This window comes from Gordionus sp. m RMFG-2023, chromosome 2 (assembly GCF_954871325.1).
Source record: "Gordionus sp. m RMFG-2023 chromosome 2, tfGorSpeb1-WG-v2, whole genome shotgun sequence".
Classification (NCBI taxonomy): Eukaryota; Metazoa; Nematomorpha; class Gordioida; order Chordodea; family Parachordodidae; genus Gordionus; species Gordionus sp. m RMFG-2023.
Window position 1 is genome coordinate 58,648,207 of NC_088776.1, and position 106,013 is coordinate 58,754,219.

The 106,013-nt window shown below is 29.1% G+C and overlaps 4 protein-coding genes across 4 annotated transcripts; 1 reads left to right on the forward strand and 3 right to left on the reverse strand.

Annotated features, from left to right (window-relative positions):
- Nucleotides 1-3,347: 3,347 nt before the first annotated feature.
- LOC135923947 (uncharacterized) lies at nucleotides 3,348-5,724 on the reverse strand. Its single transcript, XM_065458974.1, has 6 exons — nucleotides 5,611-5,724; nucleotides 5,511-5,567; nucleotides 5,279-5,472; nucleotides 5,082-5,237; nucleotides 4,832-4,968; nucleotides 3,348-4,422 (listed from the first exon to the last, which is right to left on the reverse strand). The coding sequence occupies exons 1-6, from the start codon at nucleotides 5,667-5,669 to the stop codon at nucleotides 3,874-3,876; spliced, it is 1,152 nt and encodes a 383-aa protein (XP_065315046.1). The 5' UTR covers nucleotides 5,670-5,724; the 3' UTR covers nucleotides 3,348-3,873.
- A 2,501-nt stretch (nucleotides 5,725-8,225) lies between these two features.
- LOC135923786 (cysteine-rich hydrophobic domain-containing protein 2-like) lies at nucleotides 8,226-19,384 on the reverse strand. Its single transcript, XM_065458727.1, has 6 exons — nucleotides 19,284-19,384; nucleotides 19,186-19,234; nucleotides 10,245-10,619; nucleotides 10,098-10,154; nucleotides 9,968-10,027; nucleotides 8,226-8,407 (listed from the first exon to the last, which is right to left on the reverse strand). Exons 1-6 carry the CDS (start codon nucleotides 19,379-19,381, stop codon nucleotides 8,357-8,359), a joined length of 690 nt encoding a protein of 229 aa, XP_065314799.1. The 5' UTR covers nucleotides 19,382-19,384; the 3' UTR covers nucleotides 8,226-8,356.
- Nucleotides 19,385-37,423: 18,039 nt separating this feature from the next.
- On the reverse strand, nucleotides 37,424-42,794 carry LOC135924512 (uncharacterized). Its single transcript, XM_065459569.1, has 2 exons — nucleotides 42,687-42,794; nucleotides 37,424-37,615 (listed from the first exon to the last, which is right to left on the reverse strand). The coding sequence occupies exons 1-2, from the start codon at nucleotides 42,792-42,794 to the stop codon at nucleotides 37,424-37,426; spliced, it is 300 nt and encodes a 99-aa protein (XP_065315641.1).
- Nucleotides 42,795-50,740: 7,946 nt separating this feature from the next.
- Nucleotides 50,741-85,950, forward strand: LOC135924513 (CD109 antigen-like). The gene is made up of 33 exons (XM_065459570.1): nucleotides 50,741-50,878; nucleotides 50,924-51,100; nucleotides 55,086-55,299; nucleotides 55,659-55,836; nucleotides 56,979-57,049; nucleotides 57,395-57,520; nucleotides 58,104-58,143; nucleotides 58,800-58,884; nucleotides 61,869-61,992; nucleotides 62,488-62,763; nucleotides 64,418-64,544; nucleotides 64,637-64,866; nucleotides 65,062-65,283; nucleotides 65,590-65,784; nucleotides 66,340-66,489; nucleotides 66,639-66,883; nucleotides 67,634-67,779; nucleotides 71,808-71,913; nucleotides 75,297-75,456; nucleotides 75,775-75,886; nucleotides 76,798-76,941; nucleotides 77,000-77,239; nucleotides 77,497-77,685; nucleotides 78,309-78,390; nucleotides 78,782-79,143; nucleotides 79,592-79,711; nucleotides 79,883-80,039; nucleotides 81,565-81,652; nucleotides 81,749-81,919; nucleotides 82,351-82,535; nucleotides 82,916-83,129; nucleotides 85,157-85,262; nucleotides 85,573-85,950. The coding sequence occupies exons 2-33, from the start codon at nucleotides 50,934-50,936 to the stop codon at nucleotides 85,752-85,754; spliced, it is 5,214 nt and encodes a 1,737-aa protein (XP_065315642.1). The 5' UTR covers nucleotides 50,741-50,878; nucleotides 50,924-50,933; the 3' UTR covers nucleotides 85,755-85,950.
- Nucleotides 85,951-106,013: the final 20,063 nt, after the last annotated feature.

Below are 106,013 nucleotides of genomic sequence, written 5' to 3' on the forward strand. Positions count from 1 at the left end.
TCATTTAGTAATGGAACATTTTTTTCAAATAAGACATCATTTTCTTCTCTTTGGTCCTTTAATCAAATTTGCAAATCGAAATAAGGTAGACAATTTTAAAAAAAAATTATAAGTGTAACAAGTTTTTAAACGAGGCTAAAAATAATATTTATTGATACACTACTGTTTATGATTAAGCAATTTTCGTCATAACAAAAAAGATTAGTAAATAATTAGATACAAGGAGTTTTTAAATCTCAAATGTAATTGAATTAGACGGTAAATGGTCATATTTGAAATTTGAAATTTATTTCAGATAATATATTTCTAAAATGACATTTTTGAAATCATGTACAACATAAATTACTTACATAATAGAAAATAAAAAATCATTCTTTATAAATGATATTCTCTATAAACGGCATTCTCTATAATTGTTTTCTCTATAAAAGTTTCACTATAATCGCAATCTCGTTTCTCTGCAAAGGCGGGATACCAATATATTTACATTGCATCTATGGATAAAATCGCTAGTCAACTGGAAAGACGATTTGGCCAGCATAAAAAAATATTTTTTTAAAAATAACTTAATTTTTTTAAAACCCCACAAAAATGTAAATTTTCTAAGCAATTTTAGCCAAGCCAACAATTTGATAGCAATAAAATTTATTTGGCGCCAGATAAGGACAGCGTTTAGAATGGGAATTTGGAGCACTCTGAACTGCGTCAAATTTAGGAAAATTAAAAATGGAACCTTGACCACCAACTTATTTAATATATTTTAACGTAAAATTTGTTCAATTTGATCACCGTTGGCACTACGATATATGCCCAGACTAGACATTTTCCCTAATTAATATTAATTTCTTAATAGTAGTTAATGGAAATTTGATCGGGACTTAAAATATTGGTCAAAAGGGAGTTAACCTTTCCCAAATTAGGAAATGTTGTATTGTATTAGAACCAGAGATCTTTTTTTTAGTTAAGCTCTAGTTTATAAACTCCGATAAAATTATAAACCCAAGCCGGAGATAATATAAAACTCGTAACATTCCGTAGCATAGAATAACCATATTTACTACAACTCTATAAAAATTGGCGCAACCAGTCCAAATCCAAAGACCAGCCAGTGAGCTGGCGAGCGGTGATTCTACCCACCGAGTAGATTAAAATTGATTACGGTCAGGACCTAAATACAGGATAGAAAATTTCAATGGACGGGGCCACGCTGAGCACTAATCTGCATGTTCTGTAATATATTTTAAAAAAAACGCAATCTAAAATACAAATATTTTTTTTTTAAATTCAATAAGGGGGGGGGGTGCGCTAAGGATTTCTAAAACTAAGGAAATCCCCCTGTAAATCTAATTTGCAAATTTTATATAGAATTACTTTTTTTGCATATTTTAGATAAAATTTCCTATTGCCTTCTCTTTTTTTGGCTAATTTTTAAAATGTGAGCCTCCCGTAGCTTAAAAAGCTAGGCGACGTAATTTGAGGTTTAAAAAAAAGAAACTTAAATGTATACTTATGGGAAAATAATATTAAAAAAGTTGAATTTACGTGATAAAAAACAATTTATATAGGAATTTAAAGGTTTTTTTTTTGCTTTGCTTTAAATTTATACTTTTAAATTTATAAAAGAAATTAGGCCTTAAGTTAATATTTATATTTAGTAATATACATTGTAGCAATTTTTATCTTAAATTGATTGACTTAAAATAGTTTGGCTTAACTATAAAAGGTATAACTTCGGTAAGGTAATACATAAATCATCTAAATATTTTTTTAATTACCTTTAGAGAAGAAAAAAATATAATTTTTTTAAACATTTACTAAATACTCTTTAAATGAATATTCGCCAAAATTTAATGGTAATAATAATTATTTATTTTTTTTTTCAAGTTTTTGCATATTTATATTTTGTCCATGTAATAATTGCGTTATAATAATAACTTTAAATTAGTTTTCTCATGTTAGAATTAATTTTTCCAACCAAAATTAAATTTTTTTTTTAATGGTTTAAAAATTATTGTTAGCGCTCAACTCACTTAAAATCATGCCATTCTAAAGTTGATTTTTTTTTCTTTCTTTTATTTTTACTAGACTTATCTTTTTTAAACTCATTATTTCTGATTAGCAGAGTTGTTAAAGTATCTATATAGTGATCTAGATATAAAAATGTGGTATCTGTATCTAGATAGATTTTTGATTAAAGTACCTGTATCTGTATCTGTATCTAGACCCATTTATAAAGTATCTTTTAACAACTATGCTGATTAGTGTCGTTAATGCCCGATTTAGATTTCAGACAAAAATAATATAATGTGAGCCTGTAGATTTTGCTCATAGATGGGCAGAAAGGTTTGAGGCTCTATTTGCCAAATCTAGAGGTTTACATATTTTGGCTAAAATCTTGATAGGGCGGTTTAACAACACTAATTCCGATAACTTTTTCCGGTGTTTAATCTTGAAGAATAGTGATTATTATAATAACAAATTCTAGAAGTTTCGAGGCTTCGAAATCGAACAGGATATGAACTTATGAGAATTTTTTTTTTATATCAGGCCTCCCTCTTATCGATTTTCTTACTTATGTTGTTAACCTTTGACCAACTGTCCAAAAGTAGTGTCCAGGTCACGGCACATTACTATGGAGGGAATGGTGGGTACGGACACGGAGGCTATGGGCATGGCGGAGGTTATGGGCATGGCGGAAGTTATGGACAAAGCTATGGGAATGACGGAAGTTATGGTGGAGGCTATGGGCATGGCGGAGGAGGATATGGTTATGGCCACAGAAGGCATCATTACAACTCCGATTATTACAACAACGAAAATGATTATGATGATTTATAATCAATATAAAAATACCTTGTTCTGATTATATTAAAGTATTTTTTAAAAATTTCCAAGAAGATGTGAGACACAAATAAAATCATTTTTAAAAAAAATAAATAAATTCGTATATCATTTATAAAATATGAAAGGAAAATGAATATTATATTTTTAAAATTACTATCATAAATGATGCAAGAAGTAAAAATTGGGTGCAAATCATGATATTCACAAGGTAAATATAGCTGATTCAGGGTTATTAATGATTTACATGTCAGATTTCTGCGCTAATGCCTCTGTAAATTTTGGCAAAAACCAAAGATACCGAATTGGGGCAGCACAATAATGAATTAATACCAATTAGCTGTATATGCCATATACTACATAATTCTTGCAAGAAGGCAATGAATGTACTATCAGTGGATGTCGAAATAATTTTGTCAATTTTTTATATATATCTAAAAAATTTATTAGGTTGAGATGTAGATATTCATTTTATTTAAATCTATGGAAAATATGAATTATTATTATTCACAAATTTCAGTATTAGAAATTATTTTACTAAGAAAATAAGTGTATTTTTTTTTTGAAAAAATTCTGTTTCAAAATATGGGCTCTTTATTTTTTGATTTACAAATTCAATTCATAATGATTTTAAAATGAGATATAAACATAAATAATATATTATTTTTTTTAAAAAAAAATAATGGTATAAATTAATGACTGGTCGAAATATTTTGGGCAAAATAACAAGAACTAATAATAAAAAAAGCAATTTATAAAAATGTTTTAAAAAAATTTATAAGGTGCATTGAATAATATTGTACCATACCAGGGTTGTTAAATCACATAAATTTGGACAACTACAATATGGACTTAGCCAAACTTATTATTAAGAGTAATTTATTTTTTTAAGGGAGGGATGGGAGGGGGGGGGGGGGGTTGATTTAACAAACACTAGATCACGTGTACTTAAAATAAATTACATTAAATTATACATTTTCAATTTTACAAAAAATAAATAATTTTGGATATTGTTTCATTTTTAAAAAAAAATTAATCATTTGTGGCTTCCGAAATTTCATCCTCTAAACTTTTGATAAATTTTTCGGTATTCGCTAATTTTTCATGAATATCGTTTTTGCTTATTGTTTTGGCGGTGTTGGTTTTATCTAAATTTATGAATGTCGAATCATTTAACTTTGACATATCTTCACTCAGCAACGAACCCATCATTTCAAATCCAGCATCGGCTTCTTTATTATTTGTATCTGTACTAAGTTCAGTGATATCATTATTTTTGCTGAAAGGTGTTTTTCCTACCATTTCATCTGTCAGTGTCATGTTGAGATGTTCAAAGTCATTGGGATCTTTAGTTTCATGATCGTTTTTCTGGGAACTTGTTAGGCTTACAGAAGTTGAAAGAGAATCTGGAATTTCCAAGTCTCTGAGATCTTGTGATGTTACCATTCCCAATTCTGAATGTATGGTTTTGTTAGAAGGTGATGGTAAAATTTCATTATTTGAATGTTTCTCAATTGAATTTCTAGAGGTTGGGACTTTGTTAGTAGTTATTATATCCACTATCTTTATTCTGTCATCTTTCTATTCAGTAAAAAAAAAATTTAAATAATTTAAAAAGGGGAAAGTTGATAATTAAGTTCACTATCATGATAGAAATTGCATACAAGTTTATCTTTCTCAAAGGAGGTAAAGTGTACACAATGTAAGAGCCTATATATGGTGTTATCTTATTTTAAGTATAGGATGGTACCTCTATGTAACTTAAAAAATGATTATTTTATTATGCAGCAATGAAAAACTACTTTGATTTAAGTAAATAGTCAATAAATTTTTTATAATATTAAATATATTAGTTATTAAGCTGCTTGACTTTAACTGACTTTTAAAAATGGCTAACTCAATATTTTATCCAGAAAAATGTTACATAAGACTGAAGGTTTTTTTCATAGGATAAAGGTTTGGACCATTATCTGATAAATATAAAAAATACCTTATTGTTATCTAGGAATAATCCAGGAAGGCCAGACAAAAATACCTCTTCTAATCGATTACGTCGTTGTTTTTCTTCTTCACTCATATTTTGCCGCTTTTCCAAAATCTGTGAATGATAAGAGATTTCCATCTCAGCTAAATATAATTATTTAAAATTATTATATGGCATTACTTAGGTTTTTATGCTTAAGAATTTTATTAAAAAGAAAAGATTATAAATACATTTAAAATCAATTTTGTTTAATAACATTGTAAGTTTTCCAATTGCATTCTTTTTTCTTCTCTATATGCTGCTAGTTTCAAACGATGGTTAAGTTTATTTTCCTGTATGTCCATCTGATCAGTAGTATCTTGCAACAAGTATAATGAATTTTCAGTGTCTTCAAATAGACTTTCCAAACCAGCTTAGATATTTATTATATACATTATGTTTATACATATTTACATATAGAGGATAATATTTTATTCATATTGTTCATCATTTCTGTGAGTGATTCAGCTGAATTGATTACCTTTGTCAGTATTTTATCATTTTCATTACATTTTGATAAAATTTCTGATAGTACATTATCAATATTTGTAGCCTTTTGAGAGTTTTTTGTAGTTTCATGATGAATGTTAGACCATATGTCACTTGTGCTAATATTATTAATAGATTAAAATCTCAATAAATTTACTTATCAACTAAAATTTCCAATGAAGATTTTATTTTTATTTTATCAGTTTCCTCGTTTCTAAGATTATAATTTAGATATTTATTTATTAAGGTGATCTAACCTGGGTATTAACCCTTGTTGTAAGGTATCGGTTATTGTTTTCCTCAAGCTTGAAAACATATGGAAAATACTTTTGACCAAACCTTAGATGGCATTTAAATAATTTTTACTAAATACTAATCATTACCAAGATTGAATTTTGGAAATACGTGGCCCGATAGCACTAACTTAGCACAATTACTGACAGATTTAGCAGTGCGGTAAGGTCCTATAAGCTTTTGAAATATCTATTTTTTAAATATATGTATTCACAGATATTACCAGTATACTTGGGTAATCACTATATTTTTAGGCTTTTAAACTAATTTTTAACCCGCTAAAAAATCTGCTAAACCAAGTTTTTAGACAAAAACTAATATTTTTGCCTCAGATTTTTTTTTTAAATAGCAACTCAAATTTGGAAGAAACTAATATAAATTAAAACGCCTTAATGTTAACAAATATTCTCCAACAAATGCCTTAAGATTGAGCCTTATTTGCAGACATTAAGCCATTACTCAACTACAATTTCCAGTATTTTCTAAAGAATGAGGGAAAATATTAGGTAGGGTTCTTCCATAATTAGAGTTTGAGGCCTACCTAATACAAGCCTCTGACCGGGCTACTCAAAATAATTTAAGGTCTTCATAAATTTTTTTACTCTACCATCAAATTTCTCTTTTTTTACCCTAATTTTTTAATAGCTCTATTCAAAGTTTTTTTAACAGCTCTAGTGTATTTTTTAAAGGAGACGAAAAACTTAACTACGCTTGCGTATAACAAATTTAAATATAGGATTATAGCTTTTTGTTGAAGCTATTTCTACATATAAAATTCCTTAAATTGAGTTTTTCAATGAATAAATGACTAGCTTAATTCTTACAACGAAAAAAACTGGAGCGCATATAAGCTACTTGATGGCATATATTTCTTTAAACTTTTGCGAATTTATATACTCGAATAATTTCTCTTATTTTAATATATTCCAAAATTATATTTTTGGATATATCAGCATGGCTTCAACTGAATCGATTTCGAATAATTTGATGAATATATTTCATTGAAGAAACCAGACACGGAATTTCCTATATATATATTATGGAAATTTTACTTCATTTAAATATTTTAAAAATATCAAATATGTTTATCTAGTTTTGAAATTTTTTTAGGAGGGTAGTCAAAGGTTTTTAAAGGGGGTTTGCATTCAGTGAAAATCCTGTCATGTAGACGCTGATCTAGGTATTATTATAAGATACAAATGTCGTAGATTGTTTGATGGGTAGCTGTAGCCTAATACATTATATCTTAATATACCTACAAAAATATGGATCGAACATTTGCATTATTCTTATTCAATCCGTATTATCGATTCGAACAATCAAAAACATTATTAGATTTGATTCATCGAATATTTGATTCGAATAATAAATTCCCTGAAAAATTTTCAAAAATGGATAATTAAAATTTAAAAAGTGATGATTTATAGATGTGGAAAAAAAAAATTTTAAAAATAAATGAATAGTCCAGCAAAGAAACATGATATATAATTAAGAATAATTTCAACTATCTATTAATAGTTTTGAATATTTCTGAATAATCCAAATATTTTAAAAATAATTTTGAATATTTACAAATTAATTCGAATAATTTAAATAATACGAATAATTAGATAGAACAATAGATAAAAAAAAACAAAATTCGATCGAATAATATATATCGTATTCAATTCGAAATTCGCATTCATAAAATATGAATCGAATAAAATTAACTGAATAATTGATTTTTGGAATATATCATACGCACAGAATATTTTAAAAAAATCTTCAGTTTGGGGGATATTAAGATCACAAAATTAAAGATTTAAAAAAAAAAACATTTGTGATTTCAAACATGAAAAATTTTTTAAACTAAACATTTACTTATAAAAGATATTTTTATAGAATATCTTTCATTCCTCGGCAATTGTGCCGATCTCTCATTCAAAACAAAGATTTGAAATTTTAGGTAAAAATTGATCAAAAATCTTGTTTGAGAATTCTCAAAATTTTATTACTGTAAAATGTTCAAAGATCAAAAACCTTTTAAAAAACATTTCAAACTCTCTTACCAGAAAAAGAAAGAAATCAGCATTGTATGTATGTAGAGTTTGTGTTGTTAAACGGCTCATTTAGAGCCGATTTTTAAAAACCATTAACTCAATATTTTATTAGGAAAAATATTATTCAAGTCTTAAGATTTAGATCATAGGTGACAGAAGGGTTTGAACATCTATTACCGAAATCACGAGGCTTAGACTATATTTTTCGGCTAGAGTTACGTTTTTAAAAATAGGCTTAAATCGAGTTGTTTAACAACACTAGTACAAGCACTTTATGATTTAATTATTCATAATATAAAATATGATTTCCCTATTAAACAATTATATAAATATTTATAAATTTTTTCAATAGTCTTATATTAAATTTTATTTGATTACTAACAATTTATGAAGAAAAATTTTTTTTTTTATAAAATATAATCATAATTCATAATAATAATAATAATATAATACATAAATGCGTTTAAATTTTAAATATTTTTATTAATTAACGTTACAAATTATACAAATAAATACAATAAGTAGCTAAATAGAATACTTTTTTTTTAACACTAATATAATTAATTTAAAAATATATTTCGACAATAAGCGTGCGAAGTATGAATATAAATATTATTTATACTAATATAAATATGGATATAAAAAGATAGGAAATATAAATTATATTATATCAATCGGGTTTATTTAAGTTAACTTTCGGCAAATTTTCAATCATTAGTACCTAATAGAATAAATTTTATAAAAAGGGTATAAATTACATATCAGTGAATCATTAAAACCTCCAGTAATTTTTTACGAAATTCCCAGTATTTTTAAAATGAATATTTTTAATCAATATAAATAATAGAATATTAGTATTAAATACTAAAATTGGTCAGTATTTTATTTTATCAGTAAAAAAAAAAATTTGATCATTAAAAATTTAATGTTCATCAAAAAAATTTTCCAAGCAGATATAACTTAGGAAAGGAATAGGATTCGTGTTTAGATATTTTAAATCCGAGACGGGGGGGGGGAGAAACTAGGCAAAGCGTTAACTCGAATGCAATTTTCCATCCAATAAGGGTCAATATTTTGCGAATATGTGTCCAGTTTATAGGTGTAAGTTCATTTTCCATAATGAACGAGTACGTGTAGGGTCAAACTCTACCGGTATCCCTCGTTGGGATCGGTCCTAATGGCGATCCGTTGCCCTAACTCTTTTTTCAAAAAAAAGTCTAGGGCGTGAGAGCCGAAGGAAGTTAATGTCTTCGCAATTATGGATAGAAATATAGAATTAGTAGATAACGCTGGCGAATATTTGGGTGAACAAAAAAAAATCTCATGTTAGAGGATGACCTATTTTTCAAAGTGGTTACATGGTAGATGATGAGCCTTTGCCATCTGAACTGTATAGTCAGATGACCTAGGACGGAGATACCACTTCCGGCAGAAGATGATACTAAACCTTTATTTTTCAAAGTGTTAGCAAAATCTGATGTTAAGTTTTTTTCCTGATAAAAAATATTAATACTAATTTCTGGAAAAAAAAATATATTAATATCATTTAAAATTAATATATTATCTATTAGTGGTATACAAATATTATTATTATTATTATTATATTCACCTCGTATATTAAAAACATTAACTTTGCAGCATATTTTTTTTAAATATATTATACTCTTATGAAACAAAAAAATTAACTACTAAAATATTTCTCTAATATATTATTTTTTAGAAAAAAATTAACTAAAGTTATAATATCCCACTAAAATGAATAATTTACCTTAATAATAATTACCTAAATATGTAATAAAAGAAAAAATGTTTACTATAACTACTGACCAGGGGATATATATATTAATTTATTTGGCCAAAATTATTGGAAGATAACTGATAGTGACATATTTTTCATTTATATTTATAAAGTATATATAAATAAAAATTTGTTATTACAAATGTTTTAAATATTTTTTTTAAAAAAATACTGGCACCTTCGAATAAAATATGGAAGAAATTATAATTAACAAGCCAAAATAATACCTTTCGAAAAAGAAGCAAATTTTTATTATTTTTTTCAAAATGAGTTAAATATGTAAATCTTAAGATCACGTTTAAATAGTGAGCGCGAAATGGCGCGATGTTCGTTTAAGCGACGCGTAGTAATTTATCGCTAAAACGTTGGCGTAGCTGTATAATTTATATGTGTTGCTTATAGCGAACATCGCGATTACTATACTCGAGACCTTAATATAGATATTAATAATATAGAATATAATGTCAATTATGATATACGTACGTATTCGACTAAGTTGCTGTTTTGGCATTTTTGTTTTCCAAGGCTCCAATGATATCCCAGCTATATTTTAAATTTTTTAAAAAGATGGATTTTTTATTTATAAAAGGACGGAGAAACGGTTTAATGAAACCTTATGATATAGGCAAATATTCTCCATTTCGAAAGCCTTTTCAATTCGTTTTTTGGTCTGTTGTAAAAATAAATATTTTTTGTAAAAAAAAAAATTAAATTTAAAGAAAGAAAAGAAAGAAATTTAATTTTTTAAAAAAAAACCAACTTTTTCGTTTAAACAGATAATTGGTAGGAGGGATAGGCCACAGGTACAGAAACAAAAAAGAATTCCACCGAACAGTAACGCCAAAAGAAACACGAGATTTCTATCACGCATCCTTTTTTTATTGTTTCGTCTGCTTGTATCCGTGGCAAAATCTTGATTTTGTCGATGATTCGAACCGGTTTGATTTACGTTGCTCCCAACATTGTCGGAACTAATTTCGGTTCCGGTGACATTACGAATATAATTACGATTTTGAATCAAGGTGTCGTTTTTTTTCCTGATATCCGCTTTGCGTTTGTCGTAATTAAAGAACAGGGAGTTTTGGATGATCGCGTTTATCCTGTTTATGGTGTCCTTAAACTCTTCGGGGGCAACCTTTCATAAAGTTTATATTTTTTTTTTAAGGTTATATTTTTTCAACATTTTTTTTCTCGAGGCAGTCAATGGATAAACATCTCCGTCCGGTTCAAGATAACAGCGGTATAAAGATTGATTGACGTATCAAATAATACCGTTAATATTCATTGCAGAGATGTGAATTCATCATTTTTAACGGCTTAATTCTCAACGACTTTTTACCCCTGCATTAACAGTGGATAATACAAGCATTCAGGCTTATTTTGTATAATTCGCCACGGCGCTAACTGCTGAATGCAGGGTAAGAAATCAGTTAAAACGTTTTGGACTGGTCACATGGAGCGATTTAATAAACACTACTTTCGAAAACGAGAGTGGCATCTTTTATTCGACTCCCAGCTGTTGTAATAACTGATTTTATTAAAATTTTCTATTCGTCTATTTATAAAATCACGTGATCCATGAATTGTTAATTAAAAAATGATTAAATTTTATCTTTAAAAAATACATTCATGATATATAACAGGAATTTTTTGTAACGGGGAACTTAATCAAAATCGATTTTTTGAAAGAGGTCTAAACCCGCCCGAGATTGATGGGTTGCCCATAAATCGGTCTCTGTTTTGTCTGCAGTCTCGAAATGCCCAACCAAACAATTTTAAATTTCTGAAGTATAATTTGGGTTAACGATTCTGCCTCATTCACATCTCTCTAACCTTTACTCGAGCTCCTTACCTCAGATACTTGTTTAATTTTAAATACATCTCATCCAATCAAAAAAAAACTTCCTTCAGTTAAATGTTCCTTGAATGTAAAATTTTCTTGAATGATACAATAAAAGAATCAGCTGATGGCGGAATAAAAAATAAAATGAAAGTTATTATTCGATTTTTTAAATGTATAAGAATTATGGTGCATATAATAAAAAAAATTGGGGTTGGGGGGGAAGGGGTGAAAAAAATAAAAAGAGTGAATTAGAGATGAATTTTATATAATTGTCATACAAACAAATGTTTGGCAAGCTGACTATACGGGTAGCTAAGCCTGGGCTACTTTTTCATAGATATCTTTTTAAAGTAGCTATAGGGTATAGTAGAGATCTGCAAAAGTAGGCCCGGCCCGTACCCGGCCCGGCCCGAACGGGCTTCGGGCCGGGTTTGGGCCTACTTTAAAAAAAAATTAGGGTTCGGGTTGGGTCGGGTCTAATATTTTTTAAAAAAATTCGGGCCGGGTCGGGCCGGGCCTTAAAATATTTTTAATATTGGCACTAATATTTTTTGTAAAATAAAAATATTTAATTTTATTTGAAGAAGCTAGACGCCATATGATGGCATGTATCTTTTATTCTTGGTATAAATATATATTTAAACTTTTTTTTAAGAAACAAGGCGGCAACATTTTTTATTTGTAAAATATAAATATTTAATTTTATTTATTTAGAAAGTAGACCCCATATGTCATATATATTTATTATGGGTAAAATAATTTAAATGTTTTTTTATAAAACTTATATTTTAAATATAATTTAAAAATGAATTTAATTTTTTTAAAAAAACAAATACAAAATGGAACATATATTTGTTTGCCCCATTTAGGTAAAAGCAATATATGGGAAAATTTTGAAGACATATTTGATGATAAAAACAAAAAACTTGATTACGTCCAATGTAAAAAATGTAATAGTATATTACAATATAAAAGCACATCTGGAAATTCTCATTTAAGACGTCACAAGTGCGTTAAGAATGACGATTCCTCTATTCCTAAAATAACTAGGTATATTCAAAAGAAAATAGATCTAAATTCTTCCTTAACTATTAAAAAGAAACTATGTGATACCTTGATCTATTATTGCGCCAAGGACATGCGTGCCTTTGATTCGATAACTGGAGATGGCTTTATAAAAATGGCTCAAAATTTTATTCAAATTGGCTCCATTTACGGTAATATTGACTGTAGCGAAATTATTCCCCATCCAACTACTTTATCGAGAAATGCTATAGTTATGACGGATCAAATTAGAACAAATTTGGTTAATAAAATAAATGTTCAATTATTTGATAAAAAATGCTCTGCTACAACAGACATGTGGACAGATTCTTTTAAAAAGTTTTCCTATTTAACTGTTTCAATTCATTATATCGAAGGTGAAACCTTATATAAACATGTTTTATTTACGAATAAGTTTAAAGAAGAGAAAAAAACCGCCGCGAACATACATAAGGAAATGCTACAAAATTTTGCTGCAATTGGAATAATTCCCGATCAAGTGAAAAATATAATATTTATATCTGATCAAGGAGCTAATATAATTAAAGCCCTAGAAAAATACACCAGATTAAATTGCAGCGCACATCTATTAAATACTGTTCTTCGAAATACCTTTAAGGAACAATCTTTGAAAATTATCGCTCCTAATATATATCAAACCCTTATTTCTGCTAAAAAATTAACCATGTATTTTAAACAAACCGGCATGAATCAATATTTAGACAAAACATTACAACAAGATATCGAAACTAGATGGAATTCAAAATTAAATATGTTGAAATCTATTTATAACCAATATGATGACATCGTCAATTTTTTATCATCCAAGGGAGATATTAATAAAATGGAAAACTTGGAGAAATCTATTTTGAAAAATTTGATTGATATTTTATATCCTTTTGATAAAGCTACTAAAGAACTAGAAGGAGATATTAATCCTACTTTACATAAAGTACTGCTATGCTTTAATAATATTCTTCACGAGGATTTAAATGATTCATTTTATCAAAACAATGAAATAAAAGAAATAAAAACCAATTTAAAAAATTTTTTATTATCTAAATTTAAAATCAATATTTTGCATAAAATAGCGACATTTTTATGCCCCAAATATAGAAAATTAAGAATGTTATCATCAATGGAAATATTAGAAGTAGAGAATTCAGTCAAAAATATAATTAATTCTGAAGAATATTGTCCTTCAATTGATATTATAGATTTGGATATTCAAGGCGTTTCTCAAATTGTGGAATCGCCTAAAAGATCTAAAGGTACATTTAAAATTGTTCTATTTATATTATTTTTATATATCAGGCAATGAATATGAAAGATGGGAGGACAATGAGGAAGAATATGAAAAAAAAGAAACAGATGAGCTTGAAATTTATAAGAATTTAAACATAAAAGAGAATAATGAAAATATAGATCCAGAAAAAGATATATTAAAATGGTGGAATAAAAATGAAATTAGATTACCAAAGATGACAAAATTGGCTAGAAAAATTCTAGCAATTCCTGCAACGTCCACAACTTCAGAGAGAACTTTTTCAAAGACTGGAAGGTTATTAGACGAAAGAAGAAATAGACTGTCACCAGAAAATGTTGATGCTTTGATATTTTTAAATGATAATTATAAATATGAATCTAATATATAGTTGTGTAATTTAACATTATAATTATTTTTGGTTTATAGGCATTTTTGATAGTATTTTAAATAAATAATTAAATACTAAATAAATTTTCTGTTTACTAAGATATTTTTTGCAAAAACAAAATCTTAAATATCAAAAATAAACTAAAAGCTAAAAAAAATATAATTATTACTTTAGGATGAATTAAAAAAAATTCGGGTTCGGGCCGGGCCGGCAAAAATTTCGGGTTCGGGCCGGGCCGGCAAAAGTTTCTAAAAAAAATTCGTGTTCGGGCCGGGCCGGGAAAAATTTTTTAAAAAAAATTTCGGGCCGGGTCGGGCCTAAAAAATTAGGCCCGTGCAGATCACTAGGGTATAGCTCTAATTTTCGTGAGTAAGCTAGCTATGTTGCAGGTTTTTTTTAAAAAAAAATGATAGCTAATAAAATTTATTTTAAAAAATTTATTTTTAAATATATTTACTATTTTTTAAATTCAATTCAACTGTTTTTTAAAAAAAAAGCAGTAGATTTTTCAAGACGGCGAGATTAAGATTTTCGCCAAAATTATAATAAGTATGCCTCAAGATTTTGGCAAAATGAGGTCCAAATTAGTGTTGTTAAAAAGGCTCGTTTTGAGCCGATTTTTATATTTTAGCCAGAATAAAGAATGTTCTGGATAAAATATTGAGTTCCGTTTAACAACACCGGTCCAAACTTTTGTGCCCATCTACGAACAAAATCTACAGGTTTATATAAATTATTTTGGCCAAAATCTTAATCGGGCCATTTTTAAAAAACGACCCACAAATACAAAATTGAATGTAAGATAAATTTCGGTTTAAATACAAAAACAATTTAATCGTATATTTTATTTAATGTTTTGATTTAGAAGTCAAAGCATTTGCAACAATATTTAAAAAAAAAAAATTTTTTAACCACTTGTAATTCCCTTTTAGGATTTCAAATCGAATTTTATGTTTGAAGGAAAGGGACTCGTTTTCAATCACCCACTTTATTGGAAATTTTTTTATACCCAATTGATTTCAAAATTTTAGGGATTTGGGGAACCGAGGTTTCCCAAAACACTAAAAATTAAAAATAAAAGAATTTTAAGGACATTGCATTTCTTGGATTTCCAAGAGGTCTGAGTTTCTACTAGCGGGAAATGAGGTAACACATGACACATCCTAGAAAAGTCTTTTGCCGTAAAGCCACGACGTTAAAGACATGCCAACGGGACGCTTTCCTCATTTAGGAGACCTAACGGCCTAAAACTATTGTTTGCCGATCAACCTATTTAGATTGTCAAGTCGCAAAAAACGGCCACTGACTAAAAATCCTAAAATTTTATGCTGATTTGAGTCGATTTAAATGGACCTTTATTGCAAGCAGCACAGATGTCAACAGACGGGATAAGACAGCTAGCCGAAGGCCAGTGGCAATTTGAAACTCATCGTTATTTGTAACATTTTCTTTTTTCCACACAGGATCGCGTCTAGTCATTCATGACCGTTAGGATTTTTTTTGCGTTTCTGAGTAGTCGAATAGATTCGGGACACAAATAAAGTTTTTCAAATGCACATTGAAGCATGGGAACAAGAAAGCTCTTTAAATGGCGGGTAACGGGGTGCTCGGATCCTCGGAGAAATAGAGTAAGCCAAGATAGTTTGGACGAAGTTAAAGGGGGATCGTTCAACTCGATAATCGAGGAAATAGAGTAGTTAAAGGATATCCGAGAAGAAAGAAAACGAGTAATTGCCATTGAATTGCGGGATGAAAATCCAAGTCCTCCCTGGTAAGCAGACAAATAGGCAAATGACCAATTAAAATCACAAAACTTTAGGAGTAAAAGGGATTCGATAAAATGTTTAAATTTTAATTCGGAGAACTTAAGGAGCGAATTATATCGGAAAGCCGGGGAAGATTTAAAGATGTGCAAGAATTTATTTAAGAAAAAACATTTTGGTGAGGGAAAAAAAAAAGAAAGATTAGGAGATTCTTAGGGAATTAAAAAGAGATTGAATCAAAATGTCAAAAATATTTCGACAAAAGATGGTCGAAAAGCCGATAGGAGAACCTAACAGGCAGAGTTCCTCGTGCGAAATGATTTTAAAAACTGGGGGAGGGATAAAATCCTTATTGTTGAGGGAAGATATATCACATTTTTTTCTATTAAAGGAAAGACCAATTTATGAATCTTCCATTTCAACGTACTCGATGGCCGACATAACATTGGGTAAAGATTCGCCAAAAGAGCCATCGTCAAGATACCATAAATTAAGGTTTAATTAGAAAATAGACTTTAAATTTTTGATCAAATCCTGAATACCAATAATAAAGAACAAGGGACCTAGTGGATCACCTTGTTGAATCCCCTCTTCAGAGAGAAAATTCCTCGAGTTTGAGTAACGATGGAAATCCATAGCAGGAATTAAGGAAATTCCCATATTTGGGTAAATATTGTAAGAAAGAAGTTAAAAATGAGCTCCTATAAATGCTGTTGAAGGCATTTCTTAAGTTTAACTTGCAGAAAACCTTATTTGCCTCGGTGTTCATAAAAATACGCTATATGTGAGGCCATTTCGCACCCACCTCTAACTCTAAAACCTAACTATGAGGGAAATAGGAGGGAACAGACCTTAGACCGGATCTATTTACTATAACCTTGGCGATTAATCAACGAAAAAATGACCCTATGGTTATGGGTCTAATACCACCATCCAGTTTGGTTAAAGAAACAAGACGTGCACCAAAAAGAATAAGGCGTATATCCAGTTGAACGATCCCCTTTTAACTTCGGGCCAAACAATATTAGCTTACTCTAGTTCTCCAAGGATCCAAGCAATCCGTTTACAGCCATTTAAAGAGATTTCTAGTTCCCTTGCTTCAATGTGCATTTGAAAAACTTTGTTTATGTCCCGAATCTATTCGACTACTCAGAAACGTAAAAAAATCCTAACGGTCATGAAGGGCTAGACGCGATCCTGAGTGGAAAAATGAAATGTTACTCACAAACGATGCATAGGCTAGGTTGTCTTATCCCGTCTGTTGACATCTGTGCTGCCTGCAATAAGCAAGGTCCATTTTCTAGACGTTGTTTCTCTAAAGTCAGTGGCCGCTTTTTTGCGACATGACAATCTAAATAGGTTGATCGGCAATCTTTGATTTCGGCCTCTTTCCCCAATAGTTTGGAGCTGTTAGGTCTCCTAAATGAGGATGGTAAGCGTCCCGTTAGCATGTCTTTAACATCGTGGCTCGCCGGCAAAAGACTTGTCTGGGATGTGTCATGTGTTACCTCATTTCCCGCTAATAGAATCTCAGACCTCTTGGAACTCCAAGAAATCAAAATGCAATGTCCCTTTAAAATTCTTTTATTTTTATCCCTCTAAATTATTAGTGTTTTGGAAAACTCCGGTCCCCAATCCCTAAAATTTTTAAATCAATTGGGCAAATAAAATTTCAATAAGGTTAGGGGTTAAAAACGAGTCCATTTCCCTCAGACAAAAAATTCAATTTGAATTCCTAAAGGGGAATTGTAAATGTTTTTTCGAAACACTCCCTTTTGCCAAGGGGGTGGAAGAAGCACTATTTGGTGAATTTATTCCCTATAAATTTTGTTGAAGAATCTTTTCCCACCTATTGTGGGCCTTTGGCTTATATTTGATTTTTATAAAAATATAATAATTTGTACATAAAATTTTGAATATGTATATTTTACAATATAGTGTCCTAATGATAATCATATCTGGCTGCTTACATATCGCCCCTGGATATCACATTGGTTACAGTTTATTTTTTTATTTTTAATACTTTTTATTTAGAATATTAAATATAACGCCATCTATATTATATATTTTTATCTACAAAAATAATACAAATTTAAATAAAAAAACAAAAATGGCTATTGAAATTTTAAATATTTTTAGAGAATAATCAACACCCAAAAAAATCTCTTTTCAAATAATGTTAATTTTTATTATTATCAAAGATAAGAAAACACTTGGAATTTTTTTTTCCAATGTATAATTTTAAAGGCGAATTTCTATTTAAAAAAAACAAGATTTAATGAAATCTGTGTGATTTTCAACTTTGAGGTGTATATCTTTAGATCTGGTTGAGCTGCATTCTAAAATTTTGATTTTATTAACATTTAACATGACAAGTTTCATTCATTTTTATGTTGACCATATGAATCACTGGTCAATTTGTCATGGAATTACCTATATGGCAGGTCTGATCTTGAGAAATATGTGAACCAGCTGCTTCTGTGGGATTGTCATGAATGGCCATAGGAATATAAATGTGCTTATTATCAAATATTTATGACATTTCAGGTATAACATAAAATGTTTTAAAAAGTCCCTTTTTGAGAATTAATATTAATTTCATACTTCTTTTTTCTTCATTTCTCAGTCTCTAAATAAAAATTCTCCCCAACACCCCCAGTTTGAACTTTATAATTTATGAAATAAAAGATTATATGGCATGTCCTAACAATTCATTTCACCGAAACAGTATTTTTTTTTATTAATTTAGTTTTTCTTTCTAAGGGTCCAAAATTATTATATAATAAATATCAATATGAGTATCAAATAAGTGAATCTAAATCTTAATTAAAATAATAACTCAATTTAGATGAGGGTAATTTAAAGTATATTTGACCAAAAAGTCTATATATTAAATAAAGAATCTATTGTGTAATCATCTTTTTTATCTTAAGGGCTAACTAATTATAAGTCAAAAAGTTATTTCAGTAGTTAAGGTTAGTCTTATTATAAATATCATAGGCCTTAATATTTTATGAATTAATCTACTTGATGAACTCAATTCTATACTAAAATATAATGCATTTATCTTTTTCAATTGAATTTTTATGATGCAAATGTCATATTTATATTATGCTATCTTGTATCAATAATATGTGGCTTCAGTAGTACAGTGTATTTTAGTTATTAAGCGTTAAGAATTCAGAATATATGAGGGGAGGGGGTAAAAATGTTAAGAAAATATGAGGATACATTTTAACGGTGTAGGGGACAAAATTGTCAGTGTCTTATAGTGCAATGTAATTAAGTTTTTATATTTTGTTATGCAAAACACAAAGTATAGCACAGATAATCATTTTTAAAAAATTATATTTTTATACTATTTTTAGCAAATGTTTATTTTATATATAAAAAAACCTTCAATCCTATTGGGTAATCTGTATTGAATTTGTTGTTGAGACCAAATCTAATATTAAATTTTTTTGATCAATGAATTTTATCTAAATATTTGTTACATAGTAATATGACCGGTTCCTCTTATAATGATAGGTTCAGTTTTATTTATGAAATAACTCTCTGGATTATCTAAGGTAAGATCTTCGTTGTCAGTCATATGTCATATCATCATATTAAGAAATTATTGGAATTTAAATAGAAACTATGTGAAATTTCACTGACAAATGTCAATTATGAAATTTCATAATGTGAAGATTATTTTGTTGTAAAACTATTAAATATTTTTTTACTATTAAGATTTACACGTTTTTATTAAAGAGATATTAGAATTAAATATTCAAAATTAAAAAGAATATCATTTCATATTATATAGCATCACGGAGATGGAGGGATAAGGGTGCAGGCTCGAGCTCTTTAATAAATTTGAGTGTATTTGCCTGGTTTATAAAAATTTCTGAATGGCACTCTAAACGAAAAGATTTTTCTGATAGCCCTATGAACAATTTTTTTAGAATTCAATTTTGTATTTTATATTAAATGGCTATTATTTTTAAAAAATTATTTAATTTTATATTATTAAATATAATAATTGTTTATTAATTGAAACTAAAATTAATCCTGTTTAATTGTGATTTTAGCCGAGTTTAAAATCACTTATCAAATACCCTTTTTCCTTTAATTTATTATGCCTTTTTTTAAAAAGATTTATAAGATCCTAACCAATATAGGAAAGTTCGTTGTTAAAACATTTAGTATAGTATATTTAATTTAAAGATCCTTACTCATTTATTTTATATCTATTAAAAAATGAAGAAAGGTGAGTTTGATAGGAATTTTTTAAATGTTGGAACTGGAGGTAATATTGATATTATGAAACAATTATAGACAATGAATGTATTTATGCACATTTAAAATACAGTTTTTCAATTTCATACTTTTTTATATAATAAATGAAGGTTTATTGTGGTTCTGAGATATATATATTTATAATGGAAGCAAAACGGTTAAGATAAAAAATAGTTAAATTAATTTATATATATGAAAAGATAGGAAAATAATAATGGTTTTTCTAAATATAATTCATCTCATCTTATAAATTTTTTAATCTTGTATTTATATAATTTTACAAAACTAAAATTAGAATATAAAATCAAAAGATTAAGTTATAAAACGAAAAGCAAAAGTAAAGATAAAAGTATAATTTGTACAATTTGAATAAGTTAAATATATCAGAATTAATTTAATGAATGCGTGTTATATAAAATTTAAACATATTACTATTTAATAACCAAATATATAATATTTTAATTTATTAATTCCTATTATATAACAATATAAGATATTTTATTTTTAAAAATAGGTTGAATCTGCAGGTAAAAACTCTGATAGTCAGGGGCGTAACTAGTTATTACAATTGTAGAAAATTTCTTTTTAAAATTATTTTCAAAATTACCTCTTTTTAATATTTTCCACAATTACTTTATTTTTTAACTAAGATCATCCTAAATTACTATTCATAAGTGTTATAAAAAAATTAAAAATTTTTAGGTAGCTCCGACATATATGTCATTGAGTAGCTCTTCAAATTGGCTCGAGCTCCGGGGTGCCCCTCCCTAGTGGCGTTAGTGTTAATAGTAGTAATTTTTTATTATAATTAAATAAAATTAGACATATGCATGGAATCTGATAAGGTTGCTAAGAACAATCCATATAGAAGTATATTGAATAATGAGGGAGTTGTAGTTCTAAATACATTTTTAAACTAATCTTATTTTAATTTTTGTATGATAAAGAAAGAAGATTAATTATGAATTCGAGAGTTTTTTTTGTATGACCTCTCTAAATCTCTTTCCTCTTAATTGACATTCTTTAATTGTATCGACAATTCTTCACTTACATGATCTAATTTATTTAAAAACCAATTATAATATATTTTTATCGAATGATACATAAAATGTCATTAGTAATATCATAAATAACATATCCCCATAATTGATTAAAAAAATATTTTAATGATTTTTAAATTTTTAATATCTCAATCAATCGCTTGATCAGATGATAAAGGTGCTGTGATCGTTAGCCAATTCCAGACGGTTGAATCTACTCTTGATGGTTCATTCATTTATTGATAGAACTCTGTCCAATATGTCTTAAATTCAATAGTTTTTCTATCTCAATCAAGTTATATGTCATTACTTTTCTGGTCCCATAATTTTCCCCACTTCTCGGTCGCAACTGGTCAGGAAGATATCTAATGACTCTCGATCTAGACTCTGTTTCGTAAATATAAACCAATTTGTCTTTATAATTGTTATATTCGCTTTGTGAATATGTGATCGACGATTGTTAATTATTAATTTGAATATAAATTATATTTTTATATAATTTGTTAGTTTGTGAATATGTGATCGACGATTGTTAATTATTAATTTGAATATAAATTATATTTTTATATAATTTGTTAGTTTGTGAATATATGATCGACGATTGTTAAGTATTAATTTGAATATGCAGTCTAGGAATCTATTTTTTTATGAACTTGAATAGACTTTTAATTTTAATTATTTTTTATGAATACTTGTAATTTTTATTATTTTTATGAATTTTTAATATACTTGTAATTTTTTTGCATATTAAAAAAATGTATATAAATGAAAAAATTTTAAAATAAAAATTAATATATGGTTTTATAATTGAAGAAACTTATTTTTGTGGCATTCGAGATTTGGTTTCATAAGATTTATTAACCGAATTATTCAATTTTTTATATATTCTTTTTTATTAATACTAGGTTCCATTAAATTCATTAAAGTCTCTCCCACGAGCATTCGACAATTTGATTACAATTCATATAAAGATTTGTAACATTGGTACCTTATATTGATAGGTCCAGGCTTTAAAAGATTGAAGGCAGTCTAATTATACTTTGGAACTAGGTAAAAAAAAAATATATATTTATATATAAATTTTTAGATATTTTTCGGTTAAAAAGGAAAATTTTTGTTTATATTATATAAATTTCTTATCATATTGTTGGTTTTATTCGTATTTTTATATTTATTGATTTTTTTAAGATTAATTAAGATTATTTTAATTAAGTGGTTATTGAGTACGTTATTATGTATATTACACAAATAAATTTATTAAGTTTAATACATGAAAATATAAGTATAATTATATTTGTGTTTCTAGTTTTAAGTTACTTTAGGATTAATAGTAGGAAGAAATACATCTATTATAAGATTAGAAAATAAAGAGCTAGAAAAAATTAAAAATGTTATAAGAAATGAAAATAAGATAAGTCAATTAGATAATGTTAGGTCAGTCAAGTGTTACAGTTATGGAAGATATGGACTTGGACACATTTCGAGGCAATGTGAATCAACTGAAAATTTGAATTGCGCGAGATGTGGACGTAAAGGCCACATAGTTACCAATTGTGTTTCTTGGACAATAATTTTGTGTGTTTAAAATGTGGTCAAAGAGGACATGCTCAAGAAGACTGTAATAAATGACTATATAAAGATAAGGATAATTCTATAAATTATAATATTAATAGTATATCTGATTTTTATAATTTTAGTTATAATTTAAAAATAAATGATTATAATATTGATTTAAAATATATAAATAAATATAATGTTGATGATAAAAAAATTTTAAAGGAAAAAGTTGAACTAGACGTACATAAAATTGATTTAGAAAAAATAATTAGGAAAAATAAATGTCCGAGAATTAAGATAAAAATAGGTGATTGAAATATGCTTTTTATTGGATACAGGAGCTGAGATTAGCCTAATGAGTGTAAAAGATTTTAATAAATATTTTCCAAAAGAAAGATTCATTGCAAAGAGAATAAAAGTTAGACAATTAGACGGTAGCAGCGTCTACATGAGCGGGAGGGGTAGGAACAGTTTGCATCCTATTTTTTTGAGGGGGTAGGGGGTAAGCTGCTTTAATGGGGGTAGGATAAATTTTTTGGATGGTCATCTATTAAATTTTGAGATGATATAGAACAAAATTAATGCTGTAAAAATTAATACTTTTATTATAGTATTATTATAATACAATTCATCGACCAAAACTATATATTGCAAACAGTCATACACATTGTTTTCCAAATAAACTATCCTTTTAAATGTAATTTAAAAGGTTTAGATATTTCAGCAAGCTCATAATGCCATAATAATTAATTCATTGTAAATAATGGAGGTTTTATTTGAATTTATTATCTAAAAAATAAATTATTTACATTCACAAAATATCGATAGTTGGTAGTAGAGATAGATTAATTTAAGTTATGCTTTATAAATTCTTTGAAAAGAGTATCAATAAATAAATAGGTGAAAATAATAATAAAAAGACACCGCCGCCGAAGGCGGCAGGAATTTTTAAGGGGGGTAGGGAAAGGTTTTTGAAGGGGGTTTTTATCCAGCAAAAATCTTGTCATATAGACGCTGGACGGTAGCATGGTTAAAATTCTAGGTTTTTATGTGATAAAATTGTTAGATATAAATAAGGAAGTAAAGTTATGGATTACGACACTAAAGATGGAGCCTATTTTAGGTTGGAATGACATTGAGAAGATAAGTCCTGAGTATAATTGGTGGTCTTTGTTTGAAAATGTCCGTGAGTAAAACAAAATAACGAATGAGATAATAAGAAGTGAGGATAAAGAGAAGACTGATTTACCTTGTTTAAGAGTTAAACATGATATAGTTCTCGATGAACTCAAAAATCGAACACCAGAATTTTTAATTAGATATAGAAGTCACTTAGAAGAAATAAGGAAACAAGAGATATAAAGACAATAGAAGTAAATACAGTCGAAAACAAACAACAAGGAATTAATAAGATGGTAGAACTGAATGTTGTTGAGGATAATTTTAACAAAGAAATAAAGAATATTTTGAATAGATATAAGAAAGTCTTTAAAGAAGAATTAGGGACTCTTAAAGATTTTGAAGTAGATATACGATTAGAACAAAATTATCGACCTAAATATTGCTGCACAAGAAGATTGCCGTTTTCGTGAATAGAAGATATAGATAAAGAATTAGGCAAATTGTTAAAAGAAGGAATTATAAAACCAATAGTGCATAGTGTGTGGGCAACACCGTTAGTTCCCATAAGAAAACCAGATAACAGTTTAAGACTGTGTATAGACTATAGAGTATCAGTTAACCCGTGGGAAATAAACGAAAGATATCCATTACCTAGAATAGAGCAATTGCTGGCTAATTTAAGAGGAGTCACAATTTTTTTAAAGGATAGATTTTTCGAATGCTTACTTGCAAATAAAAATGAGTGAGAAAACAAGTAAGATATTAACGATTACAACGCATAGAGGATTATTTGCTTTTTGTCGTTTACCATTTGGTTTAAAAGTATCGGCTCCAATATTTCAAAGAACTATGGCGGCGTTATTTCAAGGAATAAAGGGAATAATTTATTATTTAGACGATGTTTTGATATCTGGTAGAACAGAAGAAGAACACAATACTAGGTTAGTTATAGTGTTAGATATTATATTAGAAAATAACTTAAAAGCTAATATGAATAAGAGTGTTTTTGGAGCAAGAAAAATAAAGTATTTAGGACATATTATAAAGGGAAATAAAATTACTCCAATTGCAAAGAATATAGATAAGATAACGAATTTGAGAGCCCCAAATAATAAAACTGAAGTACAGGTGTTTTTAGAGAATTATTATCATCGGTTTGTTCAAAATTTTGCAGAAATTGCCTCACCGTTGTATGATTTATTAAAGAAAAATAAAAAATTTGAATGGGAAGAAGCACGGGAGAAAAGTTTCGAAAAATTGAAAATAAAGATGGTAGAGAAACCGATTTTAAATTGTTTTAATGAGAAATTAGATATTATATTAGCGGTTGATGCATCTAATGAAGGTATAGGAGGAGTTTTATTACAGATGATCGATAATGTTTAGACACCGATTTTATTTTTATCGAAAAGATTTAGTAGCACTGAGAAAAATTACTACACGATCGAGAGAGAGGCTCTGGCTGTGAAATTCGGGCTAGCGAAGTGCAAAGAATATCTGATTGGAAGAAGGTTTGTATTATATACGGATCATAAGCCGTTAGTATATTTATTTAAGAAAGAAAATAAAGGACTTATGATTTCACCAAGATTACAGAAATGGTTAATTTTAGTTGGTAATTTTGATTTTGAGATAAAATTCAGAGCGGGTAAACAAAATTGTTTACCAGATATATTGTTGAGATTGTTTAATAAATACATTGCAGACAAGGATCCAGTAATCAATAGTTAAGAATATATAGAAGAAGAATTAAATAGTAAAGTTATAAGAGCTTTGAAAATAGATACAAGAGAAGAACCTATAACGTTGAAAGAGTAGAGGAGATATTCAAAAAAGATGAAGAATTAATAAGAATTAGAACTTGTTTGAAAGGAGAGGCAGAATGGTGAAGACCAAGCTTTTAAGAATATGAGGAATGAATTAAATATAGAAGACAATTGTTTATTGAGAGGTGTTGCGTTATAATCTAATTTATCTTACTTTTTGTTTTTTTGCATTTAAACTTTTTATAATCTAATTTTATTTTTTATACGGCGTAACCTTACTTTTTATATTATTTTACTTTTTGTATTTCGTTTTGTATTCTAATTTATATTTTAGAAAATGTATATATACCTTAAGAAAAGTAAAAGAAATTAGTTAATAAAATATATTTTTACTGACTCGCACCTCGCGCCATATTGTCAGAGTCATTATTCTTTTCAAGAGGATATCGATTAGTAATACTGAGTAGGTTAAGAAAAGATACATTAGCCGTATTACATACAGGACATAAAGGCATAGAAAGAATGTAGAATAAAGAAAGAGAATATTTTTGGTGGCCCAAGATGAATAGTAAAATTTAAGAATTAGCTAGAAGCTGTGAGACTTGTAACATGTGGGCTAATGTACCAGCAAAGAATAAAGCAGATAAATGGCCAGAAACGGACATTCCAGGTAAAAGAATACATATAGATTTTTTAGAATACGAAAAAAGAAAATATTTTATCATGGTAGATGCTGGATCGAAATGGATAGATTGTCAACAAATTTCAGGTTTAACGACGAAAATAGCGTTGACTAAAATAAAAGATTTTGCAGGTAAATATGGATTAATGGAAACTTTGTTATCAGATTAAGGCCCAGCGTTTAAAGGTAGAGTATTTAACCAATTTTGTGATTGTTGGAATATTAAGCATTTAGTATCGCCACCACATTACCCGAGAAGTAATGGGCAAGCCGAGAGAATGGTAGCTATTGTCAAAAGCTGGTTAAAAAAAGAAAAATATGGAGAGGGAAAATAGTGGTTGTTATTATTTGCATATAACAATAATAAGACTGGCAAAGGAATTTCACCAGCAGAAAAACAAGAACTGAATTAGATTTTTTGAAGGAAAAGATAAAGCAAAAGAAAAATGCATATGATGAGAAATATAAAGTTGGAAGTTTAGTATGGATTCTACTGTTTGATAGTCCAGTTAAATGGGGGAAGGGTATAGTAAGTAAGAATATAAGAAGAAAAAAAGTAGAAGTAGAAATTGAAGGGCAAGAAGGAATCTTTAATAGACACCTGAAACAAGTAAGACTTAGAAGTTTAGGGCAAGAAAGAGATATTGGATATAATTAGAAGAAATAAATTGATGATGGACATAGTTATGAGAATCATAATTTATAAAGAGATAAATTGATGATAGACATTATTATGAGAATCATATTGATGATAAACATAATGATGTGAATCATAATTTATAAAGAGATAAATTGATGATAGACTTAATTAGGAGAATCATAATTCTTGATTAAATAAAATTGATGATAGACCTAATTATGAGAATCATAATTTATAAGGGTTAAAACGGTTAAGAGAATTATCATGTGGATAGAATACTATGTATTGTAGATCATTAGAAGATTATGGAATATGTATATATTTTTATAGTAATTTTTGTAGATGGCGGCATACTTTCGCTTAGAAAATAAGATTATAAAGATGGAAATTAGAGAGGTGGATGGATCAGTAGAATCTAACAGATGGGTGGAAGCTGCGATAACGGAAGCTCAACAGAGATATGGGGAACTCCTGCAGAAAGTACCCAAGAGACAACGATTCGAACGAAGAATTGAACCATATTGTGTGAAAAAAAACAGTTTAGAATGTTGGTCGTGCGGAGGGATGCACAAGTGAGGTTCTGTCCAATAGCAGTAGAGACCTCAAGTAACAATAGCGTGAGGGAGAATGGGGAACCAACGAAAGATGCAGTGGAAGGTTAGTCTTAAGGGTGGAAGTGTTATATTCGCTTTGTGAATATGTGATCGACGATTGTTAAGTATTAATTTGAATATGCAGTCTAGGAATTTATTTTTTTATGAACTTGAATAGACTTGTAATTTTAATTATTTTTTATGAATACTTGTAATTTTTAACTTTATATACTAAATTTTTTTCGAGATAATATCATTCAAGGAATATTTAACTGAAGGAAGTTTTTTTTGATTGGATGAGATGTATTTAAAATTAAACAAGTATCTGAGGTAAGGAGCTGGAGTAAAGGTTAGTGAGATGTGAATTGGAGGCAGGATCGTTAACCCAAATTATAGTTCAGAAATTTAAAATTGTTTGGTTGGGCATTTCGAGACTGCAGACCAAACAGAGACCGATTTATGGGCAATCCATTAATCTCGGGGGAGGGGTTTAGACCTCTTTCAAAAAATCGATTTCGATTAAGTTCCCCGTTACAAAAAATTCCTGTTATATATCCTGAATGTATTTCTTAAAGATAAAATTTAATCATTTTTTAATTAACAATTCATGGATCACGTGATTTTATAGATAGACGAATAGAAAATTTTAATAAATTCAATTATTACAACAGCTGGGAGTCGAATAAAAGATGCCACTCTCGTTTTCGAAAGTAGTGTTTATTAAATCGCTCCATGTGACCAGTCCAAAACGCTTTAACTGATTTCTTACCCTGCATTCAACAGTTAGCGCCAATTCGCGGCGAATTATACAAAATAAGCCTGAATGCTTGTATTATCCACTGTTAATGCAGGGGTAAAAAGTCGTTGAGAATTAAGCCATTAAAAAGGATGAATTCACATCTCAGCAATGAATATTAACGGTATTATTTGATAGGTCAATCAATCTTTATACCGCTGTTATCTTGAACCGGACGGAGATGTTTATCCATTGACTGCCTCGAGAAAAAAAATGTTGAAAAAAATAACTTAAAAAAAAAAATATATAAACTTTATAAAAGGTTGCCCCCGAAGAGTTTAAGGACACCATAAACAGGATAAACGCGATCATCCAAAACTCCCTGTTCTTTAATTACGACAAACGCAAAGCGGATATCAGGAAAAAAAACGACACCTTGATTCAAAATCGTAATTATATTCGTAATGTCACCGGAACCGAAATTAGTTCCGACAATGTTGGGAGCAACGTAAATCAAACCAGTTCGAATCATCGACAAAATCAAAATTTTGCCACGGATACAAGCAGACGAAACAATAAAAAAAGGACGCGTGATAGAAATCTCGTGTTTCTTTTGGCGTTACTGTTCGGTGGAATTCTTTTTTGTTTCTGTACCTGTGGCCTATCCCTCCTACTAGTGATGTTAAAAGTTACTTTTGAAACATAACTAGTTACAGTTACTAGTTAAATTGGCAAAAACATAACTAGTTACAGTTACTAGTTACATTTTTACAAAAGTAACTAGTTATTAGTTACAGTTATTTTCAAAAGTAACTAGTTACTTACTTTATACATCCTTCATATGCGCATTATTTATTTATTGACTGCATTTATTTAATATAAAAAAAATTAGGATAAACAAAGTATAATCAGTTATTTAAAATAATATATAATTTATTTATATAAAAAAATATCGCAAAATTGAATATTTACATCGAATATAAAAATATATATTTGCATTGAAAAAAAAATATTTATTTTTCATAAAAATTAGAATCTAATAAATGTTTATTTGCTTTTAACAACAAATTAATTTCTAAGTTATTATCTAGGAGACGTGCTCGTTTATCTCCAAAAATGAGCTTACCTAGACTGAATAAGCGCTCTACGGGAGCACTTGATGTTAGAACAACATTATATTTAATAAAGAGTAATTTTAACTTTGGGAAATCGTTATATAAAAAAAAGTGTTGTTATTAGATTTGATAAAGTTTTCTATAAGTTCATTATCCAGAATATTTTGGCGCTTTAGGTCAAAAAATCCAACTACATCAAGTGATGTTGGTTTTGAGCATGATTCATTCGTCTGGGATTCACTTTGAGGTATTAAGGTATTTATTAAATTTAAAATTTCCTCCTTTTTTGCTTTATTCCTTTCTTGCCTAATCCAAGGCCAGTCAGTTTTAAATAAAGGGTGAAGAATTGCAGCAATGATGTTGTCATTATCATAAAGATTATTAAACCTATAACATGATATTATTAATTTATAAATAATTATTTGATTTTAGTTACCTTTTTTCAATACTAGCTAATATAGTATCCTTTAGAGGTTGACAATATTATAATCCCTGCACATCTGCCATACATATAAGTATTTGTGTTATTGTTGGGAACAATCAGACATTTTCACAAAATTTTAAATTAATAAATTTTATTTAAAAAATAAATTTAATTTAAAATTAATTTATCACAACATATTAAAAATAAAATTAATTATTTGGATATATCTTTAAAAGTAACTAGTTACTTTTGGCAGTTACATTTCAAAAATTTTAACTAGTTACAGTTACTAGTTACAATTTTAAAAATATAACTAGTTACAGTTATTTTTTAGCCAAAATGTAACTAGTTACAGGTAACTAGTTATTTTAACATCACTACCTCCTACCAATTATCTGTTTAAACGAAAAAGTTGGTTTTTTTAAAAAAATTAAATTTCTTTCTTTCTTTCTTTCTTTCTTTCTTACTTTCTTTCTTACTTTCTTTCTTACTTTCTTTCTTACTTTCTTTCTTACTTTCTTTCTTACTTTCTTTCTTTTCTTTCTTTAAATTTAATTTTTTTTTAAAAAAAAATATTTCTTTTTACAACAGACCAAAAAACGAATTGAAAAGGCTTTCGAAATGGAGAATATTTGCCTATATCATAAGGTTTCATTAAACTGTTTCTCCGTTTTTTTATAAATAAAAAATCCATCTTTTTAAAAAATTTAAAATATAGCTGGGATATCATTGGAGCCTTGGAAAACAAAAATGCCAAAACAGCAACTTAGTCGAATACGTACGTATATCATAATTGACATTATATTCTATATTATTAATATCTATATTAAGGTCTCGAGTATAGTAATCGCGATGTTCGCTATAAGCAACAATATAAATTATACAGCTACGCCAACGTTTTAGCGATGAATTACTACGCGTCGCTTAAACGAACATCGCGCCATTTCGCGCTCACTATTCAGTGACCCCTACACTTTTTGAGGGATAGAAGCAGAATACCCCCTAAAGTACCCCCCCCCCATTGTAAATTATTTTTTGACACCAATAAATTTCAAAAATAATTTTTATTGCATCAATATTTATTATAATATAAATATAATGTAAAAAATATGCTTTAAAAATATTATTTTTAAATTAATAATTTAGATAAATTAGGGGAAGAGAAAGCAAAAGAATTTATAATTTTATCAATATTTAATTGTTTAAATAAATTATTTTCCATTGATAAAATGGTTAAATTATTAAGAAATGGATCTTTCATGACACTACGAAGTCTTGTTTTAATTAGTTTAATTTTACTCATGACCCTTTCGGCAGTACATGATGTAGTAGGAATAGTTAATAAATATTTATATAAATTGTTAAATTTGGGAAAGCAGAAAAATTTATAAGCAGATGATAAGGTAAAATAAATGAATAGTTTCTCCAGTCTGAATCATTCATCTCAGAATTATTATCATCATCAGAAGAAGCTAAATAATGTATTAGTAAAAATATTTTAATTAAATAAATTTACAATTCTCAGAATCTGACAAATCTTCTTTAACCTCTAGGTCACGAGTAATAATTACGTCCCCCGTTTTAGCCATTTTATAAATGTTTCTAAACATCAACATTTCCTCAAAAACTTGACTTGTATTTAATTGATAAAATTCACAGATATCCTTGATATCATCTTTAACAATTGCCTTTTCCGCCATTCCCTTTGGGGTAAAAAATGATGTTTGACTTAAAAATTTTATCGATTCATCGTTAAATCTTTCACTAAACTGCATAATAATTAAATAAAGTGCAGCATAAAACACACTGATTTTAAAGCTAAAATAAAATATTATATTTAATGATGAAAGTATATATATATATATCTCCTTTTTGGATTAAAATGTTTGAAGTCTTGAACTTTCAAAATCAAAAGGTAAATTTCTCTTCTTCATAAAATCTTGGGCCTTTGAAAAGACATCCAAAAATTCAGTGTTATTATCTATTTTAGGATTATAAAATAATAAAAGATAATAATTTAAATTATACTTCTCATATTAATCAGGCAATTTTTTACCAATTGAATTTGATTTATTGCAAACCCTATATCCTTCGAAATGGTTTGCAATTTTGTACAAGACAGGCTTGTTATCATCAATATTTTATCCAAAACACATAATGATAAAATAAAATAAAATTTTTCTATTCTATAGACTATAGCACTAGCCATAGTGGAAGTGGCAGGATCTTCAGAATCCTTTAAATTTGCCAAAGCTGCCCTCAAAGCATTATAAAGTAGGAAAAAAATTACAATCGCCTTATATGATGTTAGCCAGCTTCTATAAATATAAAATAAACATTATATATCGAAACAATTAAGATAATATTACCGAGTGGTATTCTTGATGCGTAAAAATCTATGTGATTTTGTCAGTAAATCACTCTGACATGTTTTGAGTACTTCATATCTTTTAACACCATTAAAATATACGTAAATTTCGTCTAATATTCCCAAGACATTTCGCAGCTCTTTTACTGATTGACATTATTGAACAACTATTAAATTTAATCGATGACAATACCACCAAATAAAAGCTGCCTTTGGCGCCTCCGCTCTAATCAAAGCCTGCATTCCATTAATTCTTCCACTCATGTTTGAGGCGCCATCATAGCTTTGCCCCACTAGGAATTCGAGGGGTAGATTCATGGAGCCAAGCTTGGATATTATATTCTTTTTAATATCGAGGCCCGTTGTATTTCCCGTACAATAAATGTCTATCAGCCTTTCAACGGGCTTAGGTGTCTCGCTATTTTCAACATATCTCACTATCAAAGCTATTGCTTCTGATTTCGATACATCATATGTGCCATCAACTATAATTAAATAGCACCTGTTGAATTCAATCTCCTTTTTAATTTTTTTTATAACCATATTTTTCATGGTTTCAATAAGAATATTTATGTTATTATATGATAACAGATTTGAAGATAATTTAGATTTTAATCCCTTAATTTTTTTCTCACTTCTTCTTTCTTCATTATCTTGTATATACATTTTAAGAACAGGCTCAGAATCTGCAATAAGTTTAATAAGGCTCATCATATTGCCATCTTGTTGCCTGTTCCCCCAGAAGGCTTGATTGCGAGATAAGCATTTATATTTTTTTTGGTTAATATTTTTGGGCATATTTTGACAATGATCTAAAAATTATAACTGATTATATATAAGATTTAATATTTAAATTTTTACTATTCCCTTTGATAAAATTTTAATTTTGCGCCAAATCTTGAAAGTGGAAAAATAATTTTATGATAAGAAATATCGGATAACAAACTAATTTGCTAAACATCGACCATAAAAATTTTTAAAAAAATAAAATAAAAAAATTTTTTTTAAAAAAATTTTAAAAATTAAAAAAAATAAAATAAGTACTCCCATAGAAATTTATAGAAGCAGTTGCTTCGGACCCCCCCCCCCCGTTGTAGGGGTCACTGTCACTATTTAAACGTGATCTTAAGATTTACATATTTAACTCATTTTGAAAAAAATAAAAAAAATTTGCTTCTTTTTCGAAAGGTATTATTTTGGCTTGTTAATTATAATTTCTTCCATATTTTATTCGAAGGTGCCAGTATTTTTTTAAAAAAAATATTTAAAACATTTGTAATAACAAAATTTTATTTATATATACTTTATAAATATAAATGAAAAATATGTCACTATCAGTTATCTTCCAATAATTTTGGCCAAATAAATTAATATATATATCCCCTGGTCAGTAGTTATAGTAAACATTTTTTCTTTTATTACATATTTAGGTAATTATTATTAAGGTAAATTATTTATTTTAGTGGGATATTATAACTTTAGTTAATTTTTTTCTAAAAAATAATATATTAAAGAAATATTTTAGTAGATTTAGGGTGGTATAGTTTTACTTTAATGAGTTGAATATTTCCATGTTTACAAAAATTTCAAACTCCATTGAAATCAATTGCTATCCATTATCTGAAACCAGTGGTCTACACGTTTCAAATCTTGTAACACTTCTTAAGACCCTAATTTATTTTTTGTCTGTGGATATCAACTTATCTACCAACTATTTAAAATATGAATCCACTCCTACTAATTAAAAAACGAATCAACTAATCCTGCAAAATCGATTTGCAACCGCTTTCATGGATTCCCTGGAATATCACAAAAGTATAACTGCTCTACCATTCCTGGTAGTGTTGTTTGACATTCATGACCAGGATTAATATAGTCATCCACATCACTATCGCAATTCGGCCACAAACAATAAAATGGTAGTATCGACTTCATGATTTCGATTTATGGTTGACTCCTATATAGGTGTTCTAAAAAATTTTTTTATGTAAAACATTTGAAATAATTAATCTACCACCCCATTCTATTATATCATTATCTAAGGATAAAACGATTGTTGATTTGAATCTACATTATTATAAATTCCTGACCAAGCTCTATCTATATAATTTTTTTTTATCTTATTTAGCATCTTGTCTCCTCTTTCACTCCTTGTTCATGTTAAGAATTAGTATCACCTTAAACTTGCTTTGCTTCATTATTCGTTTCCTTTATCTTCATTTGTAGTCGATCTTATGTTTGTCGTTTTATTGGTGTCAAATTGTCAATTTATTATAATATTTTTTTTTGCTTAAAATCTTTAATTGTTAAAATTAATTATTGTTTTATATTATTATTAATTTAATATACAATATTTTAGATTATTAACAATTTTAAATTATTGCTGTGTTTAGTTATTTTTCACAAATACATATATGGGAAATAAAAGAATAAAGTTCTTATAATCTGAAGAAACCTCATGATACATGGTCAATGGTATATTCTCAATTCTTGTGTATATATATACACTATTCTATAATTTCAATTTAACTGACTTTTTATATAATATTAAATAAATACGCTATATTATTGTACAACAAATATATTATTAACCTAACGTTGAATATTATAACCTTTTAAAAAGATATGAAATATAACATAGACTTTAGACATTTTAGTTTTTAGTTCCGATTTTTATTAAATTTTATTTTTTACACTTTTTGAGAGTATTTTATTAAAATAAAAAAATAAAGGGAATAGATAGTGCATCTGCTAGCACGTTCTCACTTCCATTTTTTATATATTATTTCAAATATATAATCAGCCATTTAAATGTTCATCTTGATAATCGGTAATTCACAATTTCCTAACAGTTTCTCCAATGGTTTGTGTCTGTTCTTAAAATAATATTTCTTCCATATAAATATCTATGGAACTTTTCCATTCCAAACAAAAGAGCTCTCAGTCGAAAATAATGTTCTCGATGCAAAAGCCATTGGTGTTGTAGTCTCATTTCGTAATTCATGCAGCAATAGCACCCTAAATCCTCCTTTCGAGGCTTTACACTCCAAAATTATTTTACCAAAGATTTTGTTGTCGTCATCATTTTCTTTCAATTCCACAAAAATTGCCTCTTCTATATTAATCCAGAACTAGAGAGTATATGTAACGGCGCAGCAACTCAGTAAAAATTTGGTAGGAAACGCTCCTGATAATTTGTTATCCCAAGAATGCTCAAATTTATCTCTTATCCGTAGGTGTGGGGATCTCTTGAATAGTTAAAATTTTCTTTTTGATAGGATAAATTCCTGATTTGACTATGTTGAAACCAAAATTTTTTACAGAATTTGTAGATATTTTTAGCTTGTCTATTTTAGTACCCTCCTTATGTAATTCCTCGGGTATCCTCTCAAAATTCTGCAAATCATTATCATCTCGCCATTGGTGATAATATTATCTTTATACACGTCTGCAGCGTCTACATGACAGGATTTTCACTGGATGCAAAACCCCCTTCAAAAACCTATAACTATCCCCTTAAAAAAATTTTGCCGCCTTCGGCGCCGATGTTTCCTTAATTTTAATTTCACCCTTTTAATTATAAAGATACACTTTCAGAATTTAAAAAGAATAGCTTAAATTATTTTATCACTACTACTAACTATCGACATTTTATGAATATAAAGAAGTTATTTTTTAGATAATAAATTCAAAACCCCCACCATTTACAATGAATTCATTATTATAGCATTATGAGCTTGTTGAAAAATGTCTAAACCTTTTAAATTACATTTGAAAGGATAGCAGAAAGGTTTATTTGGAAAATATGTCTATGATTGTTTGCAAAATATAGATTAGGTTAATGAATTGTATTATAATAGGTCTATAATAAAAGTATTAATTTTTACAGCATATTTGATCTCAAAATTTAATAGATAATCCCCAAAATTTTTATCCTAACCCTATTAAAGCCGCCTATTCCCTACCCCCCTCAAAAAAATAGGATGCCAATTGTTTCTACCCCCCCCCCCCCCTCGTTCATGTAGACACTGCACGTCTGTCATTGGGTATGAGTTTAGGTTGTCCATAAATCTTTAAGAAAAATAGGTGACTATATGAATAGTCCAAAGTTCACTTGAAATAACAGATGGATCTCGTTAAATATTTTTCAGACGCCACTTTATTTCTTATATTGAACTTGATTTTTTTTTAAATATATATATTTATTTAAATTGTATGCTCATATGAAATAAAATGAATTTTGAATTCAAATATTATTATTATTTAATATAAAAAAATATATCAAATAATAGTATACCAAAATCTTAAATAGTATCTAAAAACAAATGTTGGGAATAATTTACTGTCCAAAAAAAAAAGCATGCCTTATTTTAAAAAAAACGAAAAGAATAAGATAAACACTATGCCATAAAAATTTATTTGATATTATAAACATTTTTAAGATATTTTTAAATTACTTTAATAACTTGATACTACGTTATTGTGATACTATTTTTTTTAATTTGAGGTGCAATAAAAATATTCTGTAAAAAAACGAATAATTCGAATCAAATACAAATAGTATATCTAATGAAATAATGCATCAAAAAATTATAACTCACCATTCGTCACCACAAATTTGGAAGAAGGCCGCTTACTGTTTCTAATATTAAAAAATTGTCAATTAGTTTCTTTTTAAATAATGTAACGATTATTTCTTTCAAATGTTACTTGTAACAATAAGTTATAATTTGAGCTTAAGCTTGAATTTTACATATTATAAGGGTTTTTCAAATATCGAAGAGCTTAAAAATTATTTCTAATTCTTAAGGAATCAAAAATTTTGGTATCTTTTAAAGTCCAACAAGAAAAAATTTTGGATCCGAAATTACATTATAAAAATACTGATTCTTTTTTTTATCGAGCACTATGTAATTAATATTTATTTAAATGAAAGGGAAAAGTTTTTAAGTTAAAAAAATTATTAATTATATAATTATTTAGATTTGGTTATTTTTTTGAAAATTTATATTTTAAGAAAAATATTTAGGAAAACAAAATAATTAGCATATTTTTGCAATTCCATATAGGAGAAAATGTCTGCCCTAGTCTGACAGAACAGGTTTCAATTAGAGTCTAATCTGACTTTTTTGGTGTTATACTATAATCTTATAAAAAGCTATCAAATAAATTAAAATTTTATTTCACATTATATGATATCTAAGACAAATAAACTAGTAAAATATACGACAATTTTTCGTTTGGTAATAAAATGTGTAATATATGAGTTAGTAAGATGTTAATATTCTTTGTTGAAATTTTGATGCGATTTTATCCAAAACGATGGCCCCCGAATCCTCCATGGCCACCGTATCCTCTATATCCGCCACCATATCCTCCGCGAAACCCTCCGTAACCTCCACCGAATCCTCCGTAACCTCCGCCGAAGCCTCCGTAACCTCCACCGAAGCCACCATAACCTCCTCTAAACGGAAACGCTATGGAGGCACTAACAAGGGAAAGCTTTTATATTATAAAAAAAAAATATGTATTATATATAATGCTAATGTAATAGGAAAGTTTAATCGAATATTATTTTTAAAAAATGACATTTTAATTTAGGAATCTAGTGAATAGTTATATTTTTAAATAAATTAGAAAAAATAATTTTTAAAAAATAAATTGGTCAATATAACAAAATTCAAGTCATAAATAGAAATCAATGGTTAAAAATTCTTAATTCATTTTTTTAAAAACAATAAAATAAGCAAATCAATGATATAAAAGTTTCACATAACCTAATTGTTTTAATGGTTATTAATTTCAAATCATACTAGCGATTTGCGACTTATTAAAGGATTTAATCGCAAAATTACCTAGCATGATTTTTATTCATTTTTTGAAATATAATTATTTTACAACTAGATTCCTTAAATTTTAAATAATAACATTAAACTTAATTTATTTTATAGAAATATAATCTGTAAATAAAATACTTACCAATATCGCCAATAGAAATATGTAATTTTTAAACATTTTTTTTTTGTTAAGGAAGGATTTATTAATTACTTTTTATAAATAAATTCAATGTTTAAATAGAATTTAATAAAATTATTATTGTAAAGTAATAATCAACTTTTCGACTGACTTTATATACTATTTTAAAAAATTTAAATTCATATAGGGTGTTATATGGTATATAACTCTATTATGATATTGCTATGTTACATTTTATGTTTTTGAAACGATTTCGTGATATTTTATCAAAAAACTTTTAACAACTTCTTTTGTTTTTTTTTAAAGTGTACTGTTTTTCAATTGGCATTAAAGGAAAGTAATTGCAGTAATTACATTTTATACAGTATACGATGTTGATAAATTATTGTGATAGTTATCATAATATTACAAATCTTTATAGGATTGATATGATTTTTAAAAATGATTTGATTTTGAAGATCAACAGATATTATATATTTGTACGCTGTTAGGGATAGATCGAAAAATTACCAAGAAATCAAATCGTTCTTATTTTTTAATTTAAATTTAAGAAAGAACAAATTATGAACACTTTTATAAGCTCCTCATTGGTTTAATATTATACAATTATCCGAATTTTATTAATAGTAAGGGTTTTGACATAAATGATCGAATTGAAACATGAAGAATCAGTCTTTACAAATTATAATAACTTGCCTTGGTTATACGATCTATTGTAACTTGGGATATCTTTAGTTTATATTTGTCCACCTAATTTTTTTTATGAGCGTTATACATTACAACCAATAATTAATATAGAATAATGTTTAGTTTTAAATATAATCTAGCAAAAATTTATTAGGAATAGAAATATCATTTTTTAAATAAAGTTATAATTTTTCAGGTGGATTCAGGCGCGTACGCAGCGGGGGGGACAGGGGGACAAATCCCCCCCCCCCCCAAAGCCAAAAAATGCAGATGCCGGATTATATTTTTCAAAAATATTATTGTTAATATTAATTTATATTTGTTAATATTTATTCTTATCTCATATATACATATATATATATATATATATTTAATTACATTTATTTATCACATTCATCTACTAAGTTATTTTATCAATCAATTTCGATTTAAAGTTTTCCTTGGCGTAATTTACCTATTATTTTCAAATTTTAGTGGCTTAATATTTATCTAAATTTCTAATAAAATAATAATTATCTCTGAAACTCCTTGTCCAACAGGGAGAAAAAAATTGCAAGCTTGTCCAACGAGATCGAGTCTCCGCCACAGTAACAGCTATTTTGGAGTTAGAAGAGCTGATTTTTAATGCTATTACTGAAATATCACAATGGCTTGAAAGAAATATTTCCTCAGAAGCAAGAAAATTATTGAATTCAATACTTATTCCAAATTTTTTTTCTCATTAGAATGTATTATTTAATTATACAACTATTTTATGTAATACTTTTAAAAACATAACATTGACTTGATTAAGAAGATGAGAATAGCGGAGAGCATTTTATTAGAACTCAAGGAAATAGAGCTAGTGTTGTTGAAGAATTTCATATTTTATATGTTATTGTTGAGTCAAAAGCAGAGCTATACGTGTTAAATATTTGTCCCCCTCGACTTGCAGCAAGCAAGCTCATCATCAAAACATTAATATAGGATCAGTAGAAGAGTATTATAAAACAAATGTCCCCTCTCCCAACCTTTTTCATATGGTGATAGAAAAAAAATATAAATATTTGTTAAATTTTTATCATGAAGATGTTAAAATATCTTATGATGCCTTATTAGCTGAATAATTATGATTAAAAGATTAACTATGGTTGATACAGTCCCAAAAAATGCTATGGATGCTTTTTATTTCAAACACATTTTAGATTATACTCCCAATTATTAAAATGGTTATATATATATTAGCAGCTCTTTAGTAAACTAATGAGAGAACATTCAATTTTTTAAGTAGAATAACAGAGCCTTGCAGAGGTACCATTTGCAGGACCAGGCCCAGATTTTATTTTAAAATTTTTTCCGGCCCGGGTTTTTTTTTAAAAAATTTTCAGGCCCGGCCCGGCTGGCTTAGCCCGAATTTTTTAAAATAAATTATATTTATTTTTGATATTTATAGCTAATAATGGCGATTTCAAATATTTGGTTTTAAAATATACAACTCGGCTCGGATATTTTTTCTTAAAAAATTTTCAGGCCCAGCCCGGGTGTTTTTAAAAAAAAAATTACGAGCCCGGCCCGGGTATATTTAAAAAAATTAAAATACAGTCCGGCTCAGGGGCCGGGCCTGCAAGTCTGTGAAAAACATACCTATGAAATACAACATCTGAAAGTAGATTGAATGATTTGGATCTTTTGAATATTCATAGACATTTAACGCCAAGCAAGGATTGATAATTGAAAAATTAGCTCAAAACATACAAAATACAATTATTCCTAAGAAACTTTTTGTGTATTAATTTATATTTACAACATTTAAATTTTTTATACTTTATATATTTTAAAAGCTCAAAAAATTCAAATTTCAATTTTGGGTCATTTAGGTGATTCATATCGTGGGTCATATTCACTTTATATTTTATGATTCACATTTAAATGCCGGTTTATATATATAATTTTTTTAATTCACATTAGTTTAAAACTGTGTATTAGAAAAGTTATTAATCCTAATAAATTTATGCTTAGTATTTTTAATTAAAAATATTATTTCTTAAAAAAATTTATTATCCCCCCCCCCCCAGACCAAATTCCGGCGTAGGCGCCTGGGTGGATTACATATTTGGGTTGTGGAACCAATCGCTTAAACCAGGTTAAGGTTAAATGGAGGCTAGATGAGGAGTAAGGTTTATATAATATTTGAAAGAAAGTTCGCATTGCTCTCATTGGGTCTATATGACTTCTAAAACGTCTAAAAATTAATGTATGTATTTTTTTTAAAATTAAGATCTCATATCTTAAGTAGCTTCCTTAAATTTATGTTAGAATATATGACTTAAATTTTTATTAATTTTGGTTAAGTAGTTTTTAAAACATAAACCATGACTTGGGTATGTCAGACCGGGCAAGAAGTTTTTGAGTAATTATATTTTGATCTAAATTTATAGGAGTGATATTTTTTCTTGAAGAATAAACATTAAATTTATAAAATATGGCAGCGATTTCTATTCTATAATTTTAGGTTAATCAAACATGACTCCCACTACCTACCATTTTATTATTTTCAAATTTTTTAATATAAAGATTTATTTGAGAAAAAGCATTTATGAGTAAATCTACAGTTGTAGATTTACCTATTCAGTAGTGTAGTTTTATTGGAATATTTTCCTAAATTTTCAATTTTTAAGTGTGTTAAAAAATGTTACCTTTTTGTTGAGAAAATATTGACATAATTTATCTTTAACCCTTCGTTTTTTTTATCATAGCTTAAAATAATTTTAGTAAATAAATATTTTGTAAATTCAAAATAAAAATTATAAAAGGAAATAAATAATTTTTGTTCGTATTTTTTCCCATTTCCGAGGAATTAAATTTTTTATTCGTTAATTAATAATAAAAAAGCTACGTTTAAAAATTGTCTTACTATTTTCCTAAGTAATATGGTATTAAGATAACGGATGAAATAAGTGTGCAATTAAAGCTGAAAATCTAAAATGGCACTAAAGGTATCGTGACAAATAATTTTTAATCAATAAGCTTTTTTAAAAATAAATACTAATTCTATTAAGCATTTGTCTTTTTTTTTCCTTTCTTTACGTGTTATTATTTTAAAATTAATACAAATTAGCTAATATGGTATGGCCACTAATTATGGAAAATTGCGTTCTTTTATTGGTTAAGAAGAAAAAATATAACAATTTTAAGTAAAAGTGGATATCATAGATTGAGGGAATTTGAATTTCTTGATCAAATATATTTTGTATATAAAAATTTTCAAAAACTTGATTATTTAAAATTTAGAATGTTGAAGATTTTGAGGTATATTTAGGAAACTTTAAAATTTAGTAGCTGAGATTTTGACATTTAAAAATTGCTGCAGCTAGTAAGTGTGGTAAACCTGGCATTAGAAACCGAGGCAATTCTAAACAGTCCTCCCACCCCCTACCTTCCAAATAATTATACCCTTGTGTACCCTCTAAATTATTTGTTGCAATATTTTAAAATATGAAGAATAATTTATCATCGAATCTTTAAAAAAATTTTTTTTATAGATCTTCGAGTCTGGTTTTTTTTTTATTAAAAGTAAAGCTGATAAAAACACTGAAGGATTTTATGGTTGATTTTGAAAAATAATATTCATAAAAAGGTATTGGGAAAACAAAATAATTTAAAATTTGTTGAAAAATCGGAAAATTAAATCAAATAGAATCACGAGTTCAAACGATTAGAGGTTGATTTTGAATACAGAAATCAAATTTTAACACAAATTTTTTTTATTTATTATTCATTCATTTTATTATCACAATAAAATATTACAAGAATGAAGGTATTTTACATTTTTTTTTGGTTTAGTATAACGATGTATAATATATATAATGAGGATCGTTAGGTGGTTAGTATTCTTTGTCAAGTCTTGACCCTATTTATCCAAAACGATGACCTCCGAATCCTCCGTGGCCACCATACCCTCTAAATCCGCCACCATATCCTCCGCGAAATCCTCCATAACCTCCACCGAATCCTCCGTGGCCTCCACGGAATCCGCCATATCCTCCTCGGAATGGGAAAGCAATTGAGCAACTAACTAGGGAAAGCTTTATATTTAAAAAAATACATTTTTTTATTTGCCAATGTAATATAAAAGAAGATATAATCGTCTGTTATCGCTAATAAATTAATGAATATTATACTTTACACGAAGTAATGTATATTGACTTTGATAACTATATATTAAACAATTAACATTAGTGTGAAAGATTATAAATATATCTAATTCCACCTTTTTAATGCACTAAATTAAATGTTTAAAATTGACCAAAGAAAATCTAGATTAAAAAAATTAAATTAATAGAATGCAACATAAACGGTTCCAGGCTTATTTTAGAAGATTTAATAGTAAAAAAAATTTACCTTGACTCATGAATTTTATTATTTGAGATAAGTCAGTTTAAATTTTATTTTACTACAAAATTCTTAAAACTCTTATAATTAATAAAAAAATAGCTTGTTTTACATATTGTATATAAAATACTTACTAATATCGCCAATAGAAATACGTAATTTTTGAACATTTTTGTTTTGGTATAAAAAATTATTTTTAAAAAGCAAATAAATTTATTAATTTAATTGTTTAGGGTAGAAATAAAATTATTATTGTGGATATCAACTTTTCGACAGAGACTTTATATACTGTTTTAAAATGATTACTTTTTATAAGTGTATTGAAGGCATCTAATTTTATTATTTTAAATCTTTTGTTATTTTTATATTTGTGTAACGATTTCGGAAAATTAGTTGCACTACAAATAATAAACTTTATAATAATTTCTTTTGTTTTTGGTAAAAATATTGTTTTAAATTGTCATAAAACAAAAAGGGAATTTTATGATATTCTCATTACCCTATTCAAGTGGCTTTTATAATTGCATATATATTCAATAATATTTTTATAACTAAATTTCTAAAGTATACCAATCATTTTTTTTTAATGGGATTGATTTGATTTTAAAGAGTGTTGTTATTTTAAATTATAAATGAATTGATTTTGAGGGATGAATATAAATTTGAAAGTATTGAGAAATCGCCATTATTTTAAATTAAGAGAAAAGATTTATTATAAGAGATTATTATTAGAATTTTAAGGAAAATAATCAAATTGGTTTTCAGATCATAAATAAACAAAAATTAGACCATAGGGATAATTTTTTTTTATAATTAATCTATTTTTTGGTTTATTTAAACGTCATTTCAAATTTTGATAATTGTGATATCTTTTCTTTAAATTTATCTATCTAAATTTTTTAAAGAATATTATTTATACCCCTAATATTTCAATTGATTTACATAAGATGTTTAGATACAAAAATAAGGTAATAATCTTACAACAGATTTTCTGACAATAAAATAAGTACAAAAATCCCACAAAATTTTTGGCTTCATTTTTTTGTATGTTAAATTTATGTTTTAAATAAATCATCCATTTTTAAGTGGCAATTGTGATTCTCGTTACAGATCTGGAATGTGAAGCTATTCTCCTGGAGGAACTCTACGCTGGTCGACAAATTTATGGATGGGTTATCTTAAAAAAGGTAGTATAATACTTCAGTATTATCAAAGGTCTGTAGAATATTACTTCAGGGTTGTAGTCAAGGGGGAAGGGTGGAAGCCCCATTCCCCCCCCCAAATAAAATTTGTTTTTATTATTAGTTATTAATATTTAATTTATCATCAATAATTAAATCTAAATGAAAATGAAAATACAACAAAATTTTTTTAATAAATGAGTTGTGAAAACCTGAGCATAATTATTCGTTATATATTTTTTTGTGGAGAAATTCAAGTAAATTTAATAGGAATCAACAATTTGTATATTTTTCTGCTGAAAGCATTACTAATTGTAATTTAAATCAACTTAATGAATTAAATATTAATTCATCGAATATAATTAGCCAGGCATATGATGGTGTAAACGTCATGTCTGGCATAAATGGAGAAGAATTAATGCTGGTTTAAATAAAATTAATATAAAAAAATTGCTATATACATTTCTACAACCTAGAGTTGCATCATGTGGTTGAAAATTGATGTAATAATTGTTATAATTCATAATATTTTTTTAATTTATCTAATGCAATGTTTATTTTTTTTGGCATACGTATTCTGTAAATATATAGGTCATACTCTTAATGGACCTTTAGACCAGTAGTGGACTGGTCAACTAGAAACATTTCGTATTTATGAGAATTTTGAGGGTATTGGTAAAGTATTATTTTACTTTTCTGATAGAACTTTTAACTCAGCATTCATGATTAGTCGAAGTCTTTGGTCTTTTATCTCAATGTGTTAATCTAATTTTATATTTACCATTTTAATTAATGAGGTATTAATAACAATAGATCCACTAAATAAGTATCTACAGCCAAAAAGCAGTAATATAGCGGATGCTAAGCATTGTATTGATTCCACAATTGATATAATAAAAATAAAATAAGTGATAATTCTTTTAAATTGGTAAGAATTATGGCTGAGAAACTAATATCAAAATTTAATCTATCCCTCACAAAAGATCAAGGGTAAGTGGAGTTATTTAAAAAAAATTATCGATTACTCTGTAATAGTATTTTAGATAGATTAACACAAGATAATTATAATCTTCCATTATGTTTTAAAAACATGTCCCCGCTTGACTCTGATTATACCTATTAGAATCATCATCAAATTTAAATATGACTTACATAATGAAACGAAAGTATTTGTGCAGATTTCAAAGCTCGCTAGATTATGAAATTGCATTGGATATGCCTAAGGATTCGGCCTTTACACGATCTGCAATATATAGCGTGTCTTCCTTTGCTGTCTATGCGGGTTCTGTAGCCAGAACAGTTGTGATGAAAGGATCGTTATTATTACAATTTAGGTAAATTCCTTTTGCATGGGTTAGCTCATTCTTGATGAATTGGAGCTAAAAATTTTGGAATTCCAAAAATTAATGCCTGGATCCCTTAAGTAAAAATGTGAAGAGAGAACGGTTGGTTGGCAGCATGCTAAATAATAGGAATTCAACTCAGCATGTTATAACAGGCCTGTCTCTGTTGGATTGCGTTGGGACATCAACAACGCGTATCCTCCATAACTAGATAGCATCATCTAAGGAAAATTTATTTTTATGTTGTGGGAAATGAATGTAGGTCTAGTAAGTAGACTACTTAAAATAAAAGCAATGAGAGAAAGATCGATGGGAGATCTAATCCCCAAACTACCGCTTTTGATGGATGGGCAATGAAGCCTGAGCCCATGATGTTTCATTAAATTTTAGATATAGGATATTTTCGATTAGATCTTCTATTCCCTTTTTATAAATGCTGAAAAGGATACTAAATTTAAAAATAGTCGTTGAGGGCAGAGAATAAAGGATGTGAAGAATGTTAAAAAAGCTTTTTAAGAGAAAGAATGATTTATGAGAAGGTAGCAAATCAAGAAGGTAATCAAGCTTAAGGAGGATATCAAGAGTAGAGTGGAGGAAGGCTGTGTGAATCCGCTAATGTGGAACCTATATATTTACAAAAAGTGAAAACCTAAAATTATTTTATAAAAAGAATATTGTTGTAATATTTAGATGAATTCAAATTAGAAGAATTTACGATATTATTTAATATGATAGACTATGTAAATGAGGATTAAAAGAAAGATATATATTTGAGATTTTGTGAATATTATATACTTTTCAGTTTTTGGAAAGAATTCTTTTTTAATTTTTATTTTATCATTTTTGCTTTTTAATTTTTATGTCTTATTATTTTATAATTATGTTGGATCTTGTAATAAAGTGATAGTAAAATTATTTATTCATATTTTATATATTTGCAGATTATTATTTTTCAGTTCTTTCTATTTGAATCTATTCTCCAATTGTTACCTCAATCTGCTTATTATAAATATAACATAACCAAAGGCTTATATTAAGTGGACTTAAAGACGGCAAATCAAATTTACGAGAAAATCCATACATAATTATCCCATAATTCTTATTCTTTATCATTAACCTAAAAATTGTAATAATATGTATTTTTTAAAAAATATATCTTGAAATCGTTATAACTTATAGTCATTTGTTTTTTAATAAAATTTTAAATTTTATTCAAGAAAATATTGAGAAGCTTCTATAAAAAACATAATCAAATATAATATCATTAATTTTTAGACAATTTGGATAAATACAATTTGAAAAAAAATAACTCATGATATGACCCTTAATTGTTAATTGTTTTTTTTCAAAAAATTGGCTAGATAAATTCACATTATTTTCTTTTTCACAAATTTTTTCCCCTAATCGTATTATAATATAAAATATATTAAGGTTATCAAACAAAATCTGATTTTTAAACACATTTTATAAACGCCCAAAAATAATTCAAACAATAATTTTGTAAAATTAAAGATGAAATCTACCATTTTATAAAAATAGGCCACGACCATTGACTTTTAATTAGAAAAAAATTTAAGCAGAATTTTACACAAGAAAAAATCAAGTTGGCCTTCTCAATGGAAAGATGAAATTGTTATGTGTTATACAAGCTGAGATAAAAAGTGGATTATATTGAGTTAATTATTGTTGTATATGGAAATTGTAATTGACAGATAATCGCCATATGATATCTCATGTGTTTGAATATCCTTTCTTTGTTTGTAAAGAAAATTTTATATTATTGGCCAATGATGTCTATTATAAAATTGACAGATACAAAAATTATATTTTTGTACATTGAAAATTCTATAATTATGTTTAGATGATTTCGCTTAGTTGTGGATACAACATAGCTATGCTAGGTATACCTCATTTCTAAGAAAAGAAATGTTTAAAAAAATTGAGGGGGAAGGGAAATATTACAATATTATTGTCATTTTTTTCTTAAATTTAAATAATAAATCAAACAGAATCCGCGAAGGAGTGAGTATACATTACATAACTTGACCACATGAAATAGATGTTGAGAATATTGCACCATTAATTAATGATGAAAATTTATAGCTTTTGGATCGAATTATATTATACATACACAAAATAACATTTATTTTTCATATCAAATTTAATAATCATGATATTGAATTATTTTTTCTTTAAATACTAAAAATTTTTTAACTTGATTCAATCAATCAAAATAAATTTAACGAAAAAAATAATTAAAAGTTAAAATTAAGATAATAGATTATATGGTGAAAATACAAAAATAAAATAATAAAAATTCACTTTAAATCAAAATGTCTTTATAATATGATAAAAAAAATATAGACAACATTAATACTTTATAATCAATTTATTAAACAACGGTCAGAACTATCTTTCCTTTACGTGTGTGTGTTTTTCATTAATTAACTTTGAAATATTTCAAGCTTATTCCTGCGGTATGATGGAAGATTATCTTCAAAGTTGGATATAAAAAACTAGTATTATTGATAAGTGATTGTGTTATATTTGTACTGGTATTTTATTTTATTTAATCATATGTTTATTTATAGGCTTTCGCAGTGAATTAAAAGTAAAATTAACATAGCCAATATAACTCTTTCATAATCAATTTTTTATTTATTTAATCATGCATGGGCATTTATTATCCCCTCTTATTTCCTATGGGTGTTTAAACAACTGGTTTTGCCTCTTGCTCGCACAGGTAACTGCGGCCTGCCCAAAAACGTGAATGATCCTCTTAATTATTTCCCATTTTTTATCCCAGTTTAATTGGTTTTTCATGGGAGAACCAAGCGTTGCTCTGTTGTATATATAACTTTGTTAAATATATGACGTTTAGGGCTAATGCGCCTAATATCAATTGAAATAAATGTATAGATACATTTTGTAAAATTAAAATCATAACTATATCTTATATAAACTTATCAGGTCAATTCAGCGAAACTTTTATCGCGAAACCAATTCCGTTTTTTTCCCAGAAAACATATATAGAAAAGACAATATTGCGAACCCATCATTGTGAATTTATTTCCTCGAAACCTTAACCGCGGCAACATTTTATCGAAATGTGAACCCTTTATAGCAAATTTTCTACCGCGAATGTATTGCGCGAAGTCATTATCGTAAGCGCATTACTTCAAAAATATAATTATTGCGAATTCATTTATTTGAAGGAAAACAACATATTCAATATTAATTTAATTTACCCATCAAAGTTCTTTAAATCATAAATGCGTTGTTTTTATTTTTCACTTATTTTCTATTAAGTGAGAATGAAAAGAAAATAAATTAGCCAATTTCTTTATAGTCTCTCTTACTCGTGGTTAATTAAATTTTTACCCCAATAAATTTACCCCCACCCCATTTCCTCTAAATGTGCTTTATGCCATTAAAAGTAAATTTTAGTAAATATTCTGATATGCTTATAAATTTTTGCAGTCAACATAGAAAATAGTCAAAACTAATATTTTTGCTTATCTTAGATTATTTTCAAAAATCAAAAAAGATTTTGCTATGTAATTTTTTTAAAATTTTCTTAAAATTATTTTATTAAATTTTCCAATTCTGAGAAAATTAAATTTTTACTTAGCAAAATTATATTCTGGGAATTCAGTAAAAGATCGATTTAGGTAGTTTTGATTCCGAGTAATTAAGGGAAAAAAAAATATATGATGTACAACTAATCTATATGTATTGTAGTTAAGCATTATTATAGCCTTAAGTTTCAGAATTAGTATTTGCCAAAGTTTGGCAAACTTCATGTTTAAGACTACGTTGAAATTTTAAATTAGGAAAATCCCTTATATTCATTTATTTATTCTTGAATCGTCATTTGATAAAGAAAATCTAATAGCTTATATTTCAGTTTTTGGTTAATGACTAGAAAAACTGATTGATGAATTTATAAATATAATAATAGACAATAGGCACAACCCAGATATCAATTTCGCTAATAAGAATCAATGATTTAACTAATGAACTCAATGATTAATATATTAATAAAGCCTATGCTCCTTGTGCGCAATTGTTATAAATGAAAACTTAAAGCATAGGACAGGATAGCAAATTTCTTTTATTCCAATGATAAATGTTACAAACTAATTAGTTCTTTAATAATTATATAAATTTATTAAGGTTATAAGAAAATTAAAACCTCTATTATTGAATTAATTTTGTACCTATTTTTTTAAAAATATAATTTAATTATTATGATAATATCATTACAATAAATATTTTAAAATAAAATAGTCATTATTGAGAATTTTTGCTATAAATATTTTCGCGATATTTGTCCCGCGATATTGTCTTCGCGGAATAGTATTCCATAATGTGGATTAGTAATAAAAGTTAATTCATTTGCGGTAAACGATATTCGTGGTAAAAGTTTCTAGTAAGTGCTTCGCGATAAAAGGTTAGCTGAATTGACATGAAAACCACTTAGGAACTTTTAACCCCTTCCCCCACTATTAACCATACCCCTTATACTGATCCCCCGTTATACCCTTAAAATATTTTTTCATAAATAAATATATGAATAAAAAATAAAGACAAATTGTAATTAGCAAAAAAGGAAATTTCAAATTCAAACTAGCAAAAATAGGAATTAAAAAAAATAAACAAAACCATATTTTTGACCCCCCCCCCCCACACACCTTTCCACTTATAATTCATTTATATTACGATTTTACGTCATACCTTACCCAGTTGTTATGTCACTGATTATATTTAAAAAAATCACGATCTTGATTTCACTGGAGTTTATTTAAGAAAATAATTTTTTTTAATCGGCTGATGATATCCTAAAGCATTTTAAACACTTTTTAAGGGTTAGTTTATCTCTAGAACGACAAGATAGGATATATGGTTATATTTTTTTAAAGAATATAAGGAGCATAATATTTGCCACAAAATGCGTTTCTTCAACTGAGGGTCTTCTAAATAAAACATAGTCCTATATCAAATTTATTTCAGAAAATGTCTTTTAAGTTTTATCCAAATTTAGACATGCACTTGTATTATATATATATTTATATTTTAACTGACATTTTTACCAAAAAATATTTATAAAGTTTAGCTAATTATTAACCGGGCAATGTCTAGCAGTAATCAAACTATTCTACGAATGAGACACATGAGAATTGCTTTCATATTTTTTACCTGAAAAGGTAGATTTAAAATTTTTTTCTTAATCTATAATTTTTAAATTCTAGTTTCTAAATTATGTCTAATATAATATCTGCGATAAAAATATTTCTGCTTTTTCATGTGACAATATCCCAAATTCTGGATAAACCTTATCTGGACAATGTGATAAGGCTTGAACATGACACTCATAACTCTTTAAACCAAGAAGCACTCAGAGAACTCAATCATATTAAAAAAAAACCGTAATAACATTTATTTACTACCATAATAAGAACTCGAAGTTTATTTTTTGCCATTATAATAAGTAATCATTGAGAAAATTTTGTAATTTATTTATGTTTGGGTCACCAAAACATATATCTATTTCATTTGACATGGTAACTGTAAGGATAATTATTTTTAAGCTTTGGATTCTACACCCTACCAAGGTGCTATTGTCTTTTGGTAATAATAAAATGTATAATTTTAAGTTGGTTGAAGTCATTTAAGCAAAGCAGTTTCATGATTAAGATCTCAATTTTTCAATTCAAAAGGTTCCATAAAAATTATTTATAAAAAAAAAACTAAATATTATCAATTACAATATTTTTTAAAATTATTTGTGATTATGGCTTATTCCTATAGAGACTAATATATTCAAAAATAAAATATAGAGCTATACTCCTCTACATATCTTATTAACATAGATTTCAAATTTTTTTAAAGGTTATCTATTGTAACTTAGGGTGTCCCTAGTAGTCATTTTACCATCCCTCTGAAACCATTGCATATTTTTAAAACTATTTAATTTTTTTAATTACATATTTTAACTTGATACATATGTCTATATTTTGTTTATTCTGCAATAATAATGCATGATAATAAGAATTAATTCACATAAATAGAAACACATAACATATCTTTCTTACATCTTATGCACATATTTAGTCTATCAAATAATTATTAAATATATGAAAAATTAGATTAATTAAATAGCAGAGTAGACATATACGCAAGCCTAAAAATTTTGGCCTTAGAAGGCACAAAGGTTTGGACATCTATTAACAAAATCTTTAGGTTTAGGCAATATTTTTCTGGCTAAAATATTGGCTCAAATCGAGTCACTTAACAACACTTTTGTTAAAGTAATAGGTATATTTTTTATAGTGCAGTTATTTCAGAGACTTGCAGAAGTATCGATTAATGATCTGCATTGAATCTAATTTCCCATGCCCGGTCTGAATTTTTTTTGGATAATTTGAGAACCTGACCCTACCCCAAACCAAATTTTTTTTAATATATCCCAAAAAACTCGATCTGATATAAAAATTAAAATTATTTTCCCCCCAGCCCACCCTAATTTATTTTTTAAAATATATAAAAATTTTATTATTTTTTTATTGTAAAAAATATTAGCATCTGTATCTTGCAAGAATTTTAAAATATAGCAATTTATTTGACAAAATGTAATGATATTATATTTAAAAATTTAAACCCAACCAACCTAACCCAGAATTTTTAAAAAAATGTTTGGCACGACCCAGCCCGAACCGGAATTATTTCTTAAAAATAGATTCAAACCGGATACGGGTTGGGCCGTGATTTGTAGATCTCTAGCATCAATTACCTGGCCCGGATTTCTAAAAAAATTCCTGGCCCAAATTATTTTAATTTTCAACCTGATCCAGCTCATATTTTTTAAAAAGAAACATTTTCGGCCCAACCCAATTCAGGAATATAAAATTTTTTCAATAAAATGGTTTTGAAATTATGTAGGAAATATGAAAAGTGAATAATTGTGATAAATTATTCAATTAATATTTTTAAATATATTTTATTATATATATATTTATATATAGACTTGTGCACCAACGAAACCTTTTTGTGCTAGTATAAATTAAACTGTTTTTAATGGTTCTTCTACTAGATCTGATTCATAGTTTGAGAAGCGTTTCTCAATTCTTTTCAAAACGTATTTAATAAAATATTATTGTTTTGCTTCAGATGTGCTTTCAAGTATAATTAATACACTTTGCCACGTTGGGACATTTAATTTTAACGTTTTCATGTGTGTGGCATTATTGCTACTATCATAATTGTAATCGCCAATTTGAAAGTGGGTATCAGGATATAGATCAGTGCTATTAATATAGCATATCTGATGTTAGATCTATTGTACTTGGACATTTTCGTTGATCTGCCTCGAACTTAAATTCAATCTCTGCAAGGTTTATATCTTAGAACAGTAATAATTTCTCTAATTCTTTTGATGGAATCTTCAACAAAAGGCATTTAATACCATCCACTATAACCATATCATGTAAACCATGACTCAAGCATACGTGATGTTCATATTCAACCTAATTCAAACACCCTTTCTAACATTGGAAATATATAAAATTATGGTAACTTTTGGAATTTTAGATTTTTAATTGATTGAATTTTTAAAATAATTTCAAAATAATTATGATAGTAAAAATAGGTACAAAAATAAGAATTCATCAAAATCCTGATTGACATTAAAAAAAATTTACAACATTTGATGTTGACCAATTATTAGAATAAAAAAAGGCATAAAATATGGAAATTATTTTAAAAACATAATATCGGCGGCACATGGTCGATGTGTTCATAATCGCCGGGTTTTCAGCATGGCCCCAGCGCACATGTCTATATATATAATAATCGCGATTTAAAATATTCGGTCCAGCACGGGGTTGGGTTAAACCCTTTCTGGGATTTAGAATTTTTTTATGGGTCGGGCCTAGGGCCGATCCTGTGGGTCTCTGATATAAATTTATATTTCATTTAAATACAATTTTTAAATAGCAAATTAACTTTGTATTAATAAAAAAAAAGATTATATTAATAATGACAAGTTAAAGTTTTTTTTTTATATATATAAAATAATTTATCAAATAACGAATTACTTTTTCAATGTAGCTCTAAACGGTTACTTTTTTTAAGGACGTAACTTGTAAATTGTAACTCGTTACTTTTCAAAAGTAAACTTTTAACAAGACACTATTTTTTTTTATGAAAGAAAATTTTATAACTTTGCATGATATAGAAAACTTTAAAAATAAATTTATGATCTTTTCCACCTAGCAAATTGTCCTCCCCCCAGCCAGAAAATCATTTTGTCTGGTCTGACCTGGCTCGCCAACTTTTAATAACCATAAAAAAATATAATATTTTATAACATATCTATAAAGATTATCAATCCCGATTCTAAGGTATCTAATATCATTGTCGCACACTTTATGAATAAATAAAACGACCACTTTTGAACTCGTTAAAGATGCGAAGAAAGAAATAAAAAAGAAAATAAAAGAAAAAAGAAAGAAAAAGAACGAAAGGAAGGAAAGGAAGGAAGAAAGCCAGATAAATATAAAGAAAGAAAGGAAGGAAGGAAGGAAGGAAGGAAGGAAGGAAGGAAGGAAGGAAGGAAGGAAGGAAGGAAGGAAGGAAGGAAGGAAGGAAGGAAGGAAGGAAGGATGGATGGAAGAGATAAGTTAATGATTTTCGAGAATCAAAATATCTCGAAAAGTTTTTATTTTATCAAAAATCGATATGTTCGAATAAGCAATATATTATAAAGATAACGACCGTTTAAATATATGCAAAATATATTGCGGATTAAAATTTCGTTAAAAAATTATTTTTTGCTTCTTCTCCCTTCCCCATAATTCCATTTGCTTAATCATTTTTCGAATAAATTATATTTATTCATAATAAAATTGTAAAATAAAAAAAAATGAACCCTTTTAAGGCGTTCGGTATTTTTAGTTATAAATTTTATTGGTAAATTAATGTAGCTAATTTATACTATGCGAACGTGAACAAGATATTTTGCTTTTAACATTTTGTATACTTCATTGAAATGACGATTTGAAATGTCGCTAAAAAAATCATTCCACCCATGCTTCATTGAAAAGTTTCCCGATTGGGCTAGTTTAATAAAAAAAATATGTAAAAGTTTATTTAAACGATTTCTTTCAAACAAAAATTGACTATTAATAACCAATCCTGGCACTTTTCAAAAAAATTTAGGCGAATCAGAGCAGATCGATTCAAAAAAAAAAGGTTTTAAATTCAAGGCGGGAAAAGAGCCTTATATAAAGGAGGCCACTTCTTAAAGGTGGTCAATCTCTTCTCAACTGCTCACTTTTTGAAGGTTATTACGATGTATGAACATTTTCCCTAATTTGTGCTCCCCCTTAAAAAAATTATATATATATATAACAGAACTTACCTACTGTTGGCGCCAAAAATAATTCAGCCGGACAAGCCTTACCACATCAGCGTCAATTTGCTCGACTTAGACAAGTCCGATTTTTATTCGTCTTATTTCACTGAATCTTCCACCACCGTGAGGGCTTCTCTTCAGCGGGACGGGGACGAAATCGGTTCGGCATCTAAGACCTTTCAAAGAGGCATCCCAGGAACCTTAACTATTCCTGTAAAAATTTCATCCATCCTATAAGAGAGATATTTCAGCTCAAGTTCCATGGAAATTATGAGCTTTAATAGTTGGCAGGGGGGGGGGGAATAAACTGCAAAAAATATATAATTCCCAATATTTTAATTCCTGATAAGATATTATTTAACATCTTATCTTTTTTCTTCTTTCTTTACCCAAAAAATGGTTGGGGAAAGGAAAAGGGTATCTTTTGTTTACTGATCATTTGAAGGGAGATATTAGATTATTAAATGCGAAATAATGGCAGCTTTCATTCAATTTTTTTTTTCTACGTTTCGAAGTAATCTGAAATCGGCAAAAATTAAATAATATTCTCTATAATTAATACCTTATTTCAGGTGCCTTCTAATATAAGGGGGGCAGGCGTTTACCGTCTCAAAGTGAGTGGCGATTCGACTAGGAACTCCCAAAAGCTTGGCACCCTTTTCAACCACGTGGAAACGCTTACCTACGACCCCAGGATTATGGCCGTCATGATTCAGCTGGACCGACCGCTATACAAACAAGGCCAGAAGGGTATAATATTTTAACAATATGTGAAAAAAAATTGAAAAATAACGATGAGGAAATAGGAACAATAAAATTGGGTATTGTATTCTCGTAGATGTTAGATTTTGGAATTCTTTTCTAGTTCTACTCTGGTTCTGTATGTTGTGACTTGTAGATGGGTAATGACTTAAATGTCGGCTAATTAGACTCAAATCTACAGGCGCGTTCCTAAAGAAAATCCGTTAAAATTAAGGTGTTTTTAATTTATATTTGAGCAGTTATTATTTTTTTAGGAAATAACCCCCGAGACCGAAGCGATAGTTGTCTGGTAAAAACTCGGTTTTAACCGGCTAAAAATTGGCTTAAACGGCTAAAAATAATAGTAATTACACAACTATTGAGACACATTTATTAATTAGTCATCTGTCGAATAATAAATTTGAACTGCTTCATCAACCAATTTATACCTATATTAGTTTGAATGCGAAATATCGATTTTTTGGATAATATTTTGTAAAATAAAAAAAAATTTCAAAAAAAAGTGGGATACATTAATAAAAAGTTAATAAATGGTGGAAAAATGTGAAAATAAAATATACTCTCTACTAATTTCATAAAAAAATTTTTTTAAAATAAAAAACAATTAATTCGTTTTATTCAGTTTTGTTTTTTTGAAATATTAGATTCGAAGTATTCGAAGCGAATTCGAATGTATAAGGTATAAGTAATGTAATATCACGTTAAGATTTTCGAAAACGAAATCCATTACTTACTTTCCCTTCAGTGCCGATTTACTTATATCTAGCATCGGAAAGTGTAGGACATTAAGATCGTTGGAAAACCTTATCTCTGTAAACCCGAGATAGTTTTCATTCTTACTATACAGCCTGAAAAAAACGAAAAAAAACAAAACAAAAAAAACACGTTAAAAACAAATGCCACCAAAACACTTAAATAGGGGATGTCCTAGTTTCAAAAGCTGTTTTAGCAAGAAATACATATCAAAAATAAATACGAAGAACCAGATCACAGCTAGAAAAAATAAAGATAAATTACATTTTGCTTTTCATTTTCTTTTTTTTTAAAAAAAATTCAATATCCTTTCCCCAAGTGAGATATTCATATTATTATTTATTTATATTTTTTTTTCCAAATTATTTTAATTTTAGTACGCTTTCGAGTAATCTTGGTCAAAACGGATTTCACGCCCTTTCTGGAGACCGTGAACGTTTACATGCTGGTAAAGATTGAAATTAAAATCGAAACACGTGATATTTATTATATTGATTTAGTGTTGTTATAAATGGCTCGATCTGAGTCGATTTTTTTTAAAAAAGGCTAACTCTATATTTTATCCAGAATAATATTAGGCAAGCCTGAAGATTTTGCTTGTAGAAGGAACAAAGGTTCTGACATCTATTGGCGAAATCTCGAGGCTTAGGCAATATTATTCTGGCTAAAATATTGAGTTAGCCGTTTAACAACACTATATTGATTATTCGATCATTCGAGAATCATTATTATCGTAGCTTTTGTATATTTTATAATATATTTATTTTATTTTATATTTGTATAAAAAAAATAGGATCCAAAAGGGAATATACTGAAAAGATGGCTAAACAGACAAAGCAACTTGGGAAGTCTGAGTCTGGAATATCAACTGGGAAGGAGGCCGGAGTTTGGTGATTGGACCATCAACGTCACCGCCCTGGTTATTGGAGAATAATTTTTTTATAATAATTTTTAGTAAATTTTTATTGGTAATTGATGATAGATAATCCTTAATCTGCTAAGTTAAGGATTACTTAATCAGGCAAAAAATATTAGTGTTGCTTAAACGGCTCCATTTTAGCCGATTTTTAAAAATTAAGATTTTGACCAGAAAAAAATATAGTACCCGAGCCTCGAAATTTTGTTAATAGATGTCCAAACATTTTCTGCCCTTCTACGAGCAAAATATTCCCCAGGCTTGCTTAGTATTTTTTTGGTGGCTAAAATATTGGGTTAGTCATTTTTTAAAAATCAGGTCGTTTAAAATAATTCGTATTTTTTTATACTAGGAAGGAAGGAAGGAAGGAAGGAAGGAAGGAAGGAAGGAAGGAAGGAAGGAAGGAAGGAAGGAAGGAAGGAAGGAAGGAAGGAAGGAAGGAAGGAAGGAAGGAAGGAAGGAAGGAAGGAAGGAAGGAAGGAAGGAAGGAAGGAGGAAGAAGGAAGGAAGTAATATGGACAAGTTAACTGATTACCATAGTCTTCATAAATTAGTAAAGATTTATCATTTTTATACTCGATAAAAGGGGCAATCCGAATTTACCCGATTCAAAGTGGAAGAATATTGTAAGTGAATGTTTGAACAGTTTAAAAATAAAATAAAATAATAAATACGTATTACATAATTATTATACTCGTAGTTTTGTTAAGGCGACCAGTTTCACGAGGTCGAGGGCATGATAAAGGGAAGGAAAAATGGGAGAATAAGATATAATTTAGAAAGGTGGTCTATATGACTATAAAATTAATGTATGGGAGAAAAGGGGGGGAAGAGGTGAGTTACTCCTTTCTCCCCTCCCCCTCTCGAGTTCAAATCTGATTTACTTTTTTGAATAAATCTATCTTACTACAATTTTTTGGTATATTTTGATTCCATGTTTATAGGGGTTTGTTTTTCTATTATTTATTTTACGAGTTTTTTTTTATTAAAAAAAAACATTTATTTTATTATACTTTGAGAAAATTCACAATTTATTATATCAAAAATGTTTATAATATATATATTTTTTTCCTCAAATAACTTTTTTTTTGGATCATTAAAAAGAAAAATGGAACTTAATTTATACCTTGAATTTCGCATAACTTTTCAAACTTCATTTCAAATTAGAATTCGACTCCTTTTTTAAAAAAAAATAATAAGAACGTGATTTAGAGTACATTAATAATCAGTTCAATAACTCTTATAATATATTATTATGTTATATGTATATATATATCAAAAGTCGAAAGCAATTTTGAGGTGAACTTAACCATGCCGCACTTCTTCATGGACAACGTAAAGCATATCGACGTGAGGGTCGAAGCCAAGTAAATTTAATACACCATTGGCATTTATTCATCAACTTATATTGTATCGATTAGTGTTTAGTTTGCTATCTTACGGCTTAGGTCTAACTTTTCGTCTAAAAAATATTGATTTAACCCCCTTAAAGAAACTGATTTTTTTATTCAGTTAACCATTTTGGTGCTGGATAAAGTTAGTGATTTAATAACACTTAAATCAACTATTGTTTCACTTTCATTACAGTTGCCTCTCATTCATAGTTAACACGGGATCGCGGTGAATTATACAAAATACGCTATAATTTGTGAATTCTCCACCACGAAGCACTAATTCACTGCGAAGTATACAAAATATGCTGCATTTTTCTGTATTTTTATATACTTCGCCACGAATTCACGCTAACTGTGAATGCAGTGTTTAGATTGGTGTATACAAATCGGGTTATTCGAATAGGGAACAATAATCATTATTCTTATTCGTAAAAAAAATAATTGAATTTCTATTTGAATATTTTTGAAATCTATTTTACAGCACACTTGATTAGTAAAATAGCAGGAATCCGAACCGAACCTGAACTGAACCATTAAACTACCGTAAACCGGTATTTTTATCTGACCTAAACCGAACCTAAACTACTAAAAAAAATTCTAGCCTAACCTGAACCAAACTGCAAAAATGCCTCGGGCGAGCATCATGATTTTATGCTTATATTATTATCAATCACGTTTGATTGATAATTGTCAGTCATAATTTTTATAAACTTTAGTATATTATCATTTTGCAACATTTTTTTAAAAATATTTTAAGCTTATAAACTACAATGCCTATATAAAAATTAAATCCAATATATAAATTATTTACATGTAGTAGTATTATAAATGACACATCAAAAAGTATTATTACTGATTGTCAAATAAATATGAAAGGCCATCACAGAGCAGTTCTTGAGCGTTACATAAAAAAGAAACTGCCCTCTAGAATTTGATAAAATAAAAAAAATATTACAACAAAAGCCTAATTAAATAAAAAAGTTTAAGATGTCGTTAAACCAACAGACGATAAAACAAGCATTAAAAGAACAAACAATATCAGTAGAATAAAATAAAAATAATAATAATCGATGCTTGTACTGAGTTGGTCACTTTTATTGGCAGATAATTCAAATTAATCGATGATAGCGGTTTTAAAAAAAATGTTTGATCCTATATTAGAAAGCTTGGGTGATATTAAAATTAATTCTCAAAATATTCAATCTAATTTTGCAGAATTAGTCTTAAGAATTAGGCAAAATATAATCATATAAATAAATGGTAAGTTATTATTTCTAAAAATTAACTGTGTTACTCGTCTAGACAGGTCCATTATTGGGTTTAATCTTCAGCATATTCAAAAGGCAAAAATTGTTCTGAGAACACTAGAAATGATAGAAATATTTGAACGGCCCACTCCAGAAAATTTTAAACTCCTTTTAATAAAAGTATTAAATTATTATGATATCAAAACATCATAAATATACACTATTGCAAATGACGATGGGACAAAAACTCAGTACAAGAATATAATTTATATGTATTAATCTAATCTAATAATTAAAATAGTAATCATTTAATAAAAATTTCGATAAATCTTATTAATTTTTAAATTATAAAATCGAATCTATATATTACTCAATAGAATTATAAAAGAAGTCGTTCAGGGTGCAATTAAAAAATTTATTTTTAGTTCAAGGGGATAGTAAGGAGCCATTAAAAAAAATATTTCTTTTACTTCAGGGGGCTATTCAAATTCCCCCCCCTCCCTCATAGTGACGCCACTGATACTAACGTTTAAAAAATTATGACTGACACTTATCAATCAAATAATCAAATGTGATTGATAATGATCTTTAAAACAATTCGAATATAAATAAAAATTTTGCAATACACTAGTTAATTACAGATTATTTTATAAGCATAAAATCATGAGGCTCAAACCGGTTCAGAGGCATTTTAGGGATTAGGTCCAGGTTCGGCTAGAAATTATTTTAACGGTTTAGGTTCGATAAAAATATCAGTTTTAGCGGTTTAATTATTCGAGTTAGATTCCGGCTAAATAGCATCATAATTTTTTAGAAAAAAACATATATGAACTTAATCTTAACCCAATATGCGTATTTCGGATGGTAATGCTGAGGAAATAAATAATTTTATTTTAAACGCAATTTTGAAAATGGCAAAGTTTCGCATTATGTTTCTTAAAAATGTCACTTTAAGATGTCTTATACGGTAATAAGAAACAAGTACAAATAATATTCAGATTCACCTTGCTTCATTTTTTTTATATTTTTAATATCTAATCTAAAAAAAAATACAAAAATTCGGTTAAGATGACGCTTAACCGACCGAGTAGGCTGGACCTGAATTCGCAGTTAGCCCAAATTAGCGGGCGAGATACACAAAATATGCCATAAACATAAATAATTTTTTTGTATACATCGCCCGCGAATTGGCGCTAACCCGTGAATGCAGGGGTAAAGTAGTGATGCCATAACGATTTAATGATTGAATTAAAACTTCAAAGCGGGAAAAGGAGGTCCTAAATCTATCCCTTTCCGGTATGACACCTATCAACGATATGCCAATCTTTTTTAAATATAATAACGTTATCGCAAAAATAATGTGAGCTTAAGGAGTAGAATCGGATGCTTAGAAAACCATAACTAAAACTCGATTTCAGAATTCATAGGAACCGCTAACGGAATTCATTATTTTTTTTTTAAATAAAGCCGCTCCCAGGAAATTTAGAGAAAGAGAATTTACTAGATAAGTTAATGAATGCCATAACCAGATTTTGGAACCAAAGAAACCCTTAGGAACCATTCGAATCAGAAAACCGGAAACTCTGAAACTTTTTTAAAATTTTATAGGCAACCGGAAATGGAGCCATTTTTATTTCAGATTTTCAAAAAATTCTGCCGATAACTAAACTAAATCTTATTATACTTGTTTTCGTTAATTTGACTTTAAAGTTACACTTACTATGTCGGAGTTTACGGCAAGGCCGTGATAGAAGCTTATTTGGTCAAGAAAGATCTCAAAAATCCCGATCTCGTCACTTTCAAATCACCGGCCCATGTTATCAACGTCGCGGGGGTACGTGGGATTAGTATTATTTACTTCTTTCTTTTTCTTTTTTTTTTTAATTTGGGAAAAGTTTATTCATTCATTCATTTCAAATTTATATTATATTGAGGCATAGCGGAATTAACTTTGTTCAAATAAATCACCCAACTTCCAAAAATAATAGTTAGGTCTAGTTTTTTTTGTCCCTAAAAGAGAATTGACCTCAAACTTCTAGTTTTACGCTCAAATTAGATAGGCTATTTATGCCGTATTGTATTTAGAGGCTTGCCATAATTAAGTGATTATATAAGTCACTTAATTCGCAGCATAATTATATGAGTGTAATAATCTGAGTTTAGATGTACTTGGAATCGTCAGAAGAGTATTAGCAACAACATCGGTATTAGCCAAAATCAAGTGTAATGACATTCGACCAAAAAAGTGACATTCGACGCCACTCTGATTTTTTTTAGGAAACCGGAACTAACAAAAATATAAATATAAATATTTTCATTTTTTTTTAAGTTTAACGGGCGTCACGATTTTCCTATCTACCTCGAAGATCTCTCCAAATTACTTTTCTCGAACTCGCGCTCAACATACTCGGGTTCCTCCTCGGAAATCGCTCACGCGTTGGCCGGCCATGAGTTGATAGTAAACGCTTCCGTTAACGATCCCAGGCTTAACAAAACCTTCAGCGGTTTCGGCCGGGCTAAGATTCACGGTTCGCACCCTAAACTATTTCGAGTTTTGGGGCGGCAGCCCTTCATATTTAAGGCCGGCTTCAATTTCAGTTTTTACGTGAGTTTTATAATATTATCTATTTATGGCGTGGCGTTGCTTATATTATATTTCCTTTTTTTTCATATAATATCTTTGATATCTCCTAGGCGGCTTGATTAAACTCTAATTAGTATTATTTTATTTTTTTCTATAGAAATACCTAGTGTGCTGTTCACTCTGATTCCCAGAAGAGGAATTCATCATGTTGGACAGCGAGATTTGTATAAATATATTTATTTTCCAGTCCCCCCCCCCTTACATTTCCGTTTAAAATGTTCGCTTAAATATTTTAAAAAAAAATGAAACCTCAATTTTATACAGTGATTAAAATTATTTTTTTTTCCTAAGTAAAATTAAAAATAAATAATTCGTGGCTTAGAACTTCAAATGTAAGAAGATGGAATTACTAAATCAAACTGATTACTTTTCTTCGTCTCTAATATTGTCAGGTTTAGGTATTTGGAATTTCTCAATTTGGATCATTTAATATTAAAAAAAATATGTGATTTGACTGGAAACGTATTCCGGCATTTATGAAGTAAACCCAACACCAGAAGTCCGCTAATGGCAAAATTTTTTAGGTCCGACCCGGTTGGAATTTTACCTTTTGCCCGATAATTTTTTTTTAAACTAAGATTGCCCAATTTAGTCCGATTTTTTTCAAATACAAGACCTAACCAGATATATCTAGTTTGGACACCAAAATAAACAACTTTTCATGATATCAAGGAGTGGTTAAATTTAAAGACACTAACAATTTATGGATTATCACTTCAATCAAATATCGGAATTCATCGTAAATCCAGCCTAATAATTTTTCTTTTCCAGACCTGGATCATTCATTGCAGACCTCTTACCCACGCACTATGAATTCCAAATTTTACCGCGAATTTATCTGTATTCAACAATAAATAAATAATATATATATCAGAGACCTGCAGAGATACCATTTGCAAAAAAATTTTGGCTCGACCCGGCAGGGGTTACATATTTTCGGGCCCGACCCGAAATACGGCTCGGATAAATATATGATGTAATAAAAATGATAAATTAAAAAGTAGGTCTATAGTTTGATCGCGATAGCTTTACTTTTTTAGGCGATTTATTTTAGCTGGTTAAAACAAATGGAGAAACCTAGTTTTTTTTTTAACATGGAACTATCATCTCAGCCTCGCCTCCTTTTTAAAATTATAGCTCAAATTTTAAGTAAGCTTAATAAATTTTCTCGCGCCTCATTGCCATGGCGGATTTTTTCGGCGCGCGCCTTTAGAATGAACCGACGGAATCGATTTTTACCAATTACTCATTTATATTCAAAAATTTACGGCAAAATATTGATTACTATACATACAGAGTTAATACACTCTAAACATGCCGTACTCCCCATTAAATCATATTTTTTTTTCCAACTTGGAAAAAATCTCCTTTTCTTCACTAAAAATTATTTAAATTTTGAGAGATTCCAAATTCCCACGTGGTTCCATATCACGTGATAACTTATTAAATTGAAGGTCCCTTGTAGAAATATGTCCATAACTTTAAATAAAAAAAAATTATGTTCAAAACATAACCTGAAATTTTCACGATGGGAGGATTTGGGGGGGGGGGGGGGGGTCTTCCGAATTTACGAAGCAGTTATATTTATCTACTCTTTATTTATTGCGCGGGAAAGATTGCCTTATCTGAAAGGGACGGATCCCCTATAAGAAAAAGGACTAGCGTTCAGTTGGGCGTAGAAACATTTGGTGGATCTAGACCCTTCACCGACAGAATAACTCACGTCATTAAGGGATATCAAGGTTAACATGAAAATATTTTCGTTTATTTTATTTTGTATCGGAAGGAAGCAGGGTTAGGAAATTGTATTTTAATTTACAACATATTCTTACAGATCTGCAACCTATCCACACACACAGCATGGACGACTTCGCGACAGCGACAGCCGATTACAACAATAACGCTTCACCGGTAGACGATGACTTAAAAACGATGCCCGATTTAGCAGACCACGTGATCGTTATTAATATTCCTACGCGGGCCGCTGACGCTAATCATCCGATTTCCGTTTCCGTTCGATTAAGACTCGCTGCTCAAAATGAAATTGGAAAGGGGAAAGAAGAAGTTATTCCCCCCCCCCCTTTTTTTTAAAAAAAGCTTAATATCTTTTAAAAAATATATTGTAAAGTTGATTCATGTAGAGTAGTAATATAGAGGTAGAAAAATTAATTATAAAACTCATGATAAAGTAGATAGAACAATCGTTTTTTTAAAAATATCCACATTTAAAAAAAATTATCTACATGCTTCTTCCCATAGATCTTGAACATCAAGGCCTTACCATTTTCCTCACGTGACATTCTTTCCTCTTCCGGACAATTAAATGCAGGTCAATTAAAACAAGATGATTCTTCGTCACAAGAATTACCGGTCCTACGTTTGAACATCGAATCAGCGGATTCGGTGGTGACAGTAGGCGGATACGCGATTTTCGGGGTCTCGGCGAATTTTCGAATGGACGATTGCGAAATTTATTACCACGTTATATATATTTTTTTTAAAAAATATTTAATCTATTCCATTTTTTTTTGTGGTAAGAAAATATTTATAAAATGTCAAATATTTATAAATAATAAATAAAATAAGTAATTAAATATTTTTTTAAGGAATAAAATTGATTAAAATTACCAAATATATTATATAGTCATGTAAGTTAATTTAAAATTATTATATTTTTTTTTGCTAAAGGCTTACTTCTTAAAAATCTCCCCAAATTTAGCGAAAAAAGGGAAGAAATTAATTTATTACAAACGATGGATAAATATTATTTTAAAATAAATTAAAAAGATAATCTCGAAAGGTGCCATAGTTTTCTCGAATAAGCTGACCGGAACAACCGGTCACAAGGTTACTTTCAGCGTGGCTTTAGAACCGGAAATGGCCCCGAGTTCTAAACTCCTGGTTTACGCTATCTCTGCCAAGAGTGGGCGAATTTCGGCTGACGCCGTTAATTTCTATGTCGATGCCACGAGTAGGAATAACGTAAGTAGATTCACTTATATATAATGAAGAAATATTATTGGGGGAAAAATATTTAAACGGAATGCCAGAACGGAAGGGAGAAATAAAATGGCGGAAATGAACATACGTGGCATTCGTTAATATCCGTAATATATTGGTGGCTTATTGCGCATACCCATTTTATACGTGAATTAAGGTAGTTCTCTTTTTGTAAAATTAAAGTGGAGTTAGAACAGTGCAATATTTGGACAAATTTTCCATGGTTCGCGTCATGCTCGTTGTATATATTAAATCATCAAAAAATGACATAAACTACACGATCAACGAACAACACGTTTACACATTTAATTTTAGTGACCGTAACGGATATCGGATTTTAAAAACCGATATATTCGCATCTCACACAGATCGAAAACATGTTTAGTTTTTAGTAGCCCACCCGTTCCCCTCTTTTCCCTGGACAATCAGACCTTCATTGTTTTATTTATTAAAAAACAAAGCCACGACGATATATTAATAATATTGAATATTCATAAACTATAAAACGTTATTTTATTTTATTTTTTTAAAAAAAAGTTTACTCTAATTCTTAACACCAAGAAGGACCTGAATGGTTACACAGTGGAAGTGGTCTGCCAGGGGCAACCTGGTTCATTCATCGGTCTTTCGGCCATTGATAATACGCTATACGATTTGAGGCTTGGGAATGATATCACGTGGAACTCGGTAAACCTCGCCTTTTCATTCTCTTCTTCATCCATATGAAATTACTCTATACTTTTATAATCATAAACCCGGGGGGCCAAGTTTCTTCGTTTTAGACTTACTACATGAACAAATCCTAATTTATTAGTAAATCATTGAAATTCGTTAAGGTAAGAGACCAACTAACGCGTCTAGACACTCAGCTACCAACCTCGAATAACCCTAATAACGTCCGCGCAATTTCTTCTCCCTCAAATTCATATTTGTCCCAGGACTGGACCTCGCCTCGCTCGGCCATGCCCATAACGCGTTACTTCCCTTGGAGATCGGCCGGCTTTGATTCCGGTTCTTTATTGGATTCGGCGGGATTGATAGCCATAACCGATATCGAGGGCATCTTCGATGGCTGTCTTAAGTGAACTATTTTGTTGTTGTTGAATATATATATATGTTAGCGGCACCAATTTTTTTTATCATATCTCCAATTATAATAAATAATATTTCATTTAAGATCCTCAGTAACTTTGGCTACGTGCCTGCTAACTCTTGTGGGACATTGAATAATTTTTTCTACATCCAATTTTCCATATGTGGCCTCTGAGTCGACAAATCTTTTTAAAAGATTTACAAAACCCAGGTCCTTGAGGGCCTAAAAAAATTAAATAATAATATGTGTTTAGCACGATATTCTAGACAAAGTGCACAACATAAAATGGTGTCCACAGCTTACTTCCGTGTATATAAACTTTTAAATGCATTTTAAGGAGTAAATAATATATCTAGTTGGCATTATATACTATATATGTATGATTGGGGCTCATGGCAAAAATTTCACTCTTGTTTTGCTCTTGGTTAATCAAAGAATTCTGTATTTTGACCCATAGCCTTTAATTATAGGAGGGAAAGGACCCAGGAACTAGAAATCTGCACCAGGTTTAAATATCATTAGGCTCGGCCCGAAAAAAAGAACCAAATTAATTTTCAAAAAGGCTCTCACCCAAGACCATATCTAATTCGGACCTCGGGGAGGGGGAGATGTCGGGTCAGGCCTGCCAGGAACTAAGCAATGAAAGGAGATGTGGAGGATAGCCAATTGGTTTTTCTTATTTTCATTGCTTAACTAACTTAAATAGCGTATTTAAAATATCGTCGACTTTATAAATAGATCATTAAACCAGGTGCCCTGTTTCAAGGACAACTCGTGGCAATGCGTAACGGGTACCGATTCAAATTTCTTGGTTTCTCAATGCTCGAATTTCCAAAACTTTGAACACGATTCTTGGAATGATTTTAATCGATTGGATAGATATGGTAATCTTGGATTTTTAAAAAAGAAATTAGTCGGACAAAAAATTTTTTTTCCCCAATATGGGTTTTTTTTTGTATGAATGGGGAAAAAAAATACAATTAATATTTATATCGAATCTTTTTGGTATCTTCATTTACTACCTTCTCGGGCTTGTTAAAAAGAAATCACAAGATTGTTTTCGATTCTCGAATTGTATTGACGATACTTATTGTCTTGGTTCGATACATTTTTTGTATCTGCTACCTTCTGGGACTTGTTAAAAAAATTCTCGATATTGTTTCCATTCTTTTTTTTAATGTTAATTTTTTTGTATACTTTTTATCTTAGTTGATATTTTTTTTAATGCAAAAATTTTTCATATAGATTATAACAATTTTTTTAAAATAACAAATATATCTGATTTAATTAATTTCTTTCCGAGTTTATTTTATATTTTATCTTAAATAAGTATTAAATTAAACATTATTTGATAAAAATAAGCTAAATATAAAACAAAATCTTTGATAATTTTTTTTAAATGAAAGAGTAAAGATTTACCTTTTTTAAATAATCCTTCTAATATAAACAAAAATTTCTTAAAATACAACACTTCCAACCAGTTGAACGCCTATTTAGTATGTCCCCTTTATAAATTTGGAAATCTTCAATTGTTAAAATCGTATAATAGTTAGTATTGATGTTAATTTGTAAATATTTTATTGTTATTTTTAATATAGATATATTTTTTAATTTTTTTTTTTTGAGATGAAATATATTTTTATTAGTCAAATTGAACGTTAAAAGTAAAACATATTTACGTAATTTAAAAATATGTATTAATATATAATGTAAACTATTTGTAAAATAAAATCTATAAAAAAACTGTATAAAATAAAATTAGTATAATAAATTGAATGTGGGTGGGAGAAGGTCAAAAAAGGGAGCCGTGGATGACAATGCAGTTAGATCTGCATATATCAATAGATACGCGCTGTCTAAGATAGAAGCCTTCCTGTAGGTCACCAGTGATGGCGCGAATTTTTTTACTAATGGATTTGAAGAAGGTTAGGGCATGATTGCCAAAAAAACCGGTTGTGTCGGATACGATTGGTATGAGATTGCAATTGGTTATAGAAGTGTATTTATTAATTTTAGAGTTTTCCGCTGGCACGAATGAGTTGTTACTAAACGAGGGAGCAAATCGGTCGATGCAAGTATAATCCCATGCTAATGGAGTTCAATTACTCCAAGGTATTAAGGTCAGCGCACCTGGCCGTATACTATTCTCAGTTGAGAGGCCACAGGGTTCAAGGGTTACGGGAATTTGAGCTGAGCGTAGAGCACCAAGTCCTTCCTTCTCAGAAACCTTTTATTTATCCCAAAAATCCAACATGCCTTCCGCTCTGCCCCACTTTTCCTATTCCCGGAAATTCTCACCCAAATAGAATCAACAATCAAAGACTCTTTAGAAGGCATCCTCAATATAAATTCAGCCCTGCAGGCCTCTTTACCTTCGAAATTTGGGGGTCTTGGCCTAAGATCACCCGCGTCACTCAGCCTTGCTGCCTTTTTAGCCTCAGAATCAAGCTGCCGCTTAATTATTCTATCACTTAACAATAACACCACAGACCCCCACCTTCCCCACGCCCTTACAATCTGGAAAGAGAATTTCCTCTCCGCTCCAATCCCCACATCACGAAAGCAACATGACTGGGATCTTCCCTTAATACGCCATTCCGTTGAATATCTAATATCGAGTGCTGCTTCTAAGGGATCCCCATCAATTCTTTCACATTTATTATCTCCCATTTCAGTTTATGAATTCTTAACTGTTGATCATCTCTCTCCCACAACTGCAAGTTACACAACTTTTGCCTTCCCTATCGGGTTATGAATGGTTAGAAGCTTTGCCCAGCTCAAACTTAGGACTCCTTTTAACAAACGAAATTACGCATAGCAATAGGTCTCCGTCTTGGTTGTAAAGTACTGGCTAACTCCGCATGTACATTATGTTCCCAACCCGTTGATTGTTTCGGACATCATCCTCTTCATTGTCGATTCTCTAAAGGTAGACATTCTCGACACAGTGCATTTAATGATACCATTCTCCGTGCTCTACGCTCAGCTCAAATTCCCGTAACCCTTGAACCCTGTGGCCTCTCAACTGAGAATAATACACGGCCAGATGGGCTGACCTTAATACCTTGGAGTAATGGAACTCCATTAGCATGGGATTATACTTGCATCGACCGATTTGCTCCTTCTTTTAGTAACAACTCATTCGTGCGAGCGGAAAACTCTAAAATTAATAAATACATTTCCCTAACCAATTGCAATCTCATGCCAATCGTATCCGACACAACCGGTTTTTTTGGCAATCATGCCCTAACCTTCTTCAAATCCCTTGGTAAAAAAATTCGTGCCATCACTGGTGACCCACAGAAAGGCTTCTATCTTAGACAGCGCGTATCTATTGTTATATGCAGATCTAACTGCATTGTCATCCACGGCTCCCTTTTTTTACCTCCTCCCACCCAACATTCAATTTATTATACCAATTTTATTTTATACAGTTAGAGCAAATCGGTCGATGCAAGAATAATCCCATGCTAATGGAGTTCCATTACTCCAAGGTATTAAGGTCAGCCCATCTGGCCGTATACTATTCTCAGTTGAGAGACCACAGGGTTCAAGCCATAAATATTTCGAGATTCAAAAAGTATCGACTACTTTATATCCTGTTGGGGAAATTTATTTGTATCTGTATCGATGGACCAGTGCAGAATTTATATCTATAATGTATCTTTAACAAGTTTTTTACCTTAATTATTGACAAATTATTCCCAAATAGTATATCGGAAATGTATCTATAATTTTATATGTTACATCGAATACATTTTTAGAAATGTATCTGTACCGATGGATCCGTATAGAATTTATATCTGGTTTCGATACACTTTAAAAGCATCTGTAACAACTTTGTTATCTTCTTTAAATGCATTATTTTATATAATCCTGCCATTTTTATTACTCTGCCAATTGAAAATACCCTCAGAAGTACGTCCGACTAAAATAAAAAGAATTACAAATACATATGATTAATAAATGGCCAATAACATTACCAGAATTTTTGATTAAGTGGAGGGGTGTTTATAATGTTTTAAAATAAGAGTTTCTGATTTCTATTTCATAAATTAATTAAATTATATCGAACATTCATTTAATAACTGCGGAACATGAAATTACAATGTATAAAGTCATTTAATATTGAGTTTTACTTTACAAAATTTGAATTTATAAACTAAATTAATAGTGTGCCTTTGTTTGCTATAGTGCTAAGCTAATGGCTTAATAAGGCTCATATTTATAGGCGTTTGCCGAAGAAAATCATTGAGAAGCGATTAATTTAATAATTTTTTTTAATACCTAAGTTGATGATATAGTTGTCATTTAAATATTAGGCTTAGTTGTTTTTTTTACCGGCTAAAAATCTTCCAGAATTTTTCTAAGAAATAGAGCAATTTCAAACCTTGCTATGGAGTAAAATTGCGAAAAATATAAATTGCAGGCCAATATATTTTTGTACATTACATTAAAATATATGCATTATGTATCGCGTAGACATTTTTGGATTATGGGGTTTTTTGTGGCCCATTCATTTATATATAAGATTACGAACATTGCGTTAATTATAAATATTATTCTTATCTTTATTTTTTTTTCTCCAAATATAATATTATTATGTCCAATCAAAACTTTACGGTCTTTGATTGACATCTAATAGGATAATACATTTGTATACGAAAATATAATTATTGATATTCTACGACAGTGCTGATTGTCTAGTATAAATTATCGCAGAGCTTTCTTCTCTTCTTTTTGTAGATATTCATTTTTTTTTTAAAAATTTTGTTCGTGAAAGAATCAGTTAAAAGGGTTAGGAAACTTTGAAAGAGAAACAAAAAAAAAGAATAAATAAATAAAGATAAAGAAAGAAAGGAAAAAAATTGAAATAAATAAGGAAGAGAATAATATATATGTATTTTATAAGACGAAGCACTATCGCCCAAAAATTTTCATCGATTCAACGAGATTTACGATTCCTCTTGGCTCTGGAGAGATTTCAACATCGGCACGGATGGATATTACATTTTTACGTAAACTTTATTTTTATTAAATCATTTGTAAATACAAAAAAAAATTATTTTTTTTTCAAAGAAATTTTAATTAGCCGATATGATCAAAGCAAAAAACTCTTTTTTTCTAAAAAAAATAAAAATAAAATAAATATAAAAAATTTCGGTTAAATTTTTTTTCTTCCCTATCATAGGTTACTTTATTTGAATAGTAGCTGATATATTATGTTATCAAAATGTAATAGCATATAATTAATTTAAGCTGAAAAAATAGAGTTTACGGAAAAGGATGGAAGCTAGGAATGAGAAGGGAAGAGAGAAGGCATAGACATAGAAGGTTATTCGATGTAAGTGATAAAACTTAGATAGTTAGAGCTAATAATGGCTATAGCAAGTCTTTGTCGTAAGAAGGGGGATTCCTTAGGCTGATTCACAAATCCGTTTGCCTAATTCTTTAAAAAAAAACGTTGAGCTTTGCTACCGAAGGTGGTAAGAATGGAGCAGGCGATGGGTATGAATAAGAAAGAAGGGTCTAAGGAACTGTACTTTATGGTTTTTCGAGATTCTGCGAGCGGCATCGAAGTTATTATTAGAGTGCATTTGGGTCAATGCAGGTGTAGTCCCAAACCAGGAGCTGACCCCTTAACCAAGGAATCAAGGACATTCCATCAGAACTTTTTCCATCGGTTCTAAAAATTCCGGTTGGTTCAAGTATAGATGGAATGCCTGCTGATTTGAGGGCGCTCAGTATGATGTCGTTGCATTTGGTGTGCCGTGAAAAACGGCCTAAGCGACAATGGAAATAATGTCTACCCTTGCTATCGACACTGGTTTCGCAATGTTTGCATTGGTACGATAGAACAATTTCGCAATTAAGCCGTAGTCCAAGAGCAAATCTTAGCTCGTCAGCGGAAAGCACAAACCAAGGTTGTTAGAGGGTATGACTCGTAACCGGATCCTTGGTACTTGAAAAACTGTGAGATCGTCGTCGTGAAGGCTCGGTGTGAAATTGTTCTACCGTACCAATGTAAACATTGCGAAACCAGCGTCGATCACAAGGGTAGACATTTCCTTCATTGTCGCTTTTGTCGAGACCGTTTTCCACGGCACACCAAATGTAATAATATCATATTACGTGCCCTCAAATCCGCAGGCATTCCACCGAGACTTGAACCAAGCGGAATTTTTAGAACCAATGGAAAACGTCCTGATGGAATGTTCTTGATTCCTTGGTCAAGGGGTCAGCTCCTGGTTTGGGATTTCACCTGCATTGACCCAAATGGACCATCTAACTGCAACGTCGATGGCCTCGCCCTCGCAGAATCCTGAAAAATCATCAAGTACAGTTCCATAGACCTTTCTTTCTTATTCATACCCATCGCCTGTTCCATTATCACCACCTTCGGTAGCAAAGCTCAACGTTTTTTTTAAAAGATTAGGCAAACGGATTCGCGAAAAAACCAATCAGCCTAAGGAACCCCACTTCTAACGACAAAGACTTGCTACCGCCATTATTCGCTCTAACTATCTATGTTTTATCTCTTCCATCTAATAACCTTCCATCAGGGATCCAAACCGAACCGAACCGTTAAACCGCTAAAAACCGATATTTTTTATCGAACATGAACCGAACTTAAATCGCTAATAAAATTTCAGCCGAACCTAAACCGAACCGTAAAATGCCTCTGAACCGGTTCGAGTCTCACGATTTTATGCTTATAAAATAATATGTAAGTTATTATTAGATTTCAATTATATTCGAATTATTTTAAAGATTATTATCAATCACATTTGATTGATAAATGTCGGTCATAATTTTTATAAACATTAGTATATTGTCAATTTGCAACATTTTTGTAATTTGAGTGAGACGAATTTTGAAAATATATTAATTGTGCGGCTTAATAAAAAAAAATTTAAATAAAAAAAAGGAAAATATTTTTCATATTGAAATTAATCATTGATATATATTTTTATATTTAAATTAAATGAAGGTTTTATATATGTTATTTTTTTAAATTAATGATAAAATAAATTTAAATAAAAAAAAGGAAAATATTTTTCATAGTGAAATTAATCATTGATATATATTTTTATATTTAAATTAAATGAAGGTTTTATATATGTGTTTTTTTAAATTAATGATAAAATAAATAATATTTTCCCTATACATAATTCGAATGTAGGTTTAAATACAAAAGTGTTCAAACCGGTTTTTAAAGGTTCGAACCGAACCGATATTTTAATTATTTATGAACCGAACCTAAACTTTGAACCGTTATTTTTATCCGAACCGAACCGATATTCGTTTCGGTAAGGATCCCTGCCTTCCATGACTATGTCTTCTCTCTTCCCTTCTCATTCCTATCCCTCATCCCTTAAACTCTATTTTTATATTTTTCAGCTTAAATTAATTATATGCTATTACATTTTGATAACATATTATACCAGCTACTATTCAAATAAAGTAACCGGAAGAAAAAAATGAATTTTATTTTATTATTCTTTGTGATATATGAGTTCATAATTTAGTCCCCTTTTTTAAAAAAAAAATAAAAAATGAATTAAAGTATTTTACAACTTTTTTTCTGCCTATCTAATATGTGAAATCTAGAGGTTAAGGTAAATATATTTTTTTTGGTTGATTTAACCCCCTCCGTCATTGAATTCCGGATTTAACCCCCCCTCCGTCATTAAATTCCGGATTTAACCCCCCCCCCCGTTGAATTCTTGATTTTACCCCCCCCCCCCTTTTTTAAAAAGTTAGGGTTGGGCTTCATTGATCCAAGTCTCTTTACAATATTTTTTTTTTCATGAAACTGTAAGCATTTTGATAGTCCAAATTTTTTTTTTACATCAAAATCTTTATTCTAGTATGGGTAGAGAGGGTACCTTCTCTACCTCGTGAATTTGAAATAATGTATACATGAATTGTGTACACATGAAAATATATTAGGAAGCCTGGAGATTTTATTCAATATTGGCTACCTATTAACAAAATCTCAAAGTTTCCTTAATACTATTTTGGCTAAAATCTTTTTCTTCCTTCCTTCCTTCCTTCCTTCCTTCCTTCCTTCCTTCCTTCCTTCCTTCCTTCCTTCCTTCCTTCCTTCCTTCCTTCGTGCATATTGAAATATGACTCCCTAGCTATCAGGCCTTTCAGCTGTAAATTTTTCCTCCACGAGATTATATGGTATATGACAGAGAGACAACGCCGTATGTGGCCCACGAAATTTTTTATCTGGCTTTTTGGCCCGAGCCCCTAATTATTTTTACCCCCCCCCCCCCCCATAATAATTTTTTTTTTATGAATGCATACGACTGTAAATTTGCCTAATATCTTCAGCTTTTAAAAACATTTATAAAAATAACTGGCATATAAAAAATATTTTGCCGATTTAAAGCGCTAAAGTGAAGAAGAGACCCGCGTTATGGGCGGTTAACGCGTTCAGTCTCAGCAAGATGACGGGTTTGGGACTGCTGCCCAACGTTAAACTCTACGATAGCACACTCCCTTTCTATTTCGTGGTCGACGTTCCTGACAGGATCAAACAAGGGGAACAAGTTGCTAATTTTTTTTTTTTTATAGAATGGCATAAATTTATTTTTTTATCATTTTTAAAAATTGGAATCAGAAACGGACCGGTCCCTATTCACCTAGAATCGATCAGTCATTGACAAGCATTCACTCTGACTTGGTCTTGCTTTTTAGACAAAAACAATTATTCGACCCCCTCACTCACACCCTTTTAAATAAGGGAGGCGTTTACCCCCATTTATCCTCTCCAACCTTATTTGTATATGCCATTGATTATGAAACGAAACATTTGTATAAATATAAAAACTAAAGACATATTTAATTTCTTTTTTTTATTCATAAAGCTGGGGATAAGAGTCGCCCTATTTAATTATTTCGACAAGGAAATCGAAGTGTTGGTCAGCTTGGAGATGTCGCCTTGTCACGAATCTATCATTATAACGGATTTGGAAGAAGGTTTATTTTTTAAAAAAAATTTTGATACATAATATTAGTGTTGTTAAACGACTCGTTTTCAGACGAATTTTTAAAAACGGCTAGCTCAATATTTTGGCCACTAAGCCTCGAGATTTCGTTAATAGATGTCTAGACTTTTGTGGTGCCATGCCATCTAAGAGCAGTATCTTCAGGCTTGCGTGATATTATTCTGGATTAAATATTGAGTTAACCGTTTTTAAAAATCGACACAAATCGAGCCTTTTAACAACACTATAGGTATTATGAAAACACAAAATTTCACCTCTTATCTTCAAATTTGAGGTGCGCTAGCATAGGAATCGAAGATAAATTGCGAATGGGTAGAGGGTGAGGATAGGATTTAGAAACTCAATACGCCTTAGAGAGTTAAAGGCGTTCGAAAAGTCTTAATTAGGATATCGTCATTGGGGTCTGTTTGTAAATACTTCCGGGCCACGTGAAGGGATAACTCACATCCAATGTTTACATTTAACTTAAAAACGTCTTATGATATCCATAGGGGAGTAAATAAAAAATGTTTCTATTCATTATGATAATCTATTCTTTTGGCGTGTCTGCTGTCGTTTATTCTCCCAATCGATATCATTAAAATAACGTTGTCAGAGTAAAAATAGAAATAGGATCATGAATAGCCCATTAAATGAGTCCGAAAGGCGGTGGTCAATGATTCGTTAAATATATCTATGCTGGAAGAGGCAAACGCGAATGTTCTGTCACGGATAAAATGCGATAACCGATTTTGTTCTAGGCACATAAAATATAGTTTTATTAAAAACTGCAAATTACAATTTGGAAAAACTGAAAAATATCAGGGTATGGTGGGGGTTTATATGATTAATTTTTCCAGTAATATAATTATTATTTTTTGATGTATAAAACTCAATATTTAGGTATAGTTCACTCCTACTCTCCCGAGACCCAAAAAGGGGAAAGGCAAGTTCTCAGTTGGGTCGAGCCCGGACAGACCCAACTCGTCTACATTCCCATCGTGTTTACTCACACATCGGAGGCCTGCGGCAAAATTAACGCCAAAAGTAAGTTATTATAAATCTCTTAATCGATGCTAATTTGCCTTATGTGCTACGGTTTCAGGCACCTCCATAAGTTTAACCGCCCTGACTCAAATCGCCGAGGATAAGTTCGAAAAGTTTATATTCGTGGAGATAGGCGGCGTTAAGCAGGTCTACCATACGCCTTACCTGATCGATCTCACAAACAAGGCCCTCCAAACTTTCAACTTGTACATAAACGTGACGGAAACGCCAGTAATTCCGCTGAGAAGGCAAAGGAATTATATATTTGGAAGTCCCAGGGCCGAAATTGGATTAGTAGGTAGAAAAAAATAAAATTAATATAAATAGAATAAAATAGAATTTTGATAAAGGAAGAAAATTATATTTAAAAAAAAGGAAAAGAAATAAAAATTCTGTCTATATTTCCGGTTTATTTTATCTAATTTTATAATTGATTGACACTTATTGACGCTCCACAGTCTCATTTAATATCGTGATTTAATGTTATAAAAATGTTGGGCACATGAAGAAGAAAAAAATATTTCTATATATCACACAAATTTTTTTTTTATATAGGGGATGTTACGGGCCCCGTTTTTTATAAAATGCCGTTCAACGCCCTGAATATGCTGGACATGCCGTACTGGTGCGGCGAACAAGTTTTGTTCAATTTCGCCGCGAATTTTTACACGCTTCGTTACTTGCAAAAAACTAACCAATTAAACAAAGTAGTTCTCAGCCAGGGAGCCAAATACATGAACATATGTGAGTTCATTCCAAATGAGATATTTATTTTTAAAATTAACTTTTTAACTATCGATTTTTTTTAAATAAAAATAATTATTACCAAGTTTATTATAATTTTATTTTAGTAGATGGAACAATCCATTTTTTTTGTTACGGTTCTTATAAAGATTTTTTATGAAATTTTACCCAAAGTTCTAATAATATATAAAAATCTTTGTTTTTATGTACAAAAAAAATTATTTCGTGATTGTAATCATCTTCTAGCTTGAAAAACTGTTTAATCGGGGCTAAACAGCAGTTAAGTCGAAACCGGAAACACAGCCAGCATTATATTCGTTTTTTTTCCATCTAAAGTCAGATAAGAAATTAATATTTTGTACGAAGTATTTCATATAGCATGTTTCCTTTTCAAAAAAGATGCGATTGCTTGGAATTCTTTTGTAATGGCCATTTTTTCAAAATAGGTATTATCTAAGAAATTTTTTAAATGAAATTGTCTCGCATATAAAAAAATATGTATTTGAATACATGAAGCTTAATTAAAAAATTGTTTTATCGTGATGTTCCCATATTAGAACAATTATTTCTACAGAATTTTTAAAATATTTATATGCTCTCTTTAAAAAAAACGTATATTATAGATTATCAACGATTGATGAGTCACATGAAAAATGACGGGGGATTGTGTTTGTTTCAGGGAAACGATTGCGAAACCGATCTCTTGTAAGATATTATATTAATAAACTTAATTAATTTTTTTCTTTCTTTCTTTCTTTCTTTCTTTCTTTCTTTCTTTCTTTCTTTCTTTCTTTCTTTCTTTCTTTCTTTCTTTCTTTCTTTCTTTCTTTCTTTCTTTCTTTCTTTCTTTCTTTCTTTCTTTCTTTCTTTCTTTCCTTCTTTCTTTCCTTCTTTCTTTCCTTCTTTCTTTCTTTCTTTCTTTCTTTATAGCGTATATTGAATACATTGGAAGGAAGCGAAGGGAAAGAGGTAGGTAAATAATTTTTTAAAAAAGAAGAAAAACAAATAAAGAATAAAATAAATATCATTTTTTAATCTTTAATTTTTGATCCCCTTTTTTCTCATTTAATATTTATGTTTGCTCCTGGGGTAAAAGGCTAACAGCTCAAACTCTCCGGGTTCTCCACGAGGCGTCTCGCTTGACCGAATGGGACGAAACGTTGCTCTACATACCCAAACAGCTGTTGGAGCTTCCCCTGCAACGAATCGTCACGACATTTTCCGATTTCCTCGAATTCAAGAACTCCGAATCGCGTCATCTCGGATCTTTATCCATGTTGGATCGGAGTCACGTTCTTCTGGCCCTATTAGAGTGCGATGACACGACCGGTCACGTGGGAGCCCGGTCCGCTGAGCTCAAAATGAGACTTTTAGAGGCCCTGGCAATCGCCATTTTAGGGAAGAGAGCTGACGCGAATACGCGCTCTTCTGAAGGAGAAATATTTGGAGGATTTGGGTGTAATAATAATCGCAATATATTTTATGTAGCTTTTATAAAATTCAGCGCACAATCCGTAGATTGGTAAGTAGTATGTGCATATTTCGATATTGATATTTCTGTCTGAGATAATAATTTTCCTTGGTGTAACCGGAAATAGTAGTAAGTTTTTTTTCCCCTAAAGTTTTTAGCAAATGAAAATGAATTTTAAATATAAATAAATTAGTAAATACTTATTTATTTTTTTGAAAATATGGCCTTGTCCTGGTTCCACCCCCTTAATGCTGCTTTTAAAACGCTTGCAAATGTTAAGAGCGATAAATTTATCGCCCACATTTTTTTAAAACATTTTGAGAGCGTTTTATACGTAGGCGTGAATGAAATGGAACCGAAACCAAGCCTTAAGAAGTTTTTTTTAAAATATAATTTTATTTCGCTCACGCGATTTCGAACCAACAAAATAAAAAGACGACGCCTATCAAAACGATACTTATACTTTGGCCATCGTGACCTACGCCTTATCACTAGGGGACCACGTTAGGAAAGGAGAGGCGTTAAAACATTTGATAGCCAGGCATAGGGAGAGAGGTCAGCTCCAAATTTCTTCACATTCTTTTTTATCTTCTTCTTTGCCTTTTATCTTTTTATCTTCTTTTTATTTCATATGAAAACCATTATCTATCTAAACCCTTTCTATCTTTATTCCTTCCATCCTTCCTTTTTGCCGATAACATAAAACTATACTATACATATATTTAGACGACGGATTGAAATATTGGTGCCCTTACGAGTCTCCCCACTTGCCTCACCGCCTGCAAAACAATCAACCTCACTACGGTCCCAGGGAATACACTAGGGACGAAGCGATTTGCGTCGAAACCACGTCTTACGCCCTATTAGCTATTCTTCTTAATCGGTTTACCATTTTTTTTATATTTATTATAAAAATAAAACATTATTAACCCAAAGATTTTGGCCCGGTCACAAATCGCCGCCCGGTTTGGTAGAGGTCACAAATTTGAACAAATAAACAATCCAGTCTAGTCGAGTTTAAACTGACCGAACCCGATTTCGATTCAAATCATCGATCGAATATAATGAGGTACAGTAACACTCGTCCAAGTTGGGCTCTCGATAATTTGGGCAGCTCGAAAATTTTGAGTCTCCCAATCGAATTCCTATTAACTACTATTCGTCCTTTCTTAAATTAAGCAACTGTCTAAGTTGGATAAAAAAAAAACCTGAGTCATAAGGTGCCCAATTAGACAGATATTACTCTGAGTATGTTTTATAAGGTTCGATCTCTTGAGCCTCCTAAATATATTTGGGCTTAGGCTTGGTACCGGTTTTAGCGGGGGTAAAAAAGAGTTGCGCACAAATTGAGCTTTTCGAAAGGTGCGTTGCAAGCGCAATAATACATTTCAAATGGCCTCGTGCAAATTTATTAAAATTATCGTTTGGCGTTAGCGACCATTTAAAACAATCGCTAATAGGTTTGCTTTTATCATTACTTTTTTTTTATTCTTCGCTTTGTAATATTCAGAGTTGTTAAAGGATCTAGATACTTGTATCTAGATCCTGTATCTAGATATATAAATGTGGTCTCTGTATCTGTATCTAGATAGATTTTTGATTAAAATATCTGTATCTAGATCCATTTAAAAAGTATCTTTTAACAACTCTGGTAATATTATATGAAATGTGATATAAATAACTTACTAATCTTAAAATGGAATATTTTAGAAATTTAAAAGATATATATAAAAAAAACAGACGATAATATAATTTTCAAAGACAAATTCTTTTTTTAGAACTTATTTAAAATTTTGAAATCGACTTATATTAATAAAAACGCAACCTCAATTTAAACATGGGTTGCGTTACCTCTTTTTTTATTCTTCGCTTTGTAATATTATATGAAATGTGATATAAATAACTTACTAATCTTAAAATGGAATATTTTAGAAATTTAAAGATATATAAAAAAAAATAGACGATAATATAATTTTCAAAGACAAATCCTTTTTTTTTTTGAACTTATTTAAAATTTTGAAATCGACGTATAATTAATAAAAACGCAACCTCAATTTAAACAAGGGTTGCGTTACGTTTTTATTTATTAAAAAATAACGGCGAAACGTAAACGCTCAATTTGTGCGCACTATTAGTAACGATTTATATTTAGATTTGTAAATTAAATTTTTGTGAAATCATCCATGTATTTTTTATTCTTAAGTTTTATTTTTTTTTAGTTTAAATATAATTTTTCAGCATTTTTTTAATTTTTTAAGAAATGTATTTTTTTGTTCATTATTAGTGTTGTTAATCGATTCAATTTAGTCGACTAGTTAATAGTTATCGAAACATTAGGGTCACTTTACCAATGTTTTTATTATAAATATAAACGTTTTCTTTATTTTTCCGCGATATATATACTTTAGATCTCCATTGTTGGACACTTACATTTTGCCCATCATCAAATGGTTAAATCAGCAAAGAAATCATATGGCTGGTTTTGATTCCACCAGGGTAACAATAATTATATATATATAAAATATGAAAATTGAAAGAAAGAAAGAAACCCTATCTCATTAAAAAATAATAATGAATTTAATATACCCCAAGGATACCATAGTTGCCATGCAAGCCCTTACCAAATATTCCGAGAGTGAGCTGACGCGACCCGCCACTGATATAAGGATAGAAGTGCAAGCGACTTCAGATACCAATTTTAATTTGACCCTAGCAGTGGGCAGCTTTAACTTAGCTACTTTTCAGAGAGTCGCTATACCCAATGTAAGTATAATATAAGGTTGTATATAGATCATAATTGTTAAATATTTGATTATAGCTAAGATATATATGCGCATATTTTTCTTATGAAACATATTTGCAAACTTGTTGAGTTCATTTCTAAATGTAAGTATGGTGGGTAATCTCTAAAAATTTAGGCGAAATTCCGCCTCAATATACAGACGCGTGTAGAGTAAAATCTTCTAAGAATCGAGACGCCATTTAATTAATTTATATTTTATTCAAAGTAGAATTCTATTTTTAAAAAAAAACCCTAGATCTAAAAGTGATAGTTTTCGACTAAAAATATTTTTAACGTTTTTTTATATAGCCGCCTAAAACGGTTAAAAATAGAGCAATTAACCATTTGGATAGATACTTTTACGAGATAAAGTTGTATATACAGATACATATTTTAATAATATATAATTTAGGTATGGGGGAGCTTGAAAGTAACGGCTACCGGTAGAGGTCTTGCCCTATTCCAGTTGCGGGTCAGCAAAAATATAGATTGGAGAGAATACCAGAGGACCCCTCCCGTTGATTCCTTTCAACTCACTCACTTGATGACATCCAGAGGTTTCAATTCTAGCATACTGGACTACCACATTTGTTCAAGGTTGGCTCAGCCCACATTTTTTTTTATCTCTAATCATGAATGGGAAAATATTAGCAGTAAAATGAATGAGTAAACGCACCATTTTATAAGATTTACCAACTAATTAATTTTATAAATTAATCTGTCGAATGGCCCGGGCTGGATTTTTTAAGACCGACCCATATTCCACTTATTCCTGACCGAGTCGGGTTAGCCGTTCCGCGCCTGGCTTGTAGATCACTGATTTTTATACACGGTTGCTTGCGAAAAGTCGGCTTTGGGCCTGCTCTTTGAAAAAATACAACTCCAATTTAATATTCCAATAACGATTTATTCGAGTTAAGAAAAATCATTTTTTTAAATATTTTTTTCTACTGCGCGCGCCAAAAAATTAAATAAAGATGGACCTTGCTATCCGAACGTCCTAAAAGTGGAATGTCAGTCATCGAGATAGATATCCCGTCCGGGTATATAGTCCATCAAACGGATCTGGATAATTACGTGAACTCGGCTCGGGCCGGTAATTTCAGGATGACCAGTTTCAATTTGGATAAACAGCTGGAAAAGGCCGAATTTTTGCCCGACATCGAGAGAGCCGTATTTTATTTCAATCACGTGAGAAATATATATATACAATTTAAACAATATCCTTTTTCAGGTGCCTGCTGGCGATTTTTTTTATATTCTTGTTATAGACAATGTTTATTTTAAATGTTGGCCACCTCTCCTTACCCCTTACAGGAGGCATAGCAATTTAAAAAATAAAATGAATGTTAATGTTCCGTTGATTGACCCCCCCCCCTCCCATCCAATCTTATTTTAATCTATATTTAATCATCTATAATAATTTTATAGCTTTTAAAAAACTTTTATTTTTTTATTTTTGAACCTATTGGTAAATTTAAATTTAAAATAGTAAACATGTCATATAGGATTAATTCTTGTCTTGTCATGTCTTTCTTTAAGAGAAGAGAAGAGAAGAGAAGAGAAGAGAAGAGAAGAGAAGAGAAGAGAAGAGAAGAGAAGAGAAGAGAAGAGAAAATATAAATAATAATTATAACAAATTGTGTAGTATAAGTAAACTAATGATTAAAACAGTATATGTTAGCGGCTATGTGTTATTTTTACCACTTTTAAATCATTTTTTGAACACGTTTTTTTTTTAAAATTTAAAAATCTGATTTTACTTCAAGTATATTCCATCATGTTTAGAATACCTATTTTACGAATTGTAGACAATTTCTCTGTTAACCCTTGAATCATATATAATTTATATATAAAAAAATATATGGGAAAATATAATTTATATAAAGTTTGTGAAAGAGTTCATGGAAAAATTGTCTAAAATTCATAGGATAGGGGTATTCCCAAACATGGCATCATACATTTCCGGTAAAATCAGATTTTTAAATGTTTAAAAAAACGCGCTCACAAAATGATTTAAAGTTGATAAAATAACACTTGGCCGGAAAAAAAACACGTTGACGCTAACATATTATAAATGATAAATTATGACTACTTATAAATGATTTAAAATGTATATAGTTTTTTTTTTTAAAAAAAAATAGAGTTGAACTTAAATTCAATATTTTGTAAATGGTTTCCAACTAATAATGAACGTTTTTCGCGCCTGAAAATTTATATTATAATTATTGTTATTTGGTAGAAAAAAAATTAATGTGGATATTTATATATATGTGTTAGTGTCATTGTATTTTTTGCGGCAATGTGTTATTATTTCAACTTTAAAACATTTTTTGAGCGCCTTTTTTTCAAATTTTACAAATCTGATTTTACCAGAAATGTATTCTATTATGTTTGGAATTCCTACCCTATGAAATTTCGGACAATCTTGCCAAGAACTTTTGAACTGAATATAATTTTATATTAGTTTTCTCCATAGATTTTTCGCACAAATTTAAAAATGACTCGAAATTTAACGGTAAAAAATCATCTACAATTTCCTATTATAGGTATTTTGAAAAGAATGATAAACATAAGATAGAAAATTATATGAGAGAAGAAAAGAGAAGAGAAGAGAAGATAGGGATTACAGGATTTCTATCTGCGATATTTGTTCGAGGAAATTTTTTCACTAAATTAAAAATGACTCGATATTTAACGGTAAAATCATCTTCAATTCCTAATAGGATTTTAAAACATGCCGGAATACATTTCTGTAAAATCAAGATTTTTTAAATTTAAAAAAAACGCGCTCAATTTTTTTTTTTTTTTTTTTGTAAAATTATAATTTTAAAAATTTAAACGTGCTCAAAAAAATGATTTAAAGTTGAAAAAAAAAATAACACATTGCCGGAAAAAACTCGGTGACGCTAACATATAATATGCCGCCATGGAATGCGAAGAAGAAGAAAATAGAAGGAATATTTTTTTTCCTAATTTACCATTCTCACTCGAAAGAACTTTTGACGGCTCGTGCCGATTTTTAAAAAACGGCTCACCAAATATTTTGTCCAGAAAAATATAACGCAAGCCTTAAGATTTTGCTCATAGAAGCAACAAAGGTCTAGACATATAATTATCGAAATCTCGAGGCTTAGGCAATATTTTTCTGGTTAAAATATTGAGTTAGCCGTTTAGCAACACTAATATGTATATATATATTTTTAAAAAAACATAAGTTGGACTCCTCATTCACCTGTTTTAACTTAAGCGCCGAAAGATGGTATCCTATCGCTAACATGTCAGAGTGGCATACCATCAAAGTCTTCGAATATTATAATCCAAGTAAATTTCTATTAACTATCGATATGTTTAGAAAATATTTTTAAAATACTTTATAAAAAAAGGGGAGAAAAGTGAAAAGATGAGAGAAATAAGGATAAAATCATGTCAAAAACTGAAAATTAATAATTAGTTTTAAATATTTTTTAAGATTAATTATTTATATAATTAGCCATTTAAAATGGGTCTGGATTAGTCCGTTTTATGAGGTCTAGTCTGATCTTTAGGAATTCTAGTCCGAACCGCCACGCAGACTTATAAAACATATGTCGTCAACCTTGACACTTTTTAAAAAAAAATATATAATATATAGCTCACTTCAACACGACTATGTACGAAGCCTACAATCTGAAAGTTTTGGATATATGTCATGTTTGCGGTTCCTTTCAATGTCCTTATTGCCCGAATTTCAATTCTGCTCCAAATAATTTGCCCGGCATGACGAATATTTTCCTTCTACTATGTACCATGTTTGTCTTCATCGTCCATGTTTGATTTATCGCGCGCAAAATTTACCTTATTTTCTCCATATTTCACGCTCAACTTTATATTATTTTTCCTTTTACTCTATTTTTGTTTGTTAAACAACACATTCCCATCAATTATGATTCCTCTGTCGAAATCGTTCTAAATTTAATCTTGTAAAATTATACGTGTATTATTATAATTAATAAAAAAGGATGATATTTTATTTTAAATATACATATCTTAAAATTATATATATTTCTTTTTAAACTCCAATAGGAAACCTGTTAAACTTACATTTTTGCCATTTATGGGGGTTAAAATATCGTTTCGAATCGTTTTGTTTAAACCCTTCTTCAGATAAAGAATTTCAATATTTAATATTTATTTTTTAAAGGGTTAAATTCCAAAAAAAAATATGTTTGATTTAAATTGTTTTTTAATATATCATTTGAAAAACTGAATATAAAAATATTTTATATTAGACTTATCCTAGTCCACATCAAGCCCTGGCAAAAATGGGAATTAACTCCCACTAGAGCTCAGGAATTTTTTTCTTTCTTTCTTTGTATAAATGTATTTATTAAGATACATTTATTGTATAGGGGCCTTATTTGCAGTCATACAACACTTACGATTTTTTGGATCACTTTGTCAATAGTTTAGTATAAAAGCTTCTATTTTAAATTGTATATTTTAGAATTATAGTTGCCAATGTCCGAATAATACTTTATTATTTTTTTTTATAAAAAGAATCATTATATCATTATTAAATATTCTCAACTTTCACATAATAACTCAAAATCAAGGCATTTTAAATTTTTTTTTTCAATTATGATATTATAGAATTTACATATATAAATACACCAAATTCCCCCAAAAATTAGTTTTTTTTTTAAAAAAAAATCATTTTTAATTTTTTTTAATCACAAATTTTATATATATTTACTATTATATATTATTAAAATATTTTTTTTTTATACATGACAAATTTTTGTTCATATTTTTTTGTAAACATTTTTTTTATATATAAACTTTTATAATATTATTTATTATAATTATATTTCTACCATTGTCACGAATCCATTATTTTGATAATGATAAATGTAAGTAAACTGAATATTATTCAAAAAAGAAAAAACAAAATTCAGAATTTTTTTTGAATGAAGAAATTTAATTTAAGAAATATTCTTTATTTTTTTTCGGATTTGAGAAAGAAAGAAAAAAAAATTTAAAACCGGCACGCCGGATTTCAAAAAAATATTTTTCGAGCGAATTTCTTTCCTATATAACCCAGCCGGGAACTTTAAAATTTTTAAAAAAAATAGTAAGTAAGTAAAAGTTTGTTAAATTGTTCTTCCATATGATTTTCTCAATTAGTTAATTAATATAATTTAAATTTATTTAAAGAAATTCGCCTGGTTCAGTTTTTTCTTTAAAAATATACATCAAATATTTTTTGACCCCGTTTTTAATTTCTTTTCATACCCTTTTGCGGGTCAGGTCAACGGATCAAGGTTGTAAATCCAAGTTTGGGTTTAGGAATTTTAAACACTTCGTTTAGCGCAAATTTTGATAATAAAAGAAGCTTTATTTTAGTAAATTAATACGTGAAAAAAAACAAACAAAGGTTACGCTTAATCACAGGTGATCCAAAAGAAGGCTTCTACCTTTGACATGGGTCTATAAGCCCCGTTTGATCATACCTAATTAAATGTTTAATTATTATTTTATTTAATATAGTTTTTATATAAATTTTATTTTACAAATAGTTTACATGTTATTTTTTATTGTTTTTTTTATTATTAAATTTTAATATATATTTAATATAATAAAAGTTTTAAATTTAGTTAGTTGTTAGGTGTTTTTTTCGAGACACTCATATTATATGTATTATCATCACCACGGAAATATAACTGATAATATTTTAGATAATGTCTCAAGAGCATTTAATGTTTGGTAAGTAAGTGAAGAATAATTTTATGGCGGATAATTGATTATATAAGTCTCTACTCTTCTCATCTCTTAAGTTAACGTCATTGTGTTTTTTTCCCTCAATATGTAATTTTTTCAACTTTAAATCATTTTTTGAGCGATTTTTTCTTTGAAATTTAAATATCTGTTTTTACCGGAAATGTATGCCATCATGTCTGGAATACCATACCCTATGAATTTCAGACAATTTTTTCCATGAACATTTAAATTTAATATAATTTATATTAAATTTTTCCATATATATTTAAATAAATTATAAACCAACTCATAAATTATCTACAATTCATAAGATAGGTTATTCTAAACATGATGGAATACATTACCGGTTAAAAATCAAAATTTTAAATTGAAAAAACACGTTGACGCTAACATATATAAAAATTTAATTATTTATAGAAATAGAATATTGTGTTGGCTAAAATATTAATTTAAAATGTGATTAAATTGAGCCGTTTAGCAATATTAAATTAGAATATTGATTAATAAAATTTTATATTACTATATAAAAAATAATTAAAAATATGGCTATTTTTTTATTACTAATTTTAATATCTCATTGCTCAACATCAAAGATGGTAAGAAGAAATAGTCTGAGCCAATCGTTACGGAAACAAATGTTAGCCACATCTATAAAAATGATATTTAACTATTGTTTTTTTTCCATGAACCTTAAATATAATAAACCGGAATGAATAGTAGTTGGATGACCGTCACCGTTAGCCGCAGCAAATTTTTTTGCCCTGATGGGTCCTAAAAGAGTCAAGAATTTAGAGTTTCCCTTATATAAGAATCACGGCAAGCATCTCCCATATCACTTTATATGGAAATATTTGTCCCCTGGGGTCCGAATTTGCTTTGGCCTGAGGAGAGCCTATTTTTGTTAAATAATTTTGGTTCAAGCTATGATAAAATTTTGGGGAGGGCCTAATAATATTTAAGCCAGATGTAGATCTCCACTTTGAATATTAAAAATTATTATACTTTAAAATGATTATTTTATATTTTAAAAATACATATGTTTTTTTAATCAGCATTTCTAACCATAATATGGAATTCTCTGAACCTTGTCAAATCGAAAAATGGGGACCATAACATAACCCATTTGCATAATATTTAGCAACCATTTGAAAAAAATATATTCCGAACCAGAACAGCTGATTTTTAAACACATTTAAACGATTGACCACTTCGGCATTACCCCTCCATTCATGGTTAGCGCAAATTAGCGGCGAATTTTGCAAAATTCGCTCTATTTTTGTATTCTCCCCCTCGAATTTTACAAAAAATGCTGTATATTTTTGATTATTCTCCCCTCGAATTTTACAAAAAATGCTGTATATTTTAATTAACCCCAAATTCTCGCTAATTGTGAATGCAGGGTTAAATAGGTTTGTCAAAAATAAAAGTATAATAATAGGGGAATACTGTTTAAAAAAATATATAGTAAAACAAATTCGAATTCATTCTAAAAAGTATTTTTAATGGTCAGCTACTAAATAACGCATCTATCTTAAAATAAAACCTTCAAATATAGTTCATTATACCCGGTCTTACGGAAATTTGTTCCGCTGTTACCGCAAAATTAAAATTAATTGGGTCATAAAATTGTTTTTTTTTACAGGACACAGAACTTAGGAAATATCAAAAAAAGAGGATCTGATGAATTAATACACTTAGATAAATTAGATGATAAATATATATTATATAAAATTAAACTTTATTAATTTAAACTAAAATTAAATTTTAATCCATTGCATTTCTTATAATATGAAATGTATACACAATGTCCAAAATTTGAATACGGAATCAAAAACTGGCCTTGCTTGAAATAAATAAAATTCACAAAATAATACCATTAATAATATTCAAAAATCCCATATCAACTTCTTTTTTTAAAGATTAGCTAATTCTTGAATGCTTGAATAAATAAAGTGTTCACTAAATAAAATATATAATGCTAAAACTTAGTTTGCCATTGATATTCCTTTGGACTTTCTACCATTCCTTGGATTCCAAGATTTTGGTGAAAGATCTGACTCAAGATGTTAACACTGATCATCCAACTTACGGTAAATATATTATATATATATTCAATGAATCATTTTAAGATAAGTTAAATATCCACCCGGTTAGTCATTATTAATTGTGCCATATATAAAAGGTTATGTAAATCAGATTTTTAAACTAGTATAATTCAACTTACCATTTTATTATAGCCCTTTATATCTTTTGTAATTATTACAGTATAAAAAAATGTACTCCTTTTCAAGAATATAAAAAATATAACATAAAGCTTGTAAGAAAGTCTTAGATAAAATTTTAATATGACGTTAACGCTAAAATATTTCTCTCACATAAATCGCGGCACATTACGTAAAATTTTTTTTAACTCTTATAATTAGAAATTTTTTATTTGTAATTGACTTATTGACTTATAATGTGATCCTAAGATTATTTATCTTTTTGCAAATTAATTTAACCAGAATATTTTAGGACTTTGTTGTAAGGTTCACGAAATTATTAAAGGTAGCCATTTCCTTGTGGTATAAAAACCAGAGTTTTAGAAAATCTTTTTTAAAAAAATCTTCAGGGGGGTGTACCCTGGTTCGACTCATTACTTAACAGCCGCCTATTTAGCCCACTATATAGCTTGAAGTAGAAAAACAGCACTAAGAAATAACAATGCCACTAAACACTTGAAATAAACCAAATTAGGGTATTTCTAGTTCAAAAGCTGATTAGCCTAGTCTGAACAGAAATAAGTGCCAAAAATAAGTCGAACCAATTCACATCCTCGGAGATCCAAAATCTTCGAAGATTTATTTTTATTTTGAAAGGGCATTTCAAACTCTGGTAAGCACTCAGTAGGAGAAAAAAAAATATTTATCACGTGATACTTTATTTTATAAAGAATGCCCCACGAACTGGGTCCGAAGACCAGCCTCTTGCGATTGCTACAAGTTTTCTACCCAAACATCATTTGCATCTCGTCATTCTTCATCGCGAGATCTGTCCAATTCGATTGACGCCAATTTCGACAATTTTGTATTCGATAAAAGGGATTGGGTTACTGCCAGAACCGTTTGCCAGTCGATTTCTCCCGATACCGATCTGATTAGCGTTAGGGACGATGATGAAAGGGTATACTACCAACCCCGCCCACTTTTGTTATCAATATGTTGACTTTTCTTTCATTGGCTTGAATCTCTAATAGTTTTTAAGTGACATTTTTTTTAGAATCTACATAATTCTTTCCATAAGTTTTGATAGTGTTTAGTTAGCCCCGCCTTCACCCCTTTCTATCTCTTTATTGTGGTTTTCAGTTTTTTCCACCATTTTATAACATCATATATTTATCTAGCCCAAAATGTATTCTATGATTGGAGTAACATCCTATGTAATTTACACAATTTTGGGTATAAACTCTTGCACTACTTTAATTTATATTGATTTTTATATCGATTTTATTCGATAAATTTCCGGTTTAATTAGATGTTTTAAGTTTGAAAAATCTCATTAGACAGAAAATGTATTCCGAACATGTGTGGAGTACCCTGTGTATTTCAGACAATTTTACCATACACTCTTGGACTACTCTAATTTATATTCATTTTTATATCGAATTCTTTTATATAAATACAGACGGATATTGTATGAAAATTAAATAGGTTACGCCCGGGAGATATTTTAAAATTAAAAAAAAAAACTGCTCTTAAGTAAAATGATTTAAAATCTCGTCAGATTCCAAATACCCCAATAGGATATATATTCTCAAAAATTGATATTATTTATTAAAATATCCTCTGTATTGTTCTTGTATATTAATATCGAAGCAATTTTTGGAAGATATATTCTGCCCTCACCGATTTATGTGTCATAATTCATGGCTCAGACCCCAAATTCAAGACAGTCCATCATTTGACGCCACCAACAATAATGACGCCGTCTACGGGAAACGAATTGTGAGGGCCTTTCACAGACCCAAATTCCGTAGGCCTAAATCGAAGGGACGTTTTGGTAGAGATACCAGGTTTTTTTTTCTCACCTTATTTCTTGGCCTTCTTATTTTAATCTTTAGAAATCTATGATAAAATGTAGATTTGGAAGCAACTCCCAAGATTATTTAAGATTATGATATTCTGGATTTGTTCGAGTTAGATGTATCACGGTGTTACGGCTATTTTTGAGTTGATTTTGATTTAGATTGTGTTTGGCTATTAGACATTATATTAGGTATTCGTGGCAAAAAGTAATTCTAAATTGCTCTAATGACTACTATAAGGAAATTTTGTAGCAGGATGCCCTTCCTGACATCAAACCCTTTAAGTGGTTTTTACACCCCGTCGAGGAGACGGTAATTCTATTCTAGACCCAGATCACAGGGAACTTTTTAGACCTCCATTAGCCACCAAAAGACGTTGCCACTTCCCCGCCACGATGAGGCTGAAGGTAGGATTTTGGGAGAGAGGTAGAACATCCCTCTGATTTTACTTCTAAAGGCGTATCATTTCAAATCAAAATTAAAAAAAACTTATTACGAGTATAAATATTTTCTTTTAATGATAAAAATAATACTTATATAAGTCTGCCACGTAATTGCTTTACCTTGTTTATGACATCCATCGGTCAAATTCAAATTCGACTTAGGAGTTGCATGGAGGAACATTCGTTCGTTTGCAGGATGACCCTGAGTAAAGGCCTCATAATTAAATATTCTTTTTTTTTAAAATAAAAATTAATTCCTTCCAATTTTTACTAAGTCTTAAAAAAGATAACTGCTCAAGCTGTATTATTATTGATAATATTCTTTAGCTTTCCCCATAAAATTTATCATTTTTTATTTGTCGCCTTAATCAATTAATTTTTTTATCATTTGTAACGCATTCATTTTAAGGGCAATGTGACCTGAATCCATATCCCCCTGTGAGTTCTATTGTATCGCCTGATCCTAACCTAGAGACGATTCCTCAAGCCTCCACAAAACCTCTTCCAACCATCAACCCCAAAATTTCAACATCAGATAAACCCGGTGGCAATCAACTCCAAACACCATCTATCGGGAAAGACGATGATGGAGTTAAATCGCGAGATATTATTACAAGTAACATTCTGCAAAAATCCATATATAAAATAATGGTTTATATATTGATAGGGAATTTGGAGCAACTAAAAATGGTTATTCAGTTTATAAATATTTTGTACGAGTGGCCCAGTCTGGGCGACAGATTTGCGGGGCGTATTTTGAGTTCAATAATGTTTGAGCGCTACACCAGGCAGGGCCTATTTTAAAAAAAAATTTATATCATTACTAAGTAAATACTATAAGGAAACAAAATAATTGAAACCTTTTTTATAATTAGTTTTGGATAGGATAATAATAATCTATTCATAATTTTTATAAAAATTGAACATTTTTAAGGAATAGCCAGTAACATGGCTGAAACATCAAATTTTTTGCTGCAACAAGAAAACTCAGTAAGGCGATAAGTTTGATGGTTATTGTTTTTTTTTTTTTGCATTTTAAATTATTAATTGAGCGCGTTATTCTAAATAAAATTGCCGAAAATAATAGGTTATAATACCCATCCTATAAATTTCGGATAGTTTTGTAAGGAATTTTTTAAGAAATTTTAATTAAAATGAAAAAACCATGGAAAAATTATTATAAATTTAGGTTTCTTTGAAAGGTTGGTCATAAAATTGTTTGAAATTTATAGGGTGGATATATTACACATATTGGAATACATTTACGGCGAGATCAGATCCTTAAATTTAATAAAATCGGCTCAATTAAGGATTTAAGATTCAAAACCTACTGCGTATGTCGTGACACGTGGCTAAAGATTCATTAAAGGTGTACATTCATTGAAGTCAACCCTAATCATTGATCCTAAATGCCTCTCAGGGGCAAGCTTCTATGTATGTACATCTTTTAAGTAAATTTAAATGAATAAATAGCCAGTTTATGTTAGTATTAATTAATGTCATCGGTTGTATTATAATTACAAGCTAACCCTGATACAACCAATTCTTTGAATACCAACGATAGAAGAACTATACCTTCCATACCACCCACTAATACTAAAGGTTAAATTATTCGTTTTTTTCTTTATATTATCTACCAAACAATGCACTAACTAGGCCCCACTTATTGATATAGGTTGTATAGTTGAGTCTTCCAAAAAGCTTGATTGACTTTCACGTCGCGATAACTTAGTTTTTTTTGTTTAACTCATAATTCGGTTATAGTTGTCAAAATGATGGAAGATTTAATGAATAAGCCATTAAATCTTCGTTCTGGCATGATGACAATATTTATAATTTACGAATAATATTTTTTTCTCCCTTTAAATCTCCTATCTACCAAACATTAAAAGCAATAAAGTTAACGCATTACGAGCCACCTAATGGTTAAGTATAGATCATGCTTAGATTTGAAATATCGTGAAAACCACGAATTATTTTATTTTATCTTTATAATTAATTTAGTCAGTTTCTATATCTTTTACAAATCAATATAAATACATCAATTAATCATAAATACACAATCAACAAATATATTTGCTGTATTTTCAAAGTTAAATGATATTTTCTTTGTAGTTAGCCAAACATGATTGAGGAATTGATCCTAGTAAGGCATTAAATATTAGAGCAAATCATATATTTAGTTCCATACACGATGCCAAGTACTTCCCTCTATTTCTTGGTAATGATCTAACAAATTTAAAGGCTACAAACAGTGATATAACACTTTCAGAATAAAATCTTTAATCCGTTTATGGTAAGGTTGGGCCTAAATTTTTTTTTTTCATTTATATTTATTGGCTAGTTTAGTACTATAAAAGTAGGCACTAATAAAGCAGGAAAAATTGACACAGTTTTTAGTTAGTAACTTACAATTGTTCAGTAATGGAGATGACATTTTCAAAATAATAAGTAATCAAAATTTTTTATAAGCCGGATCCAATCGAAGGTTGCACCTCACGTCACCACTGAATAAATCATAGTTACGCCATGGAATCATAATTATTATGTTTAGTCATTAATTAGGTGAGTGAGAGTGATAGTTGGCGAACTTAGGCAGGATTTTTTGCATATAAAAAGGTGACAGTGTCGCGAAAGACCAAGCCTCGTCGACTCCGGATGGCCTGTCCCTATCTTTCTCGATTGAAAATGACTCCATAGTGATACCAGATGGTAAAGGCGGAAAAATTAGGATCGACCCCAAGGTAGCGGCGTCAAATGGGGGTCAGATTTCTTTGGTCGTGCAAAACAAGGGTAACGGATCGCTCAATTTCCTGGGGTTGGATGACGAAAAAAATAATGCACACCCTGAAACTTCCTCTAGGAAAAACAATGTCGAAGGGATTGCCGTCGGCAACAAGATTGTGAACGCTATCGACGGAAACGGAAAAGCGGTAAAAGTTACTGAGAAAGGTGTCAAGGGGATCAATTTGGAATATTTCCCCAACGAAGCTGGGTCCACGTCTCTCCCAGTTAAATCGATCGGTATTAATGCGAAAAATCCCACAGATCCCCCTAACCAAAATGGTGACGGACAGCGAAAGCAGTTTAACGATATTGTTGGTCTCCCAAAAAACTCGCAGCAATCTGTATCGCCGGTGCCGGTGGATAAAGACGCCATCAAAACGGGCACGGAAGCGGCTAAAGCCGAACAACAAAAACAGATGGAACGCTTCCTAATAACCATGATGGATAACATCATTAAACAAAATGAAGGGCTGTTTGATGAGAACGATTCACCTTTTTAGGGTCCCGCGATGGAGAGAAGCATGCCTGCTCTTCCAATGCCTGTCTATCATAATTATTTATATTTTAAACACAAATAAACACATTTCTAAAAATACGTTTTATTTTTTAAACGATATAACTGCCGTTAAAGGAAATTTCTGTGATTTATTTATTATAGTATACCGCATATATATACATTTATAAAATCCCGAGCTGATCTACTTTTCGTAAAGAATAATGTATTTAAAACGCGATTGGCCTAAGTTTTTTTTTATTTTTATTATTACAATCTTAATTTACATTTAATACATACGAAAGGTAACTCAAATTTGGATATTAAAACTTTATTCTTTGATTCTTATAGAATAATTACAGTATAGTGTATGCTTAAATTTTATTATCGTATATTCGGTGTTGAATTGGCGTCAATTTATTATAGTATAGTAGTCTAGGGGGATCTTGGCTCAAACTAAGCAAAATAGGCCCGACTTGGCTTTGTTAACAAAATCATAAAACATAAATTTTATGCATCATTCGTCGCGAAAATGGTGATCAGGTTGTGAGCCATGCCTTAGATTTGAAAAAAAAAATTAAAATTAAAATTAAAATTAAAATTAAAATTAATATACAATATTTATATCATGTTTTAACGAAATATGAAGGGATTTATTTATATTTTTGTTAGCGTTTAGATTTGATGTATCTGATAAAAAAAGAGATAAAAAAAAATTTGTAAAATTTCCCGAAAATTTGGAAATATTTCAATATAAGATAATCTTCGAAAATAATGTTAAAAAAAAACAAGTGACCGTTTTTTTTTGTTGGAAAGACATGATAGAGTCGCTTCTAATAATATAATATTTTTAGAGATAAATCTTTTGCATATTTAATTTTTTGGCAAAACCCGGAATTTCAACATAAAAAATATAAATATATAAAAAGTTAATATATTTCGAAATCGCCTAGTTAAAAAAAAAAAATAAGACAAAAAAATAGGAATATAAATATCTCCACTCCTCTTCTTCTTTTCTCTTTCCCTTCTCCAAATCTTTTCGTGGAATTGTTATCGATATACAGGGTCCTCATACCTTCTTTTAGCTACCAAAATAGCTTCGTTATCATACAATAAATTTATCCAAGCAGAGGAGTAACTCTTTGGCTAGGGTTAGGATAATTTTTAAAAGAAATTACCCCCCCCCCCCTTTTTTTTTAAAGAAAATAACAAATAATATTTTAATTGAGAGAATATTGAAATTATTGAATGGAAGGGATTAAAAGTATATCTCTTTCTTTTTTTTGGTTAAGTTAGAATAACTAAAAGTTATATTGACATCATGCGAATTTTTTTTTTTAAATATTATATACGGCTTAAAAATCCTAAAAAGCTTTTATATTTTGCCTATAAAATAGCTTATTATTTTTTATAAGCTTTATTTAAAGTATTTTTTTTTTTGGTTCAAATTTTCGATTTAATCTCAGTTTTAGAGGTGGATTAGATAGGATTTTAAAACTATGTGACCATTAAATTTTTTGGAAGTTGTTAGGGAAATGTTTTGGTTTTGATTTAGATTGCTTTTAAAATAGGGTCCATTCTAGGACTTCTATACCCTACCCTCATGCCCTGCTATATATATATATTAAAAAATGACCATTTAAGAACCAAAAGAAAATGGTCTCCAGAAAACGTAGCAAGGGTTCTCCTAACATACCTCCCTCATGAAGTCTGGCGCCTTTCCATTCTTTTAGGTAGGACCTAACAAAATATTTCTGCCACATCCGTCGTGATGTGACAAATCTCATTGGTATGGGGTTAATAAAAAAAATACCTAGGGTCGATCTAGTAGGATTTTCACAGGTTTGAGTCTGTACTCCGTCAGTCTTAATCCGAACATTAACTGCTCCAAATCCCTTGATATTAACAAGATCCACTTGGGTCAATTTTATGAAAACGGTCACGATTAAGATTTCAGCCAAAATAATATTACGCAAGCCTCAAGATTTGGAAAAATAGAGGTCCCAAAGACCTTTCTTAGGCCATCTATGAGAAAAATCTCCTCACCTTGCAACCCAAGTCGTAACAACACTAATTTGACATCTTTGGTATTTACAGACTTGGGTTGGGTTAACTCATCTGAGCCGAAAATCTATCATGACAATTTTTTTTTATCCCTTCAGAAAATTTTCATTCGGATCAAGTTAATTTAAAAAGAAAAGCTATCCCATCTTCATCCTCCTTAATTTTTTCCTCATTTTTCTTCAACGTAATATAATTTATTTTTTCGTCTATATATATATTTATATTAATAACAGTTAATCCTCTTAACTATATTGGTGTTTTTTAAAATACATTTTTATTGTTTTATTCATTAAAATAAAACGAAGAAATAGTAATAAATATAAGAAGTTAACGATTATATAAGTATAATTAAAAAAAGAGAAGTTTTAAGTGTTTTTTTACGGTATTTTATTTTAAAATCAAATACTACTACACTAATGAGAATATAAAAAATGGATATTAAATAATAATCTAAACTAGTACACCTTTGTTACGCTAACGAATCAAACTAACCAAGATTTACAAAATAATATGACAATTGAATTTAAAGTTTTAAATTGAACAAATTTGATATTTTCCTATTCAGTAAATTGCATTTCAAACCCTAACCTACCTAAACAGTATATTAGAAAGAACCTTTTTTCTTACAGATTAATCCAATGATTAGGATATAAAAATTAATTTCTTATACCGCTCATTCATAGTTAGCACAAATTCGCAACGAATTATACAAAATACGCTAAATTTTTGTATACTGTGAATACAGGGTCGTAAGAATTGTTTCCGCTAATTCATCATAGAACATCGTTGGGTAATTAGGGCTGTGTCGATATATTTGAGGTATTAAAATGACCTGTTTATAAATTTTTAATATCTTCAGTAAGAATTGGCAGCTAATTATTTTTACTCATATACATCTTGGAATGTGGATATAAACATCAAATCTTGTCCATAAAACAAAATTATTACAACGGAGACATCAGAATGGACCTATCACATTTTTTTTGTTCAAAAAATAACGAATCTAAAACATAGGATTATTTTAATCTGCCCCGATGGCTGTCTTTTCTTATAAAATATATTTTGTTTAATAAATTATTTCGAATTAGTTACGCAAGCCTGAAGATTTTGGTCAAAGATGGCCACAAAGGTTTGGACATTCTATAAGCGAAATCTCGGGGATTGGGCAATATTTTTCTGGCCTGAGTTGGCCTTTTTTTTAAAAAACCGGCTCAAATTGTGCCTTTTAACAACACTACTTTTTATTTACATTCCAAAGATGGTTAAGCGTTAAAAGAATTACTGCCTAACTATGGAAATCCGAGATTACACCGCCCTCTCACCACCCCCAACCCCCTTACCTCATACTCAATCTTACCCTTCTTTACTAACCATAACCTTCCTACTAAATCAAAATTAGCAAAATAAAAAAAAAATATCTAGATTAGCGAGATCATACCACAACATACCCTCCTACTCCCCTTCAATTTCAGTGTTGATCTTGGCATCATTCCCCTTCCTCCCTCCTACCCAGTGGTGATAGTGAGAGTGACTGGGCATGGCACAATTTGATCATTTGAAATAGTTTACGCTAGAATTCGAGATATATACGATAATGGAAACTAATTTTAAATCTTAAATAAAAATTTCTATTTCCTCTGGGGGGGGGGGGGGGGTGAATTATTTTTTTTAGAATTGAAATGTTTATATTATCTAATATCTATTCAAAAGATGATACAAGACGGGAATATGAAACATATTTGAAACTTATACCCCACAAGAGTTTCATTTGAATTTTCTGTTTGATATGGTATTCTAGTTGGACACGTTAATTTCTCTCAAAGTTTGCAGGAAAGTAGAACCTTTGAAAAGCAATGCCACCCCACTATATTGATTATTATGTGCTGAATTAATTATAAAGTTACGAGAGGAAAAAATATTATCTGTGTATGAAAAGTCCCACTACTTAAACTATTGCTCAGATTTGCGAAGCTTGTTAAAAGTGATGCCATACCGAGGAGTTTAACTGTCATACTTTGATAAAGCTAACGGTGCGAGATTATACGTTTAGAGATATGCAATGCCCAGCCTAGAAACCGGGAAGCGTTTGAAATCAAGTTTGTTTGGGCCGGGTTGGGCAAAAATAATTAACAGGTCTAGTCAGGTGGGAATTGTTTAATATGATACCTAAATCCTCATCAATATTGGTTATTTTCTATTCAATATATTTCTTGATTTTGAAAAGACGAGACGGGTAACCTAAAAATAAGAAATTTTGGGTCGAGTCGGGTACAATTTTAGATACACCAGGCAGGGAAGATTTAAATTCCAACCACCAGGTTTTGCCCAAAAAATTTTGCCATTGAAGACCCCTAATTGCGATGTCGAATAAAACGACCCTTTCATTAACTGGATCATTCTAACCTATCCTGTTATGTCGTATTCCCCACATCGATGTTCGAACGTAAGGGTTGGAACATTGTATGCCCAATTGCAACCTTAAATTCACTGTCATCTGATAACAGCCCGATTCTAGGTCTATTCCACCCCTCCCACTCTTAAATTTTTTTTTTTGCAAATTCATGAAAGTTCCTTGAAAAGGGGGCCTTGAAAAACATGATAATTGCAGAATACATAGAAGAAGAGGGTCCTAATAAAAAGGATCATTTTAATTTTCTACACATAAATAAATTAAAAACTTTTTTGGAAAATATTATTACTGACTAGGGAATGAAATTGAGGTCGTTAAAAAAATATTAGTTTAAAAGTTTAGAAAAATTGTAACATAATAATTTGTCAAATTTTTTATACCTATACAAAAAATGCATTTCCAAATATTTTGTATAACAGCTTAGTTCATTCACATCGAGTTATGAGTTGACCTTTTTATTAAAGGGAATTATTAAATCAGTTTCTTTCTTTCTTTCTTTCCTTCTTTCTTTCTTTCTTTCTTTCTTTCTTTCTTTCTTTCTTTCTTTCTTTCTTTCTTTCTTTCTTTCTTTCTTTCTTTCTTTCTTTCTTTCTTTCTTTCTCTTTCTTTCTTTTTTCTTTCTTTCTTTCTTTCTTTCTTTCTTTCTTTCTTTCTTTCTTTCTTTCTTTCTTTCTTTCTTTCTTTCTTTCTTTCTTTCTTTCTTTCTTTCTTTCTTTCTTTCTTTCTTTCTTTCTTTCTTTCTTTCTTTCTTTCTTTCTTTCTTTCTTTCTTTCTTTCTTTCTTTCTTTCTTTCTTTCTTTCTTTCTTTCTTTCTTTCTTTCTTTTTTTAAATCCTTATCAAGTATTATAAAAACACAAATAAACTCTATCAACCTTATTACATAATTATTTGTAAACTCATTAAATCGCAACTTATTTCTTTTAAGCTATTAGTCAATTCTCATTTTCCATTCAATATTATAAATATATTTTAAAAATAAAATCATTGTATATTTCAATTTTGTGTTGACCAATAACTCAAATATTTGTTCTATGGTGTTAAATAAAAATTCTTAACTGCTCCTCCAAAATTTTTGCCTGTCTCCCTTTCCTTAATGAGTAAAGCTATAATCGGGCCTGCTTGAAAACAACAAATTTTTTTTTGTACGTAATAGTGCGTACAAATTGTGCGTTGCAACGCAGCGTTTTAAAACGCATATAAAAAAACGTAAACGCAGCCATGTATGAATTGATGCGTTAACTTTTATTTTTTCAATATGAAACATTTAAATTTAAAACAAAAAAAATTACTTGCTTTGTATTTACTACAAAGAAATAAAGGAAGGAAGAAGAGCAAGACGTCCAAAATATTTGTTAAAAGAAATCTTTTTTCGGAATATATTAATATTAAAGGCGATTTAACAAATTCGCAATTTTATAATTATACAAGAATGAGAAGAGCGACATTTTCTTATATACTGGAGCTCATATATGAGGATATTAATCCAAAAGTTACTAACTGTAACAAACAAATCGATGCTGAGGATCGTTTGTTTGTTACATTAAGGTAAAATAAATTTAATTTATTATTAATTATTTATATAATAGGTATTTAATAACTGGTGTATCATTTGCACAACTAGCTTATAGTTCAAGGATCTCAAAATCCTGTATAAATTATATTGTGAAATCAGTGTGCACAGCAATTTGGAATGCTGCTGCACACACATGCCTAAGCCTAATAAAAATGATTGGGGAAAAGTAAATTTATTATAATAAATCAAGATTAATATTTACTTATCTTTAGATTTCCCAGGAATTCCTGCTTCAATCAGGATTCCCAAATTGTATTGGGGCTATAGATGGCAAGCATATATATATCAAGAGCCCTGCCAATAGTGGCTCACAATTTTATAACTATAAGCATAGATTTTATATTAACCTGTTAGCCCTAACAGATATTAACAGGAGATTTATTTACATAGATGTGGGTGCATATGGAAAGCAAAGTGATGGTGGTGTTTTTAGAAATAGCTCTTTATATAGAGGTTACTTTATATTAAATTTAATATATCTTATAAATATATTAATAGAATTGATGAACCATACACTTGATATGCCTGCTCCCAAACCATTTCCAGGTTGTAATGAGGCCATGCCATTTGTAATGGTTGGGGACGACTCATTCCCTTTGTCAAATTATTTGATGAAGCCCTACCCCAAAAGAAATCTGACAACAGAAGAAAGGGAATATAACATGAGGCTGTGCCATGCTCGAGTAAGTGTAAAATTACGAAAATAACTAAAATATTTAATAAAACAGATTTTTTTTAAAAATAAAAAATCAATAGCGTTTAACGCTATTACATCATTATCGCTTTAAAGGTATAATATTATAGTTATGTATAGAAATATTATTTATTTATAATAAGGGTAAAATATTAAAAATACTATATATTATAATTATTAATTGGCATGGCAACCATAAGATAGGCAAATGTCAGCGTCCGGAGTTTCTCTGGCCCGCCAGTTCACCCCCGTTTTAGCGGGCTTGATCCAACCCAGTAAGTAGTAGCATTACTTCTCCACACATTATCTTATTAATTATAAATATATATATATCTAATCTAAATAATAGAACGAGAAATCATATTTAAAACACGCGTACCTAATTAAATAATTCGTTTTTTTTTTTGCATTTAAAAAAAAAGAAGAAAGTTTTTTTGATTTTCCCAAATCAATTTATATTATATATTTTTTTGTTAAAAACTTATTATTTTTAAGCTTAGCAATGGCTTAGAAGACAGATTAACTTGTTATTATTATTATTTTTTTCATTATAAAATTAAATTTTTTATTAAATAAAACCAAAATATATTGTATAATAAAAAAATGAAATGTGCACAACATATTGAAACAAATCCTCAAAAAGATTTTAAAAAAAAATTTTTGTTGCAGTTTGGAAAAATTTAAAAAAACAAAATAAATGAAATACCGAAATATTTAAAAGTTAAAATTAGGATATTTTTGATCCTTCCCCCTCTCCTTTTCCACCACACATTCCTTTGGAAGATTTGTTGAGATGAGGATAACATGGTGTTTGTTATGTGTTATTTTTAAAAAAGTCGCATTCTCTTAAAATTAAAGAATCTTCTTTTTTTTGGGGTAAAAGTGGCTGACTATTGAACCACATTTATGTTGGGATTAATAATATATATATAGTTTTTTTTTTAAGTTATAATTTGTCCTTTTTAATATTTTTTCTGAAACGACACTTCCAGAAGATTAGGATTATACAAAATAAGGGATCTTTCTTTCTTTCTTTCTTTCTTTCTTTCTTTCTTTCTTTCTTTCTTTCTTTCTTTCTTTCTTTCTCTCTAAGCGGTCACTATTCTTATATATAATAATAATTGTATCAAATCATAAATATTAATCGTTTCGCGTAATTACTTAATAAATTATTTTAAAAATTGTTTCCATATTTATGATATGATTTATCAATTTAATTATCTTTTTTTTTGAAGCCTAATTGATGTATCTTTATCATAAATTTAATTATTTGTTTTATTTATAATATAACATCTAAAAAGGAGCAAAATTTTATTTCCGCTCCCCCGAGGATCGAAATATTGGATCTAAACACTATTTTGTATCGTAAAAATGACGATAAAATATATATATTTTTTTAGATAATCGCAAATAGTGTGTTTAAAAACGGCTAACTCAATATTATATTAGGAAAATTATTATGCACGCCTTAAGATTTTGCCTATAGGTGTCACAAAGGTTTAAACATCTATTAACGAAATCTCTAGGCTTAGACAATATTTTTCTGGCTAAAATATTGAGTTAGCCGTTTTTAAAAACCGGCTCAAATCGAGCCGTTCAACAACACTTAATCCCAAACCATATAATGTGATTTTTGGTTTAAAATCAAATAAAAAAAAACCCATTTATAAAAAATTAAGAAATTTTAAATTTAGATCACCATGGAAGCCAAACCCTTTTTTAGACCATATTTAAAACATCATTGTACCCTTACATAGTTTCCCAAATCTGATATCTGTCCAAATATATATATATATTGTTTCACACTGAGGTCATTTATCTACCGCACGTTGCTGCACTCATCAAATTCTTTAAGAAAATAAATAATTAGCCGAATAAGCGATGATGTTAATTAAGATCTTTTTAGAGTCTTCGATACTATTAATTAGTGTTGTTAAACGGCTCGTTTTGAGCCAATTTTTAAAAACGGCCAACTTAATATTTCATCCAGAAAAATATTACCCAAGCCTGATTTTGCTCATAGAAGGAACAAAGGTCTATACATATAGTATCGAAATATCGAGGCTTAGGCAATATTTTTCTAACTAAAATATTGAAAATATGTAAAAATATATATTAATAGTAGTGTTGTTAAACGGCTCGTTTTGAGCCGATTTTTCAAAACGGCTAATATAGTTGCTTTAATATTTTTGTGTTTTATCATTTTTTTTAAAAATTATAACAATATCAATATTATCAAAATAAAAATTTTTTAAAAATAAAAAGAAAAAATAATCAAATTACATACCGTGAAAATTTTTTTTTTTTGGACAATAAAAATAAAATTTTAAACATTTATATTTTGTCAGGGAAACTCCTTAACTTTCAACGAATAAGAATTTTATTAATTATATCATTAAAAGTAAAAAAATACATATATGTATTAAAATAATTTAATTGAAATAACTTAGCCTCGTTGGAAAAAGTAATTAATAATAATTAATGAAAATAATAGAGATTGTTTTCACTCTGTCTCCGGCTTAAACGAAACAATGTCCTAAGGGAAATGTGTATGTTTTTTTAAAAAAAATATTTGCAAGGAATTTAGATAAGAAAAACTAATTAGAAAATAATACGAATTAATGTTTATTATACTTAATTCTGAATTCTATTCATTTTAAATTATAGATTTTTGACATTACATTATAAAGCGATGATTCCTTCGAAATTTATTTACTATTTTATAAATGAATGTTAAAAAAAAAATCTATTTTTTTGCAGAACATGAAATAATAGGAATTTAAAATAGAATTTATAATAAAAATTAGAGGTCACAGTGATGGTTAGACCGAGGAGATAAGCTGACCCTAGTAATTAGTGTTGTCAAGGGGCTAGTTATGAGCCATTTTTTTAAAAAGGGTTAACTAAATATTTTTAGCCAGAAAAATATTGTCTATATGTTTCTAGATTTCGCTAAATAGATGGTCCAAACCTTTGTTCCTTCTACGAGACAGAATTTTCAGCCTGCATAATATTATTTCAGATGAAATATTGAAGTTAGCCATTTTTAAAAATCGGCTCAAAACTAGCCGTTTAACAACACTATATTATCGTGTATTTGTATTTAATTTTGATCGAAACAAAGGTAAATAATCGTTAATCAACATTTTAACAATCTAAAATATTAATAAAAATCCTGGTTTGGGATTTCACCTGCATTGACCCAAATGCACCATCTAACCATAACGTCGGTGCCTTCGCCCTCGCAGAATCTCGAAAAACCATCAAAGTAGAGTTCCTTAGATCCTTCTTTCTTATTCATGCTCATCGCCTGCTCCATTCTCACCACCTCCGGTAGCAAAGCTCAACGTTTTTTCAAAGAATTAGGCAAACGGGTTTGCGAAATAACCGATCAGCCCAAGAAATCCCTCTTCTTACGCCAAAGACTTGCTACCGCCATTATTCGCTCTAACTAGTTTCATCTCTTCCATCTAATAACCTTCCATATTCCTAGCTTCATTTTTTTTTATCCCCCCATTCTTTCCCGTAAATTCTATTTCTACATTTTTCACCTTTATTTATTTCACATTTTTAAAAAAATAATTATTTGCTACTACATTTTGACAATATAGCATATCAGTAAATTGTCAAATAAAGTAACCCATGACCGGAAAAAATTTTTTTTTTCCATTTTATTTATTTTTTCTTCAAGTTTTGGGGAGAGTTAAGGATTTCTCAGAAAAAAAAAATTTTTTTTTGAGAGGGAAGGGGGGGGGGCTAGGGTGTCCGAGCCCTCAAAAGGTGAAGC

Excerpts from the sequence above, each read along its gene's own strand:
- LOC135923947 (XM_065458974.1), bottom strand. The coding sequence starts at position 5,669 with ATGTTTTCAAGCTTGAGGAAAACAATAACCGATACCTTACAACAAGGG. Across the intron at positions 4,969-5,081 it reads GCAATTGGAAAACTTACAAT|CTGAGATGGAAATCTCTTAT; the intron begins GTTATTAAACAA and ends AATTATATTTAG. Across the intron at positions 4,423-4,831 it reads TATTCCTAGATAACAATAAG|AAAGATGACAGAATAAAGAT; the intron begins GTATTTTTTATA and ends TTTACTGAATAG.
- LOC135923786 (XM_065458727.1), bottom strand. The coding sequence starts at position 19,381 with ATGACTGACAACGAAGATCTTACCTTAGATAATCCAGAGAGTTATTTC. Across the intron at positions 19,235-19,283 it reads GGAACCGGTCATATTACTAT|ATTTGGTCTCAACAACAAAT; the intron begins GTAACAAATATT and ends ATTTAATATTAG. Across the intron at positions 10,028-10,097 it reads ATATTTGCCTATATCATAAG|CTGGGATATCATTGGAGCCT; the intron begins GTTTCATTAAAC and ends TTTAAAATATAG.
- LOC135924512 (XM_065459569.1), bottom strand. The coding sequence starts at position 42,794 with ATGGCGGATTCCGTGGAGGCCACGGAGGATTCGGTGGAGGTTATGGAG. Across the intron at positions 37,616-42,686 it reads TGGCCACGGAGGATTCGGAG|CTTTCCCTTGTTAGTGCCTC; the intron begins GTCATCGTTTTG and ends ATAATATAAAAG.
- LOC135924513 (XM_065459570.1), top strand. The coding sequence starts at position 50,934 with ATGTCTAATATAATATCTGCGATAAAAATATTTCTGCTTTTTCATGTG. Across the intron at positions 57,521-58,103 it reads CCATCAACGTCACCGCCCTG|GGGCAATCCGAATTTACCCG; the intron begins GTTATTGGAGAA and ends ACTCGATAAAAG. Across the intron at positions 66,884-67,633 it reads ATCTTCGATGGCTGTCTTAA|ATCATTAAACCAGGTGCCCT; the intron begins GTGAACTATTTT and ends CTTTATAAATAG.